Genomic DNA, 121,010 nt, shown 5'->3' with positions numbered 1-121,010 from the left:
TTTTTTAATGACTAAAACTTACATTTTTCAAGTAGTAAAACCTGGTCCCTTTTTTTTTTTTTTTTTTTTTTTTTTTTTAAAAATAGGTTGGGTGGAAAGTGTCTTGAATGCATTTTGTGGATGCAGTATAACAACCAAAAAATTTTTTTAGATCTGTTTTTAGTTTAAAATGCTATATCCAGTGGCTGTTAATTTGATATTTAATCTTTAATTACATGTCCATATTAAATTATGTAACTTTGTTGTTTTTTTTCATCTCACAAATGAAAAATGACAGTGAGAGATGTGATACCACTCCTGGTTGTGAAAGAACCTTTGTAGCATAAAGGGTAAAAAGAGTTTTTTTAGGAGACGCTACAGTCATTGCATTATCCAGATTCCATTTTGCAGTGAAATTTAATATCCTAGATTAGTCCAATCATTTGATTATTATTGCAGATTGAAATGCACAGTGATACCAAATGCTATTGATGTAAGACACATATGTATGTCTGAATGTAACGAGTCAGTCATTTGAAATATGCATTTATAATCTCACAACACGGACATACACGATCAGTTTAGTTCTTTTTTCATGAAGGTTTTTGATTATTCAGTTTATTATTTATTATTTTATTGTGTTTTCAAGATGTGAAGCTCAAGACTGTTAAAAGTTGCTGTGACCCAAAGAGCACTCTGTCTTCCGATTTGTTCTTTAATCTGCAAATCTCCTTTTTCTGGTTCCGACTCCGTGATTCTTGTATTTTTGATGCATTCATGCTGAAACCAATTTTATACAAGCATCTTATATAAATGTAGGTTACTCAGAAGGAAGAAAATGTTTTTTTCTATGACGTAGTGTTTTAAATGAACAAATAAAACAATCCAAATGATTCTTTTACAAGTTGTTGTGTTTTTCTTTACCTATTAGTAGAATTTAATATGGATCTACAAATGAGGTGCTAGAAAAATGTCTGCTGACATTACTGGGAGTCCTGTTTTTTTGTCCTTTCTTCCATAATGATTTCAGCTTATTCACATGTGGCTTTACAAACTAGAAACAAATTAGTTTTACCTCAAGTTCTTAACTCCTCTGCCACCAGCTTAGCACCTTAAAGCCAAATAAAGCTGTAAGACAAGTGCATTAGCTTCTGAAGAAAGCTTTTGCTGCAGGACTTTTAAAAAAAAAAAATAGAAATCACCTATGACTCCGCAGTAAAGTTGGCAAAGCAAATCTCTGAAATTCATGAAGAGCAGGTTTGTGTGAAGAGTGTTGCCATCTGAGTGAAGCAGTTGTGTGTGTTCTTTTTTTTTTTTTTTTTTTTTTTTTTTTTTTTTTAAAAGATATTCGTCTGTGGAGAAAATCATAACAACCTGTGGTTGGGGCTTAGTGTCTCAGCAAATATAAGAAAGAAAATGTGCAAAGTTTCCATTATTAGAGGACTTTAGTTGGCTCTAATGCAACAAATAGGCTCATTACTATGAGTCACTGGGTTCTTTTTACTGCCAAGAGGCAACAATGTGCGATTATTACCTCCTCCTTGGTGTGAGAGAATTTTTTTTTTTGCCTCTAACATCTGCTTGACTTAATGGATGTTACATCTGTTGAAGTATTTGACATTCATTTCAGCTGCATTAATAGATAACAAAACTATTTTATCAAACATGAACCTCTGCTACACATAACAGCAAGTTTGTTCTTAAATATTACAAATATAACATTGAAATTACGTTTGCATTTGTAGTTTGTATTTATTACATTTGGGGGACACTAATGGTCATGTATATATATATATATATATATATATATATATATATATATATATATATATATATATATATATATATATATACATATATATATGTATGTATATATACATATATATACATACATATATATATACATATATATACATACATATATATATACATATATATATATATATATATATATACATATATATATATATATATATATATACATATATATATATATATATATACATATATATATATATACATATATATATATACATATATATATATATATGTATATATATATATATATATATATATATATACATATATATAGAGTTTTCAAATGAATCTTTTTTTATTAAAGTATAATGAATATTAAAATATGTCTTCTTATAATGTTTTTGTTAGTGTGATGCATTCTGTTGTTTTGAGGCGGTAAATCAGAACTGCTTGAGAGACCGTGGAGGTACTGCATCTGGACAAAATCACAGGTCCTCCTTTATTTCTTTTTTCAACAAAAGGGCTACACAAAGTCATATATGCACAAAACCAGACCTTCACTTTGAGTTAATGGGCATATTTATAATTGTTAAGTATTCGTTTAAGGCTACATATTCATATCTTGAAGGTTTGTGTCAGTTTAATAACATACTGGAATTTCTATTTTTGTTTTTCCTTTCCTCTCTTTTTAACTGTATTTATTATATTTAAGCTCACAGCAGAACACATTGTTGGTTAATTTAACGAATGGCTTTAACGTCACCAGTGGGTATTCTGAATATAACTTGTCCATAGTTGCTTTCCATTCTGTTGTCTTTTCCCTGTTTTAGGGAGTTATAGATGTATGATACCTTTTATGTAGCTCTACCTCCTATTCTACGTAGGTACCAGGCATAATATGTTAAATACATCAGTTGTGAAGTATGTGATCAAACACTGATTTGAGTTTGTTATTGCTTTTTAAACTGGCTCTGTGGATCTCTGAATCTTCAGTTCCAGTTTCGTTCTGTGACTCTTACCACATTGTATTTTGGTTTCTTTGTCAATATGTAATAACTGAAGTTCAACTGCAGTGAAAGGTAATTCAAGGGCAATCTTCACAAAATTCTCAGAAGGTTTTTATGTTTTTTAATGACTAAAACTTACATTTTTCAAGTAGTAAAACCTGGTCCCTTTTTTTTTTTTTTTTTTTTTTTTTTTTTAAAAATAGGTTGGGTGGAAAGTGTCTTGAATGCATTTTGTGGATGCAGTATAACAACCAAAAAATTTTTTTAGATCTGTTTTTAGTTTAAAATGCTATATCCAGTGGCTGTTAATTTGATATTTAATCTTTAATTACATGTCCATATTAAATTATGTAACTTTGTTGTTTTTTTTCATCTCACAAATGAAAAATGACAGTGAGAGATGTGATACCACTCCTGGTTGTGAAAGAACCTTTGTAGCATAAAGGGTAAAAAGAGTTTTTTTAGGAGACGCTACAGTCATTGCATTATCCAGATTCCATTTTGCAGTGAAATTTAATATCCTAGATTAGTCCAATCATTTGATTATTATTGCAGATTGAAATGCACAGTGATACCAAATGCTATTGATGTAAGACACATATGTATGTCTGAATGTAACGAGTCAGTCATTTGAAATATGCATTTATAATCTCACAACACGGACATACACGATCAGTTTAGTTCTTTTTTCATGAAGGTTTTTGATTATTCAGTTTATTATTTATTATTTTATTGTGTTTTCAAGATGTGAAGCTCAAGACTGTTAAAAGTTGCTGTGACCCAAAGAGCACTCTGTCTTCCGATTTGTTCTTTAATCTGCAAATCTCATCCCTTTTTCTGGTTCCGACTCCGTGATTCTTGTATTTTTGATGCATTCATGCTGAAACCAATTTTATACAAGCATCTTATATAAATGTAGGTTACTCAGAAGGAAGAAAATGTTTTTTTCTATGACGTAGTGTTTTAAATGAACAAATAAAACAATCCAAATGATTCTTTTACAAGTTGTTGTGTTTTTCTTTACCTATTAGTAGAATTTAATATGGATCTACAAATGAGGTGCTAGAAAAATGTCTGCTGACATTACTGGGAGTCCTGTTTTTTTGTCCTTTCTTCCATAATGATTTCAGCTTATTCACATGTGGCTTTACAAACTAGAAACAAATTAGTTTTACCTCAAGTTCTTAACTCCTCTGCCACCAGCTTAGCACCTTAAAGCCAAATAAAGCTGTAAGACAAGTGCATTAGCTTCTGAAGAAAGCTTTTGCTGCAGGACTTTTAAAAAAAAAAATAGAAATCACCTATGACTCCGCAGTAAAGTTGGCAAAGCAAATCTCTGAAATTCATGAAGAGCAGGTTTGTGTGAAGAGTGTTGCCATCTGAGTGAAGCAGTTGTGTGTGTTCTTTTTTTTTTTTTTTTTTTTTTTTTTTTTTTTTAAAAGATATTCGTCTGTGGAGAAAATCATAACAACCTGTGGTTGGGGCTTAGTGTCTCAGCAAATATAAGAAAGAAAATGTGCAAAGTTTCCATTATTAGAGGACTTTAGTTGGCTCTAATGCAACAAATAGGCTCATTACTATGAGTCACTGGGTTCTTTTTACTGCCAAGAGGCAACAATGTGCGATTATTACCTCCTCCTTGGTGTGAGAGAATTTTTTTTTTTGCCTCTAACATCTGCTTGACTTAATGGATGTTACATCTGTTGAAGTATTTGACATTCATTTCAGCTGCATTAATAGATAACAAAACTATTTTATCAAACATGAACCTCTGCTACACATAACAGCAAGTTTGTTCTTAAATATTACAAATATAACATTGAAATTACGTTTGCATTTGTAGTTTGTATTTATTACATTTGGGGGACACTAATGGTCATGTATATATATATATATATATATATATATATATATATATATATATATATATATATATATATATATATATATATATATACATATATATATATGTATGTATATATACATATATATACATACATATATATATACATATATATACATACATATATATATACATATATATATATATATATATATATACATATATATATATATATATATATACATATATATATATATATATATACATATATATATATATACATATATATATATACATATATATATATATATGTATATATATATATATATATATATATATATACATATATATATATATATATATATATATATATATATGTATATATATGTATATATATATATATATATATATATATATATATGTATATATATGTATATATACATATATGTATATATATATATATATATATATATATATATATATATATATATATATATATATATATATATGTATATATACATATGTGTATATATATATATATATATATATATATATATATATATGTATATATACATATGTGTATATATATATATATATATATATATATATATATATATATATATATATATATATATATATATATATATATATATATATATATATATATGTATATATACATATATGTGTATATCAACATTTCAGTGTGTAAACAAAGGTTTAGGTACATACTGTATCTGAAACATATGGTGTAAAATCAATGTATTTTGTCTCAAGGGGGCAGTGGTGACTCTACAGAAACTCAGCCCTGTTTGTGCAAATCTACAAGCTGTATGCTACCATTCTTAGCAGAAGTGCTCATATCAACAACAGGAAAAATGTCTTGTCTATTATGTTTGAAAGCTAATTTAAAACCTTCATGATCATTTGTTGTTAGTTAAACGTAAGTCCTTTGTTCAGCCAATGCTTGGTTGTAGTCGCTGCAATTGTGTTTGATGATTATTAACAATAATCCCTTTTCTCACCCCACTAGATAAATAATTATGCAATTTATGCTGATTTTTCACCAATAAATATTTAAGAGTCTGCCTTTCTCATTAAACATTAATGGTATTTATTATATGTGTAATTAAAAAAAATAATAATATCAAATTTAAAAAGTCCCCATATGACCATACATATATATATATTTTTTAATATAAGTATAATATATTATGTGCTGCTTACTGCATCAATTTTTCAGTGCAGACTGGGATTTCTGAGGAGCATGGCTACCGTCCAATCTCTCCTCTGCTCATCGTCAGCACAAGAAATGTCCAACATAATGACACTTGTATTGTAATGCTTGTCACTTTTCAGAAGAGAAACACCAGGCTGAAGGGTTGTTTGCTGGTTGGGTTCATTTTTTCTTCCCCATCTGATAATATGACCTTTAAAAGAAAACAGCAACAGAATATGAATTTATTCATCCTTTTGTAGGGAAATTAGCATTAAACGCATTCTGATTTTATTTTCTCATGAGCTTATATTTATTAAACCCATTGTACACATGGCAAAGCTCCTTTTTTAACGTTTTGATTAAATTTTCTCTATTAAGACTAACGAGTAAGTAAAAAATGAACAAATGCACTATCATGAGATGTGGCAACACAAGTACCTCTCCGCATTCAAAATCTTTACCTTAACTAAAATATCACTTAGATAAACATGGATTACTACTTACTCATCATTCATGCAGCACTAATAGCACACCACTTTTTACTTTCAGTATATATATATATATGTATATATATATATATATATATATATATATATATCTCGACTGGCCAGAACAGCTGTTATTCCAACATAACAAACTATCTATAGATACAGGATAATAGGTTGAAGTATAATCCTTATAATGCAGGATTATTTCTGTTTTACGCCTCTCTACTGTTTTAGTTGGATTGATTACTGTGTGTTTACCTGTACAACATGTAATCGACTATGAGGGCTTTCTGAAAGTTACATCTAAGCCTTTAAACTCATGAAACCCACTCTGAGCATGTCATCACTGCAGATGCTGCACTGATCTGCCTGTCGTTTTCCTGTTCCAACCCTCCCTAACTCATGAACAAGACCCTGAGAAACTTGAACACCTCTATTTACGGCAAGACTTCCTTCCTGAGAGGATGCTTTCTTTTCTGCCTGAGGGCCATGGTCAGATTTGAAGGTGCTGATTCTCATCCCAACCCCTTCCCATTGGGTTGCTAATCGATCATGGCTTGAGAAAGCCAACAGAACCACATCATCACCACAAGCAGAGATCCAATTTTGAGGCCACCAAGCCAGACCTCCTCATCACTTTGGCTCTGCCTTAAAATTCTGTCCATAAAAGTTATAAACAGAATCAATGACCAAGGGCTGCCATTGCAAAGTCCAACCCTCACTGGAAACAGATCTTACTGTTGACAATGCTGACCAAACTCTGGCACTGGTCCACACTGTCAGCAGGCACCTCATACTTCCAGAGTCTGAAGAGGGTATAGAGTTGGTAATACATGTCAGTCAGTTAGTGGGAAGATAATATGTGAAGAAATAGGCATCAGTGAGTCTTCCCAATTTGGCAACCAAAGGTTTTTGTTTTTCATAAATTATTTATTAAGTCTGGGTAAAATAGCCTCATTAGACCACCAAGATAATCAACATTTCATATCCTGATACAAATAAGGTCATTCGAGCTCAGTATGCAAATAGAATTGGGTTATTTCATGTCACACCAACCAGGTGTTTTCCATTCTCCTTTCTGTCCTGCTGCAGATTACAAGAAAAGTGCCTGGATCCTCATTAAAGTGTTTACACATTTTCACATTTCATGTGAAAGGATGATGGAGCTCCATTTCCACATTTGTCCTGTTGGTTGCAAGTATTTATTCACTGCAGTGTTCTTCTTTAAATGATATTATAAATATTAAATATGTGAATATTTATGCATGTCAGGCATGTTCATTTAAATCCAAAAATACTTTTCTGTTTTATTTTTTATGATTTTACCCTCTCTAACTATTGTCGTGGAATTTATCCGATGAGAAATAAATCTATAGATCAACTGTTTTCTGTTCAGATTTATTGACTATGTACAGATGTTGCGAGCGAGAGGTCTCGAGAGCTCTGCCCCTGCTCAGAGTGCTACAGTCTTCTTTAAGCATACACAAACAACCTTTGCCTGGCAGCACGAGTCAAAACACTACTTAAAAGAAACTTAATAAATGAGTAACATATTAAAACTACACTATACGCATAATTCCACCACACTATTACCTTTGTACATTCTAAAGAAATCAACCACATTGTTTTTTCCTTATTTTGTTTATAAAAATATGTATCCTACACTGTTCTGACATCATTTTGACTTATTTCAAAGCCAAATCCAAATGAAGTGTGCCGAACTGTCCAGGACCTTGCAGAATATGTATAGATTTTATTAAACCTTTTTTTTTATTTTTTTTTTTATTTTTTTTTTATATTATGGTGTGGGATTTGTTTGTATTGTCTCAGTTCTGTTTTCCTGTTTTATTTAGCAGTTTTCCTTGTGTTTTCTGTCCTGCCTTGTTTCCTGCTCATTACATGGTTTCATATAGCTTATCCACTACACCTGTCTTATTATGTTTTCTGTGTATTCATGCCTCTTGGTTTTCAGTTCTCACTCGCTTGAGTTTTTTCCCCGTTGTTCCACTGCATTTTACCATTCTCGGGATTTTCCCTACTCTGGCCTCTCCATCTGGCGTTTGGGTCCACATCTTCACCACATCTTCACAACAATTTACCCAGTTTAAATGATTAATTAGCAATTGACATCACAGCCAGTAGAAAGACAACAATGTGGGGTGGGGAGGTGAGGGTAAGAGGGGGCGACCAGGGTCAGATTTAAATTGCTATGTCTTATTGGTGTGTGAGAGCTTATTTTTTATTTTTAACATGCATAAATTGTTTTGATTATGCAAGTCACCTTTTGCTGCTTTTTGCATGAAAAACACCTTATAAATGAAATTTGTAACTTTTTCTGCTAAAATACAACAACCATGCATAACTTGCACAAATGCACACATAACAAAGTTGCAAGAGAAAACAAACCTAATTATTTTTGCCATTTCTGCGCCTCTTATGCTTAATAATTCAGCAGAAGCCTTTAAGAAAAACGCTGTTTTGCCATTAAAGTTCCTTCATGTTTGAGTGTTTCTGGGTGTTTGAAAATATTTTTGGTCAGATTAGTGGAAGCAATCAAATATTGATAACGTTGACTCAAAGCATGAAACTATTTATTTATAAAAACAATTAGTCTGTACCAAGGATATTGCAAATCAGATCCCAACTGAAATGTTGCTATGTAACCTCTCCTCCTAACAGCTTTAATGCTCTCAATAAACCAACAGCACACATTGTCCAATCCTCTCATGACAAGGTCTCTGAGGGTCACAACACTGTCCACTGATTGCATGTTCAGGATGTGCTCACTGTGTTATTTTTTGAGTAGAGCCATTAGTGTGTTTTCCCCCAGGGCATTACAGGCAGGTCAGCAAGAACACACTGCCAATTTAATTTTTTTTCTCTTTTTCGCTGATATGTACAGTCAGACATCACCAACATTAATTACACCAAACTATGTTACATAAAAGTGCTGTTCTCCAGACTTGTCTGACTGTAGTTGTAACACAACGATAAAAGTGCGGCAGAAAGCACCAGAATACTGGTCCACAGCACCAGACAAGATGTTGACGTTGTGTTAGCTGTCAGACAATGAGATCTTACAGCCAGAATATGATGTTCAATTCTTACAAGATGTCAAGTGAAAAACACATTCATCGCCAAGAGAAGCAAAATGTAACAACGGAGGGAAAAAAAAAAAGGTTCTGGGTGGTTCTCAGTTGGACCTCACATGAAAAGTGGGCCTTTTAATAGACAAGGTAATGTTCAGGAATCAAGCTGCAACACTGTCATTGACACTTGAAGCCTGTTATTGTAACCCATAGTGCAGTAAATTGTACCCTTCAACTGTGGTTTTGATTTATCTTGGATTTAATTGATAAGTGAGCCAAACATAATGTGTTGTGAAACATTCGTTTTCAGGGCCAGTATATGTAAGATTCCTGGTGCTGTGCCGATATATTTGTGGACTGATTAAAATCTGAATTTTAATGCTTAAAAAAGCCATTTTAACAAGGATAAAAACAAGCGATGAATATTTAGAATACAAATAAAATATCTGAATAAAATTTTACAAGTAAATTTATATTTACAGTTATTGCTATTTCTTTTTCCAGCATAAATAATAATCGATATAGAAAAATCTGATGATCCCACAATAAAAACGATCATTTATTTATACTTTAGAAAAACAAACAAACAAACAAATAAATAAATAAACAAAAAACTAAGATCAATGCAGCAATCAACCACTGGATGTGATTTAATTAGTTTTAAAATAATAAATTGTAGGTTTTAAGTCTAAATGAATAAATATTCTTGTAAAAAGTAAGATAAATAGAGATTTAATATCTAGATTGCAGAGGTGAGGTTTTTTTGGCCTGTTCAATGAACCCTGCAAAATATTGATTGAACACTGAAAGCACCACTTCGATATCATTCACTCTCTAGTGTAATATAACAGTCATTTAATCTATATTATCGAAAATTCCCATATGCAACATATACTGTTAGAAACTCTAAACTACTGTCTCTCTGATGGTTTACACACTTTGTTTTTATGAATGTTTGTGTTACACATGTTCCATGCTAAACTCCTTTAGTTTGTGTTATTTTTGTGAGGCTTTTCTTTTTAGTACAACAAAAATTTTAGCAGGTTTTATTCCTCTGAAACTCTGTTTAGTGCTTTAACTTTGAACTTACATCTAAAAACTCTTTAAAAACTCCAGACTAAAGCTTTTGCAAGGAGCCAAGGGAAAACCCTTCACATCTTCCTTCATAAGATTTAGTCCTGATTTCTCTCCTTTTATCTTGGATACACGCAAATACATGCTGCGGTGATTTATTTCAGAATTGTACTGTGACAGTTTCTATGTAGACTACAGTTATTTAGTGCTGCAAAGAGCAAAATAGATCAAGACAACGGGACATTATGGCAATGCATATAAATAGCGTTTTTAAGCTGAGCGTTTGTCAAATGCAATTTCATTCCATACGACTGATTCAGGCGGATGTTAAGGAGTGTTATTCATGACCAGGCAGTCACATGTTGACAACAACCGAGAAAGGTGTAACAAAGAGACTAAACAAAAATAAAGTTTTGCCACAGCCTTTCATGGAAACTTGAGAAAATGTTTTATTTGAACTCATAATGATGCAAGTTTTAAAAGATGTGAAGGCAGCCAGAAACAATAGCTGTTATGCAGTGTTCACGTGATCCCAAAAGGAGAAGATCGTAGAAGAAAATGGGGTTTTGAACTCTTTTAATTTAGGCATACTTATGTTTCACTCATCCTTCCTTTCAAACAACTCTGATGGGACTTTAAAAGTTATCCATCCCTGCAACTGAGATGAAAAGAGTTCAATACTTTAATGCTGTGTTGTGATAAACACTCCAAAAAGTGCATTTTCTTTAGCTTATCGAATGAGCCGTTCAGACTTATATCACAGGGTTTCAAACTCAGTTATCAACACATTGTTAATTGTGTGTTCAATTAGACATATGTGGAGGACAGGAACAAGGCCTGAAAACATCAGTCACCCTCGATCATGTTTTACAGTTAACACCTGGATTAAACACATCTGGTTAGCATGAGGTGTGATGATTTGCTTTACTTGCTGCTCTCCCAATGCTGAGCTACACTTTTATTGTGACCACATGTCTCCATTTTGGTCTGTCCTCACATTATTTCAGAGGTCTGGTCTTGTTTTTTTTTCCAATGTAAATTAGAAAATCCAATTTTGTTTTACCTTCCAAAGATGCTACACATGAACTTTAATGTTGAACATGGTAACAGAAACCTGCAGAGATCCTGAGCTTTGCACGGCCTGAACTTAGTCTGACCTTGCTGGGATGTCTACTTTGGGGAAAATTATGACCTGTCCTGTTTTCATCTTGTGACAAATCTCTCTCACTGCAAAATAACAGGCACCATAACTGTTTATAAATCATCTCATAACCTTTTGCTGAGCAACAAAGGATCATGGCGTCTTTCTTTATGCCACTGGAACGCTCCAAACCAGCAAACAGACAAAGCATATGCTTTAATAAAAAGTGGTGATTTTAATTTAATTAAAATAATTTGCGGCAGCTGCTTAACTTCTTGATTACTATTAAAGATGCTATTTTTCCAAGAATTTTGGCTTTATATTGAATAATAATGATATAATGTAATGTCATTTGTCACTATAGCTGTGGGCAGGTCTTTTTTGGGCTGTCTGGGGCAGAGGGACAATCATTTGCATGTTTACAAATCCCCAAATATAAAGTGAAAAATTATGACTAATTACTTATAATTCTGAGGAACTATAGAATTTGCGTCAGTCAGGCTCAATGTTTAATCTTAATCCACAAAGATAAAATTGTTTTTAGGACTTCAATCAGTGCTGAAAAAAACTTAAGATGTCACCTTGAGCTGTCAGATGTTTTCTGTATGCTGCATCTTATTCCATAATGTGTTTTTCTTTAGTTTTTTGTCAAATGTCACAGATTCTGGAGATAGAATTTTCTTTTGTCTACATTTCAGTATAAAACGTAGCTTTGACAGGATAAGTGCTGTCTTCAAAAGACTTATTAAACAATTAATAAACAATTTATTATTGTCCTATTCAGTAGCAGCCTTACAACTTGTAAGTCTATCTGTACGAGTTCCAACTCACAGGGAAATGTCAGTATTCCACATTACATGTACATTAATTAGATATCACCTTACACAATTAGTCGTCACCCTTCACCTGTTGCTTCAGCATATGTCAATTATTAACTATTTCATGAATTTCTCATTCGTCCTTCTGTAATCTATCAAATATGTAGCCATTAATAATTGAGTTTTTTTGTACTGGTATTTGCATTTTTCAGGATTTTGTCTTAATGAAATATTCTGCAAGGAGAATATTTTTCCCAACATTTGTAATAAATCAAAAACTATTTGTTGGATTGCATCTAAATGAAATATTTTTTGGTCACTCCTTAGACTTTTTTTTTTTCCACTGAAGCAAGTCTGGTGGGAGGATTAGCAGTTAGAGCTTGGATCTTACTTACACAAGGCTTGATTGTTGCTGAGTCGACTATGGAGGATACTGATGCTATAAGCAGTAATAACCCTCAGAGCATGTTTGTCAAATTGATGCCAGATGGTTCAGTGGGGCAACATTTACCTCTTATATGCAAAAATATTTAATTCACTACACCTCTGCACATGTAACACTCCCTCCCGGAGCACCACCCAGCACATCTCTCCTAAGTGAACCTCGTCTCCCCTCTGTCATCTATAAACACTACAGCAGTCTCTGCATAGCGGGAGCTCTGAGCTCATGCACAAGGTCTTACACACAAATGAAAGCATGCAGTTCTTTGCTCTAAACAAGGATAATTTCTTTGAAATGGATCTATTACATCTTTAAAGACAGAAGAAGGAGATATAATTTAACAACTGCTCTCCAGTAAGGTAAGAAAATCTGGTGTAGAATTATTTGGCAACTTTGAGACCTGGATGAGAAAGTGTTGTGTAGAAATGATCTCCTTCCATTGCAACACCTGGATGACTTGATTTTCTTTTTTATAGTAATAATTAAATGTAAAGAAAGATTGCTCCTATTTTCAGGTGTTTAAACTATTATTAAACAGTGAATTATAGCAAGAATTTTTATAATCATAATAAGCATGTTACTTAATTTCTCAGACAACAGATGTATCTGAATGCTAGTGCCCAGGAATTTTTATTTTTGTTTGCATTTTTCACAGTCTTAGTATTTTAGAACTGGTTTAAATGTCTACATCCATGTTAAGACAATACAGTCGAGAGTTTGATGATCAACCTACAGTCTTTCCTTTTGCTTTTTCCAAAAAATAAAAAAAAATAAAAAAGGGAGGGAACATGAAAACAAATATCTTTAGTGTGATATTTAGTGAAATATTTAGTGTGATTTGTACGTAACCAACAGCAACAGTGATATCAGCTAAACGTCATTGGTTCATTTGTGACATCTTTTCAAAACATGAAATGATCATCTCATGAAATTAATAGAATATTCTAAGCTTATTAAGCCTGGCCTACTTTGGTCTGTTTGTAGCGCTGACAATCATTTTCATAAATGAAAGACAGCAATTAGACCCGAAACAGCTGCTGTGGAAGATGTGCTGCATAAAAGATTAACAATATAATATTTTGCATAATTTAATTTCAAATGGTCACCTTTAGAAATCATTGCAGACATGAAAAGAGATTCAGTTTCTTACTTAAGCCAAAATTTAATTTCTTTTCTTAATGCAGCATTTGACACTCTTCTCAGTAGGAGCAGCATTTTACTTAAATGTTTAATTTTAATTATACAGACATGAAAAATCACACAACATTGAAAATGGAATTTGTGTTAAATGGCAGCATCTTCATGCAGGGTGATAAGTGAAAGATAGCACGCTGTGGAATGACAAGCAGGGGAAAGAAGGTCAAAATCTCACCAGTGCATTAGCAGAAGGTGAGAGGAAAAGGTGAGGACTGGTTGCAATTGGTAACACCTCCTCATTTAGGGGTCTGCCTGTTGCTGCCAGTGAGCATGCTAGAGTCTGTGCTTGACTAATCCAGCACGCCTACATTAAACACTACACATAAACTCATATTGATTAAATTTAGGATGTTACATTGTTTTATGTAGAAACAATTGATTACCCTCTGGTCCCCACGATTGGACTGTTGCTTACACAATGTGTGTTTTTTTTGTGTTATTATTCCTGTAGACATTTTACCCAGAAATCAAACCAAGCTCATCCCAGGAAATCCATATGGGAATTAACAGCTGCATGGCTTTATTTCTTTGTCTCTCTTACATCTAGAAATCACCATGACAGAGACTCTAGCTTTTAACTCCACGCTTGGAGACCTGAACCCTTTTAACTCCTCAACACTGACACAACAGAATATCACCTACGTGGATTTCTACCTCCACAAACCCTCCGTGGCTGCAGTCTTTACTGTGTCTTACCTGCTTATCTTTGTGGTTTGCATGGTGGGCAACGGAGTGGTGTGTTTCATCGTGCTGCGCAACAAGAACATGCGCACTGTCACCAACTTGTTTATTCTCAATCTTGCCATTAGTGACCTGCTGGTTGGCATATTTTGTATGCCAACCACATTGGTGGACAACATCATAACAGGTAAGAGTAAAATAAAAATAAAAAAACAGAGATGGGGTCAGTGCAAGCTGATTTCCTTAATATTTTATTATCCTCTTATAATAAAAAAGCATTCTTCTTTTGCACAGGATGGCCATTTGGCAGCATTGTGTGTAAACTAAGTGGGATGGTTCAAGGTATATCTGTGTCGGCATCCGTGTTTACTCTTGTTGCGGTTGCTGTTGACAGGTAAGGGTCGTTGCATCATCTTTGGTTATCATTTACTTGAATGTCTGTGTTGAACTTGATTACCTTCAATTCTCTTTTTGTCAGGTTCCGCTGCATCGTCTACCCTTTCAAGCAGAAGCTAACCATTGCCACCTCAAAGTTAATTATTGTCATCATCTGGGTCATGGCTGTCTTCATCATGTGTCCATCAGGGGTCATGCTCCAGGTCACAAAGGAGCAGACTGTGCGAATAGTTGTTGGCCACAAAAGAGAAACCCGTCCTTTCTACTGGTGCCGAGAGAATTGGCCCAGTCAGGAGATGCGGAAAATCTACACCACCGTCCTCTTTGCAAACATTTACCTCGCTCCCCTCAGTCTTATTGTCATCATGTATGCCCGCATTGGCTATACCCTTTTTAAGACCACTCTTCCTCCTGTGAGAGGCAGCGGGAAAGCACATGGAGAGGGAAGTGGAAACAACAAACTAAGCATGGAGGGTCGTCACACAATTTCAAGGAAGAAGAAGCGAGTTATCATGATGCTTCTCGTCGTAGCTCTGCTCTTTGTCTTATCTTGGCTGCCTCTGTGGACACTGATGATGTTGAGTGACTATGCCAGCCTGTCAGAGTACCAATATCGGGTCATTAATATTTATGTGTACCCCTTAGCTCACTGGTTAGCTTTCTTCAACAGCAGTGTCAACCCCATCATCTACGGGTTCTTCAACGAGAACTTCCGCAGAGGCTTTCAGGCAGCTTTCAAATTCCAGCTGTGCTCCGTGGAGATTGTACGGCAGAGGACCTTCTCACATCGGATCAGAGGAAATGCTGTGCTCCCGGTTCAGCCTGCCAACCCCAGTCGATCAGGCTCTAGAGCTGGATCAGTGTTAGTGAGAAACGGCAAGTGCTTGTGTCAGGAAGGAGAGTCTTTGACTGGTAGAAATGATGTCAAAGAACAAGATCTGATCATGGAGGATTTAGAAAAAGTGTCCCAAATTTAAAAAGACTGACATTGTGCAATGCTACAAGCACCAAGACCTCTTCTGAATAATAGAATTAACTACAAGGACCATGATAACTTAATTAGAAATAAAGCATCAAACTGTTCACGGTGTTGCAAGTGAGTGTCCTCGTTGTCCACCGTGGTTGACATACAGTGAGTCATTGTGTAACTGTTTTGTGTAAAGAAACCCAAACACACTACGTATGAATACTAATGTTTGGAGTAAAACACCTTAGATAAACTTATTAATATAGTCTTTTCAATTACATTGATTTGGGGACATGTGGAGTGACCATGGTAACAGCAGGCATCACAGAAAACCATCTTATTAGTAAATGGAAAAGGAATGAAAATAATATTTCAACCACATGTGAACAAGCTCAGAGTGGAAGGAATAAATTATTCAACAGCAAAACTTATTTCAAATAGTATTAGATATGATCAGATGTAGCATTTCTTCTTAGCAAGCATGGATCCAATGCATATGCGGTTGTTGTACAACAACAGACACCTTCATGAAGTAAGAATGAAAATACACTAAACAAAGTCTGGACAAAAATTGAAGATAAAAGAAGATAAAAGTGGTTGTTTGATTTAATATAGGTAATGATTTATGATTTCACTTAACAAAAAAAAGGTGTTTTCCAGTTTATGTCTCATTAAGCTAAAAAACGCACAGTGTCTGGATGTCAGAGATTCTTTAATAGACACAATTATTCTTCAGACTGCATGACAAAAAAATGTTGAAATCCTTGTTATTACTGTCCAGTTATCAAGATGTGGACGTGAGAAAAAAAATCTAAAAGTAAAAGGTCAGTCAAGGCTGAAAAAAGATAAATGAAAGCACTCAAGACTGCCATGAGCCTATCTGTAGCTGTAGTTACATCATGTCTCAAACACTTTATTTTAATTCAAGTGGATCTCTACTGATGAAGAATAAGAAAAATACTGTAAAAATCACAAAAAAGCTGAGACTATTTTTGCAAAGGCTATCATAAAGTTATCAGAAAACATTCAGACTAATGTAAAAAATAGTAAGTTTATTCCATTAACCAGATCCCCATGAGGTGTCACAATGGTGATAGCTACTCCTCCTGTGTTCTGCAAATGTCAAAGGTTGATTCCTGAGCAACAATGTCAGGGTTAGGTTAGAATGAGGGGATAATTACAAAAGAAAAAGATCAATGCAGTTAGGTAATTACTGATTAATGCACATAATTTAAAACTGATACTTTAATCTCAGATAATATGCTTTAACAACATTGTCAAACAGCTGTTTAACACTCCTCCAACATAAATAAGTTTTTGTTAAAATTTGGGTCAGATATTGATGGTTGGACAATGTAAACTGACACGCTATTATAAATGAACCATAGGCTTTTTTAAAACTAAACAGGTTATCATGATATATGGTTATGTGATCAAGAAATACACTGAACTACTTATTCCTGAAAGGTTAAGCTGTTAAATAAAAAAAAAGGAAACAGGCAGATTTCTTTGGAATCAATAGCAGTAAAGACAACGAACATGGGATGTTAGAGTTGCATGCTAGGAAAAGATGTCATTCATGAACTCCAGTCAGAGATAACAGACCGGTTTCCCAACAAGTCCGTTGGGAAAACATTAATTAAGAAGCTTTATTTTGCATTGATTGTATGATTTGGTGACAGAAGAAATGTGTTTGCCATCATCTGGGAGCTTAAGAAGAAACTGTTTTAACATAATAAAAAATGCTTCGGACTGGATGTTACAGGGATGCTTTTATTAACCCTTTAAGGTCCTGGTCTAGCATTTGGTAGAGGTAAATTTGCAGTGACTTTAAAAAATTTCTTTGAAAAATTGTGGAAATTAACCTGCCTGAGCATCTCCACAAATTGGTTTGGGTATGTAAAACACAAACTAAGTGTTTGTTGTAACAGCACTTTTCCAAATTTCAATCATTTCATTGTTGTTACTTCCTTATTTACTTAACATCTCAACTATCTGCTAAAAACAACATTTATTCTAGTTATTCTTGTCCAAAACAAATGGAAAAACACAGTTTTCCCAACTCTGTATGTCAGATATAACTACAAGCAGGAAAACAAATTATTGTGTTGTTGGGGAGAAAACTGGACTGTGTAAAGCAAAGATGTCAAATGTTCATCCTCAGAGACTGCAGTGCTGCAGGTGTTAGATCTTTCTGCTTCAATATACACAGTTAAATACAAATATATCTTCCGTGTTTGTTGTCAAGTTCTGCCCAAGCCTGTTAAAGATGCATTAATCTGAGTCAGGAATACTGAAGCAGGAAACATCTAAAACATTTTGGACTGCAGCCCTTCAGAACCAAAAGTGGACATTCTTGGTGTAAATAAAGACAAATGAAGATGCTCATTTGATTTTTTAAAAGACTTTTAACGATGTAGATTGAAAATTTCCACAATTTAACCAGTATTTACAGCTTAAGCTTTCGAAAATCCAACATTTATAAACGCAAATGAGGCACAGTCTATTCACCGATCTGTGTAAATCCTATGTATATATGTTGTATTTTGTATGTTCTTAAAGTCTTTGCATGAAAAAAAGAATGCTTTTGTCACGTGCCGCCGAAAAATAGCTCATGCTCTGAAATGAAATAAATTTCTTTCCTTTTATCAGATCCACTTTTTTTTCTGTATTTCGGAAGTTCAGCTGCTCAAATTTCAAGACAACACTTTCTGTTGGCCACACAGGGTCCTAAAAACACTGGATAAACTGCATTTTGGGTTACTTACTCAAAATGCAGAGCAATTCTGGGATCGTAACAGAAATGAGAATCATGTTGTGAGATGTTTAATTTAGTTTATTTTAACTTGTTATATTTAGTATTACTGCTGATGTGAAATACTTATTTTCTGCAGTACAAGATGTCTTTAAAGAGCTGGATTGAAGTTTTTGTGATGTTGTGCAGAAAGTTTGGGTATGAGTTTTTTGTATTATTCATAAAGACTCAGAATACTATTTGGAAGCTATTCCATTGTTTGACAGGTGATGGCAGTAAACTATCAACAAAAAGCAATGAAAAATCAAATGACTACACACAGATGTACAATATTCATGAGTTAGAATAATGAATAAACATAAAAAATGTCGTTTGTGAAAATAGATTGATTGTTTTAAATGCTGAATTATTTTGCTCACTGAGAGGCTTTCAATGATGGCCTTATGTAACAACCTTCTAATACAACACATGTGTGTTATGTTGTGCTGATGCTGTTTTTTTTTTCTTTGTAGTAAAACTTGTGAAAGTCTTTATTGTATTTCCAAATTCTGCCAATATGCTGATTTAAAAGGGATCTTAGAGGTACAAAAGGGCCCAACTTCAGAAGCTGAAGGAGAAAAAAATGATCTCACTGATAAAATGACAAATGAAGAATGACTCTGTACTCAAGTATTGATCCTTAATTAGTAGCATATCTGCACATACATGGTTTTACAGGCTCGTCCTATTGCTGTATCAAGGCGTTCATGGAAAATAAAATCAGAAGGTAAAACCATCTGGAACAGCTGAACCTAAATAAACATTAAATTTCTATATTGATGTTAGATTATTATTATTATTATTATTATTATTATTATTATTATTATTATTATTATTATTATCATTTTCAATTTAAACTGCAGGAAAGGGAACAAAAACAAGTTATAGGAAGGTCTAAACCAGAAATATGCAATATATAAAAATAATGAATCAAATTGTAATTGTATCATGTAAAGTTTGCACAAATATTACTAAGTTTGTAAATAATTTGATGAATCAAATATGCATGTGATGTAAAGTATAAAAATTTTAATTTTACAATAGTTAATACTTGTCAGTTTAATGAATTATAACATAAAAACTAGAAACTGATAATGATGAGAGAGAGGTTCAGATACAGATTCAATGTGTGTGTGTGTATGTGTGTGTGTGTGTGTGTGTGTGTGTGTGTGCTGTGCAATTAAAGATTGTACAAAAAGTGCATGTTTTTGTGTTAATGTTCTGATTGAACATTAACATGACACTAGCTGGTGTGTGTCAGTCCATGCTTCATCATGGACTAACAAACACCAGCTGGAAAAATACCAGCCACAACAATAAGCTACAGCCTAAACATGTGAAGTTAATGCTGCACATCAGAGTATTTAATCAACATACTGTATTCTTGCTTTGGTCCGAAGCTGCTTTATCAACATCCTGAATTCTAACTTCAGGACGTGTCAAACCTCTGGATTATATCTCAGTCCAATTATAATCCTCATAACCAAAAGTGAAACATGCATGTGACACAGTTATTATTGATATAGTGGCTCATAATATGTAAAACACAGACTGTATTTGCAGTAGGTTGTTATATAATGTATTTGGAGGGATTATATGAATAGATTGTGTAACAAAGGATTGGAGAGGTTTTGTCTACAGAGAAAGTCTAATGAGGAACCAGAAATGGCTCTTTGTCATCCCTCTGAGACAGAGAGAGACTTTATAAGAAGAAAAAACAGATTGCCTGCTGCTCATCTGATATCATCTTGACTTTATTAAGGAAAAGGTGATTCAATATTACATGGTTAAATGCCTTAAGTGCCTTAAATTTAAACCACTAAAAACCTTTAAATTCTTTTAATTCTAAAATTATTTTCTCTTTTTACAGAACAAACATAGGCGATTGCAAAAGAAAATACAAAGCTGTATTTGAACAATAAATTCACAGAAAAAAGTCAGCTATCAGGCACACCACACATTGAATCTCTGAACAGACTAAATCATATGCTGTTTATTCCACCAATGGAAACCTCAGAGAAATTGAAGTTCAAGATGTCTCCAGCATGATAATAATCATGCTGGAGACATCTCTGCAAAAAGAGAAGATTGGAAGAGAAGAAAGCTCTGCGTTACTGTGAAGAGCCCTTGTTCAGAATCCTGGCTTCCATTGAATTCAAATGAGGAGTGGTGGAAACTACTGCCTGTCTAGGCTGGAGCACCATGAAACCTGAGAGAAGTGAAGTGGTTTGTTCAATAACAGCGCGGCAAACAATCACCGAAGAGCCTAGAAGTCTCGTCAAGCACTAAAGGATGCAGCTGATTGCTTCTGCTGACCATTTTTTCAAAATACAAGATTTTATGTTTTGCTCCATACACATGTATCTACAAGAAATATATAAAATAATGTGAAGTTTTGATTTTTTTTTTAAATAAGCAGTATTAAATTACTAGAAAAGCCAACATGTGTAAAATAAAAGCTATTATTAGGAAAGTTTGAACTTTTCTGCCTGAAAAAGATGTTTTCATTTCAATTCCCTTAAATACCTTTCAATGCCAAGCACCTGACAGCAACAGCAAGTAAAAAAGTGAATAAGACTGTGAATATAAAGTTGCACCTGTTGACCTCAAGGACACAAAAAACAGCAATATTAACAAATGAGAACATTCATTCATTAACTGCTTAGTCCGATTAAGGGTCGCAGGGCAGCTGGAGCCTATCCCAGCAGTCTTTGGAAAAAAGGCAGGGCACACCCTAGACAGCTCGCCAGTTCATCGCAGGGCCACACAAAGACAAACAACCACTCATGCTCACACTCACTCCTAGGGGCAATTCAGAGAAACCAATCTAATCTGCATGTTTTTGGATGGTGGGAGGAAGTCAGAGTACCCAGAGAGAACCCACGCATACACGTGGAGAATATGCAAACTCCACACAGAAAGACCACTGGTCAAGCCTCGCCCCAGCCAAGGATCAAACCAGCAATCTTCTTGTTGTGAGGCCACAGTGCTACTCACTATACCACCGTGCAGCCTCTAATAAAAATATAATAATCATTGTAACAATTGTCTTTTATATTTAAATGAGGTTGCTGTATCCAGTAAAACTGAATCAAATCAAAGCAATTTTATTTATAAAGGTGTTTTTCATGGAGAAAGCAACACAAAGCACTTTACATTGTAGAAACAATTAATGCATATTAAAATTAAACCAACCATTCACACACCTATGTTACAAAGCTATTTAAATCACCAACTCACTATAGTCTCAACTTGAAATTTTTATATTCTGCAAAACAAAGTGTGTACTGTGCCTCTTTTCAACATTGTTTATAAATCAACTTGTCACCCTAGTGTGCTGTCAGATAAATATATGTCACAGATTTTGTGTATCAATAAAAACTAGCTGTCAGTGACTCCCAGATGGACTGGGATGGTTCAGAGAGCTCATCTGAAAACCCCTTCCCCCCAAAAAAAGACAATGCACAAACAAAATAAACACAGATGCACTGAAGCAACTCACTTGTTAAATTGGAGCTTCAAAAAGAATAGTGCTAATGCTGATAGATTTTCAGTCAACGAGACAGAGACAGAAATAAGCAGCTGATATTACCAGTGATTAGTGAATACCCTGATAAACACCAACCCTTCTAACAATTTAACTTGTGTCTTGGGGGTGAAGAGAAAATAGACTGCCTTCCCAAAAGATTAAAGTCACCTTCTGGGCCTGCTAATCCCCAGAAACCATTAGTACCTTTACCTTCAGCTATATCTCTGTCAGTGCTCTTCCATTAGGTTTACGTGTTGTTTTATGTGAGGTGTTCATCAAGGAGACATATGTGCCACTTGTTTCCCAGAGCTATTTACTGTGCAGGCCCACACCGTTTAGCTCTTCCACACCAAGGACAGTGTTAATCTCTTAACATCTGTGAGTCACTTTGTTCTTCTGGCAATAATTTATTAAATGTTAAGGAGCATATAGCAGTAATGTAAATCGGTTCATGTATATATGTATATATATATATATATATATATATATATATATATATATATATATATATATATATATATATATATATATATAATATATTATAAGTCATGGGAACATGAGGGATTTTAATATCACCACACCCATCACAGAGCCAACACAGGCTTAGTTGAGGCAAATAACCGTGTATACTCACATTTACTCTGAGGGTAAATTTAAATTTAATTTAAACCCAGACATGCTGGTTTTTTGGACTGTGGGGGCAAGCAGAGAGAATCCATACATTCATGGAGAAAACATCCAAGGGAGGCCTAGAGAATAAAAGAGCTTCTATGGTTTTTAGCAGCCCTGGGGGAAGGTAGGTTTTAGTAGAGCGAAGGTGTGCCCTCCGCTAAGGTCTGGATAAGATACAGGGAGGAAAGTCCTACAGCTTTCTTGTTGAAATTAGTGGCTATCTGGAAAGGAAAGTGGTTCCCTTTGAAAGTAAAAGTTAAATTTTAACTCATTTTAGTTGTTTGGTGTTCCAGGACACCAAAACTATTAAGGGTTGGATGGCAACCATCTTGAAGCCTACTTGCTGTGCTATGTTAAAAATGTTAAAAAAAAAAAAAGAAAAAGTCACACAAAAACTTCAAGGGGTGCTATTATGGTATTTGGAGTTTTCTGAGCTTTCTACAGTGTTACAGTGTTGAATCCTCATCAGACATGTGAACGGCACCGATTTTTATCACCTAAACACATGTTTGAGTTTGAGTTTGAGTTCCAGCACGCTTTCCGTTCAGTTTCCATGGCGATGAAAAACGCATCGTTTTAGAGAGTTTTTTCTACTTGGAAATCCTTGTGACGTCCCGGGGGATAAGGTTTGGTGATTGGTTACCTTCTGCTGGTTAACAAGGGCATGTACAAATACATCAGGTGGGTGGAAAACGTGGGATAAAGTTATTTCCAACGATGGCTGGTGAGTTTACCAAAGAGAGACATCCTGCTGCATTCGTTGCTGTGGGTTGCTGTTTTCCACTTCGTTTTCAGGGTCTGATTCAGGTTCCAACATGTAGGGCTGTATGCTATGTGTTGACATTGTATTTTGTTTTTTTTATTGAGTTCATATTAGCCTAATCCTTCTGTTTATGAGATGTTACAATAACGGCGAAAGCAGTTGCGGTGCGCGCTCCCGATGTAGCGCAGTGGCGGGAGGCGGGGCTTAATGCGCCTCAATCCACTCGTTTTGCCCACAGGCTGATCTGACAGCCTACGGAGAGGGTCGGTCTGAAGTAAATAAAGCCATTTGTGACAATAACTCCATCAATCCCAGCCCTTCTGGTCTCAGAAATAAAAATAAATTAGCCTGAAATGCACATAATAGTTCCACTTTGAAATGTGTATACATATCATGGGAAATGTGCCTGAAGTGGTTTAGCGGCTAAGGTAAGTGGGCACATTGATCAATGCATCGTGGAGACACAGAAAGGCATTGGCAAAGGAACCAGAAGAGCCAAACACCAGCTGGTGGTTGACAGAACAGTCGCCCGAGACCGCAAAACCAGACAAACCTGTGGGCTGCCTGGATTGACTACCAGAAAGCCTACAACTCAATGCCACAAACATGGATCCCGTAATGTCTGAAGCTGTACAAAATCAATGGCAGCATAAGGAGATTCATTGCAAATTCAAGGAGGCTGTGGCAGACAACCCTGGAGGCCAACTTCAAGCCAATTGCACAAGTCTCCATCAAATGTGGCTTATATCAGGGAGATGCCCTGTCCCCGCTACTTTTCTGTATAGGCCTGAACCCTCTTGCCAACTAATCAACAAGACTGGCTATGGATACCGACTCAGGAATAGGGCCACCATCGGCCATTTCCTGTACATGGATGACATCAAGCTGTATGTTAGGAGTGAGCGGGACATTGACTTACTGATCTACACCACCAGGATCTACAGTAGGGTAGGGACATTGAAATGTCATTCGGACTGAAGAAATGTGGGCGGATGATAACAAAGAGAGGGAAGGTAATCCATACAGAGGGCATTGCACTCCCAGAGGGCAGGATAACAGATGTAGAGGAAAGCTACAAGTACCTGGGCATACCACAGGCGAATGGCAACCACGAAGAGGCCACAAGGAAAGCTGTCTCAGCTAAATACCTGGAACAAGTAAGGCAAGTACTGAGAAGTCAGCTCAATGGCAAGAACAAGATCCGGGCAGTTAACTGCTATGCCCTGCCAGTGATCAGATACCCTGCTGGGATAATAAGCTGGTCACAAGAGGAAGCTCAGACCACGGATGTCAAAACACGGAAGCTGCTCACCATGCATGGAGGGTTCCACGCCAAGTCTAGTGTCCACTAATTATACACTAAGCTCAAAGAAGGAGGTCGGGGACTCAATGGCATCAATGGCTGGAGAAGGCTGGACTGAAGGACAGCACAGAGTCACTAATAATGGTAGCACAGGAGCAGGCCTTGAGCACCAGAGTGATAGAGGGGCAGATCTACCACACCATGCAGGATCCCAGGTGCAGACTATTCAAAGGAGCCCCTGAAACAATCCAGCACCTCACAGCAAGGTGCAAGATACTGGCAGGCAATGAATACATGGAGCACCTGTGCAGAATATGGACTGGAAACCCTTAAGTCCCAGAGGGAAACTCGCCCCAAGGTGGTGGAGAATGAGAAGGCTAAGATCCTCTGGGACTTCCAGATCCAGACATATAAAATGGTGGTGGCCAACCAACCGGACATAGTGATCATAGATAAGCAGCAGAGGAAAGCTGTAGTAATCGATGTATCCATCCCTAAAGATGGAAATATCAGGAAAAAGGAGCATGAGAAACTGGAGAAGTACCAAGGCCTCAAAGAAAACTGGAGAAGGCCTGGAGGGTGAAAGCAACAGTAGTACTCTAAGGGATAGGTGCATTGGGGGTTGTGTCCCCCACACTGGAGAAGTGGCTCCAACAGAAACCTGGTGTGACATCAGGCGTTTCTGTCCAGAAAACTGCATATATATATATGTATGTATATATATATATATATGTATCAGACATCCTGCAAACATAAAGGTCCTTGATGTAGCATGTGATCTTAGAGCATTTTAGGTTAAACATTTTCTGGAATTGTAATGTTTAATAAATAATTATCTTATATTGCTGATCTTGTCATGGTTTTGGTTTGGGGTCATGTTTAAGTCTGCTTTCCTGTTTTATTTTGTAGTTATCCTCCTCTCTGTATTTGGTTCAGCTTCACTTTCCTGTTCATGAGCTCACTTGGTTCTATTTACTTCATTCAATTCACCTGTGTCTTGTTGTGTTCTCTGTGTATATTACCACTTGGTTTCAGTTCTTGTTTGGTAGTGAATTGTGGTAGTCTTCCTGTTGTCCCTTGGTTTCATTTGAATAAAATCACAGTGTTCTGCTGTGGCTTCCAGCCTGCATTTGGGAACACATCACTGCCATTCTGTGACAGATCTAATATTACTGATGGAACACCAAAGACACTAAACGCAGGCCAACTTTCAAGGTTATCTGATGTATTAAGCAAACTGCGAAAATCTAAGTGCTTTTCTTGGTTAGGTATGTGGTATATGAACCACGTTAGACAGGTGAAACAAATTATGTTTTTGAGGGCAAGTAAGGGCAGACGTGATTTAGTCCAAAAAAAAAACAAAAACACATGTAGACTCTTTCTTTAAAGCTATGTTAATCTTTAATCATTATCTGGGCAACATTATAGTTTTATGTTGGCGTTTGAAGAAGAGGAATGAAATTAACTTTTGCTTGTGAGGACATAATATCACAGTATTCTTGTAAAAATCCAACAAAAACAGAAAACAGTTTACCAGCAATAAAATAGAAAATGTTAAACAAATAAAATCTATACATTTTTGTGTGTTGGATGATTGCAAAAAGTGCCCAAAGGTTAAAATCCCACATTAGCTATATCAAGTCTGAATGTCTTCTGCGTGTTTTCGACCACTGGTAACGTGTCCAGGATGTTCCTGCCTCTTGCAAATAGCTCCAGCCAGAACATAATCCTGAACTGGATTAAACAGAAATAGAAAATGTTGGATGGGTGAATGTTTTTTTTGATTAAGTGTTTGCACTTTGCAGACCGCGCTCGTCAGATTATGAAAAAAAAACCTCACAGTAAAACACTTCGCTTCAAAATTGCATTGGGTGGCTCGTAAAAATGCATGACTTCTGTCCATCAAAATGAAGTCATTTTCATGTTGTTCATGTCTTATGTTTGTTTCATGACCCTGGTTTTGATCATTACCTGCCTCGTTTGTTCAGACAGGCTTTTAAAATGGCAACATAGACTAAGTACTGCAGTTCTTTACTAAATTGAGTGTGTAGAGTAGTTTTCAGTTTGGCTTGCAAAGGTTTGTGGTCCTCAATAGCAGTCCCACTAAATTTCCAACCATTTTGCATCTCCAGCTGAAGAAAAGTAAAAACCTTTCAGGGATAGCTGATTGAATGTGCACAGATTGACTGCAGCGCTTACAGTGAGATATGATGTAAAAGAAGGCTTGAAGAATATTTTGAGAGGAATGATCATCAAAATATAAACATCAGAGAACAATATTTGAGGGATTGAGCATAGATGTCATAGGCTATTGAAGCTTGTGCAGTTTGTAGATGCATATCTATTTCATAAACACTCTGGTCCACACTGGCGTTTACAAGTATTTAGATAAAGTGCAGCATCTACAAAAGGTCAGTTTTTAGTGATTCCTGATAAATATCAGGAATTTTACATTTTGACAATCATTACTTTGATTGTACTGAAACATCTGTCAAATTTAAATATAAATGAATGATATTCGCAGCTGCACAGTGGCACAGTGGTTAGCACTGTGGCCTCACAGCAAGAAGGTCACTGGTTTGATCCTTGGCTAGGGAGGGGTTTGGTCAGTGGCCTTTCTGTGTGGAGTTTGCATGTTCTCCCCGTGTATGCGTGGGTTCTCTCCAGGTACTCCAGCTTCCTCCCATCATCCAAAGACATGCATGTTAGGTTAATTGGTTACTCTAAATGGCCCCTAGGAATGAGTGTGAGTGGTTGTTTGTCTCTCTGTGTGGCCCTGCGATGGACTGGCAAGCTGTCCAGGGTGTACCCTGCCTGTCACCCAAAGCCAGCTGGGATAGGCTCCAGCTGCCCCGCAACCCTGAATTGGATTAAGCGGTTTAGAAAATCAATGATATTTGCATCTTTTTACTGGACTTTTGATGCTGTGTTGTTTAACTTAAGTCATTATGTATCATTTGTAAAAAGCTGCATCTCAGTCATATTATTTATCTGCAGCTGTTACAGAAATATAAACATACAACATGTTCAATAACCACTGCATTAAAAAGTAAGCAGAGTGTTTGTGCATGCACCATAACTTGAGAGATTAAGACAATTTTCTTGCACCACCTACTGGAGGATTAACATAAGGACAGTTTCTATGCAGCTTTTACATTTGAAAGGAAATTTAAACCTCCTGCGAACATCCAAGCTGAAAATAGTTAAGCTAGTTATTCAATTTCAACAGCAAAGTACTATAAGTACTAATACAATTGCATACCCAACAGTATTACAACCAACCAGTGGAACTTTTTGGTAAAATTTATTTTGCAAGTGATACATGTTTCAAGGGATTGTCGTAACAATGTCTTCCATCTTCCCCAAGAACTGGGGGTGTAAATGAAAAGAGTTACTTCTCACACAAACTATACAATATGTGAATATACTGTAGCACAAGGGATATAAATGTTCAACGTAAGTATCCTTGGTAAGACCAAAACGGATTCCATCAAGTATCAGAAACAGACAATGCATACCGTCAGTACGAGTTTCTGCAAAGTGGCTTTGACTTCATACTTCCACTATTTATTTATTTATTTTTTAATAATAAAAGATGCATTATCGCTAAAATCACAAGGAGAGATTTTAAACAAATGTACAATGATCAATTGCTCTTAAATTCTCTAAAAAGACCTTCCCGTGTGCTTCAACGCTGCAGCCCTAAACGCATCAACTGTGTCATCTGAGGGCGCGGAGTAAATATCATGCTCCAAAGACATATGAAGGCATTTCATACAATCAAGTATACTTATTAAAAACAGTCAGTGAAAGTCTTGTTTTCCATAATATCTGCAGAAGCAATCACAGAGAGTAAAGCAGATAAAACGTAAACTATAATCATTGGAAAAAGACCAGCTTAATGTCAGGAAAAGCACTTTGTGCAGCAAGATGTGTTTTTGAAGGGTTTGAGTCATCTGAAAGGAGAAGATGTTTTGTGAGTGCCTCTCTCTTTGAATGGTCCTTCCACCTTTATTTTTAATGACCTTTCTTTTGATTTAAGAAAAGAAAGAAATGAAAAGGGATGTGGGAGAGATTAGAAACGAGCAAGAATACAAAAAAAAAAAAGGAATGGTCCTTCAGTTCAACCCTCATCCTTTGTGATGTTATCCTCAGGATCCTCATCGCTGTTTAAATCACTGTGAAGCCTCTTTGTCATGGTGTTTCTGCTTCTCTCCTCCTTAGCCATCTTCTTTATCTGTACTGGGAATGGTTTCACTAGTTTAAAAAAGAGAAAACAAGATGAATCTCATGCAAAAAACACGTAACAGTCATCTTTATGACGTTACTGCAAGAACAACCAGCGAAGCAAACATTTGAAAGATGTCCCTTTCAAGTCAAGAAAAAACAATTGTCTTCATTTGGCTTTGTAAAAACACAGCTCTCACCTGCAGATGGAACAAATTGGTCTTCAGCTCTACCGCCATTATCGCTGTGACTGGCGCGAACTGACTCTTTCTCTTCTTCGTCTGTCACAATTCTCTGTCTTGCACTCTCAAAAACAGATTTAATGACGATTGAATCCTCATAGATCTGCAGCAGCCAATGAGCACACACACACAAATCAGAGCATGAGTTATATGCCTCATAAATAATTCATAATAATTTACAGCTACGGAAACAGAATGAAAACTGTGAAACATATTTTTAGGCCCATAAAAGACAGAATTCCTTCAGGCTTACCTGAGATCCCTCCAGGTTATAAGTCTGAGCATTGTGACACAGGAGAAAAATATCCTTTTCCAAATCCCCAACACTTCTGTACTTGTGATTACGTACACGCTCCTGTAATAGCACAGGGTTATAAAATGTAAGCTGACTTTGATAAGTTATAGAATCAATCATAATTAACCAAACAAAAAAATGAGGTTTTAGCCAGAAAAAAAGGAACAGAACACAAAATATTCACTTCCAAATACACTGCATATGCATTTAATACAGTTAGCTATCACCTGGATACAGTAATAAAAATACCATATCAAAAATCTGTTTGACCATTTATTAGAAAACAATAACCACATGAAGGAAGAGAGTGAAACTAGTTTTGGACATTAGCTTTGATAATTTTGACTCATTCTTCAATCAGAACCCGGATCAGCTCTTGCAGATATGAAGGAGAATTTCCTTAACCGTTGCTCCAAAACACACACCAGATTGTTTAAATATTTGAGGATCTTGTGACTGCAAAGCCTAACACAAGTGTTCCCATCACAGCTGTGCTCTTTGTGTCAATTTTTAACAGTTTTAGAGGTATAAATCTGCGCATTTTTGTCTGTTGAGAAATAGTCGGCGACCTAAAACTGACAAATACATGAAGGCAGCAACAGGATCAAAAGACGGCAATGATATAATCACCCACACAATAAGAGAGCATTCTCCATACTTTGCTGTTGGAATCAGGCTGGCGGGTGGATATTGGGTGTCCTCCATACAGACTAAAAATGTAAAAGATGATTTTTCGGAGATGATAACATTCGTCTATAGATTCCTACCATCTTCTTGTGAACTTTGCAGCTTTTTATGATTTTCAAGCATTGATGGAAAAGATAATAATAATAAGAAATGAGAATGGCAGATCCTCTATTGTATTAAGCTGCAATGAACTTTTAATTAACTGTGTTGATTGATCCTGGGTTGCCATTATTCCCGTTTATCTCTGCAGTCACTGAAGTAACTGTCATTTCCAGATATAAGGCATTTTGCTGTCATGTGGTGTCTTCTCATTTAACCTTATCTTCTGACTTGTATTATGTTTCACAGAGAAGTTTTACATACTTTGGTTTTTGGTTTGCTAGTATGACATCAGATTCCAGCAAGTTATCCAAATATTTAACAGTTGGTAAGGCCTCAGATATTTGCAGTCTAACACAGGGGTGTCAAAATCACACACAGCACAATGTGAGCCCAAGTGGACTAGAATAATTACATAACCTAAAGAGATTTCAATTTGTTTTAGTGCAAAAAGACACAAGTACACCATTAATCTGCTTATATTTAATTACTTTTTTCTTTTTTCTTTTTTTTTTTTTAGAAAACATTATGAACGAACTGATATTTCTTGAGAAATTAAGGCAAATAATAAAACGTGTATTAACACGTGTCAACGATACAGGATTTCACATTAAAATCATAAAAGTAACTTTTCAAGAACTAAAAGTTATTTTAAACATACATTCCTGTCCATTCTATATTTGTGTAGTAATCTTGACCACCTGCTCTTGCCTCATTATACTAACTGAAGGGAGATTTACTAATTAAGAAGGATTTAAAATACATTAAAAAAAATGCAGCCTGACTTGTAGACTTTTAGAATTGCATTTAATATCGTCTATGTCATTTTCATTTCGACCAAATTCATCCAGTGATCCAGCGGGTTGTAAGTTAAACACTCCCGCTCGAGCGATTCATTTTCTTTTTGAGTCACAAAGGTCACACGTTAACAGACTTATAACTGGTCTCTGTGCAATGACATTACACTTGTGTGCCTTTTCACTGTCTTTGCACTAATTTTGTACAAGAAAAATTATGTATTTCTGGTATGTATATTATAAACACACTCCCTTCTGTACTATGTACAGGTATACTTATAGTTGAAATTATTTACTTCTTTACATATTTTTATATTCTTTTTTTAAAAATGTTATCTCTTATTTTATTCTATGCCTTGCATTTCTGGCTGTTTTTTCCATTGTGTGTTTTTGCTGCTCTTGCGCTGTAAATTTCCCCACAATAGATGCACAGATTAGTAAGAAGAAACACAACACATTGTGATTAGAGAATCGAGTACAGGGTGTCCGCAGTGTATATGTATATGTGTACTATATATGTAGGGTTGTGATTCTTACAGTATTTATTTAATATAAAATATCATGTTTTCTATCTGTCCAGCTGCTGTATAAATCTCCTTTTTTGTGATGGTATAATGTGTAAAGACAACTTAAAATAATGTAACAATCAATATTTACCTAAAAAGACTTGTTTGCATGGGAACGTGGTTTCATCTTCCTTCATTTGATTTTATCTTAGCAGACAAGACAACAATGAGATGTGTGTGTGTGTGTGTGTGTGTGTGTGTGTGTGTGTGTGTGTGTGTAAGAGCTGAGAGAGCTGAGTGACACATACTCTGATCCTTCTGAAGTCCACAGGCTTTCGGATCAGCTCGTAATATTCAGGTACTTCCTTTTTAGAGGGAAGCTGCACAAAGCCTTTACTGATCTGTCGCCCCAACCTGCAAGCACAGCGTTAAGTTTGACATAGTCTCCTTTTATCAAGAAACACTTGAGTGCCAGGATGTGGTTGACATTTACAGGTCATAGTGGTATTTCATAAGGTCTTTTAATCTGATGATGTCACCCACATCTGCAGAAAAAGTTTCATTTGGCCTTTTCATAGAAGTGCCACAGTTCCAGTTTGATGACATTGATTGACTGAATTAAGAGAAACTGGTTTTGACCTTCAAATGAGGTTATGTGTGAGGCTGGAGAGCTCTGTTGTATTTTTTATGTTCCAGCATAAATCAGGCATTTGTGAAAGTAAGCTTTAGATTTTGATCAGAACTTCTGTGCAGAAAAATTTGATCTTTTTGCACGATTAACTACTTTATAGTAGTAATATGTAAAATAAATATTTGTACAGCAAAAAATAAATAAATAATTTGGAATAACAAGATGAAGTCATGTTAATAAAACACTGAAAACTTTTATATACGAACAGTATGTTTGATATGTGTAGAAAGAAGTCTATTATGTGGAGTGATGAGAAAAATATTACTGGTTAAAAATCTTGAAATAACATGGAAAATAAAATGGAATAATACAGACATTCAACTTAAATTTGAGAGTTTTCCCATTAGGGATGTTTGATACTGGCTTTTATACCGATATCTGATATACCAGTTTTGTCCAAATCTTAATTCCCAGTACCGATGTTAACTGATACCAACATCAACTGATACAGATATCAACCCATATTGATACTTTTGGAGTGAACTGTTCCAAATAAACAAAAGTATCTGGAAAACTATGCATGACATCTTATATATGAATGACCTGTCTAATCAGTTGAGTATGTGCAGAACTGGATGTATGGTTGGAGGTGCTTTAATTAATCACCTCATGTACGCTGATGACCTGGTGGTGCTCAGCCCTAGCTCAGCCGGACTCCAGCAGTTGCTGAATGTGTGTTCTGTGTATGGAGAACAACATGATATACAATACAACCCTGCTAAAAGTGTCATCATGTTTTGTCGAACTAAGGAGGACAAGACATTAAAGTTCCCTGTTTTTACATTGTCTGGGGCTACTGTAAAAGAATGTGATACTGTCAAATACCTCGGTCACATCATAACAGACTGTCTGTCGGATGATGAGGACATGTATCGCCAGTGCCGGCTTCTATATGCTCAAGCAAACATTCTTGTTCGAAAATTCTCCTGTTGCTCTGTAGAGGTGAAACTGACTCTGTTTAAAGCATTTTGTTCATCTCTGTACACGGCACATCTTTGGGTGAGCTATAAAAAGGCCAGCTATAAAAGACTTGTGGTGGCATACAATGATGCACTGAGGCTTTTCCTAAAAAAGCCAAGATGGACCAGCGCTAGTGACCTTTTTGTGTCTAGCCGGGTAAATACTTTGCCTGCTATCCTGAGGAATTTGATGTTCAAATTCATAAATCGTTTGAATGACTCTGTTAATAATGTGATTTTGTATTGTTCCAGTCCTGTATACAGTGATGTTAGATACTCATCTGTGTTTTGGAAGCACTGGTATGACTGCCTCTTAAAAGTTTAGAGGTCTTTAGTTGTCTGTGTATTTGTTTTTAGTTTCTTAGAGTGGACCATGAGTCTGTAATAAAGTTTAAATAAAATAAATAAATATATTTTTTTCATTTTAAGTTAGTTGAGACTTAGCTGAAGAGCTTGATACGTAATATGTGCATGTTGTGTAAACGTATCATTAAAAAAATAAAAATTGATCATTTCCGATACTGTATTTTAATGTTGATATTGGCCAATGATATCAGTATGCCAATAATATTGAAGATTTTTTTATTCTCATTCAAACTGGAGAAACTATTTAGGAATTACAACTCTTTGATATGAATGAACCTTTTTTTTCCAGACGCCTAAATGTTAGGGACTCTCAATCGGTTTTCAGGGTTATTTTTTCATTGTCTTATGAATCAAATCAAATTAATTAATCAAGTATGTGAAAGCTCTTAAGTTGGTTCATGAGTGACACTGATATTTGAAAGCTGTGCTATAAACTGAAACATATAAGGTCTCAATGCAAGTAGGAAAACACATCATTCTTGGGCTGTAAAAATACATAAATGAATAAGACAACTAGCTTGAACATTAGAAACCAAACCAAATTACCAGTCTGGGAGAGTGACATAAAATGCCAGGGTCTCCACAGAGGACCACAAAGGTGGAAATTCACAAAACCCTTTCTGCATAATCAAGAAAAAAAATCTCCTTGCAAGCTCAGGCCAAACAAAAAACACTCTGCAAAAACAGCTCAGGACTTTTCAAGGTGAAGAAGGGAAATATTCTGTCATGATCAAGTTAGCTTCTTGAGCTCAGCCAGAGTGAGCTGCATTATAGTGACTGATGGCAAAGATTCAAGCAAAAACATCCATCATTGACAGCTGCACTGGAGGGCATATCTCATCGGACCACAAGCATTTTTTGGTCCTTTCCACAAGCTCAGAGGAGTATTAAGGGTTAAGCAATGGCAGAAAATATGATAAATAAAAAAGCAGTGACTGGTTTAATCTCCCTTCAGTTTGGATGTGAATACCCAGCCCTAACAACAACTACACACCAGTATCATGACATGAACACAAAAACATTTTGATGGCTCTCACCCATCCTTGTAGTTGATTACCATATCCACCAGTGTGTTCAGAGTTCTGGTGAGTTCAGGCGGATTTGGAGGAAGTTTCTCAGCCGGTGGGCGTCCTCGCTTCCTTTTGACCTTTTCCCCCGTTTCTTGGCCCGCCTGCAGCTCTTTTTCTCCATGATGATCACCTTTTCGCTTCTTCAGACCAATATCTTCTTCCATGTCCTCAAAGGAACCGTTCTCTCTTGCCTCAGACTGCAGGGAGAGGGAGCAATGGGTGTGGAAGTCTATCAAACTTAAACAAATGCATACAGACAAAGTAAGTTTGATGAACCATGATATGAATAAAGCAAACATGTTTCTGACACCTGACATTTTTTTTTGTTGCTGAGCTAATACTCCAAGGATAAAAGTTCAAAATTTTATTAAATTGCTTGAAAAAAAAATTGATTTTAAAGACAGATGGCAACAAATTTTATGTCTAAAAACCTGAAATTAAAACACCCAAGCCTCCATCTAATTAAGAGTGCTGGCAGGAGTTCAAACACCTAAAAGCACAGGGTATGATTATGTATGCAAATGAAATGAGATTTTTTTTTTTTAAAGCCACATCTGAATACATGGACCGGAGTGACCCAACTGCTGCACTGTCTCTGCAAATTTAGGACGGATTATTTTGTCTGAAGGCTTTGATGCCAGACGATTATTAAGTTTATGCTGATCTTCTTTGTGCACAACTGAATGTGGATGCATTTGAGGTTCTTTCAGTCTAAGATGCCGTAACGTCATAAATAATAACCATTGTTGCCGGTTTGTTCTCCGCTCCATGCACAAAATGAGTGTTATTGAACGAGGAGCTATTTTCAGCCATTTCCATCGCTCCCTTTTTGTTTAGAATATCTGCAGCAAGCACTGTATTTTCCACAAAGGCAATTAGAGGCCAGAAACATGAGTATGCTTGCAGCAAAAAAAAAAAAAGAAAAAGAAAAAGAAAAAAAAAAGAAAAGCAGCTTTTGCAGCACAGGCTCAGCTGGAGAAAGGAGGAAAAAAGCAGAGAAGGCATGCAACCTCAGTCCAAACAGCATACTGATGCATCAGTCATACAGCATCATGCAGGAGAGGAGGGGGGGGGGGGGGGGGGGGTCACATCAGCTTTCAGATCATACAACACAACATGCAACTGTATAGAGCAAGAGATGGCATGAAGCTGATATGCAGCCCAGAGTGCGGATTTCTTGCTGAGGAACCATAACATTGCGACTAATGGCGAGACGGTAGCGAACACAACGCCTGCACGTCCATTCAACAGACATGGCAGAGAAGTGAGTTGGAGGGAGACAACAACAACATGAGCAGCAACAATAGCGACCCTGCTCATCAACCATCAGCTCAAACGCAGACTCTGAAAGCCCCGCTGCTCTCTCTGAGGGGGGGCTGAAATCCTTCCAGCACAATACTGGAGGGACAGCGGGGAAATCCTCAAGGATGCATAACCCAGCTGAGAACTGTCTTGATTGACCGTGCATGTGCATGTGTGTGTAAGTGTGTGTGTGTGTGTGTGTGTGTGTGTGTGTGTGTGTGTGAGACTGGAAGGGTGTCAGTGTGCATGTGATGCTCCATGCGTGTGCAATCTCCTAACAAGCCTGCCTCTTCCCTGACTAATCTGGCAAAGATTCCCTCTCATCTTTTACACACCTACACACTCCCTCTCTCGCACACACGCACGCTTGCGCGCACACACATATACACACGAGAAATAAACCCAGACGCCCGCTCTCTTTTCCTGGCGCGCGCGCACACACACAAACACACACACACACACACGTTTTTATCCATCTCTTCCTCTCTCTTCCCATGCGATGTACCCTGGCTGAATCCGGAGCCGGAGCAGAAAGAAAGACATGGAGGAGGATATTTACCTGGCTGCAGTCTGCAGGCTGCCTCCCAGGATCGGCTGCAGCTGTGGGGGAGAGAATTAGCAAACCAGCATAGCGGCGTGCTGCTAGTCTCTTCATCAGCTGATCACTCAGAAGCAGAGCCCAGAAGGGGGGAGAAAAGCGCTATTTTTTCATATACAAATCAATGGGCTGGGGGGAAAAAGATTGAAATGCCATACCCATCTCCTGTCTGCAGCTCTCCGAAGTCTTTTTCCTGACTCTGGAAGGCCCCGAGCTTGTCTCCCTCTGCATGTTTTTAATATCGACTCTTGCCAGACGTTTTTTCTCTCTTCCTTACCCCGCTGTTAAAGTTGTCGGCTCCATTTTTAACTTATTTACATTTTGCTCTGCATTTTCGACGCGACGTCTCCTTGTTTTGTTTTGTTTTTCTGTGAAAGTGCTGCAGGGATGAGAGAAGTGGAAACGCGGACAATCATAGTTCACAGTGTGAACACGTTTGCCCCAAAAGTCCCAGCTATTAATGCATAAACATGGGCTCAAATTACCATTTAACCTTCTGCCAAAACAAGAAGAAAAATCTGCAATATTGAGCTTCAGCTGAAACAATAGTAGGAAAACTTTTTTTTTTTTTTTTTTGTCCAAGTTTGGGCTGATTTTCAAGCACATCTGGTTTGTGTGAATCAATTAGTTTTCTTTTTCCAACATGTTGCTGGAAAACAACACATGCAAGAGCTCACACCACAGGAACTCACATGCAAGAAACTGAGTAAAAAGTTCTGCTACATGTTGTTTTTGAAGGGCCAAATCAAACTTTATTTATAAATCACTTTTCATACAAAAGTAGTGGACAGTGCTTTACATAATAAAACAGCTTTGAATATGTGTAGTATGAAAGTATAAAACATCAAAGATTTTTTTTCCTGGATGGATATTATACCACATTATCTTCACTGAAAAAAAAACTTAACATTGTTTGCTTTATAAAAATAAAGTTTGACATATTTAGATTAAATATTTTCGGGCCTTTTGAATAACTTCAGCAAGGACAGTTTTACAAAAGGATGATCAAGAAAGAGTCTTCTCTGTATAATAAAGGAACTTGGCAAAGATACAGAACCTGAGCTTCTCCAAATGGAACTCAGTGGGAGACACACACACACATACACAAGCATGAATCATATGAGTTGCACCATCCATAGCCAGTTTTCTGGCTTGTAAAGGCTATTTGTCCTGACATGACTGTAATACTACAGAAGAAATTAACTCAAAACGCAGAAGCTCACAACCGTCCACTCCACATTGAAACAAGACTTTTTGCTTTGCACCTTATGAGCTGTAAACAAACAAAAAAAAGTTGTGAACATAATATTGATCTGTGTCTGGTCAATGGGAGCAGCAGGGCAAGCTGTATACACATTATTGCTCTATAACATTGTTGTAACAGTGACTGTGTGAGCAAACACTGGCCTGTTTACTCACCCAAGCAGAAAGCAATGCTGGCATTAGCACCGATTTCTGGCTTTCTAGTGAATTATTGTTCAAATTCACTTTTCACTTCACAAAATTACTCCGAGCTGCTGGCTGTGATCACAGACAACCCTGCACAGTCACAAAAGCTAAACAAAATAAAACAAGAAAAAAAACTGATGCAATAAATTGGTGACTGAGAAATTCATCCAAACCTGTGTGTGACCAAATAAAACATTGGTTATGGTGCCACATGTGACCAGCTTCCCTCTGAATCCACTCCAATGCCAAGCCAAACCTTAAACTAGTAACTATCCACTCTAAGATCAAATCTTCTTAAGATTTTTCTTTGAACTTTTCCTTTCTGGCACCAAAATCCAGTGAAGCAGGCGTCACCCAAAACAAGATTTTAACATAAAAAAATATTTAATTAACATTTAGTTTACAACAAGGTTTCATAATACAGTGTCTTTTTTTTCCTTTTTTTTTTTTGTTAAGGAGCCTTTTAGTTTCAGTCTAAGATGTTGAACTTTAATACTCGCACCCTCCCCCCAAACTTGTTTCTGAATTGGCCTGATTAGGAGATAATACAATGACTGTAAAGTGTTGCTTCTAAAGCAAAAATAAGCAAATACTCTGAGCCACAGAGAGTAGATAACTCTTTAATTGCAGTTCTGTGATTATAATAACAAATTATTTATAAATTAGTATATGTTGAAAAGATATTGCACAAAGTACAAAAACCACATCCATAGATAGCATGAACAGTTGGAGTTTTTAAACGTTTAATATGCATAATCACAATGAAAATGACTGTTCCTTTTATTTCCACATCAGCTCTGAATAGAATATAAATCTCTCAGAAAAATAACTATTTATTTTAAAATGAGTAATCATAGTTTCTTTTCAAGTAATAGGCTAAATCAGATGAGTGAACTGACTAACATCAGTGGAAAAAAAAAAAAAAAAAGCTTTAATTTCAGAAATATGCTCCCAAGAGCCACTTGCTCAAAACTGCTGTCGCCATGGCAACAGCAAATTTTGATGGTGGACCTTGTATATCATTGTATTTTATTACTGTTGCTGGGAAATAAATCAGAGGACTCTCAGCTCTCAGTCATAGACGTGCCAGCTCTCAGAAAGGCTGGCATACAGAGGAAGGGAGTGTAACAGGAAGCCGTGTCGAGTGACAACATGATTTTACATTCTCTTTTCACATTTCAATCCGTGACATTTGCTCACAAGCTCTGGAAGAGGCAAAATATAAGTCAGGGGGTTAGATGCAGAAAACGAGGATCTTTGGGTTAGTGCAGTTCATTTATCACATAAACGCAAGCATCATACTCTAAAATTGAGCTTTGCCTTATTGCGATTTACTACATCGTGTTGCTAATCACATCCTCAGTCACAGGTCTTGTTCTGTACAGATGTGGGATTGAATTTTCTCCGATACAATGCAGAACTGAATTATCACACTATAAACACGCCTCTTCCATAACTAAAGCTCACACGGACGATTTATCATAACACCAACAACTGCATGGCACAGCTGATTCAGAATATCTGATGAATGATGTATGAGTCACTTCCATCTAAAATTCAGTTTTAACCCGCAGTCGTGCAAACAGCAATGGTGCCAAGAAGGCTTTGATCTGTTAGTTTAGGATTTGCACCATCACACCACAAAGCCAAAGAATTAACAAGTCAATCAAAACTGTCATCTAAAGAGAAGTTAAATATTCAAAAAGCCTTGTTAAACCACATCTATTCAATAGTCTTTTTTTAAAAAAAGACTTAGAAGTCAAATAAGTAGTATTGAAGTGAACCCAGGGAGGACAATGTTAGCAAGGAAGAAAACAGAGAGAGGGTTCAGCAGTTCATGGCTTTGAGAAAAACATAGAGGTAAGAGTCAGGATGAATAAAATTGGGTGTTTGCTGGATGAAACAATTGTATGTTGAAGTAATGATGATACACTGAAAATAGCTGAAGAAAGTTAGGAAAATTGAGCCACTTGAGTGGCTGTTGCCTCATGCATGCTGAAGATGGGGGATTGGATCGAAGTCAAGATTCGATGCAATCTGTTGGTTTTCCTTATCCTTTCCCTCACTATTTATTATGCATTGGCTTGAATTGATGTGTCCGTAAAGGGTCTTGAGATGATACTGGTGTGAAGGTGCGCTATAAAAATGAAAACAAGAGAAAAAAAAGAGTGAATCCCAAAATTGAACCTTGTATAAGGTTGAAAAACAAAATATCTCTACAGAAAGGGATTTAATGCTGACTGTTACCTATTGAGGAGTATAAAGTGAAGTAGAAACAAGAACAGAATAACCAAATGAATGTTTTTTTGTAAAAAGTTTATTTAGACTTATGATTTTGTGGATGCAATATTTGTACATAAACAAAAAGAAATGTTAAACAAGCCCATTTGTGCTAACTTTATGTTTGAACAACTAAGAGAGAAGCATTGATCCATTCATTTAACTTTTAGTTTATGATAAATCCCACAGTTCTTAAATATGCATTCATGCCATCAACTTTATCACATCACAGCACCTCTGAGGTGCAGAACTCCATGTCAAAAACAACCAAAAAGCGCTATTAAGTGAACAAAAACTAAAAACAACCCCATCCCACATTAGGTTGGGACACTATGCTAAAGTTAACACAATGAAATGATTTATCTTTAAACTGTTCCCCTCATAAAATATAAACAACATATCAGAAGCTAAAGCTGAGACATTCAACATTTTGGTATATTTTGAATTTCATGGAAACAATACATCTCAAACGTGTTGTAAGAGAGGCAATAAAGGCTGAGAAAAAAACAAAAAACAAACAACAACTAGAGGTCACCTGGTCACATGACATAACAGCAGCCCTTCATAAATACAAAGCCTGATATATGTAAAGATGGACAGAGGTTCAATAAAATGTGAAGAACTATGTCTAAACATTGAACATCATTGAACATTGAAAAAATCACTGCAGAATCACTACCAGAATTCACTGTCTGTGAACATACTGCAATCTATAAAGTATATGAGATAATATATGGAATTACGAGATTTGCAAAACACATCCTGTTTTTATCAACATTTTACTCTGCATCCCAACTTTTCTTCCCAGAGTGCTGTTGTGTTTCAGGTGTTTTAGTCGTTTGTTGCACCTCATGTCCCCTGGATCCCATGGATTCAGTCCTGTCATGCAGCTGCAGTTTTGGAGTATCACAATAAAACATCACATGCTAAGAGCTTTTAATGCGTCATTGTTTTTCTATTAAGCTGCTATATGTTAAAAGCTACAACTTCTAAATAAAGTAAATGTTTTTTATAACACAATATGATAAAAACTCAGAAATATAAAGTTCAGACTTTTAAACAAAGTAATAAAATATAAGTTTTTAAATAGAAAATGGGAATAAGTTCATAAAATCTGCAAATACAATACATTTTATTAATTATTATTATATAACTGTAATCTACACTGCCATGCATATGTATAATCCTGTTGATATTAAGTATAATAAATGCTATGTCATGGTCTATGCAGAGAGAAAAAGCAGCTTTTGGTAACTGGTGGGTGATTACAGATGACTTGGTCAGGTCGCCGTTGAGGTTGTTATAACAGATCACCTTATAGGATCATGGAGCATCCCTCTCTACTCTAGTACACACTTTTATTCAGAGATATTCCTTCCCCCTGAGGAAGACAAGAATCTGCCACTGTGTCGCGCAGCTGCCTGTCAAGATACATCGAGACGAGATGGAGTCTGAGAAACAGTCAATCCACTTTCAGTTTGAGTGTTGTAAACATGCGGCGCTACATACCACTGTCTGTCTGGAGAAGTTGGCATGAGCATACAGGAGCACTGCGATGTCATTATGTCCTGCCTCTAATGCAATGGACAGGGCTGTGCTGTCATCCTGTTTACACAATAATCAGATAAAATAGATTTAATAAAATCATCGAAGTCAATCATAACGCGTTTGTAAAATTACTTCACAAATATATTTACTGCCTGCTTTTGTCATACGATGGCTAAGACAAAGCATCAGTTTGGAAGCTTCACATTCTCAGCCTAATGCCACCGTGTGCACCATGTGGGTGGACGGAGCTTCACAGACGGAGGAAATGACTCACATACACTGTCAGTCAGGGTGGCATCACACTCCGGCTGTGCCAGCAGCAGTTTAACGATGTCAGCATGGCCATGCTCGCTTGCACACATCAGCGCTGTGGAGCCCTCATCATCCTGGATATTAACTTCTGCTCCTTGTGCCAGGAGTGCCTGCACCATGTCCAACCTACCATGGCTCACAGCTAGCATCAGAGCAGTCTGACCAGCCTGGACAGCAGGACACAAGCATCAGTCATAGGAAACGAGGATGCTGCGATAGACAAACATTAATATTTGCCAATTCAAAGAGGTTACACTTTCTACATTTATCATCCCTTACAGGGTGAACGCTGAGTGACTTTATGTTACTAAAAGAGGCAATTTTCACATTTACAAATATTTCTTGCAGCCAATTCAATTAATTTCCTCTTAACTGAGGTCTTTCAGTCACTAACCAACTCAGTAGAGCATGTTTAATAACTACTCAGAAAAAAAAAAAAAAATCTCAAAATGTGGAGGAGTAGAATTTCAAAGCTAACAAAAACTGACACACTTACCTGTGTGGCCTTTGCATTAACATCTCCTTTTGCAAAGAGCTGCTCTATGACTTTCATGTCCTCTGGATGTTCCACAGCTGCAAGTGCAGCCAACATGATGGGCGTGTAACCTGCAGCGTTCTGCTTATTCAAGTTACATATGTCTGTGGTGTTGGTGGCCAGCAGGTTAAAAAAAAAAGGGAGGAAAGAAGAAAATGAGCTCTACCTCACTGATATAAATGCACCAAGTTCAAGAAAAGTATTTGTGACAAATAAATAAATACATTTTTAGTGGCGTAAATAAAAAAAAAAGTCACCACTCATATTTGCACAGCAGTATTGATCGAAACATGTATCTCAGATATCTGGTTTCAGTGCTTCTATGCCATTAAAACTCTGGAAGAGATTCCTGTTGCTTGTAATTCATCAAATTACCCTGACAGGAAAAGGTCTATTTTTATTTCTTAAGATACAGACTCCTTACAAGCTTGGATGTTGCTCAGACTTTCAGGGTAGATGATATTTTACCACAATCATTTCATGCACCATCATAAACAGTTTGTCAGCACATTTCCCACTGCACAATGAGTCTTTTGTCCCCTCCTTTTAAAAGTTTATATATTTAAACTTCTTCCTGGAACAAATTATTTTAATTCAATTTCACATTAAAATTAAATGAATATGGACATATTAAGTCCATGTAGAAATCAGAACAAGATATTGAGGTTCAATACAATATTTAATCAGCTACTTTAACATCTACAGATAGCTTAGTGTTTTGTAATGCTGTCATCAATCTTTGATTAGTTTGTGTGAATAGAAACACACAGCAGTGCAGGCTTCTACCCTCTGGTGGCCAAAAATGAACATGCAGAAGCAGCCCAGTGGAGGACCGCGTTCAGAGGCTTTGTAAAACACTACATTTACTGTTTTGTCAACAATTTAACTGCTGTATATCCTGGTTGAAAAGCAAAAAAAAAAAAAAACATTGCAGCATTTCTGGAATTGTGGATGGTGAAAAACAACAAGACTATAATTAGTCTGGAACTTTGTTTTGTTACACTGCAAAGTACAATTTGCAGAACAACAAATTAAATTCTCACAATTAGGAGGGACAATAACAAAAAGAGATAAATAAATAAATAAAACTTGAATTGACAATAAGCCATGCTTGCATTTTGATACTGATGTACCTGCTTCCAGCAGTTTTTTAACTACGCCAAAGTTGGAGTGAGAAACACTGTAGTGTAGAGCTGTGTTTCCATTGCCATCAGCTATATTGGCTATGTGCTGCAACACGGAAGGTGAAATGATCCGAAACGTGGACAAATAATCCTCTACTATTTCAGGGGCTGCTGACTTGTGACTGGACACAGAGAACCACTCTTGCTGGAGAATATGTAGACAGTCCTGCTGCAAGAGACACAAAACAAACAATTTTCCAAGCTGCCATAATTTACTGTGCAGCACAATTCAGACTTTGAATAGATTGGAGCAGCATGTAATTAGAAATTTGACTGAAAGAACAAAAACAAGCAGCACAACAAAGAAAGTAACATTTCAGAACATGAGGAATCTGTCACTATTCTAAAAATATAACTTTTTGAGTGTCTGTTTTACATTAAAAAGTATCTGTACGTTTACTAAAAAACGCCAACAATAACTTCATCGGCACATTCCCACAATCATTGTATTCAACGTGCCAACCTACCATTTCCTTTTACCGCTCTATGACCTGCATTATTACACACGAATGCACATAAACTTGAATGCAAAAATTGGCACATATAGATGAGCTCATATGTATTCATACCCTTTCATTAAAAAAGGGGAAAAAAAAAACAAACATCTGCCTGTAAAATAAGCTGAAATTGACAAAAGTAAAAAAAACAAATATTTTATGAAAATCATCAAATTATTTTCTAATTCTGGTTCAATAGAAATAATATTTTTAAGAAGCAAAAAAATAAGACAATTTATTAAATATAACATCACTCATAAACTAATATTTTGTTGATCAATCCTTTAATGTTTCTGCTCCAGTCAGGTGTTTTCTGTTCCTCTCAGTCAGACTTCTGCACCTGTTGACAGGTATTTTGTCCCACTGTTCAACAGAAAAGTGCTCTAATTTATCGAGGACCAATTTGTTTGTTTTTTTTTTTTTCTTTCTTTAACTCTATTAAATGAAAAAACAGTGTCTTATATTACTAAATTATATTTTTGCTAATTTTTAGTTATTGTTTATTTTTTAAGTTTCCAGTTATTTAAGTGACTGTTGTAAATCCAGCCTTTTCTTTAATGAAAGGTTATGAATACATATGAGCACAACTATATTTATCATTAAAAGCTCTTGGTCTTAAAACAGTAAAGAAAACCCACCAATTCCCTGCTGGACAGAGATGTGTCATCGCTCATGTGCATCTTTAAGGCTTGACAAGCTGAAAACATCCTTTCATTTAACCTGCATCTGAGGAGTAAAATATTTTAAAAGGTTATATTTTACTGGAGAAAGGTTCACACAGTAATTAAAACTGATACAGGCAGTTTGTTCTTTTAAGGTTTTCCACAGACATGAAGAGATTATTTACTTATGCACTCTTTTTACTTCTACATCACCTCTGTTGCCAGAATAATTTTGAAGGCCCTCTCGATTCCTTGTAGGAGTCATCATTTCCTGTTTTTCCCTGGATTTCATCTTGAGAAGAATCCTTAAATGCTTCATTTCCTCTTCTTTCTACTTCTTTGTGCTCGTAAACTGTCATAGGGTCCAATCTAGGGGGAAAAAAAACAGTATCTAAACAGACCAAATCTGAACTGGTCAAGACTCAAACAGTAAAGTAGAGGTTAGTCACGTACCCTGTAGCCACTCTCATAAACTTCATGCTTTTCCTGTTGCTGCCACAGCTATGGTCCCCACTCTGTTTCTTTATGACTGACCGCGCCTTGCAGGCTTTTGTTGATCTGTCTTGAAAAATAATATGTGTTTTAGCCCATTTTTCATGTAGACGGTGATTGAAAACTGGTGTTATGTTGACAACACTGAGTGGATGTTGAAATGGAGGAAAAATACTGAAGTAGAATCGATCTAACATTTTTCCAATTTCCAGCAGCTCATCAAATCTAAAGCATGCCACAGAATATGTACAAATCAGCGAGATCTGAGCAGGATGTGAAAAATATAATCTGACTCTTGACATTTTTACACTTGCATGGGGCTCATTTAAGAAGAGAAAACATTCTCAGACACCAGTTCCTCCTACAAAGTTGTTCAATTTTAGACCCTCAACCACAAACTGCTCTGTGGGACAAGATGACTTCCAAACCCAGATATCATTCCAAACATTGCAAGTGTATCCCACAGAAAGCCAACTTGCCAGACCAAAAGCAGCCACTTCCTTTGAACAAGTTTAAACTTGGCAGTGGGAGTAGTTTCAAAGTGTGTTTTAAAAATATATTTTGACTTATATTTAAATGAGAGTACTTTTGCAAACATAGTTATTGTATACACCATATATATGATGAGTTTCCAGAGATTATGAATGTGGACTGAAACTGTTTAGGATAATAACACGTAAACACAAAGTCGGTTGCTTACCTTGCATAGCTGAGGACGTCTGCTGCTCCAACATTTTAATCATTCTTTTCACCTCTGAGTTGTTCCCACCCTGTTGGCAGATTTCTGCATTCGCTTTGCCACTCCTGCAGGAGTCAGCTGAAGATTGAAACTCCAAGTCTATGTTTGCTGCAGGAAAATAAGAGGACATTTTAAAACAGCACCAATGTGATATGACTAATTTACACAATAACGCACATTAATAAACATATCAAGGAGATCTGGTGGAGTTCTTAACCACTAGGGGCACTCTGGAGCAAGGTGGTTTTTTTAAGAAATGGTGGCGATGAATCTGTTGCATAATCAAGGAATACTGACAACACAATGTCAACTTGGGCAAAAACAAATCAGGTTTAAGTCTACAGTGTTACCTGTTGGATGAGAGGTGAAATGTTTTTCTGTCCCTCCTTCTCCTACAGCTTTGTTATTGGAGAGCGGCGTGGAGCTGCTGCAACGGTCAGTCGTGTCCCCTGTGAGCAAGTCCCCATGCTCCCTTAAGAGCATATGCATCTTCTCTATATAGTGGTTCAGCTCCTGATCCCACTGGAGCTGCGTAGACTGCTGGGGTTTCTGTCTTGGTGGACCAGATGAAGCCGAAAAGTCCCGTATTCTCCCTTCACCGACCCCAATACTCTTGGTCGTGATGGGATCAGGAAGGTGTGAAGGCCCCGAAGCCATATTTCGAGTTTTCAGTCCGACAAGAAAATTCTCATAAATGTTTATGTATCCAACACCAGAGTCTCTGGTTACCTTGATTATTGATTCTGGTGTCTGTTTTGAAGTACTTTCAGGTAGATTTGCAGTATCTACACCAATCGTACGTGTTTCTGTGGTGCATGTAATGTCTCGGACCCTGCTGCCCACAGACACTGTCCGAGTGAAAGTGTGATGGGTATTGGTGTGCTTGTCCTGGGTGCTGACGAGCGTATTTGTGCTGGAGTCACTGCTGAAGGCTTGCCGAGTGTTTGTAAAGCGAGACACTAAACTGGATACGGTGTTGGTACGCTGTGAAGCCATTTGGGGAGACGCCATGACTCCCAGATCAACTCCTCTGACTGAATCAGTGGTCATACCTTGAGAAACCATTTCTTTTGCCTCGCAAGTAATCAGATCAACAGCAAAATCCCCACAAGCCACTGAATGACACTTAATCTGTTCGTTCTTAAACCTCAGATTGTCCACTGATACCTCTGTGTTCATTTCTGCATCGCACAATTTAATCTCTGTTCCAGCTCCCTGTGTGCGTGTGCAAACTCGGATCGCCACAGCCTTTTCTCTAGTCTCCACTCGCTCCCTGACCTCCCATTGGCTCATAGGAACATCTGGTCCTGTGCAGATGTTCTTCATCTTAGGTTCACAAGATACCCCCACGTTTTTAACCTCAATCACCTCTCCTATGCTGGCGTCGCGAAACTCTGTGTGATCACCTACTGCCTGGCTTTTGGTGAAAAGTTTCATTTCCGTGCCTGTGCTGACAGTGGATGGCTTTGCAAGACAAGCCTTGTCAACTCGGTTCCTCACTCCTGCAGCTTGAAGCTCCAGTTTGAGACGGATCAGCTCAGTCTGGAGAGCTGATTCTTTCAACTCTGCTTCTAGTTGGCAAATTTTCTCCTTCAAAGCCCCATTTAAGAGTTGCTGGGCAACAAGCTCTGCCTCCTGTTCTGTGTAAATGCCAAGATTCATTTCAGACACTCCTGTTGCAATGGATCTTGTCTCCACCTGATCAGTGTAAACATATTTGTTTTCTTTTGAGGGTTTTGAAAAGGCCAAATCCATATTTATATCAGTTCCAACAGCAACTGACTTAACAGCCTTGACCTGCAGGGAGATATGATCCTTTCCTTGCCGTGACTGCAGACGTCCACCTTTGATGGCTCTTTCTAATGCCTGCATCTCTTCTGACAGTTGCCTGAATTCTCTAAAGTCGGTGTAATCACTTTTCTCAATACCTTCAAGTTCTGCCTCAGCATTCACCTCATTCGTTATGCCAGAACCTTCTGTGATAGATGACTGCTTCCAGATCACATCTTTTTGATCCTCATTGTCAATCTGGTTCTTGAGCTGAGTGACCAGTTGCCTCTTTTCCTCCTGGAGGACTGAGATCTTAACTTGCAAGATAGGGATGATTTTCACCTGCTCTTCCAGCTCCTTCAGCTTTTGCAGAGCAACCACCATTTGGTCACGGATGTGTTGCAAGTGCATGGGCCCAAGACTTGTAACTGGAGTAGATCTACCAGAGCTCTGTGGGCTCAGCCTTAAGCTTCCTGTGCTGCCTCTACCTCCCTGGGACGAGCTAAGGTGGACATTTACTTCAGCAGTAGGCTTGTTCCCATTGTTGTTTTGGTTATATGCACCAAGGCCAGTAAAGGGTGAGAGCGACCCAGGGGAACTTACGCCTCCGAAACTGGCAAGTCGTCGGCGGGGGAAGGGCTGGGGTGGTGACTGACCCACCACATCCTGATTTATGTGCTTGTGGGTCTCTGCAGTGGTCTGTTCAATCACAGGAGTTTGTCGTTGTGAAGCCAGAGATCTTGCAGCCGGTTGAGGCTTCAACTCGGTTGGTATAGCAGAGGTGTTTGAACCTTCACTCTTGCAAAGTTTGTTGTCCATTGAGGATCCATGTGGTGGAGGAAGAGGAGGTCTACCTTTTGCTGCAGATGACATGCAAAGTAATCTTGTATCATCACTGCCAGGTGATGATAAGGACTCTGCAGAATTCCACTGTCCAGACGAAATACTTCCCTGTGGTTTTCCCACATTATTGAGAGCCACTCTGGGCCTCCTCTTAAGGCTTAATCGCTTAATGGTTGTGCCGTTTTGGAAACTGTCCACATCCAACTGATAACTGCAGTCGACTCCCAGGTAGTTAGGATTACACTCTTCAGTGCTCTGACCTGTTGGACAGACAGTGGAATGACCTTATTCCATCATTCCCACATTAATATGGCTATAAAAAGAAGTTAAAAACACAACAACATGATGAAAATATAAGATAATCTTCAACACAGTCAGGTCAAATTTAGATCAAACTAAAATTAGACCTAGAAAACATTCTAAGCTCCTCGTTACAATAATACAATAAACTCTAAGGATTCATAATCATGGTATTTTCGCCAATTACAACACATTTTTCTGTCCTTACCTCTGTATGCTATGTTCCTCTGTAAATGCTTCAATTCGAGTCCTTCACTTCAAAAAGGTTTTGACTATAATCTGTCTAAGCCTACCCACCAGAGGAGGAGGGACAGAGGAAGACTTTCTACTTGCATATACACTGTTTTCAGCTGTCACTTCTTTCCAAATCGTATGACTCTCTACATAGACTGAACCAACTCTATAATTACTCTGCAACTCTCCCTCTAAATGCCTGACCATTCCCTTGGCAGGGTTTTCTTAAAAAAAAAAATAAAGCACACACATTCTCCTAGTATGTGAGTAAAGACAAGAAGTTACGATATTTCTAAAATTACTGAGATGCAATTCATCATATACACATTTGAATATTAAATACTGACTACTTGAAATTGATGGAGAACTACTCTTCATGTTTAGCTTTTAGCTAAAATGATACTGTGCAACATCAGTTCACAAAGACATTAAATGCATTTGTGCATTACATACAGAAACAAAACCTATTACAAAATTATTAAGAAGTATAACGTGTAGGTTATTGGCATAATATAAATAGCAATTACCTGACACATTTCTCAGGATGTAACTGCCTTGAGCCATGAGTGTTTATCAGTGAGCATCAACAAAGCAGCATTCCCTTAATAGTCCACATATAAATAAGTCTGGAAATAAAAGAAAATCATAATAAATTAACTTCATGTAACATCTCAGTTATTATCCTTTTCATGCATGGTCTTGCCGCCTCCCTCTAATAATCACTTTCTCTCTCCAAGCTTAGGTCGAGCAGTCAATAACAGCTAACCTTACAATGCTTGCATAAAGGAAATGCAATACCTGGCCATGCCACATTACAGTTAATTCTGCAAAACTGCAGTAAGGAAACACTAAGCCTCAATGCACAGCAATGACTCACTGCAGTGCAATGCCTTATCGCTTTCTTATCAGCAAGCAGCTTCTGTTTTCAGCTCGAGAAGGATTTAAGGAGGCCTCATCTCTATTTTTGTTAATGCTTTATCTAACGCTTACACAGTTACAGTCTCCAAGCAGAGTGGGAGAGCAGCATTAATGTAAAGATAACATGTACTGTGTGAAATAAGGTAAAGTTACAATTGGTAGGGAGTGGAAAAAAAAAAAATGCTGGGAGAATCTTTTCTTTTGAAAGAGACAAATTACAAAAAACCCCCACGATCTTATTACCTTTTGTTTGGCAAATAAAATTGTAAGACTTTTTGTAAATTGTAAAATATTTTTACAATTTTTCAGTGAATCACAAAGAATATTTGAAACAAAATCTGCATATTTGCAGCTAAATGTTCATTTTTTTTACATACAAAAAAAATTAACACCACAAAACAGCCACATTCACATCAAAAATTGAATGTCATCTTAATTTAAAGACTAAAAGAGCAGGCATACATGGCATAAGGCCTCAGGTAATCAATCCAAAACCTTTCATAAGTTCTTTTAGGAGTAATCCGCAGTGACTTTAATTCTGTGAATGTCACAGAAAGATTTGGGAAAAACTCATTCGAGGGAGGCAGAATTATTTTGTAATCAAGCCACAAACGAAAATGTAAGAAAAAAAAAAAAAGCATCATCAACTATAAATAAAAATGATGATAAAAAAGGCTAAATATACTTTATGAATAAAAGTAAATGGACTTTTAGACTTCCTTTAGACTTAGGCTACCTGCTTGTAAGGAGTTCAAACTTATTTATCATAATGACACCTCATGGGAGTAAATTTTGGAGCACAGATATGATGAATAATTAATGTCTAACAGGAAATATCCTGTATACCTTTATATGCAACATCAGCATAAATATTCTGCAGGGGAAGAAACACTGATCCTCCATTAGTTTTTGGGTCGCTTGTATGTGTAGGATAAATAAGAAATGCTCCTAAAAGGATGTGCTGAACTTCCAACATCGCAATATTTTAGGGTAAAAAGCGAGTTAAGTGAGTTTGAAAAAGATATAATTCTGTTGCCAAAACAATTTGATTTTATTATTTCAGAAACTGTTAATCTCAACATAACCACATTTAGGTTTTATGTTAAATGATTTGAAGAAAATATAATGAAATAAAAACAAAAATAAAATCTGGTGAGTTATGGTTCTCTGGGCAATAAAAATACCTTGTATATGGCATAGGTCAGAGAAGGAGGGACAGACTGGTTTAAGCTTCACCACACTTAATCTCTGAAAGCACCACACACAAGGCAGATGGACCACAGGCGCAGAAGACCACATTATGCGCAACTCCTAAAACATAAAAAGAGAAAAAGAATCTGAGTTTATAGCTGGAGCTTGATGAAACAATAAAACATAAACAACTTTTACTACTTGTAAACATGATATGGCATTGCTGAATAATTTGATTTTAAAAATGATGTTTTATTACAAACAACGTGATGGTGTGAATACATGTTGGACTGCATCAACAATGACAGTTATTGATGAAGGAGCTGGTTTGTACACAGCGTACTCAGCTTTCTATGACAAGAGTACTTTTAGAATAAAGCAGCATGTCACACTATTCTCATAATCCCAGACTGGTAACTTGCAATGTAGGGACTTCTATGCAAAAAAGTACCAAATAGTGGAAGATTTAGATGCTGCTTAAAGGTGACACCTTGTGGTCATACCAAGCAAACACGCTGAAGTACAAACTCACACTCGTGTATTCAAGCTCGGCTATAAAATAACTCCCTTTATTTAAGAAGAGGTCAATTTTGCTTTAGTTAGGAAAAACAAGCAAACTGGAATTAGAATAGGTCTGCTGCTACTGCTGCTACCCGAGGTGTGGAGGATTCACTCACCTGCGCAGCGGGAGAAAGTGAGCAGCATGTTGACGTGATGTAAAAATAGAAGTGATGTCACACAGTTGCTGTAAAACCTGTAAACGATCAAATGATGCATTTCAAACGTAGACACCACCCCGAGGTTATGTTAATCATGTTTTCTGGTTTGTTTTGGATTCTCAAATTCTACTTCATAGAAGAAGTTTTATTTCGGATGGAACAAGACGGACACTGCGCATGCGCAAAGAGCTTTCAACACAACAGGTAGTCTTCTCTGGGCTGCGAGTCGGTCAGGTGATGATGGGCCTCAGTAAAATATTGATGACGTCTTTTCTTCTGCTGATACGATTACTCGGCATAAACTTTACATGATAATAAACCTCATTGTGTTGTGTAAATAGTTTTAAAAATGGGGAATATTATTCAATTATCTTTGCTCCAGTGGCACAACTTGAATTCTTTAAGCTAAATGTGGTCTGCATGACCATTCAGCTTGAAAAAACAAAGAACTATGAGAAAAATTGGATTAAAAAAAAAACCAAAACTTACCAGTTAACATTGACAAAATATATTTTTGTTCCACACTTATAAAAGAAACGCATGTTCATATTAATATGTAATAAATTAAATATAATAAAATTGTTACGTAATACAATAAATTGAATCCAGCTTGTACAGACAGATGATTTTTACGCAAATATAACTTTTTTCTTTCCTTCTTTTTTTTTTTTTTTTTTTTTTTTTTTTTTTTACAAATTAGTCATAAAATTGGCAGTCATGCTCAGGATTAGTAAACTGAGCAGCGACATCTTGTGGACACTTTGCAGGACCACGAGTTTCAAAGTTGTTCCAGAGTTTGCAAGGTGTTTTCAGTTTTAAAAAATGAATGAATGAATGAATGAATGAATGAATGAATGAATGAATGAATGATCAATTTTTTATTTTTTTTTTGTATTTCAATGATGAAATGTTAGTGTCTATTAAGTCATTATGGTTAAACTGACTGTGTTTTTCTTTTGCTTTTATGCTGTACAAGTATCACATTTGCAACTCCGGAGGGATCATTAACTTGAAAGCATCTTCTCTGGGTTAAGAATTACATATTACCTCATGATGGTGGTCATTATCATACCCATCATCTTGGCAAGTTCAAAGTTCGGCTCCAGCTTTGTGTTGTGAAACAACTCCCTGGTTCATTTCATGTGAAAGCTTACAATGCTAGTCAAATAACTCTTTGGACCCTGCAAAGTCCTTTTACTTTTTCATGTTTGCATCACAGAGTGCAAAATACGAACTATCTGCATGCAGAGACAAACTTACTTGGGGACAACGCTGTCTTTGAAAATGCCCATTTATTATCTTGCAAACAGTTTTATCAACCCATGTAGAATTGAACACGTCAGATAAAATCAAAGCAGGATATGCAGAGACAATGGGGCTTAAGATCTGAACTTTACACTTGCTCTGGCTCATGCAGGGAAAGCATGTAAGCAGTTTCAGTGGTAACTCAAAGCAAGTGCTGAGTTAGTAATATCCAGAACATGATGTTGAAATTACTGTCCAAATCTGGGTTACAGTTGATAACAACAAGGCTGAACTGATAAATCAAACCCTTAATTGGACCAAACAGTTAAAGAAATGAACAAATTAGTGTATTTAAAGCATTTCTTGCCTATTCATTTTTTAATTTTCAATCTATCAGAGGAAATATGGATAATTTGCTGAGCCATTAGGCAAATGGAATTGAGCAAACTGACCCATGTAGTCCTGTTAAATAAATGGATTAGGTTATCATATAATCCTGATAAACACAACAGACAACTATGCAATTGTGTTGAAACAAACTGAAAAATCATTAAAATCCATTCAAGTTGATTACATCAGTTTAGGGTTATTATTACGTTAAAAATGTTCACTATCTTTTGAACTTTGCACTTTTAAACCCACAGTCTCAGAGGTGATCAAACAAACTCCTGACTGCAAGAAAAGAAATTTGTGATTGGCTGGAAGAGCTGCACACCCCTGTTACGTCCCCTATCTCTGTTCTAAAGTCCACTTTTTAACTTCGGAGACCCTTCCTTTAACTTCTGTCTCTTGCAGCAGTAGGTCCCAGTCCAGCACGTGACAGCAAAATGTCTGACAAAGGAGCTTTCGACACCAATGTGCTGACCCTCACAAGATTTGTTTTGGAGGAGGGTAGGAAAGCCCAAGGAACAGGTGAGCTAACAAACCTGCTCAACTCCATCTGTACAGCTGTCAAAGCCATTTCTACTGCTGTCAGGAAGGCTGGGATCGCTAACCTGTGAGTAGCATTCTTCTACTTCAAATTATGTCATGTGCATGCACGCCAGTTAAATGTCACTTAGGATCATTTTTTTTCCAGCTATAAGAGAAAAAAATCATTGAATTAAATGAACCATTGGTACGTGAATATGTGTGGTATAAACTGGAGGCATGCGGTTATATCTGAGCCTCTGGTTAAAGGTAAACTCTGCACATGTTGTGCACATTTGCCAGTGCAGAGGTCAATCAGATAATGCATTTTGTTAAAGCAGGGCAGTTTGTGTTTATTCTTATTAAATTACATCACAGTGAGAAGCTTTTACCAGTTTTTAGGGTGTCAGTATTAAACTCTACTCCTCTTTCCACATCTTGGAAGATATGGCATTGCTGGAAGTACCAACGTGACAGGGGATCAGGTGAAGAAGCTGGACGTCTTGTCCAATGACCTTGTCATTAACATGATTAAGTCCTCCTTCACCTCATGTGTGCTTGTCTCAGAGGAAGATGAGAAAGCCATCATAGTGGAACCAGATAAGAGAGTACGTAAATTTGTATTTGCAATATGTGTGTTAGTTTTTTTTTTTTTGTTTGTTTGTTTAATATGCTTCTTTATTGTATGTAAAAACAAATAAATAAAAAAAAAACAGATTTTTCTTACTTATACAGGGAAAGTACATTGTGTGCTTTGATCCTCTGGATGGCTCCTCCAACATTGACTGTCTGGTCTCCATTGGAACAATCTTTGCCATCTACAGAAAGGTTGGTGACGCTGATTGTGCATTTTTATTCCAAAAGCATCAAAGTTCAGTGAGGCAAATCATGGGAATGCTTATGAAAGAAGTATCATTGCTGCTTTAAAAGATGGCAGCATCTTGTGCTGCAAAGCAGTGGAAGCAAATACGAGGCCGAAAGCAAGACAGGAACTTCCCAAGATTAAATGTGTGCGTCTGATATGTGGCATGTAGAGTGCCAGGCAGATCCCATTGGAAGTAGCAGCGCAGCTCGAGTTGCCTGGCTGGTTTAGTTTGCGAGTTTTGCTTCATTATCAGGTCTGCATATTTGAAGTCATATCATAACTACTCTACCTGTATAAATGCAAACAGACTGGGAAATGATGGAAGGTGCAATTATTGTGTTAACATGAAGTCATTTAGAAGTTCTCTCCTTGGTCCTACAATGACTGGTAAAATGATGAATGTTGTGTTATGATTCATATGGAAGCTCTAAATGTAGCTCTGCATAAAAAACTACATTATCACGTAAGATATTGTGTTTCTTCGGATACTAGCTAAAACATGAAAAGATGCACTAATTAAGGTGTACCGTATTTACTGTGGCGATCCTCCCTTTCTGAAGCTATTTTTACCACTTACGGAGGAAGAAAAAGAAGCAGAGATAATAAAAGACTAAGGAAAGGAGAGGTTAAATAACTACACTGTTGGTATAATTACATCCTCTTCCCCATATATCCCTGTCAAAGACAGGAGCATTGTAGCCACATCATATCTCATTGGTTCCCTAAATATCTTACTGATTTGTGACACTTTTCCACATTCCCACAGACCACAGATGGGGAGCCATGTGAGAACGATGCTCTGCAGCCCGGCAGAAACATCGTAGCAGCTGGCTATGCCCTTTACGGCAGCGCCACCATGATGGTCCTCTCCACTGGCCAGGGAGTGAACTGCTTCATGCTTGACCCTGTAAGACAATGACTTAACTGTAATAGATCATCTCTGACATCTCGGATCAAGCTTGACAAGGTGAAGCATACTGACTGCATATTTCCCATGTTTTAATTTTTTTTCCAGGCAATTGGCGAGTTCATCTTGGTGGACCGAGATGTGAAGATTAAGAAGAAGGGAAAAATCTACAGTTTGAATGAGGGATATGCACAGCAATTTTATCCAGATGTGACAGAGTACCTGCAAAAGAAGAAATACCCAGAGGTATGGTCAATGAGAGCGCTATATCTAATGTGAGGCTGACCAGCACACATGTCGACTTTGTATGTTTTATATAAGTGAAGATAAATTATTTTAGATTGAGAATATTATGAAGTGGTTTTCTTTTCTTTCTTTCATCTTCATTGTTTTAAGGATGGTTCTGCACCATATGGAAGTCGATATGTTGGTTCAATGGTTGCAGATGTTCATCGAACTTTGGTGTATGGAGGCATCTTTTTATATCCTGCAAATGTTAAAAGCCCGAAAGGCAAGGTGAGGAGCTGGACTGTGGAAATTTAAAAGAAAAATGTGTATTTTCCATGTATTCTGTGTTAAAATACTATAAAATCCACCAATCTCTATATTCTTATTATGTCTCCTCAGCTGAGGCTACTTTATGAATGCAACCCCATGGCCTTCATCATGGAGCAGGCAGGAGGCATGGCCACCACTGGATCACAACATGTCTTGGACATCAAACCCACTAACATCCACCAGAGAGTTCCTGTAGTTCTGGGATCCCCTGACGATGTCCAAGAATATATTTCCATCTACAAGAAGCACAACAAATGAGGTAATCAGCCCTAATATTCATACTCATAATGCTTTAAAGTAGGAATCAGCATGCAAGCTTTACAAATTTGAATGTTTTCTCCACTTTGTTTAATGTAGCAGATCCAATCAGGTGGGACCAGCAACATGACCGGGAGGCTCAGTCAAGTGATCCATTTAGCTGTTTTTACCCATCCTGCTGCACTGATAAAGGAACTGGAAGCTTCTGCGGATTTGCGTCTCAGTGCCATGTTTTTGGATTGAAGTCTTGCTGGGTTAAGTTTTGGTTTCCTCTTTTATTTTGTAGGCTCTTCCCTGTTTTTTATTGTTTCCTGTTTTGCTTCTTGCTCATTAGCTCACCCGGTTTGATTTTCTTATTCTCTTCACCTGTTCCTCATTAGCCCCTCAGTGTATTTATACTTTTCAGTTTCCTTTGTTAGATCCTCTTGTTGTGTTCTTAGAATTACATGCCGGATTAAATCCATTATTCTTGTATCCCAGCTTCCTGTCTATTCTACATTTGGGTCCCCACACCTTGCAAGCTGTAAGCCACACTGCTAACTCATGTACAAGCTGTGTGCTGTATGTGAGAGTCACCCTGTATTTTTTAAATAAAGACAACTGGAAAGATGTTGATGTTCATCACTGAGGTTACAAGGTCAAGGACAGATTGTCATGTCTGTCTCTGTGGAAGGATTAGCTATTTCCTGTGGTGCAAAATCACATTTTAGATCTTTAAACAAAGAATTCCACAGACTGTAGGTTGTATTTGTGTTGAAAATTATTTTTCCAGTTGTTTAATCAAACAATTTGGAAGGAGATATTGTAAGAAATCCATCTTTGAGTGCAGCAGCAGACTGAATCCAGTGTGATGCTCAAAACAGAGTTTTATATATATATTTATATATATATATATATATATATATATATATATATATTTATTTATATATATATATATATATATATATATATATATATATATATATATATATATATATATATATATATGTAATTTCTTTTTTTTAAACTGGATCTGATTTGAAGCTCCTGAAACCCATGCTCTACTCTAGACTCAGGTCAATCAGAGCAATTACTGTAATTTCATAAAATTATTGTTGCTTTAGTAATTTTTCTCTTTTTAATAATAGGCTTCAGTGTGTCCTCATCACATGAATGATTTGAAATTAAATTGTGAGGTTAGTTGTATAGTAATCAAGATTTTTTAAAATGTTTATTTTTTTTACAAAGTCATGAAATATAGACATACAACCTTATTACAATTACAAATTGTAGATTCCACCCTTTTGTTTTTTTGTATGCGCCAATGCATGAAGTACCTTTAGTGCCCTTTAAACATGGTCATATGCTGGTTGAATGAAACAAAAATTAAATAATTTGTGGAGGTTTAAAAGTTGCTGTCAGATAAAGGAGGCTGAACTGGAGTTAGCAGATAATAAAATGTTGAAGTTCTCTTTGGGAAACTTAGTGTACATGTATGGATTCTGCAGTTGCAATAACTTTGCAGGACACTAATAAGGAGATCAGTGGATGCATTGTATGAAGATATGAAGTGAGTCAGTATCAAGAGAAGAGAACAAAGTTAGATGGAGGCAGATGATTAGCTGCAACAAGGGAACAGATAAGAAGGGAAAGAAAAAAGTTTTCACAAATCACCTTGCCTCTCAGAAATACAATAAAGGTCATCAATAGCTATGTATTCATTAATGTAGGATCATATAAAAATAAGAATGGCTCTGTTGTGTTTATTTACAACCAAATACTATATAAGCATCAGCATCAATTTGATATCCAGATGAAAACTAGAAAATAAAGCCTGTTCAAGAAAATGTAAACCACTGCAGTCTTTCAGTAGTGAAGGTGTGATGTTTAGGATATCTGTGAAAACACTGATTTCTTCAGGATTCCCTGTATTGAGCTACTGACGACTTCTAGCATCAGAAAAACAATCTGACAGGCTTTTGTAGGACAAGAAATGTCTTAGATTTGCCACAACACAAATGAGCTATAAAGACTCGCTGAGAAAAACAAAAAGATCCATCACAACGCCAAGACAAAAGTCACATTCAATCAATCAAGCCTCTTTAGGAAAGCAGTCATTATGGGCACAGACATGCAATAATTCCCACAAAGGCGGCATATGCAGACTATGTTTTTCCCTTTATTGTTCTGTTGTTTCCAAATAAAGAAAAGAAAAGGAAAGGGATTAAAAAAAAACAAATTAAATCTGACTTGCATCTTATTGGAATTCCTTTACTTAAAAACAAAACAATAACAACTTATGATCCTTGGAAACGTTGCATTGAAGAATAAAATACAAAGGAACTTAGTTGTACTGAGTGAGATCATAGCACATGATTCATGTAAAAAAGTTAATGTGAGCCGAGAGCAGATGTTTGATTGCTGACAGCATGTTTAATGCTTTTGAAAGGGCTGCGTTGTATATGTCGAGACTGCAAATTATTTTATGTTCCTTCAGGATCCTGGATGGCATTTATATCATGGTTTTCCCTGAAAGGCCATTTCCTTTTTAAATGTGCGTTTGTCATTGTCAGTGTTTAAGAGCCTGGGTGCCCATCAGACGTACAAACACTCCCATGTTTTAGGCACACTTGTTTATGTCAGTTTTGTTCAGACTCTCCATGATTATAGGTTGCAGAGTCAATATTTAGATTTGCTGGAAAAGCAAAAGTCAGCCTGTTTATTTTCCCTTGCTACTGTCTGTGGTGTGTATGTGTGTGTGTGTTTTTTTTATGTACATCTATTTGCTTGTGGACAAAATATGACATGCAACTCCATTTCATCAGTTTTATTTCTCTCTCTCTCTCTCTCTTCTTAGTAGTGGGTGGCTTGACATGTTTGATGGAACAGCAACCATATATACGAAGAACATATGAGTATATTTTGTGAGTTTCATCCTTAAAACAAGTTGTTACATGTTGCATCCTGTTTTAGGCCATCACTGTCTCACTGACATCCAGCCCAAGTCCAGACAGGTTCTGTTTACTTTACACTCTGATGAAGAGTGTAACAGTGGTGTGTCTGTGATGTGTCTGGTCTGCTGACAGCTTACTCGGAAACATCTGCATCCTCCCCAACATTCTTATCTCAAACATCTCAAAATGTCAAGGTTGAGTTTTTTTTTGTAATGCCACCAGATTAGCTTTGTTGTGCAACTTGTGAAGCCAGTTTATGTCGACTGTTTACCAGCATGCAACCACAACCTATGTTGTGACTGAAATAAGTTGGAAAGAAAGTTTCCAACCCTGAAATTTTGTCTCTTTCAAACTGGATAATAGAGAACTGTGATCCAGTTGTCTAAAGCTACATTCACAATGCAGGATAAATTGGCCCATTTCTGAGTTTTTGACACATATGTGACCCAAATCTGGCAGTCTGAACTGCACAAATCAGATTTTGCAAATCCAACCCAGGCTATGTTTATATATGATACAAAACTGGAAACATATCCAGTGTTTTTCGTTGCAACCTCAGTTATGTCACATTTCATCTGGCTTTAATATCTTGAAAATAAGATAGACATTTCTAAACAATGGAAAAAAAATTCATACTTAAGTTGGCTCTGACTGCAACAATAACTTTAATACCAACACAAACACAAACATGTGTAGCATTAAATTTACCTATGTGAACACTGTGATGTATTTGTCATGTCTTCTTCCATGCTAAAAGGATAAAAGGTGAAAATTCATCCTGTCTTCAATGAAGGAATTTAAAAATTGCAATGAGAAGAGCTAAAGCTGTAATTTTATTTGGAGATGGAACAAAGTGCACAGCACTTTTTTCAGCTTTTGGTTGTTTTCAAGGGCTTCATGAACAAAGTTGAGTTGCGTTGTGTTGAGTTGAGCATGACATCACATGCCATGTTTCTGTATTGATCCCTGCCCTGTGTTTACTAGCAGTTCCGTGTGGTCCACGTTCATGAATGTTCATGTGAATAGCCGTCTCCTATTGAATGCCACTTACGTCCTTATCGTCAGCGTAGTATGGAGGTGTCCATGGATGGCTGCCTCCACACTGGGCTGTGCTGGGAGAATCCGGATTAACATTGTACTTGTATATCCAAAGCGTGGAGCGCTGCGAGAGCTAAAGAGGCTAAGCTAGTTCTTCTTCTCCTGGACAGGTTAGTAACATAAATGTTACTCTAACGTTAAAATGGGAACCTGACCTGCCATCCCTGTTAAAATAGGAAGGCGGGTCAGGTTCAGATATTCCGCTACTTTCCTCCTCAAAGATAACCAATAATGAGCTGAGAATTTAGTTTTGCATCCGTTTCAGTCAAACTCTCTTACACATACAACTATTCTCATTCACACATCACATCATTCTCTTTTCCATTCACAGTCATTTTGCCACTTCCGGGTGTGATTTGGATTTCTATAGAAGTATATGTAATAAAGGATGTCAGTAAATATGAGAATGTATTGTCATGCATGCAAGAGACTATAGGTAACAGTGAAATGGTATACTATTGTTTGTGAGAGAGTATAGTAGTAATTATGTGAGAGTATAGAAGTATTTGTGAGAGAGTAATACTATTGTTTAAGTAAGAGTATAATAGTTTGTGTGCCAGTATGATGGGATGTGTAAAACCAAGTTTAAATTATCTCTCAAGCGGCCTCTCATAGTACAGGAACAAACCTTGAGGTAAAGAATTTTGCTTTTTGACTTTTAAAGGCAATAGGCTGTTCACACCAGTGTTTGATGACATCACAACTAAATTATAATGTGAACAACTAAGTGAAGAAATGAGAATCTCAGCAAAAAATTGGATTTGAGCATTAAAATCTGCCCTGCAATAATGTAGCTTAAGTCTTCTTCCTAGTAAAGAAATACTGATTGCCATGAAATTTGGTTCAAACTTGAATTAGATGAATGATGAGCTCTTGTATTTTTTTTCTATTGTTAGAGAATAATATGGCCAATACTTGGATACATGAACAAAGAAAAAATTGAGTCATTGAAAGCCATTGAACTGTCATTAAGACTTATTTCTTCAATTTTGGTTGTGAAAAATGGGAAAAAAAACATCCATCCGTCCATTCATCCATCCGTTTTCTAAACCGCTTAGTCTAATTCAGGGTTGTGGGAACCAGGAGCTTATCTCAGCAATCATTGGGCAAGAGGCAGGGTACAGCCTGGACGGGTTGTCAGTCCATCACAGGGGTAAAAGAAACAAATGATCTTTCATGTATCAGTAAGAATGTGACAGTTATCAGAAAAATAACTTTTTATTGCCAATGTCCAGTTTTTACTTTTTTACTGAGATGATACAAAACTTCATTCTGCACACTCCAAGATGACAGTAACATAACCAATAACAAGTCTTTATTTCTTCAGATATATCTCACAAAACTTACCACAAGAGTCCTCTGCTACTTCATTTGAGTAAGTTCATTTAACCATGAAGCAAAGATGAGGGTTTCTAACCACACTGATGATTGAGTATTGGTCTTTACCTCTGAGTGACTTTGGGTAAGAGGCTACAAAGTTACTCAGGGCTCGTTCACATCCTTTTTGGTCCGAATCTGAGTTGTTTTGCTCAGAAAGCCCACTTTGTTTGGGGAGCTGTGAATGCACCAAACGAATTCTGATTCGGACCAAAGAAGCGGACTCAGTCGGCCTACAAACACAGGTCTCGGTGCATTTCAAGTGGACCAAATACATGAAGCGGACTACAAAAAAAGTTACTTCCTGCATTTGACATTGCATTGCATTGCATTGCATTGCGGATAAATAGAGATCTCCTTAAGAGTCCTCTGCATTGTTCATCGTTCATACATTGTTGCAGTGTAATTCGGCAGCATACTTGCATGAGACAAAATAAAAAACCCAAAACAGCGATAGTTTCGTGTTCCATGTTTAGCTAACAGCAGAGTTTTTGTCTTTGTCTTTTTGGGTCCTCTCATTTGCTAAATACTAGTGCAGCGCCACCTTTGGTGGGAATGTGGATATGTTATCATAAAGGTTTGGCACATTTGACCAAAGTACAGCATGAATGCAATCTCGGTCTGAATGGATACACCCCCCTACAACTGAGCCGAGTCCCCAATCTGACCCAGTCTAGCGGACTTTCCTGATGTGAATGCATCCTTAAAGCAAATGTAACAACAAGAGAAACAGAGCAAACTGATAAAAGAGAGCTAAGACTGTTCTGGAGCTCCTGATTTTGCTATGAGAAATAATGTTGCAGATATTGTCAACATTATAGAACACATTTCATTGGCTACAAACTATAGCAGTCAACTAACACAGACTTCAGACACACTTCTTCTGCTATGTACCATGAGTACCAGTCATTCCTGCTCATAAGAATGAACATACATGATAAGCTTTTTAAATCCAGCTAACACTGATGTCATTAAGAGCAACTTTAGTGGAAGTTCTGATGCGTAATAGGTTTACATCCTTTGTTTCAGTAGCTGTCTGTCTTGTATCTGAATGATGACAGCTCATAGATCTTGGGAGGCTATGTTTAAATTAAACATGCACTGTTTATCCCAGACCACCCTGAATGGCACTTTCTGTTAATCCAAATATTTCTTTAACTTTACACCAGAAAGGTTCCAAATTTGTACTTGACATTTATTTCTTGGAATATTTCTCATGAGGAGCTTTAGGTATAATCTAAGGAGAATACTGTATTACATTTTATTTGACATGCAGTATAGTCAGTTACTTCCAAAACTGTTACAATTGTTTATTTTTGGCGTTGTATATACGCTTTAATTCTCATTAAGCCAGTTAAAATGTTTGGCGCTTTGGAGAAGACTTATCTACAGCATTTACCGAAACCTGTGAAAATTGAAATCAAAGTAAAATAAAATGGTAAAATAGGCAACAGCCATTTTAACACTGATGTTTCAGGTGAAGCTGACTTTCTGACATTGAATGAATCAGGATCGAAATATATTCTATTGTAATTAAAACTGTCTTCCCCGTGGTTATTGGATTTGCGTAATGGGTTTGTCTTCTTTCTTGTTCCCTGTGAGATGATTTAAAGCTTCAAACAAAGTCTTTTCTGTTGTTTGTATTTGGAAGAAAATACATTCACTCAGATCAGCTTAATTTATTTAATAGTGTCATGGCTGAGGACGACTGGACCAGACCACCACTGGTGCTGTGGCTAGAACGGGGTGGTATGTTTGGATTAAATGCATGCATGTGGTTACTGTCATTAAAGACAGACTCATCTGCGATGTAACCACAAGATCCTTCATAAGCTTGAGCCAGAATTATTTTCCATTGATGTAAAAGGAACGTCAATCAACAGGCCTCTGTAAACAATGATAAAGTTGATCAAAAGAGTCTCTTGAGTGTAATCACGTCCCTACATGGTCAGATACTAAGACTGAATAAAAGTAGTGAGGATGTTTGCCTCATGACTCACGAGAAGATGAATAACAACAGAAGTGTTCAACTAGTCCACAACCTAGCTTTGTAAAAAGACTAGAAACAAGCACATAGCTCTTTCATGCATATAGTGGCCATATAGTGGACACCTGTTTACAAGTTTTTTTCTTGCATATTCATGAACGAAGATAGTATTTTAGTAAATAAACCACTTGAGTGGATGTGAGTGAGTCATCCAATAAAACACTCCCTAGAGAATAAATATATATATGATATAATTGAACATAATTTAATTACACAAATTTGCCTTTCCAATAAATAAAAAAAGAAAATGATACATCCATATCTTATTGAAGATTTACATAACATAATCATGACTATCATTTTATAAATATTTTATAGAATACATTAAAATAAATCATAACAAATAATAATAATAATAATAATAATAATAATAATAATAATAATAATAATAATAATAATAATAATAATAATAATAATAAAAATATCATTGCATATGTCTGTAGAGGTGAAATACTGTATTTAAAATATGTTGCATTGTTTTTTATTAATTGTATGTATGAAAGGGTATCATCATGCAAACATGATTAGTTGGGGTTTTACGATGATCATCTTGTTTGAAGAACTTTTTTGGACATATTCGGCAACTTTGTGGAGATAAACACTACTTTTATTTTACTTGAAAGAACTGGTATAGGTTTCATTTACACACTTTCCCTTGATTAACCCGATCAATTGCCCTGTAATGCGCCGTGATATTTTGATTGCTGTAACTGTATACACCAACTGTGTTAGGGTGATCTTACAGATCTGACTGCAAAACAAAGATTTAACAGTTTGAACCCTCTGTTTTTTTTTTGTGGAAATGTACACAATGCACTACATTATTTGGTGTTTAGAATACCTTGAAAATTAGACAAACCTTAAAAAAATTAGAAAACATTTGGGCTTCTATTTTATTACAATTGTATAGACAATTTATCAGATATAATCTTCCAATTTGGCTGCACGGTGGCGCAGTGGCGCACTGTGGCCTCACAGCAAGAAGGTCGCTGGTTCGATCCTTGGCTGGTTTGGTCAGTGGCCTGGTCAGTGGCCTTTCTGTGTGGAGTTTGCATGTTCTCCCCGTGTATGCGTGGGTTCTCTCCGGGTACTCCGGCTTCCTCCCACCATCCAAAGACATGCATGATAGGGCCCTTTGCCCCTAGGAGTGAGTGTGAGCGTGAGTGTGGTTGTTCGTCTCTCTGTGTGGCCCTGCGATGGACTGGCGAGCTGTCCAGGGTGTACCCTGCCTGTCGCCCAAAGCCGGCTGGGATAGGCTCCAGCTTCCCTGCGACCCTGAATTGGAATAAGCAGTTCGGAAAATGAATGAATGAATGAATCTTCCAAGTTGCAGAAGTCTTCTTTTTTTCTTTACTTTCTGTTGACAGAGCCAAAGGTGGCTCACAAAACCACCTCCCTGGTTGAAAGGCTTACAGTAAACCAACATTCACAAGCAATCCCAAACAGTTTGGTGTGAATGCTACACTGCTAAAATGTTGACAAGACTTTTTGTTGGAGCAAATCCATTTTCTTTGACAGCAACCACCACAACCCAAGAGTAAACACTGTGGTCTGCACAAGCACTCATTTCACTGTCATATGGAGATCTATTGGGCCACTGCATAAAGAATATAAAGCTTGATTAAAACATGTTTAACAAGATCATATAGCTCATTTAAGTAGAATAAATAAGTCTTTGAAGAAACCTTAAAGCAATGTTTAATCCCCTTTTGTCTGTTCACGTCTTGGTTTAAAGGTAGTTGGCTAATTTTGCTTCCTTTCTATTTTTCTTTCAAGGCCCTTCTGAACAATAGTTTTTCTTTGTGTTAATGTTGTGGTGGCATATTTGTCCCATAGTGGGTAGTTCCTCTTAGAAAGCTATCTTTCTGAAAAAGAGAAGTCCCATTTTAAACAATAACTAAAACGGCTATTTGCCATAAGGTTCCTCTTCCTTCTATCATAGCAATATGTGTTTAGTAACAGATACCATCAGTGGAATTACCTCTGAATTCATGTGACTTCACTATAAGCCACATTTTGAAATTAAATTAAATGGATCTTTTATTCTATCACAAGCTGTCTATATGTTCTGCAGGCCCAAGTAACCCAAGCATGTGTGCATTGTTCCATATCACACAGGCACTACTGCTCCTTCATGATGGTAAAGCCATGTGTCTACTTTTCTGTCTGGAGTTTCAATCGTTTTAACAGCCATAGATTTTTTCCAAAATTGTTTAGAGTGGTGTTAATGTGTTTTTTTTTAAAGGAAACCAGTACAGCAAAACAATGGTTCTGTTTATTCTCACATCACACCCTGTTTTTAATGTTTGACTTTGGCAATTATAACTTTCTGAGACCACTTTTCTGCCAGAATGACACATATTTGAACTTAGTTCTGCACTACTCTGTGTGTAAAAAGTCAGATCCTTTTCCTGTTGCGGTACACAGCTTCCCCAGAGAGATGCGCTTAGTCTCAGAACATGTGGTATCTTCCTCAAACATCTCTGCTGTGATAAAGACGTGATGCAAAAAAAAAGAGAGAAAAAGTTCTGCAAATGAAAATACTTTCCTGCATTTCTGAACCATCTGTTCTTACTCTAAACTCAGCACATATGAGTGCGTTGTCAGGATTGCTCAGGGTCACTAAATTCAATTAATTGCTATGAAAGTCGAACAATGTCAGAAACAGGTTCTGTTAGATTGTAGCCAAATATCTGTCTTATCACCATAGTAACAAAGAAAAATGAAGGAAAAGCTTGGTACAGAGGTGAAAACTGTCTTTTCAAATGTGTAGTTAACATTTTCCATGTCCATAAGATTTTTTTTAATGCAACCAAGAGCTTTCAAGGCCCCGATCCCACCGAACAGTGAGGAAAAACGAACAAAGCTGTAAGTAACTTGACTCAAACCCAAAACCCATGAGTGAAAGTCTTGTCTTTTATTCCTATTTCACCCCTCCAAAGTCCTGATATAAACTTTTCTTGCTTACATCCCCACCCAACAATAAAGTAGCTCATGTTGATCACTGCCAAAAATGGTTTAAAAAATAAACCCACATGCATGGAGATGTGATGCCAAGAGCTGTTGCACCTGACATGCACCTCTAAGCCAACAACAGATTTAGGGAGAACAAGCTGGCAGAACATACTGAGACAATTAAAACCTATCTGAACAACACTGGCATGATTTCTGAAAGCATTAAAACGCCATTAAAGCATGGTCAGTCTTAAAAGTCATTCACGCTCTATGCTAAAGACAGATATGGAGCTTTTCATCCATGTCCGGCTTGTTTTACTTGATATATGGGTGGTGGGATGTGCTAGTTATGTGCTAGTTATGTGCTATCACTGTTAACGTTGAATAGAAAACTGCTGTAATCATTGTATTATGAGAGGAATGCTGTATTGACTCCAGGAAGAATAGTTGTATTGCAATAGCTAATGGAGATCAAAATAAATACAAATACAAATACATACCCCAATGGAGCAAATGGAATACTTCCACCAGAAACCAAAGTGGCAGTGTTGAGCAGAAAAATGTTGATGTGCTACCTACGAAAGTTAGAAGAAGAAAAAGGAGCCATATTTATTTGATGTCCTCACAGACCACCAACATCTACTGCTCTGCCTCCTTTTAAGCCTCTTTCTGAGAATGTACATATTTATGACCCCGTCTTTTGTCACCACGATGACACTGGAACTTGAAGATTAACTGAACTATACACTGCCCTCTTGTGGATGTATTGCCCAACAAGCATACCAACATAAGGAGTGAATGAAAGTATGAGGACAGCAATGTTTTTAAATGGATATTTCCACTTGTATATACAAAGCAGGCATAAATGAGCCTTAACTGAGCAAACGCAAGTACAGGGATGGAGCTTGTGGGGTGGCCAGGGTGGCCACATCTGAAATCTGACTGGACACCCCAGATGTCACCTCAGACTTTGTAGGAGTACCAGTGTCACTGCATCTATTCTATGCATCTATTCTCTACTTAAAACTACTGTACAACGACTAACATTATGAAAGACTATTAACCTGGTGTTAACCTGAAGCTACGTCGCAGTGCCAGTTAGCACTCAGTAAGTTGTCACATAATGTGGGGAATTAATGTTATATTTAGTTTTCAGTGAGCGTTTTAATGGCTGTGAAGGTAATTCACATTCTGATCATGTTCATATGCATTTGTCTTAATATTAAAACAATGATTCATATTAATGCTAAACTTTAATCTGAGAACAGTTTCAGACAGATAACACATACCGTATTTTATGAAAACTTAGCAGAACCCTGTCTGATTCCAGGTTTAGGCTACAGATTGGCTCAGAGGGGTGTCTGCAGAGACCTTGAGCAGAGGAAAAATGCTATTGGAGGAAGAATGACGGGAGGTGGGCAAGGCTGATAGTTGATCTTATAGTAAGCCTCAACATGACAATGTAGAGAAATACATCCTTTAAAGGAAGACATTTTTGTAATTTTTTGTAAAGAGGAATGACATAGTTCATAATTGGACACACCCCAACCCTGGTATCAGCAGACTGACTGGTACCGACGTGGATTTAACTACGCAAGTCATTCAGGATCACACACTGCCATCACTAAACAGTAGCAGAACCACCACGTCAAGCACCACATATTGTGCCTGAAAACAATAAACTTACTTTCTATGGACTTTTTTTTAAACTTGTTGAAAATGTTTTCACTTGGTGATCCAGATTATCAGTGTAAATATGTTTTGTTCATTTCACTTTGATGTTACCACAGCAGTGAATATGACAGTGTGTGTTAGAGAGAGGAACACAATAATTTCTTTTCTTAGTACATGGCCCCAAATAAAGTTTCACTCACCTTCTTCTCCCCATCTGTGCAAGCTATCGCAGCATAATGTGTGTCCTTTTTACACATTTGTTAGCAATATAGAATGATTTAATTATTTTTAAAAAAAAGTTTTACAAATGATTTTTTTACTATTTGGTGGTTTTCTTAGGAATAAAAAAAAAAATCACACACACCTTGTATAAGAATATAAACAGAAACAAACATTTTTAATAAGTGGATATTTGCAATTCATATAAACTATTTACACACATTTGCATTTTATGTATCCAATTTCATTGATTATATGAATAGTGAAGCAGAAGCTCAGTGAAAATCTAGTTACATTACAAGCTTGGTGTATGAAAGTTTAACAGGCTCAAATTTATGGTAATACTGTAATTAAACTTTTAGCTCTGTATTTATGTCATTAAATCCATCTTTGGTGGATTTTGGGGAAAGGTGACATCTTATTAAATCCATAAGTGATATTGAGGAAAAGTCAGGAAACATTACAGTCAGGATTAATGAGCAGAAAAAGCATACAAAATTATTTACTAAGCGATCATAAGATGAGCTATGTCACTAAAACCAAAATATTAAAAAAAAGAACAATCAGAAAAGTTAACCTTCAGGGGAATATAAACGTTTTGCAGTAGAGTAATAGTGCAATAATAATTTCCTGCTGTGCTAGCTTTGCCTTTGTACTGCTACAATCAAATCCTTTTCATCCAATCAGTGCACCTACTTCTTTGTTTTAACGTGATACAAATACTTCATGTGATAACTGTAACCAAAAAGATTAACTTATTTAGTTTTTGTTTTCATGAAAGCAATATAATATTTTTCTTTCATGTTGAAAGAATGCAGCTGACATCTGAGAAGTCAAAGAAAAATGGAAAAATGCAGGCAGAAAATCTCTTGGCAGCTCTATAACATTGCCTTCTTTCCCTCCTCTCCCCTTTTCTGCCTCTCTCTGGACTTGGAAGCTTTTGAATACAAAGTTCAGTGAATTGTTCTGGCAGCGCAGCTTGTGTGTAATGACTTCTGACAGCAGTGGAGACAAACTGAAGAGCATGTCTGTCTCTGCATGAGTATTTACAAATCTACTCTGGGGAACCGCATTCCAATTCTGGAAACACTATTATATGCAAGTCGCCATGAACAACCACATGTATCTGGAGGTTGCCTGTTTGTTTGAAATAGATAGAAAAGGGCACTGGTTGGAATTTTAAATAAGAATAAGTTGAGTTGTTTGACGCAAAAGTAAGGAATGTAAGCGATAAAGTAATAGCCTGAGAGGTGCAGTTACAGGGAGAGCAGTTGTCTGCTCCATCAGGGCTGCTGGCTCCACTCAATCTGGCTGTTGTTCTTATCTGGCTGCCATCCAGCACTGATGGGATTTTGGTTCTGCTATGCATTATGAACTCCTTCTTAAAAGTGAAATCCCACTGTAGCCAGGGTGTGTTCTTAAGTGTGTTCTCATTTGCTGAAAAAATGTTTTTGTGAAGGCTTTGTGCTCTGGAGAATCAGAGTTTTTTTTCCACACTAAAACCTGAACGGATTGAAGTGTTTCAGCAGCAGCACAGCAACATTTCTGTTAGTGCCGACTCTGGTCTCAGTGATCTGGGCTGATGTCAGGTTGTTTTGTAGTTAAGAGACTCTTGAGCAGTTTCACCATTAAGGCCTTTTCTAACCTCCACTTTGATGTTGCTTTAAATTGAGTCTGAAGTTAGACTGTTAGACTGGAATGCCAGCTGGGTGAAATAGAGGGGCGTGTATGGGGCTGTTTGACTAAGAAACTCCACTGCACTTGTTTTGACTCCCCTCTAATCTCTCTAATTGGAATTTGGGGTCCAAGGGCCCCCTGAGAGCTGCCAGATCTTTGTGGTAATAGTTTGGTGATGTGACAGGGTCAGGGGAACACAGTTATCCAAATTACTCACTGGTTTTGTTCCCTGTTTTTTTTTCTTTTCTTTTCTTTTTTTTTTTTTTTTTTTTTGTTCTTTTGCCCTGAAGGCCTCGAATGATCCAATCAATCTTCATTTACAGTGCTGTCAAGTCTGATGTTTGTTTACAAGGTGTAAGCCAGCAATTGTCATTCTTCTTAACACTTTTCTCTCGTTAAATGTTATCAAAAGGAAACAGGAAATACCCTTTCCAAATGCCAAAGTACTGGATTGCACACTTGCTGCCACTTGCACAGAATGGACAGCGCAGGAAAAAATTATTTTCTCCTTTGTCTTGTTAGAAGGCCTCTGGTACTTCCCCAGCTGCTTATTAGGAAATCACAGCTTCTACACCCTAAAGATGCCACATCTTTAATGATGTGTGTGAATATTATGTTAGCGATTATGGTTTATGCATTTGGTTTATAATGCACAGTCAATGTTTGTGCCAAGGCAGAAAGTGTAGGACATGAATGTAGCTTTATATGTGTTTCTTCAGGCAGGAAAAAAGTATATTATTACGTATATTAAAACAGTCATAATAATTTAAAAAAAAAAAAAAAAAAGACAAAAACAAGCAAACTTTATCGTCTGATCTTCTTCAACTGTACTTGGGAGTGTGTGTAGAAGAAAGTGTGTGCGGTGTGCGTCACTGCCCGCATGTGACGGCTGAATCCCAACAGTTCGGTGGACCAATCAGACGCGGTTGTTGCAGAATCTCATCAGCCCGTCGCAACACGACCCGCATTTGGAGTGGATGCGGGAAGGCTGTAACACAGCACACTGTTTTTTAGAAAAACAAGGATTTTTAAAAAAAAAACAAAAACAAAACTTTACTATGGCCATCCTTGATGCGCATTTGCGGACTTTATCGTCGCGCTTAACCGACTTCAGGTTAACCAAGTGTGATGTGAAACCATGAAGGAGCGACTCTGTTGAAGCTGCACCATGGAGTTCCTCTTATGAACTCATTTTAAAATTCTTTCTTGGATGAAATGGCAAGTCGTGCCATATTCGTGGAGCAGGCAGTGGTTTTAATATGCATGGTGCTGATTCTAATCATCGGCATCTGTGGCGGAACACCGAACCACAGTCATCGGCTGATTTGTTGGAAAGCCATCCTCAAGTGTCATGGAGAGCCGGAGTGTAAATACGCTTACGACCAGTATATGTATGCCTGCTCATCTGTCATCAACGGAGAAAGTAGGAAGTGTCCCAGCCACTGCATATCCTCTCTGATCCAACTCAATCTTACCCGGAACGGCCCGTCTCTGGAGGACTGCGACTGCGCCCGGGACCCGGTCTGCAGAAGCACCAAACAAGCCATCGACCCGTGCCTGCCTCGGACCAGCACCATGGGCTGCACCGAGGCTAGAATGCAGTGCGAGATGGACCCAGCTTGCAGCTCTGCCATTAAGGATTATTTGTTTCACTGCCGGAAACTTTTCGGAGGCCAGAGGTGCACGGATAGTTGCCGCAGAACGATAACCAACATGCGCTCCATCCCAAAGGCGCAACAGCTGGACACATGCGTGTGCGACGGCTCTGAAAGGACCATATGCGAATACATCAAGTTAAGTATGCAAACTTTGTGCTCTGATTCTGCTGACAGGTTCGCAGGAAGCGGCTTTTCGGACGCTGAGGAGGATACAGAAGATGATTACATCGACCAAGAGGATGAAATAGGCCCAAATGTGGAAAATTCAGGCTCCCCACTTTGTCAGACTCTTCTTAACATGCTGACCCCCATTTTGGTTTTTAGCAAACTTTTCTATATATTGTAATTGCAGTTCCTATTTGTCAGTACGGAGTTAGTCATGTAAAACCATATTAACAATGAGGATTCAGTCCTGTTGATTCTCAGATGAATCAAGCTGATAGGAGGGCTGTTTATACATAAGTGTAAATTATTGTGTAAAATTATATTGTGGACATATTTTTTACATGACTTTATTAGTGGAAAGCAACTTGCACTATGTGAAAAGGTGAGCCCTGCTCTTGCATGCATAATGTCCAGAAAGGAAGGAAATAAAGTGCCTGAAGTCCTATTTCATGCTGTGAAAGCATGCAGTTGTTTGACTTTACACCCCTCCATGAAACCAAAGTTGATGTGAGACACTTAGCTATCATAACCCCAAGGCAGATCTTGCATCTGCAAAAAGAAGCTCTTAAAGTGATACACTTATCTTTGTATGCAAGTATGTTTGCTCAAGGTATGAAGTATTCACAGAAACAGACTAGAGAAAAGTTAACGCCTCCTTTTTGGGTATTTGTAGGACAAATGGAGCCAATTGTGCCCATTTGTTCATCAGTGTGTCTTCTGTAGACAGATAAGAAAGAAAAAAATGTGTTTATGTGAGTGGAGATGTGAAACACCTGTTGTGAACACAGATTTCTGAATGTATGTGCATATTAAATAAATCAGATTTTTAAAATAAAATGTAAACTTTTGCTTATTTAAAAATCTTGACGCCTTCAGCGGTGGAATACAAGTAACGTACATGGACTAAAATACACATCTAAACCACCAAATGTCTATATGTCCCATTTTTAATGATGGTATTAATAGTGTGGGATATATCTGCTGATACACACATAAGTCATGTTATTATTCAGGCAGTTGTCTAAATTTACCACCTCAAAACAACAACAACGACAAAAACCCACTATCCCTACTTTACTTGTGATAATGGCTTCAATTGAGGGGAGCCATGCTGATTTTCCAGGAAAAAAAAACAAAAAACAGATCATGCAGCCCATTTATTGGAGGAGAAGTCGAGTGGCACCTCTGTTATGCAGATGCAAAACACACAATAGTGCAGCGGCACAATGTGGGGGCACTTCATTTTCTCTGTTCCTCTGTCACCCTTCTCATGGAGTGGGGGAGCAAGAAGAGACAGCTGTCCCAGAGGAAGACAGCGGAGTAATGTGAGAGAGTTCAGCTTTGTTGCTTGGTCAAACTCCAGCTGATACGCCGCAGAGTTCATCATTTATTTTGGGTAACAGTTAGAATGCTAACAACTCAATGTGTAAAGATCAGCTTCTTAATAGCTAACAATATGATCATAATGAAAAACAAAGGAAAAACATTTTCTGTATTTATTCATAACAGTCTTCAAACGTATAATGAATTCTGTATCTAACATATCTGGGTCTTTGTTGTAAGAAAAATCCTACCACTGTCACTTTAAGAGAACAGCCTTCCACTCCTACCATTAATAATTGTAATGCGTTTTTATTACTGTTGAGGATAATGAAGGGATAAGAGTCATACTGGGGCCCCCAGACAATGCAATGCCTTGAAATGTTTTCTATTAACTTTTGGCACCAGAGGACTATAGGAATGTAGTGTTTGTTTTCCCATGCTGAAAAAGAGAATAGTCAACTTGGGCTTTTGCTGCAGGGACCAGAACCTCATTAAAACAGCCTCATCATAACTCAAGTTGCTGCTTGGCCAACCTCCCTCTGCCTCCTCCTCAAATCATTCATCCGCTAGGTTGCACTAAGGAAAGGAAAACAGGCTTTTTTTTACACACAAGGAACAAATGCAATTTGTTTTCTTCATAGGTGCCATTTGTAAAATCTATTATTAACAAAATCAGCATTTTAGCTTCAGTCCTGGAAGATTGAATTATTTTTGGTCTTTGCAGTAAATGATCATTTTTAAAAAAATATTCTTTGATAGAAAACGGTTAAAATATTGTCATTTTTTTAGAGTCCAAAAATGTACAAAAACTTAAAAAAAAAAAAAAAAAAAGTTTATTCATTTTTTAAACAGGTAGATTAGGTTGATATGCTCTTGTTAAACACAGCATTATTCTCATGTTCCTCAAAAACAAAGTATGGTGAACAAAACCTGGACATATTTGAAGGTAAACAGGTCAACCTGCAGCAGCGTTCACCTTTTTTTTTATAAATCACAGCTTGCTCAAAGTTCAGGAGGGCCTCATAACTACAACCATAACTGCACCTTCATACAATTAGCAGAGTATTTTGTAATAGTAATTGATATCAGAAATGTTTCCCACCTGTGAGCAAAGCTTTGAAATCTACTTGTTGGATTTATCACATCCTTTCAAGTGATTCAATGAAAAATCTGTACTATTTTTATCAACTGGACAACTGTTTAATCAAACTACCACCCAAAAGAATAATTAAATGAGGAAAAAAAAGAAAAGCACAAAAAGAAAAGCACACCAAGAATTTATGTTCTTAAACTGTGTGGCTGCTGAGAGCTTCAGAAGTTTGCATGAAGCTGCTGAAGCCTAGTGTCATGGAAACCTTCCCACTATGGAAATTTTATGGCATAAAACCTGGAAGCAGCATTGTACATACAATGGGATTAAAGATTTTTTCTTCCTTTTTTTCTGCTTTAGTGCCCCCTAGCTGGTAACCTGCAGGACACTCAGCACGCTCAGGAAAAAAAAACTTTGGTTGCAATGTGATGAAGTATTTTTAAAATGTTAGCAACTTGAAATAATTTGAACACACCAGCAAAAGCTTGTCATCAATCCACAGAAAATATCTAAAGAAAAAACATGTGTGGTTATTAATGTCATGCACAAGCTATTAGTGTAGAATCAAGAAGATAAAATATGAAAAAAATAAGTAAGCTTCTGTAGAACACAGTCCTATTAAGGTTTTAATAAAACTGGTTGTATATTTTCAGCTGGATTACTTTTCATTCAGTGTCTGAATTTTACTTCTACAACATCCGCATGCACGAGTTTGCTTTAAGCTCTTTAACACGTTGGGATAACAGTTCAGTTGTAATTTAAAAAATAAACAAATTTAGCGAAAGTAGACGGAGGTGAATAAACCTCAATGACCCACAATAATTGGAGGTCGAGGGTCTGGACTCATAGGAGGGCAGGCTCAGAGAAGTGGAAAGGTGGAGGAGGGGTGATTTATGACTGAAGTTTGATGGGGGAAGGGGCTTCACGGGGCTGAATGTCAGGGGGATTTCAAGCTTTGCTGAATGATGATGCAGAGAGCGAGTATTCTATCAGCCAATCAGATAACATCTGCAAGATGTGCTGGACGGGGGATTGTACTTTAGTTACCCCCCCCCCCCCCCCCCCCCCCCATTTCTGTCCTGCTGCCTCGCTGAAGCACAAGTCCTCAAGGAGTGAAAGAAGGAACACATAACAGAGCTGACAAGGGGCATAACTTCATTTCCACGGTGCTGGGACAGCTGTGTGGAGTAATCTGCCGTAGCAGCACCTCTAAACTTCAATGCCTTTAGTGACCCAGGCAAGCAGGGAAGGGGCAACTCCAACTGTGTTAAAGCACTTATTAGGGAGTTGGGGGTGGGGAGACTCTCACAAACGTCCAGGGCCTTTTGTTAAAAGGAAATTATCCCCATGTATTGTTCACTGAAAGCGAGAATGAGGACAACCAAATGGTTCACATTTCGAAAGCAAACTTTGCGCTAATTCTCTGGCAAGTAAAGAAATCAAGCAGAGTTTTTTCATGTGTTCCCAAAAACCAAAATGGGACTTACAGGATTGTTATGCAGGGAGAAAAAAAAGGTTTTCGTGTTTCTTTTCAGTACTTTAAATATAAATTGTGATGAGTTATTTCCTGTGCTGGACTGGCATCTTGTCCAGGGTGTACCCTGCCTTTCGCCTGCCAGTCGCCAGGATAGGCGCCATCCTTGTAACCCTCAGTTGGATCAGGTAGTATAGGAGATGAATGATTGAGTTAATTTTCTAAGAATTATTTAACATCAAACATTTGCTTATTTCTGTTTTTTCTTGATTTTTCTATCTTTATCTTGTGATGCTTCCTGCATTTGATATCTTATATTTTACTGTAGACTGTGATCTCACTGTGTGCCTTAATAGTATAAGTATTTCTAACTGAATATTGTTTTAATTGTCTGTTTTTGTTCTGAAAGTCTAACCAGGAGCAGGAGTTTGCCTAGAAACCTGTACGCATGGCGTGTTCTTTATATGATTTTGTTAAGTAACTTTCTATACATTTGTCTCTGTTAAAATAAAAACTTGTAAACAACAAAAAATGATAAAATAAAATGTTTACATTCTTTGTTATTTTAGAGAGCTATCAAATATGACTCTTCTCTTGAACAAATAAATAAATTGTTGTTTCTGGATAGGAGTGTTGCAGAATTGGATAGTCTATTGATGGAGATGGGTTCATTATTTTGTGCAAACTGTTCTGTGAAGCTCGAGGAAAGAACAAAACTTTTTAAACTGAGATAATGGCTTTAGGCTGGGTTGCTCTCTGGACTGAATAGGGTATCCCTGGAGCTCAATAAGCTTCCAAACTTTTACTCCATCATGCTGACATCCTAAAAGCCAGGGGCCACCACCCCCTGTGGTTATTTCTCAAGCATGTATCCACCCCCAGCCCCCCTCAGCTCACTACACACATGCACACAAAACTTTTAGGACCTTTACTCCACTGTGTTAAAGTGATGACAAGAGGTGAGGCTTCCTGTAAGGAAAAGTTATAAATGATTAGTGCATATGACTGGTGCTACATATACATCCAAGAATTTATGCAAAAGATTCCAGATGTTTCATTATTGGTTTACACTGTTTTAGGTCTTTATTAAATATACATGTTTATTTTTTTTTCTTTGTTTTCCTTTTTTGAATTATGACAAGCAGGATTTATATAAAGTAAAGAGCTCAGCACACGTTGTAACAGTTATTTTTGCAGGTCTGTGCACATTCCTAAACATTGTGCAAGCAGCAGCGGTTCACTCTGCTATCTCCCTCTCTCGCTGTTTACTTAGCGAAGCCTTTGGTGACACGAGTACCTCTCATGCCTGCAATGCTTCCTGTAAATGACAGAATTTTAAAGCAAGAATAAACATAAAAATCAAAGTTCAAAAACCCTTTAAACAGAGCAAATAAGACATCATCCTTTCTGCTCTTTGTGAATCCAACTCTACAAACATTAAATTGATGACCCCAGAGTAATGATTTCACTTCTGTTGGTAAGAAAACACATAGTACTGGTTGTTCTTTTTGCAGAAGTGTCAAAGAATTTACTTATGCCTTCTTTCTGTTTAAGTTTCCGAACAGAAGTAAAAGTTAGAGGCATTGTGTATCGTAACATGACCCTGAAACTGAACCAGTGACCAAGATGAAACTTTTTTCAATCACAATGTTTCCCTTTTTTACATCTTGTACAAAGATAGAGTTGTTAAAAATATTATTTTCAATGTAAATTCACATATGCAAGCTAGTACTATATGTAGAAATTGCATGTTTCACAAAGTATGGAAGCAAACGGTGTTTGTCATTTTTAGAAGCACTGATGAACAACCAATATGGATAAGAAATTATTCAGTGTTGCTATTTTAGATTCAGCTCAAAACGTACAAGCTCCTCTTCCTTTTTGGATTAAAGGAGCATGATTTGCTTGGTTTTTTCCCTCATTTTTGGAACTATCAGCAACAACAATGGAAAACTGTGCATACATATTTAGTATTTTTTTTGTGTGTGTTTATCTTCAGCACCGAAATTTAAATTTTTCTGCCAATTGGCAGCCTCTGGTCAACTTCAGTGTTATTTTTCTCTCTGTCCTGACAGCATTTACTCATCTGGTTCTCATTTAAACAGCACAACCAGCTGGAATGTGTCCATGCATTTTAAGATGAGTTATTAGCTCACTAATACAAAACCAAGCCAACGCTATTCAAGTTAACTACAGCTAAAAGACATCCAGAGCTGTAGGCAGCAAGAGGCAGAGTTGTGAATGAAGATGTTTTAAGAGACTCAAACTGAAATAGAAAATATTGTAACCACAGCTGATTTTTTTTTTTATTTTGAGAAGTTTGTGAATATCAGAGAGCAAAAATGGTGCAACATCATATTAGTATGATGCTAAGCATCTGTTTGCTTAGCAGTGTTCTTCACTTGTAGTGTCTCCTCTGCATGAAGCTCCAACAAGCCCTTGTGTGTTGCAGCCACGTGTCCTGCTGCGTTTCCCTCCGCTACAGTTAGACCAGGCCGACCAGCAGGCCCAGTTACCCTCTTCTACAACAGTAGGTTTTTGTCGACCTGAAAATGTTTCTCAAATTAATACAAGCCAAGCCGATTATATTTATCTAGCACTTTAAAAGAGTAATGATAAGAACGTGAAAAAGAAATGTCAGGAATTAAAGTGGTATTCATATTTGTTCATTTTGATTGATTTTACCTTGTTGTGCAGCTTTATCACTATTGAAGTTCTGGCAAGCCAAGCCTTCAAACAGAGGCTGGCACAAACATACACACTTTCCATTCAGCAGAGCAATACTGCCTCCATTGTGACAAGGTTTGCACTTGCACACACTGTATTCTGCCATATAATCTTGAATGGCCATCTTGATGTTTGATATCCTGGTGTTTGCATCTGGAATAGCCGCTGGAATTACATTGTAGATCGGCTCTGGCTATCAGAGGCAAAAGAAAATGTGCATTATTTTGCTAAGGTCAACATAGTACCAAAGAAAAATAAGTACTAAGAAGCAGTAAGAGGGCTGCTTGTCTCTGTGTGGCCCTGCGATGGACTGGCGAGCTGTCCACGGTGTACCCTGCCTTTTGCCCAAAGACTGCTGGGATAGGCTCCATCCCCGCGACCCTTCACTGGATGAAGCGGTTAGGATTATGAATGAATGAATGAATGAAGCAGTAACAGGAAATTATTCTTAAGTCCACCACATCTTCCCTGAATAGTTTCTCCTCATTGTTTACATGTTAAAGAATTTTGTAACAAATTAATTCACTGTTTGAGCGCTACATTGGTTTGGAGTTGGCTCCAATTTGATGGAGTCAAATTTGAAATCTGCATGCCTGTATTTTTGTTGATGATGTGCAGTACCTTACTAGCTCTGTCTGTGGATGAAAAATAAACAGTAACAAGCTAACTACTTGGCAGAAATGTCTTGCTTTTACTTAGAAAATGAACAAGCACATGTATTTACACATCTAACTGCACCAAATAATTTTTTTCTGGATGAGCAATATAATTCTGTGACAACTATGTTGTCACAGAATTATATTGCATCATGCATTTTGGATTGTCTTGTAAGGGAGTAGAACTATTCCATGAAAGTTGTCTTGCAATCAACAATTTAATTGTAGCATTCTGCAATAATATCCTCTTTACCTCACTGCTGATTTGTGTAGGGAGGTCACCAAAGGACCGTTTCCATTGCTTATATGTTGCTAAATCCATCACCCCCTCCGTCATCAGCTTTGCCTTCATGGTATCAGTAGCTTGTTGATTTCCTCCTAGGACCTCTACGATCACCTTGTCCACCACTGATTTTCCATTTATAGCACCTATGTGGCAAAAAGAGGTAAAGTTCTACTAATTTAAACTGACTGATATTTGCATAATTTAAATTTAAAAAAAAACATGATTTTTATTTGTATAGTGCATTTCATACCAGAAAGCAGCACAAAGTCCTTTAAATAATACCAATAATTAAAGATATCCAATGAAAATCCTTTAAACATCATGTTACAAATGAGTCCTCAGATGCCCAAGTATATAACCTAACCAAAGACACACATTTAATCGTTCATAATCTCTCACACAGTAATACACATAAAGAACGCAGAGGCTAGATTTGTGTCAGTGTTCTTGGTGAGAAAATAAACAAAGAAGAATGCTGACCTGTGTTAGTTGGTGTGGTAACACACCAGTTAGGTCTCATGTGTGAAATTGTGATGCCGGTTTTGACACAGTTTTCAATGTCCCTTGGTGTCAGCTCTGAAAGAGTCATGAAGCATAGAGAGGTACTTGTCAAGAAAAAACAAATATCAGAAGACTGAAGATCAAATCAATTATTTTTCCGGGATACACATACCTTTCTCTTTGATGACGTCGTCATTTAGAACATAGATCAGATTATACTGACCACCAAATATTCCACTCTTGCTGTAATGAGTTCCATATTCTTCCAACAAGGTAAAATAAATAGCCTTCTCATACGTCAGCGGTAAAGATTTGACAGATTCCAGGAAATCATCGCTGACAAAGAGGCCATGGGCGCGCATCCTGAAAGTGCTAGTCTGTGCTCTGGCCTTTACTCGCATAAAGCTCTTGTTCTGGGAATAAAAAAACAGAGAAAAGATTAATTAATACAAAAATTCTACATATTTTTTTTTACCTGTTTCAATTTTCTAATTTTGTTTATCTCTCAGAAATGTACTCATTTGTTGCGTTGACTAGTACTTACACAAGGGGATACTTACCCCAATGGTGGTGTATCTTGCCACATCATCAATGGTTTGTTTCCGAATATGTTGAAAACCTGCACCAGTTCCTCCATAAGAGTATTGACGAGAAGATAGTAAAAAAGAAAACCCAGCGTCACTGTTTACAATGATTTCTTCTAACAATTCCTTTAAAAGAGTGTTGGCATCCTCATAGATGGCTCCAGAGAAAGTTTCCTCCTCCCGAGTCTGCGATGATTGAAAATGTTTAGGGAGTGGACAAAATTCTTGCAATCCCTCCTCATGTGGTCTGCTTTGTTTTCACAAATGATGCACCATATTGACTAACCTCATATTTGAAAAGTTCAATATTCCAAGGAAGCCTTTCTTCCTCCCCAGTGTTTGCATTCTCCACTTTAGTACATCTCCCATTGAAATAATAATTGTTGAAGGGGTTCATTCGAGAATCCCCACCCAAAATGTTGATACTGGAGCACAGTAATCATCACTTTGATATACAGAATTATCTAATGGTCAAACTTTGCTAACCATGCATGAACAGAGCTATATGAAATATAAGTGGACATGCTATTTATTTAGCAAAAAATGAAAAAAGAAAACACAGCAACATGTAGTCTTATCTCTGTAACTGACGTTATATGATCTTCTTACAAGTGTTACGGCTTATTATGAATTAAAAGTGTAATTTGTCATACATTATATTTATATATAATTAACATGAACAAGGAAATGCTTACCCATGTCCTGCATCTTTGCTTTCTTCAACCTTGTCAAGAATTCTGTCACAGACGCTATTCACAATTTCACAGTATGCTTCGTCGGATTGATCTTCACAGTCCAAATCGTCATTGCACTTTAGATTCATACTGATGCAACTCCCTGTACAGAGATGAATGTTAAATGAACTGCCAACTTAAACAAAGGTAAATGTAGATGACTTGAGAAGCTGTAACACCTGAGTCACACTTGAACTCTGTTTCTCTACAAGTAGTGGGAGTTTGAAAGCACGTATCAGTAGGAATGCAAATCTGCACTTCACCAAGTGATCCTTGACATTCATTACCATCAAACTGGCCGAACACTTCTATGCTTCGAGAACGTCTCTGAGGATCACAAATGATACAGCTCTATGTCAAGTGTTATTCAAGCAACTGTGGTCCTATGGAGAAGGAGGGTTATCACTCACAAAACTTTGCATCAGTGGCAGACATCACAAAAGTTTGAACACTCTGATCCAAATTTACAGTCAAACCATACATTTATTCAAATAGATTACATATAGCTGATGTTACACCAAATCTGGAGTCTCTACGGAGAGGAAACAAGATTCATATATCACTTTTTCTAGACCGCAGACTCAATAAACCTACTTGGGTTTTTCTGCAAGGATCACAGGAACTCCAGTCTGACCAGTGACTCCATGCACAATTAACAGCTGGTGGTTCAGGAAGTACCTGTGTTCTGAAATATTCACATCAGAATAAAGTGTGCTTTATGTCCTAGAATCAGCATTCAGTGGAAAATCTATTAATTACAGTTTAAATGATCAAATAAACACACCTTCCTCCTGCAAGAAGTGTCAGAGTTAGACACAGGCTGCAGAAGCCTAGTTGCATCACGACTTCAAGCCTCATGATGATCTTCTGAAAAGGCACTGGAACTGCAATGTCCGCTCTTTTTTATTTGATTAAACTGTTTTTTGTTAATGATTATCTGGTTGCAATGTTTGGTTCAAATGTAGCAATATTGATTTAGCCTTTGGAAACCAGGGTTTACACAACTGGTTTGAATCAAATCATCCTTGTGCCATGTTGCAGTGTGACCAAAAACTCCCGAAAAACACAGTTCAGCTCTGATATTTGTTGTTTATTGGGGATTGTTTCCACCTGTTGTCTGCTGAACACTGTTGTCCCCATGAAAATTAAATGATCAAATCTGTGCTTATCTCTTATATGAAGCTGACCATTACCTCCGTCCATCCATTTTCTACACGGCTTAGTCCAGTTAACGGTCACAGGGAATCAGGAGTGTATCCCAGCAATTAGTAGGCAAGGGGGGGGGGGGGGGGGGGGGGGGGGGGGTACACCCTGGACAGATGGCCAGTCCGTCGCAGGGCCTGACCATGTCCTGAATAAAAAAATCATAGTCGTAAACATACATAAAATGAGGATTTTTTTTCTTTTTAATTCTTTTGAATGGAGATAATGAAACAGCAGGTATTTTAATTAGTATTTGGCTCATATTAAAGACATAAAAAAAATCAATAATAACTTATTTTACTCAAAGGCAATTGAATGAAAGAGGTTTGTCAGCAACCTGTTGACATCATGGTTACTTAGATATTCTTCAGGACATCCTGATGTACCAAACCTGATCATCCAGCAGGTTTTTTGTTTATCTTTAGTGCCTGCAGAGGAAGAAACTGTGTACAAAAACCATGGTAAAAAGTATTATTGTCTTAGTGATAAAAAATATTCAAATATATTTAATGCTGGAAATAGCTAACCCATAAAGGACCCCCACCAATTTCTCAGGTAAGTGTTGTCATGGTTTGGACTTTTTTAGTGTCTTTTGTTCTTTCCTGTTTTATTTTGTAATTTTCCTTTAGTTCCCTCATGTCTTATTTCCTGGTTTGCTTTCCTGTTCATTAAGTTCACCTGGATTTAATTAGTTTATTCAACACACCCGTGTCTTGTTCTGTTTCTCTCTATTTATACCTCTAGTTTCTGTTCCCACTGCTGATTCATTGTGTGTGTTAGCTTGTTTCCAGTCTCCTCTGGTTTCTAAATTGTGTCTTCCTTTCAGTAATGTTTGGGCCTAAAATGTCTTGGTTCAACATCCTTGGTCCAATCTCTGCTTTTGGGTCCACAGCTCCACAATTCATGACAAGTGTCCAGAGTTGAACTGGAGGCTATTACACAAAAATGCAATAATTTTATTTTCACACACACACACACATATATACAGTGTGTGTGTGTGTGTGTGTGTGTGTGTGTGTGTGTGTGTGTGTGTGTGTGTGTGTGTGTGTGTATATATATATAGATAGATAGATAGATACTGTGTATATATATATAGATATAGATATATAGATAGATACTGTATATATATATATATATATAGATATATATATATATATATATATATATATATATATATATATTATAAAATACTGTAACCACGGCTGTTTGTTTATTTTATTCGATGAGTTATTCAAGAGCTAAAAGACAACAACATATTAGCATGATGGTCATCTGTTGGCTTAGCAGTGTTCTTCACTTGTAGTGTCTCCTCTGCATGACGCTCCAACAAGCCCTTGTGTGTTGCAGCCACGTGTCCTGCTGCGTTTCCCTCCGCTACAGTTAGACCAGGCCGACCAGCAGGCCCAGTTCCCTTCTTGGCTAACAGTAGGTCTTTGCTGACCTGGAAAATTTTACTCAATTTAATATGAATGAATGAATGAATAAATAAATAAATGTATTGAGATGCTGTGGGTTTTGATGATTTTACCTTGTTGTGCAGCTTTATCACTCTTAAAGTTCTGGCAAGCCAAGCCTTCAAACAGAGGCTGGCACAAACATACACACTTTCCATTCAGCAGAGCAATACTGCCTCCATTGTGACAAGGTTTGCACTTGCACACACTGTATTCTGCTATGTAATCTTGTATGGCCATCTTGATGTTTGATATCCTGGTGTTTGCATCTGGAATTTCCACTGGAATTAAATTGTAGATCGGCTCTGGCTGAAGGAAAAGAAAGGAAAGGAAACTGAAGAAGGATGTGATAAATTCAGTCCCAACCAAGCTGTTTGGGGGCTGTATTAGTTTGTACTAAACTGATCTGTTCTGTTTGAGGAGAAAATGCAATGCTGAGTAAACATAAAACTTCAATAGAACTGATGCACAGATGCCACGATCAGTTAAAATATCTTTGGTCCGGTGTACTACACGTGTAAAATACCTCATAATCAATAATCCAACCATTAATACAAGCTCAAATATTCAAAGTTCAGCTTCAAATCTAGAATTAAAGTTTGGAAAGCATTTCAGTTTGAATAAATGGAAAGAAAATCTGATGAAAGTGCGGCCACTTTTCATTGTGTATTGCATTAATTTAGCACAGCAGTAATACAAGAAAGCTAAATGTTCCATTGATGCTACAGCACAGTGAAACCTTTGCACTAAATCCAATAGCATGATTAGTCTAATCAAAAATGTGGTTCCAGCTCAGTAAGTTCAAATTTAAAATCTCCACATCAACATGTTTACACACGCTAATAAGTCTTCTTAGCTAGCTTCAGTCATTAACACAAGGAAAAGTGGATTCTGAAATATTCATCTATTTCTCCTGACCTCAGAGGTGCCAGAAAAAATAGTGAATTTTTTTCAAAAATTTGAAGGCAGTTTATTAATGACAAAATTGCCTGAAAGGGTTTGCTTTAAATGGAAATATATAGAAATGTTCATTCATCTATTGAACTGCACTTTTTCTGGATTGTCCTGAACACAAGTTGTCCCTGGATAATAATGCACCAAATCAGATTTTTTTTTTTTTTTTTTATAAGGAAAACATTCCTCTACTGCCCACTAACTCTGCAGACAGACTGACTTTGCCATTAAAGTTGTACTGCTAGAAACTATTTCATCGTAGCCTTACTTCTTTAAGGCATTTCCAGTTGATCATCCTTACCTCACTGCTGATTAGTGCAGGGTTGTCGCCAACGGACCTGGCCCATTCCTTATATACATTTATATCCATTACCCCCTCCTTATTCAGCTTTGCCCTCATTGCAGCAGCAGCTGCTAGAGTTCCTCCTCTGACTGCTGTCATCACCTTATCCACCATTGCTTTTCCTTCCTTGGTTTCTATGGAGCAAAAAGGGGATGAAATCCTACTAAATTACTACGACAAATTCAGTCTCTCATTACATATTTATGCACTATTTACATCAAGTATCAGCTGTTTCAACAGTTTGTTGGTACTATTTTGGTAATGAGTGGCTATCAGCTAATTTGGTCCTCGGTATCCCACAGGCTGCTTCTGCAATGTTGTAAATAATAATTATAAAAAAATAATTAAAAACCTTTTTTCTTTTAACTTACAAAGAAAATATAACAATTGTGTCTGTAATGACTAAAAGAAATCTGGAAGCCTTTTGCAGTTGGTCTTCTTGATAACAAAAACAGAAAGATAACCAAAAAAAAAGAGGGGGAGTGGCGGGGCTGACCTGTCTCTGTGTTTGGTGTGGATTTACACCAATCAGGCTTAATGTGACCACTTCCACTTGTGGATGGTGCTACAGTGAAGTCTCCTGAGATCCCGGCTTTGACACAATTTTGAATTTCTCTACCTGTAATCTCTGTAAGAATCATATATATCATATATAAGAATCATATCTATATATATATTTATATATGACACACAAGTAAAATAAATTAATTGACGATCAAAAACAGTTTCTTTGCAGGGTTACACATACTTTTCTCTTTGATGGTGTCCTGGTTTAAAACATAAATCAGCTCGTATTCTCCGCCAGACTTCCCATTTTTGGTGTAATGAGTTCCATAGTCCTCCAAGAAGGCAAAATAAATACCCTTCTCATACACCAAAGGCAAAGATTTGACATGCCCCACGAAATCCTCAGCGATATTGAGATCACGGGAGCGCAACCTGTAGGTGCTCAGCTGTACTCTGCCCTTTACTCGCATGAAGCTCTTGTTCTGAGACAATAAACAGAGAAATGTTGATGAGCAAAAAGATTGATTTTTAAAAAGAAACATTTTTAATGTCTACAATTTCTGATTTTGTTTATATCCCTGCAATCCATTTGTAAAATTATTGATCAGTATGTTTAACAAATACCTTAATAGTGGTATATTCTGTTATATTCTTAATTATGTCTTTTCTTGAGTATCCAAGGTTCGCATCAACCCCTCCAGAAAAATTGGACATGGACTGCTCACTTGGGCTGTATTTAACAGAAAATCCACCATCAATGCTGAAAGTTGTGTCTGTTATCAGTTCCTTCAGGATGCTGTGTGTGTCCTCATAGATTTCTCTGGAGACGGTTTCTTCCACCAGAGTCTGCAATAACAGGGAAGGTGAGGTTACTGGAAAGAATTCTTTTACAATCTCTGCTTACATAGTTTTCTTTACGTCTATATTTTATAAATGATGTATTATAGTGTCTAACCTCATAATTGAGAACACCAACATTCCAGGGAAGCCTGTCGAACCCCCCAGTGGTTGGATTCCTTATTTTGTCACATCGCCCGTTGAAATAATCATTGTTGAAAGGGTTCATTCGAGGATCTGCACCCAAGATGTTGACTCTGTGGTATGGACGTAGATGACCAAGTTAAACCCTTGAATCCTGTGTCTATCTTTTTGAATCTGCTTGAAAACTGCATACCCATAATGAAAATAATACATCTTTGCAAGCACAAGATATACTTGAATACTTTTAGAGTCGTTGTGAAGACGTGTTAAGATGTGTAAACGTCAGTTTATGTGCTACTGGTGAAGAATAAATAAAGATGGGACATAGTACAAAGTGTGAATACACCTTTATGACAAGGCAGCTGTTGCTCTAAACCGCTAAAATCATATCTCAAAATGTGAACATTATCTTTCTAAATGCAAACTGTAAGAAAGTAAAGCAAAACAAAATCAGAGAAGTTTTAGTACAGACCATTCAGAGGAGGTCTGTAAAATGGCCAAAGTTTGGCCAAATCTAAATGAGTCAGTTATTTATTAACTCTTACCCATATCCTGCTGTCCTGCCTTGCTCGTTGTTTTCAGGTCTTGTTGCACCACAGGGATTATGCACAGTATCACAATAATCTTCATCGGATTGGTCTTCGCAGTCCAAGTCGTCATTGCACTGCAATCTCTTTTTAATGCATGTTCCTAAAGGGAAATGCAAATTAAACAAACACGACCTAAATTACACACTCATGCACACTATAAAAAGGATCAGTGTAGGTGATTTAAACAAAGGTGCAGTACCTGAGAGACACTGGAACTCTGTGTCTGAGCAAGGAGCGAAGGTTGGCTTTACACAGCTTTCAGTAGGTACGCACTTCTTCCTCTCTCCAATTGATCCTTGACAAGCATCGCCATCAAACTGACCAAACACTTCTATGCCTCGAGAACGCCTCTGAGAATCATAAAGGATGCAACTCATTTCAATTTTCACTGATATGAGTTATTTTTTTTACAATGACTTCTAGAGAAAACAGCATAAAGGTTAGAAAGCTTTGATCACCATTCCCAGTTAAACCTTATTTTCCGTGAAGCTGTTTATTTATCACTGTTATAAACATTCAACAATGCAAGGGAACTCTACAAGGAGCAAGCAAATTTCACAACTTACTCTGGACCCTGTGCAAGGATCACAGGAACTCCACTCTGACCAGGAGCTCCATACACAGTGTATAGCTGGTGGATCAGGTAGTATTTTCTGTGCTCTGAAATATTGACATTTTAAGGAATAAGCTGTGTTTTGTAATACAGAATCTACATATAATAATAATAATAATAATAAAAAGAAGAATAGTAATCATCATATTAATAATAATAATATATTTTATTGAGGTTTAAACAATTTAGAAAAACAGAAATATACATACTTTCCTTGTTCAATCAGTGCCAGAGTTAGACACAGGGTGTAAAAGCCCAGCTGCAGTATAAACTCAGTCCTCATGATGATTCTTTGAAAAGGCAGTTTATCCTGCATGTCTGGCTTATTTATTGTATTAAGATGCTTTTTCTGTTAATGATTAGCTGATTGCAAAAGAAAAAAAACAAAAACGGTACTGTTGTCAAAGTCAATAGTTTAGATCTCAAATGTAGCAATATTGACTCAGTTCTCAGAAACCAGAGTTCAGCTTATTTATTTATACTAAAATATTAAAACATCATTCTGTCTGTATGTATTTTTCTTTACAATGTCATCAACGTCTCCCGAAAACCTGATACAATGATGAAATCTCAACCTGTCATCTGCAGAACATTGTTAACTCCAACAATCAGGGGATCAGTTTTGAGTTTATCTCTAGGTGGAAAATGACCATGACTTGATTAACAAAACTATTCACACACAGACATAAAATGGGTCTGTGTTTTTTTTTTGTTTGTTTGTTTTTGTTTAATTTTTAAATATTGTCACAACAACTTTTTTTTACATTAATTCACTTACACATTTAAAAGAAGGAAGGAGGAAATGCAAACTATATCAAAGCTATTTTTAGGAAACAAAAAAGTGTGTCAACAATTTAAGTGTTATAGGACAAATAGCTTAAATTAAGTGGTCTGTGGATATTCATCTTTACATTGAATTTCCTCCTCTGAGACTTAAACAGGCAAACATCAGACCATGATAACAGCAATGTTTACTCACATATATGAACATTTATTTAAAATAAAGTCCTTCTTTGACTCCTATGAAGGTGGACTGAAAAAAATGAACACTATTTAACCTCTTTTCAGCATAAACTCAGGTTAAAGTTGAAAATGTATTTATTATTTTGTCTTATTTAGACCTCGGAGATTTCAGAGCACCTTTTCACTTGCTATCTTTCCAGAATTTTGCAACTACAGAAACAAGTCCTCAGTAAGGAACAGCAAATATTTGAAGAGTTTTTTTTCTTTTTTCTTTTATCTGTTGTTTTACATTTGCATGACAGGGTCATGGTACATTCAGGTAAAAGGGTAACTGACCCTGTCTCCAAGCCACTTGCACCACCACATTTAAAGTTTACAATGTTTGATAACCACCACCAGTTTGACGACGGTTTGCAGCAGTGCCCCTGCGATGTACTGGCAACCTGATTGAGGTTATAACCCTGCTTCCAAACTCATAGCTGCCAGGATAGTCTCTGGCTCCCTGCAGCCCTTATGCTGGAATAAACGGACATAAACAATGGAGGAATGGACGGACGGCTAGATGTTGCAGTGCAAACTTGTGTCCACAAGATGGCAACAGCGAGCAGGTAACGGTGGGATTTAAACAAGCTGATTTCTTACATTAACTTGTGGTTTCTGTCTAAAAGAAACAGACACAAAAATGTACTGTGATGTAAACTTTACTCAAAATACCGACTTTGGTGTTGTTCCTTAGTATATTAAACATGGTTTTCTTGGTGAATATATTTAAACAAGCCTTGCACAATGCAGAGGAAGTCCTGAACTGTTGTACCCAGTGAACTGTCATGTGATCTGAGAGGATTTTGCTGAGTCTGCAGAACTTTGCTCAACCAAATGAGGGAGTGAATTAGGTCTGCAGTGTATATTTATATTGATATGTAAAGGGAGAACAACACTTCTTAGCATTAGATAGTGGAAGCATGGTGGAAATATAATAAAAGTAGCTGAACCATGGACACAGAAGCCAACAAATCTGATGTCAAACTCCAGAATATTCAGCACGCTGACAAGTATTTTCCTGCTGACTTACGCAAACACTGTCAGACTTTTCCTGGATGACTTTTCTGAAGGCTGCACTGTCCTGGTTCTTTGCTTGTATCTGCGAGCAGAGCCAGGGTAGTATGTGGGGTGGGGGGGGGGGGTTGGTCATGGCCCTATGGTGAGTCGCACAAATATGTGCTGAAGTCACCACTTTTATGAGCTCCAACAGTTTCCTCCCAACTTTCTCAGGAAACCAGAGGGTAAGGTAAGGTGCTTGGCTAATATTCCTCCAGACAAGAATGACTTCCTGTTTTCTTGTGGGGGGGAGGTTGAGGTTGGAACTGTGTGGAAGCACTGTGTGACAGTGTACAGCCCAGTTTTACTGTAACATACACACTACGTTCTGTAAAATCTGGTCTGTGACAGAATATGGTGCTGGTGCTTCTTGATGCTTGCCTTTGTTGCTTTGTGTTGTATTTTTAGACTGAAATGGGCTGGGAGCTGTGAAGGCAGTTGGTGGTTAAACAACAGAGAGGACACAAAGGATAAAATCTGAGACTACCTCAATTATGGACTACAGATAAGTGGCTATCTTAGCTTCTGGCTGCGTTGGCAGCCAGCTCCAGGATTCACGCCCTAAAATACTTGATGGTTTGATTATGTGGCCTTCCTGTCATAAATTTTAGAAAAGTCACTTCCCATGAGATGGCCTCTGTCAGCATTCTATCATAAAAATAAATAAATAAAAATAAATCCTCAAGTCAGTCGGTGCAATTTGTGCTACCAGAGGTCTCCTTGTTAATGAGACCGTTAATTTAATTTCTCCATGAATTCACAGTTTCACAGTATGTAGCACTAAATATGTTCTTCCTCATGCCCGTAAACTGATGCAATGTTGTGCATCATCTAAACTATCACATTCAGAAGAACAGTAAACCATCATTTCTCACCAAACCTTACAAGACTTTGACACTGACTGTTGGAGGCTCATGTCATGGTAGGAAAGATGTAACAATGTCTAAATGCAAAACATTAGCTGCAGTCTGTGACTGTGCTGATAACGCACGTGGTTTGAAAATAGAATATTCCAAAAGAAGAAAGAAATAATCCATATATATGTTCCAATGTCCAGCTTTTCTGATGTTCTGCAGGTATGAACACACTTTTTTCTTTTTTTTCTTTTTTTTTTATCAAGCAAAGGATGTGTGAAATAAGAGGCGATTAAAAAAAGCTTATTCAAGTGACCGAAGGGAAAATTAGACAGGAATGATCTGGCTTCTGAGGGGCTCATCTCCTAAAAACCAGCCTCTGTCAGCAGAACACAGGATACAAAGTCAGGAAAGACATCCTTCCTTTGTCCTATTTACTCTCATTTTGCAGCTTTCTTCGTACAGTTCATGATATAGTATTATATACACCTCTTTCACACAACGCAACGGTGTTCTTATTTGCTTATAATATCTGGGATACAGTTCTTGAAAATTACATAAAAATATATAAGAAAGTATTGTATTTAAGGACATTTTTCAGGCTCTTTTATTTTCATCATGTCCACATTATGCTGCTTAACACAACTGATACAATATATTTCAATAGAAGGGTCAGCAGACAGTTTAAACATAAATGATTGTATTTGAATCAAAACATGTTACAGCTTACAAACTAATTCTCACTCTGCGAAGAAAACATAACTTTTTAAAAGCTATAGAAACATCCACAACACACACATGTTGTACATTAACCAATCCCAGATTTAATGCTAATTAAACAAAGCAGGCTACTGTCTGAAAAAATATGCTTTCTGTCATTTAACTAGCAATACACAGATAACCCATTTTTTTCAAACCCAGCACAAATACATATGTTTGAGCATTACTAAATCCCATCACAGTTCACCAGTAAGGAGTGTAGACCAGAATGTCAGCTGTGATGACTGAATGCTTAACTGTGTGACATATCCTGCGGCCATCCTCTAAATAAAAATTTAAAAACTGTCAGAAGCTTCACAAATGAAGTAGATAAACTGGTTTTGGGTGGATTATGTTCTAAGTCTTGACAAAGCATCTATATGCACAAAATCAGTTTCTCTTGCTGAGATAATGTCAAATTCTGATTTTTACAACAGCACCAGTTATACCTTTGTTTCTGGACATTGGCTTGAAAAGCTTGAAAAGAATCTTCATAAATGATGAGGATAAAGTGGTTTTGGTGGATTTGGTTCACCGCTGTGACAAAGCACACAAATGCCCAGATTACTGGTTTTGATGTTCATCCCTATTTTTACCATTTCAACAGAGACACAAGAACCAAAGCGATTGGCTCTGCATATTCACACAGGATAAGAAAATAAATTTTCATATATAAACTTATTAGTAAATGACCATATAATGATCGTGGTGGAACATATGGGATGTCATGTTAATATTCCATGTCAAATCCCCGGATACTTAATTAATTTTCAATAACGATGATGCCAAATCATTATGATTAACTTAATTGAATATTTTGTGCCAAAAATACAATTCAAACTCATCGGCTTTAATCATTTATACTACTCTGCTACATAAGTTTTCGTCTTGTTACTTTTACTCACAGCAAATTTTTGAAAATGTTCCAAAACCCAAATTCTTATTAAAAAAAATCAAAGACAGGAGAAAATGATCTGAACGACACCACATCCGAAACACCTAAACTGTACTTTTGCTTTAAGGCCATGTCTACATGGACACAAGCTGAGGTGATTCTTGGGACATTTTGTCCACATGGGACCGGCTTTCAGGAAGGACAAAAATGCACATTTTTCAAACTGGGTCCCAAAGTGAATGTATGTGCAAAGTAACCCCACCTACAGCTACAAGACTGGTGGATTAGAGAGTTACATTGATGCTGTAGAAGCTGCTGGGAATGACATGGTTATCAAAGCCAAATCTGTAAAAACACATTCAAATTCTCTGCCAGTTTATCATTTGTGTGTTTGTTGTCATCCTACTAATTGTAATGTGCATGTGTCTTGTCTTACTTAATTTTTTGTGGTGTATTTCTGTTCAAATACAAACCCGTCTTGCAGGCCAGGTATATATTATAGCCTTTAGTGGTTAATCCTGGCTACTTTTGGCACTTATGGCTCAGTTGCAGAACAGTCAAGTGTTGTGTAGGCCAAAGATGTGGTCCAGATTCCAGTTGTTGGATCGGACATAGATTAAGATGTATAGAAGTTAAGTGGTCTAGAAGGGCCCCAAATGTGAAGAGCAGGCCTGAACATACAGCATGATAACTTGTAGTGGTCACATGGCTAAGTTTTAGAAGCTCACATAGAGTCAATGCCGTAAGTCTAAGCCAAATATAGGCCAAACAAACATGCAAAGGTGGGCCATAATAAACAAACAAACAATTCCTATATCTGTTTCTACTTCATTTTTTTCTTTTTCAATTGATAATTTTATTGATGAATTACTTGAATGATGTGTCATGATTTGCTTAAATCTAAAGTGACATCTCTGACTTGTTTTATTAATCCAACTGTGCCCAAACAGAAACATAGTAAATTGCCAGTTGACAACTTTTTATTTACTTTTTTATTTGTCTATTTATTTGTTCATTTATTTATTTATTTAATGATTTTAACATTTATTTCCGGCTTTAGCCTGCTGTGTCAGGTCTGTTTGACCTGAGCATTGGTAGCTAACCGTAGTACTAAAGTCGCTCTGGTTTACAGAAGTGAAACCTACAAGTCTCGAAGGAAAAAAGTCACGCTGACATCACTGGTCATATCACTGCAGACGTCAGTGGTAGCATTTATTTTTGCTTTGCAGTCATTACTGATTTCAGTTCCAAAACTTTCTTTATGAGGAATAACTTAAATTCCTATGTCTTTGTATTATGCCTTACCCACCTTACGCTAATGACCCATTTCTTACTTTGATCCCTTAAAAACAAACATCTTTGATGCATCTACAAACATGAAACACAAAGACTTCCTGTGTGACTACCAGGTTTTCTTTCTGGGAACATCATGAGTGTCACTCAGTGCTGAGAGCAGCAAATACAAAAACTGTCATTATTGAATCACAAAGGCAAAACAGACATTTGTACAAAGGAAGCTGATGACCCATTTCTGGTACATCGTTTACTGTAACTGCAGTAAGAAACAGGAGGAAAGGTCAGAGCTTCATTTTAAAACTTGTGCTTTTTTTTAAGCACACTCTGGCTTTTTACCTCTGTCCATTTATTGTTTTATAAAACGATGCCCAAAGTACATATTGTTTACTTGGTGCTTCCATAAGATATGAGTTACTTTCTCAGTCTGATGTTCAGCTAACAGTGCAGACTTACAAGGTTGGTAAAGAATGAGCAAATGCAGTATTCTGTATTTGTATCAAAAGCAAGTTGAGCAATAAGACATTCTTTAGTCATATTGTCCCATTAGTCAAGAAATTGTTTATGTCTAACAAGTCTCAGTAAACATGCTCAGAGAATATATAATATTTTATCGCATTACACATCAGTGAACTGGTTTGCCAAGTATTAAGCAATATCTTTATCGTCTGTGGATTTTTTTTTTTTACAACTCATAATGAACGCATGGCCTCATTTACTGCTAAAAGCTCCATAATATTCACCTTCTTGCAGTGGTGGAATGTAAACAGTCTTTACATTTACTCCACTTAAATACAGTGTCATGTATTTGTGCTGTATTCATCCATCCATCCATTTGCTCCATGTCAGACATGAATATTTACCTTTATTTCCTCCACTACTGTATATTTACAGTTGTTTAAGGTAGACCTATATAACACATAATAAAAAATGCTGGATAAATGTATTATCCATAGTTATGAATCTTTATGTTTTTGTTAGTTTATTTCCCCTCTAGTTTCTTCTAGAGAAATTCTTTATTCGGTTCATACATTTAGATTAAACACATGCTACCCATGCAGGAAATGATGTAAAAATGAATTAGGAACATTTAGGACACACAGACATTTTATCAATCTCATTCAAACAACCCCAAACTAACTTCAGATGGCATCAGTGTGACAGGAAGCTGATGAATCCAAACCCGATAATCATCATCATCATTAAAAAAGAAAATGATAACATGCAATTTAAAATCTTCTTCTTTTTAATAAAAAATTTTAAACACATTTTGTCATTATTCTTTTAAAACAATAACTTAAGTAAAAATGGCAACATATTCCATGGATACTCAGTGTCTGCACAGATATGTGCTTATCAGCTGTTCTGAGGTACTGCCATGTGAAACAGTTGTGGGTTTAATGTGGTATGCATCTTTGTATGCAGAAACACTGCTAAATTACATAAAAGTTTGTGCTTAAATTCAGTGTAATGTCTGCTGTATTTTTTTTTCAATGGTTGCTCTGATACAATGTGAAGAGCTGAGCAGATTTTATCTGTGAGAGTTGAAGCCGGTGCAAATTTTTCTCGCTAGCTGTATTAAAATACAGTTAAGATACAGTCATCAAGTGAATCAAGCTTAAATAATAGACATTTTCAACATTTTAATTAACCTGAAATTTTCTATTTCTAACATAAAATAATTTGCTTTCTTATTTCTGATGTCCTTCAGATTTTATTCGTGGCATCCTAAACTTTGTGTAGAAGAATTAAAATACAGCCCCACAAGTGACCAACAAGACATTTCTAAATATTAATTCTTTTCTCTTCACCTCCAAAATCTCTTGAAATGCTTTTGCACATCAAGTTTACTTCCATCTGTCTGACATTTTGCAGACATCTTCCAGTCATGCATGTCAGTGCTACCTCACTGCATCCATATGTTTAGGAGACGATGTCATTGGTTCAGGATCCTCTCCAAACCCTTCAACTCATTTACTCCTGTGATTTTGGTGCAGGTTGATCTTAGTTGCATCTATCCAAAGAATGCAGCTATTTTTGTTCGTCTTTCTTGTTTTTCCTCCTCCAACCTCTCTATTCTTGAAGCTTCTGAATGCTTTGCACCTTGTGGTGAACCTTGTGTATTTGCTCTGGAATCTTCTCATTATGGTAGATTTAGATAATGATATGTCTACCTCCTGGGGAGTGTTTCTCTCTTGGCAGGAAGCGAAGGGATTTTTCTTTATGTAGACACCCAGGTCTTTTTATATTGCTGAGTGTGTTCTTTTTTTTAATCTCAAAATGTACCAATGTCAGTTGACTTTTTACTCTTTTTTCAGTCAAATGGTGACTTATCACACTTGTACTGAGAGCTCAATTTTCTGTCCATGCAGTTTATTAACAACTCTTGTGAAAAAGAAATGCTATGCTTTCAACAAATCACAAATATGTTATCGGTAGATGAGTTAATTATAGTTAAATTGCCCACACCTGCCCTTTAGCAGCTCCAGTCACTTGGCATGAATGTGCTGTGTTAGACGCTAAAGTGATGCTCATTATGTAACAGTTAAAATAATTCCAAACCACTGATGTCTTGTCATATGGTCTTTTTTTTTTTTTTATTATTATTTTTTTATTTTATTAAACATATTTTTAATTGATAGACTTTAGTGCCTTCTCAAACACCAGCTACCAGCTGACAGTGATGTAATGGAAAGCTGCACATTAAAAAGCAACGTAATTCCTAATGAATTCTCTCTGCCATGTCTCTTATGTCTGCCTTACATTTAATGGAACTATAAAGATTAGAAATGAAACGTAAATTAAGGTTTAAAAGGAAATGCAAAAACGTAGTGTTAATGGTAAATAGGACAGCTTTGTGAGAGGTTATTCGGGCCTGCATTTGAGTGTTGGTATAATTTTCTCACATGTGCAGAGACCGCCCCTTTGCCATATGAAACATGCAGGGAGTCAGTGCTGTCAGTCAGTGAAGGGTTAACCTGGGAGCTCGCAGCGGTCTCTCCTTTCTGTCCGTGATATTTAGCGGAAAACATCTGATTCTTTTCTCGTTTGTCGAAGCTGCGTTTAGTTTTTTTTTAGTAATTTTGCAGCTTTACCATCACGGAAACGGAGATCTCCATTTGTGCAGCAGGGTTTGGACACCTCACTGCGCGCTTTCCAACAGGTTGGTTGCTCATTGTGTTGTCGGGCGATATTTTCCATCCCTGCATTAATTAAGGTAAAGCAGGTAGTCGTTCTAAAGTAGTTTAAAATGGTGGTTCCGTGTTGAATGGCGAATAAAAAATAAGTGGAACCTCATTCTTTTCATGTCTGCAGTGAATTTTAAAGGCTTCCCAAAAAAATGTATGGAATGCGCATCACTTAGGTAAAGCTTAATTCTCTGTTTGCTTAAGTTGGTTATTTGAGGATTTTTTTCCCCTTTTGTTTGGGCAAAAAATCTTTTATCTTGATTCCTTTTCAAAGTTGTTTTTGTTTTCTTTTGTTAAATTTGGTCAAGTTTTACAAAAGTGCATCAGTCTTATTAAAGGACTGAACCATCAAGTCATTCACCTCTTGTTTAAGTGCAAAAGCACTTTCGTTTGGTTTCAAACTGTTTGCCTGCCCTCCGTGTTCACAGTGGGCCTGTGGTATTTCACCATCTCATTCACTTGCAGACTGAGTCATTCCCTGATTTCCTCCAGATGTGCAGTAGTTTACGTTTCCTGATGGCCTAGGATTGTGACATTTCTCCCCTTTTGCTGCTTTTATTCTGCTGACAAACATGCATTTAAACTTTTCCTTCTGCATTGGAGTGTTATTTGTGCTGGGACACCAGCGCATGTTGATTAAAAAGCTCAGATTTTAGATGTGATTGCTTTTTTTTTTTTCAGCTAGAAGTTAAAATGTTAACCTTTAACTCCAATCTGCGAGGAAGTGCTGACATTACAGCACTTTTACAAGGCTCTGCCACTTGGCTGCAGTTGATGGACAAGTGAAATCATGTGTTAGGCTTGTGCAAGTAGAGCATCTGCAGTATTAAAGGTTGCCTTCATGCACTCCTCAGCACTGTAACTAAGTCAGCATGTGTGGCACCTTAACATACATGACCAGCTCTTTGTCTGATTTCAGAGCCAGTGGTGACAGATAAAGGCAAATGTAAAGTTACACTGTAGGTCATATGATGCAGTGCTCCTTTAAAATCCGACTTCAGTTGCAGCTTTTCCAGAACCTTTGCGGTCTCGTATGGCCATTACTTATAGTGAAATCCTTCCTGGTACAAAGCTGAAACTACACTTGCTGACCTGGAAGTTTGTATCTCCTAATCTGACTTTTGTATTGGTCTCATTTACTTACGGATCTAACATATCTGCCTGATTAAGTCTTTGACGTCCACCCCAACCTGCCCCCCATGTCTTTGTCCACAAACGCACCAAAGGGACAAAATTTCAACAACAACAACAAAAAAAAGCTGTTCATTTTATTTTTATTTAAAAACACAACTTTATCATACTATTGTGGGGCTGGTTTGTCATTGTTGAGTATCTGCTTGTCATTGGCACCTGCTTTGCCGAGCATCACGAGATCTTTTGCTATATTAGCATAAGATTAACTTCAAGTAATTGCTCAACCTTTGCCCGTTTCCAACCTTTGGTCTGCATTATGGTACTCGCAGGCTCTTCACACAGGTGTTCTGGTCAGTGTTGCCTTTGGAGCTGATCCTAAAGGTATGTCTGTAACCAAGGAGAGCTGGTTTTATGTTTTTTATGTAGTTTTTTTTTTTTCTTGTGATTATACAGGATGAGTGCTTTTGTGCCTTTTTTTTTTTTTTTTAAATTAAATCTCCCATTACATTCATCATATTCCATAACATCTGCCTTTTGCTGTTACTTGGTTGATTTTGAGCTGTCATGAGCTTGATAGTTCATGTGTTTTTGTGTGTAGATATATTGACTACAAGCTCATTGTGAAGGGGGGGGAAAAAAAAAAGGTAGGTTGTAGTTCGGTGAGAACTGACCACCGTGATGATCCGAAAGCAAGAAATTCTGTTACAATTTTTATTGGTCTGAAAAATCACACCAGTTACTTCCAGAGCATGTTGTTACTGGTCGCTGCTGTGGCAACTACAAAATGGAAAACAAGGTTTTTGGCAAGATCAGGGTTGAATAGCTGCTTAGACTCTAACATTGATGTAAAAAATTTTAAGGAGGGTTAAAGTGTGTCCGTCTTATGAGTTTGATTTATTAGTCTTGTGTCTTATGCATCCCTTGAGTGTTTCAGTGGTTGTAAATGTTTACTATGCATTGTTAAATAACAATAATGCTTATGATGAGCAAAAAACTGCTTTGGCAGAGAGTTTACAATCCAATATCATGTTTTTTTTGCACAGGTTTACTGGGAACGCATGCACTGTGGTCTTAATCTTTCATGCCACTGACACTCATTGTCTGCTTCACTTTTTTTGTTTCTCAGACCAACAAAGTGAGAGAAGGATGTGTGGGTGTTAAGTCATATGCTCCGTTAACATTGCTGCCCCCCCTCCCCTCCAACACGGAGCTGCTGTCAGCTTAATCTCAGATTGTCACTTGTCCAGAGAGGCTGATCCCACACCATGTCTGCAGAAGTGGAAAACAGCTCACCCATATCCGGCGACCCCAGCTCCCCAACTACAGCTGCAGCTTTTAACACCCCACCCAGCTCCCCTGTGAATGCTGGATCCAAAGTACCGTTCAAGAAAGAGAAGAAGAAAGGTGAGTTATGGGAATCCTGAGGTGTTGATTATAATTTGTTTCAACACATTTGTTTCCTGGAGAAACAGGAAGTGGTAACCCCTCTAGCAAAACAAAAAAAAAAGCTCTCTGTGCAGACTGGTCAACTCTACAGCCTGACAATCCACTACTACTGCTCTGCCACATCGTCTTCGCTTGAGTGTAAAGAGTTCAGAAAAGGTTTTAGTTCTCTTTAATATTACAGATGACCCAGTTTACAAAATCAATACCAATTAAGGAAATTAGACTGTTAAATATAAGATACCTTCACAGTACCCTGCATACGTTAGTAATTTTACAGACTGAACGCATTTTGTATAGGTTATAGGTAATAGAAATGTTATGGTGCTCCATGCCTCAGTGGAGTTTCCTACTCTAAACAAGGTGCTGTGAGTGGATCTGCCCAAAATGGACAGACAAGTTGAAGAAAAAAAAAATTTTGTAAGAACATTTAGAAATGTCATGAATCCTGCAGCAGAAAGGGCCACATTTTCTTTTTCATGTGGCATAACAAACTAGTAGAGGCTAAATGTTAACATAGAGCAGGAAGTTGGAGTCCAGCAGCAGAACACGGCTGAAGCCACTCATGCTAACAAGCTTCAGGACTCAGCTGGTGTATTTTTGAAAACTAAAGTGATATTTCAAGTCTGTTGTTGAATTTTGAGATCGATTGTTGTTTAATTGGTGGTTTTATATAAATGAGCTTTTTGTCATCAATTGCTAATATGTAAGGCTACTACATTTTAATGATTGATGGGTTATTCATACATTTAAAATGAATGAATGAAATGAAAAATACTTTACTTATCCACAAAGGGAAATTCAATGTTAAATGATTCAAGATTATTTGACATGATTAAAGATTAGCAGTTGTAACATATGCAGAGCAACCTGTTACCTGTGGTGCGATTCTACTTTACGTCAGATATTAAACCCCCCCTGTCCCAGAGACCTCAGCTTGCTCTGATTGGTCAAATATATCGGCATCTGAGTCAACTATCCATTGTGATTTGCAATTCAATTTTATTAATATATAACATCAAACCACGGCAATGCCATCTCAAGATGCTTTACAGACAGGAAAAAAACCTAATGAAAGCCAATTCATAATAGCCTATATATAATTGAGTTGGAGGTTCAAACTCAATCTTCCATCCTGAACAAGCCCACTGGCGACAGTGGGAAGGAAAAAGAGTGCCAAACAACAGACCACTAGGTGGAATATATAAAATTATATCATGCATTTTAACTGGTCAGGAGAATTTATTTTATTTTTTTTATAGAGTAACTCCACATATATCCTAAGACTGTAACACACATAATTTTCATTTTGTGTGTGTGGTGGACATATTTTTTTTTTTTTCCCTTCTTCAAAACACAGTGAAGTTCACTCTAGATTAATTTCTAATCGGATCAGTTGATGTATGTTTTTTTTTTTTTTTTTTTATTCCCTGTAGTTGTAGAAAAGACAGACGAGTACCTGCTGGGCAGGTTTCAAGGAGATGGAGTAAGGTACAAGGCCAAGCTGATTGGCATTGACGATGTTCCAGAAGCCCGGGGAGACAAGATGTGCCAGGACTCAATGATGAAGCTGAAGGTGCAACATTTGACCTGGAACTTTGCCTTTTTCTTACTCATGTTAATAAAAAAAATTAACTTTCATCTTCCTTTCTTGATAAATATTCAGGGTATGGCAGTGGCTGCTCGGTCTCAAGGCAAGCACAAACAGAGGATCTGGGTCAACATTTCCATGTCGGGTATAAAGATAATTGATGAGAAATCTGGAGTGAGTTTTGTTTCTTTCCTTTTTCATCGTTCTAACCTTGAGTAAACATCTAATTTTCAGTGCTAATAAAACATTTTCCCCTTGTCCTTCAGGTGATTGAACACGAGCATGTTGTGAATAAGATTTCCTTCATTGCCAGAGACGTAACGGATAACCGAGCATTTGGATACGTATGTGGAGCAGAAGGACAGCATCAGTTCTTTGCCATAAAGACTGCACAACAGGTAAGTCTCAGGCTACAAAATGCACATCTTTAAGGACAAATTGGTTGATAATAAATAATATGGCTTGTTTGTGTTGCCATACAGGCAGAGCCCTTGGTCATTGATCTGAAAGATCTCTTCCAGGTCATCTTCAACATGAGAAAAAAAGAAGCAGAGTCCTCACAAAAGGTAACATTTCAGATGACGCTGGGAAGCAGTTTCCCCTCCTTAAATGCTGGGCTGTGACATTTTCTTTCTGAGAGAAAGCCTTTGGTATGGTCTTCTGGGAGGCCTGGTAGGGTACACAGTGTATATATACTTCCTGAACGTCGACACTGCCTCTCTGTGTTCTCTCAGTGAATCACATCCTCCAGACATTCCACTGAAATGACACATGCGTCAGTAAAGTTTTTAAGAAAACAAGTATAATCATTAACACACTGCCTCTGTTTACAGGGTGAAAATGGCAGCACAGTAGTTGAGGTAAGCACTCAGAAGTCTTTTTTTTTTTTTTTCTTTCTTTTAATAGTTTCTTACTCTTAACCTTTTGTTTTTCTCAATATTTAGAATGGAAGTGATGCCTCGTTAAGTGTGAACAGTGAAGGAAAAATAGCCCAAGTGAGGATAATGACTCACTTTTAAAAAAGTTATTTAGAAGTGTCTTTATTAAAATCAGCTATTTTAAAAAGTGGTGTACTTCTGTGTTTTCGACATCTAGCCAGTGGAGCAGCTTGACCTGTTTGGAGACATGTCAACCCCTCCAGACATTCAGGCTCCAAATGTAAGTGTGTCTCTAAATCTGGATGACATAATTGTACTTGGCGGAAGAAATGGGGCAAGGTATTTCCTGTATATATTGCCCACTTTACTGTGCTCTCTATGCCTTGAAATATAAATTATTTTTTTTGTCTGAATGGGTATGAGTCAAATAGTAAAAGTTGTGGCTTCATGTGTACGTAGCTTTATTGAATAACACTAGCATTTTTCACATTGTGTGTGTGTGTGTGTGTATTTCAACTCGGTTCTTAAAATAGTTTTTTGTCATTCTTCTGGATTAAGATCTTTTAAGAATCAAGTTGACATCTAATGTTGACCAATCTCACTGTTAATCTTAACTTTAAAGCTGCTACAAGTAGAATCTCTTCAATTTGATGACCCTTAATGCTGTGTGTGTGTCCAGGTAATTTTGCATCACTGTTGCTCAAATTTTAGGTTGGGCTGCACATGCTCACTTCAGCATTTTTGCTGCTGTTCAAATTTCACTTGTTGCAGCTTTAAACAGCCATGTCTATTCACGCCATGTGATTCATTGTTCATTTAGTTAACACATGTTTTGTCTCACTGCTGAAATGATTCATGAATCTTGTTCTCTCTCTCTCTCACTGTCCCTTTCATGTTAACCAGGACTCTAATGAAATTCTCTTGCTGGACTTTTCTGCTGAAGTTGACAGCAATCAGAATTGCATAAAAGGAAACTCCTTTATGGCTTCTTTTGCTTCTGACTGTAAATCTTCTCCACACACAGAGAATCCCTTTTCCTCTGGTTTTGGCTATTTCCCAGCTCCAGACAGCGACCCTTTCAGAGATGACCCCCTTTCTAAATCGCCCACTAGTTTTGAACCAGTTAATGCACATAACTTTACCACCAATAACCATTTAAACAGCACTTCTGGCAGCACTAACAAGGCAAGTTTAAACTGTTTAAATGAGGACACTGAACATGCCAGTCAGCAGATAAATGGGTTATCCAGTCAATCCATGATCCTCGCTCTCAGTAATGGACAGTGGCCACTGGGGGGCAATATAACTCAGGGCTCCACGGTTACCATAATGGATGGGAATGACTGTCAGGCTCTGTCAACCAAAAACCCATTTTTTGACTCCTCTTTGACATCCTTTTCTGTCTCTAATGGTGTAACTCATCATCCTGACCTGCCAGCGACTCATAACAAGGATTCAGTTGTCATAAGTCCGCCTCCACAAAACTCTAAATCTGGACGAGGTCGAAGGAGTGCAAAGGTGAAATTACACAGCCGGATGACTTATGGTGGGGTTGCATGCATTATGCATTAAAGAATGGGGTTACTGCACATTTGGCACTCACATCTCCTCCTCTTCTGAGTATTTTGGTTGTGCACTGCCTGACAGGATATGGTAAGAAATGGATGTAGATTAAAAGTGGGGGTCTTTACGCCTGCGGTTCAGGTCTTGTTTGGATCTGTCCTGTCTTCATGCATGCATCACTGGCTACATGCTTCTTGAACTTGCTAAAACTGTGTTTTGACTTTACGGCTGAACAGCTGCTACTCTTTATCTATGCTCATAATCTATCCTCATGTTCATGCTTCAGTGACGAAAACACTGGTAAGTGGCAGGGCATGCAAATGCATCCATATTACAGTAAATGTTTCATTTGGAGCATGTGTAATTTTAGTTATTGTTTACATCTTTTTGTAAAGTTTGGTTTAATCTTAACTCCTATAATGTTGTTTAGAGCAATATCATTAATATTTTGGGGTTTTTTTTTTGGGGGGGGGGGGGGTGGCGTATGGGATCAGACTGCATCAAGTGATCTGTTTGGAGCAGAGCTGTTTGCTGCTCCAACTCCAGAGGGGACTTCTGTTCCAGCTGACCTTTTCAACAATGTACCCACAACCTCTGCTCCATCCTCCATAGCTGCTCTGGGTAACATGATTTTATTATCGAAGCTTTATTTACAATGTAGGCTTCCAGTGTTGTCACTGAATTTTATTTTTTTACATTCAGGAAATCTTCAGTTGGGTTCACCAGCTACCACAAGTATACCTGCTGCAGGCATGTGGGGAGCCCCTACTGCCGCCCCTAATATGTTCCCCATGCCAGGAATGGCTGTTCCTGGGCCGACACCTGGCTTTCCACAGCCAGCTGCCTTTGGCGTACCTATGCCAGCCACAGCCTGGGCCCAGCAGATGCCGCCACAGTTTGGTGCCCCACCTCTGTCCCCACCCCACCTCGCCTGGACTCAGCCTGTGGCAACCAATCCTTTCCAACCTGGTGCCTTCCCAGGAATGGGTGACCAGCAAGGCCCATCTCGCCCTCCTCCAAGGCCACCTGCTAAGGAAGCCCGTCCAAAAGTAGAGAACAGTGCCTTCACAGCTTTGGATCCCCTTGGAGATAAAGAGAAGAAGACTGGAAAGGACATGTTCAAGGACTTCCAGCTCGCCAAACCTCCAGCCATCCCAGCAAGGAAAGGGGAAGTTACAGCCAGCTCTCCTCCAGCCCCCAGCAGCAAAGAGCCAGCAGCATTTGATCAGTACTTTTCCAGTAAAGTTGGTCTTGCTCAAGATGCTGCAGATCATGATGACTTTGAAATCAATCAAATGTCATCACTTGTGAATAATGGTAAACTAAAATTTTGCCCTGAAAATATTTGTTAGTTAATATGTATTTGAGTCCTGTCACTAATCGCAATAATGTGACTGCACAGATGCTCCTGCTGCAGCTCCAAGCTTCAACTCTGATCTCTTTGATGGAGCCTTCTCTCCTGCCCCCGTCTCAAATACTTCAGCACCATCACAGGGAAATGGCCTCAACCAGGACATGTTTGATAAAGCGTTTGGGGCCCCAGAATCCAGTTTGTTTGGAGCTCCGCCTGTAGCTATGGTATAGAGCTTTACTCATGGTTTTTGCAACAATCTGAACACAAGTCAGTGACTCTTCACAGTAACCTCTTAATTTGTTTTTCTTGTCATTATTGCAGAATGCTTCTGTTGCTCAGAGTGGTTCAACAGATGCTTTTGGAAATGCTTTTGGAAATCCCTTTGCTTGACAAGTCTGAGTAAGTAGTGGCGTGGGTTTGCTTCTTATTTTGCATCATTGCATTTTGTCAAAGCACATTTATATACTTTTTTTGTGTCTACAGTTGAACTGGAGCAGATGGAAATCACATCAGACACCTTGGAGACAAGCTGCTCTGTGCAAGACAATCCATATTATGAACTCTTTTCTCTTGTCCTTTGTACACACCCTTTCTTTTACACCTTCGTTTCTGATGGTTCTTCTGTTCCTAACAACCACTGATCCAAGAAGCAAATGTTAATGTCATGATCTGCTGAAGAGGGAAATATGCTATGTGGAAAATGTTGGGGTTCACTGCTGATGCTGTCTTTGTTAAAGAAATAAATCATTAATTGCACTGCAAGGTTTGCTTCCCATTGGCTTCTTTACACAGTTAATAAATCCACAGGTTCTTGTCTTGTGTAAGCAATGCAAAGTTCAGTTGAGGGTGGACTTTACTGTAAGTCCCCTGTGTGATCGGAAATCAGCAGTTTTCTGCCAGAAAGTTTCCAGTTAGTGTTTTGTTTTTTATTTTGGTGGCTCCCTTCATATAAATCATGGATTAGATTCACTTGGTTCTTTCAAGGAATCCAAAGCACTGAATCCGTTATCTGTTCACTCTCCATTCATAACTAGTAGTTTTAAGCTGTGTGTAGATAACCGCAGTCCTGGGTTTGATGGACAAAAACTGGCACCCAATCCACACCAACGACCACTCCGACCACCTAACATTAATATGCATTAATACACCAACCTTGCTGACATACTGTCTGGAAACTGTGGCCTCCCAAAACTTGCAGTTGAAGCTCACTGGGACAAGGTGCTACAACAGCTTAGTTTTGCTTCCTTTTGAATGCTGCAAACAATATTGTAATCATTCAAACATCTCTAAATGTTTTAGCATGTTTGAAACTGAATTCAGTAAGCCGTGCTCAAGTATCAACTGGACCTGGGCCCTTGGAAATGTCAGATGTGACAAACACATTTGGTAGGAAAATCTTAGTGATAATGATGCTGACAAAATATAACCACACTTTATTTTTCTTTTTTTAAAAAGTTTGTTTCAAGAAACAAAGCGTGGCCACACAAGAGAGGCAAAAAGTGAAATGCATGCTGATCTTTGACATTTTGGTTTGATATACACTTTTTTTTTTAATCCAACATTTGTATCCCTACACATTTTCTAAATATTTCAAACATGCATACAAATGAATGGAATAACTTTCAGCCAAAATACAAAGCCCCATTAATTTTACTCATGTTTCAGCTGCTTACAAAATACATTGATACACTTGACAGATGTCTGCTCCAGCCATTGAGTTCCATTAGCTGTTCTACCATTGCATTATCTGTGTTTTTCTAAGTAACTTAGAGGTTAACACAGCTTTATACAGCAGATCTAAGCTCTGATCTGAATATTCAGGATATTTTAAACTAAAAGTCCCCTCCATTGATTTGATTACACTGTATTTACAAAACTGAAATAATCTGAAAATGTTCATGAAAATCAAGCTGTTGACAAAAAAAAAAAAAAAGTTTGGTCCACAATCATAGAAGCCTACTAGATTAAAAATGCTTTAATGTATACCTCACCTAAACTTTGGAGTGCAGGTGTGAAGAAATAAACTGTAATGTTTTGTGTTAATGAAATATCACATGGTATTGGAGCATTTAGTCAATTTATTTTGATCAACGTTTTTTTTTATTGCAACCCTTTAATCTTTCCATCTTTACTGAGATGAAACGGTTAAAGACTGATTAGAAGAATGTCTACCCTTCCCTTTCATTGGAATTTGTTCCCTCATCAACTGGACACAGGGCCATTGTAGAGCCATCCTGGTATTTTGTATATGCCCCTTCCTTAAGCTCAAAGGCAAAGCCAGGATAGAGTGGTTCAGTGAATCTGCAGTAACATGTGTAAAGGTGATGCAGTGTACCAGCTAAGACTTTGTAAAAGGAAAGAATACCAGCAGGCCAGTCCAAATACACTGCTACTCTACATGTATGTGGTTGAGAAGAAGCAATACATGTTTCTATGTTATCATGCCAGTAGCTGCTGTTGTTAACATGCCAGTAGCTGCTGTCGTTTTCAGGGAACAAACCCCAGGATTTGTCATTTCCTCCAAGTTTACAGTTATCACCATCTCCTCTCCTGTTGATTCCTTTATAAGTTACCCCAACTAAACACAGCCCCTCTTGTTCCATTTCCCAGTAGCAGCAACCAGTCAGTCCATTTCTACAGAGCACTTGTTTCATGGTATTGAATCTCTCTGGATGATACGGGTAATGTTGTTCCTTCTCCAGAAATGTCACCTGTTTGTTGTCGTCTGACAGGACAAGTCTTCTGTGGGCCGTGTTTGGGTCCAATGTGAGTTCACAAGCATCTAAGTAGACAATAAGACACAAACAAACATAATGATTATCAGCTGCTTATCATAATGGGTCATTACCATAGACTGTATATAAAGAGATGGACGGAGTCTCCGTGACATCACCCATAGGTTTCTGAAGAGCTGAATTGAAGCTCGGTGGGCGGTTCCTACCGTCGCCATGTTGGCAGCGTCATGTACGTCATCTCGCCCGGAACATATAAATATGGGCCAAGATGTGGAGCTGAGAAGGCAGCCGTGAGCGTCATGGCGGATGACTGACATTGAGCGAACTCCGAGCTTTCTGTAGCTAAAAGCTATCATCGAGCTAACCCCGAGATAACGGGAGCTAACCAGCTAACAGAGGTAAGCGGCCTAAGGCTAAGTCATGTTGTTAACCGGCTAAAAACCGCGGTTGTTCTACGTTCTTCTACTTAAAGCCAGAGATTGGTACCTCTCAATCAAAAGGACACGTCCCTAAATTTGCTGAAATTTGAGATTAAATTACTTTAAAACGGGCGAGTTAGAAAACAATTCACTCCCCCCACAGTTGTCATGAAGGTAAACCTGACCTATAAACCGAAAATGGATTTTTGAACCAGGCTGTAAACATGTTTATTTCTGCCGTGAAGTTGGCCTTTTTAACATGGGAGTCTATGGGGATTTGCTCTGTTTTGGAGCCAGCCCCTAGTGGATGAAGGGGGAACTGCAGTTTTATGCACTTCCGCATAGGCTTTACTTTTAACTGCCGGAGGTTGCCGCTTGGTCATTACTGAGTTATGAAGGGTAGAAAATATGCTTACACTTTAACAGACCAGACTTTAGCCTCTCCACCCCACAATGGTCAACTCTGAAGGAGAAAACACAAATATAAACTGAGCAACAAGGAAAACTATTCTTTAAAAAAACAGACTGAAATTTGTAACCAATTTCTAATTTTTTAAAAATATTGTATAAGTTTAATGGGCAATTATTTTCTAAAGAAAATTGGGTAACAAGAGATTAAATTGGCATAATGATAGGAAGAGGGCATTTTCTCTGTTCTCTGAATCCATTAGCTTCATCTCCGAGAATATATTTTTGTTTAAGAAATATAAAATCATTTGCTCCTGTGGTGTTGACATAACAGTTACCTTTACATGAAACCCCACAGGGTCAGAGAAGCTGGGTTGACTTTCTGATGTGACATTTTAACCCAGGGGTGTCAAACTCCATTCCTAAAGGGCCGGTATCTGGCAGGTTTTTGTAGTTTCCTTCTACCAACACAGCTGATTCAAATCAAATAGATCCAGCTTCTTGTCAACATATTTATGGATTTCGGTCAGGTGTGTTGGAGCATGGAGACAACAAAAACCTGCTGGATACCAGCCCTCGAGGATTGGGGTTTCACACCCCTGTAACCCAATAAGACATACTTTAAAGTTTCTAGTCTGCACTGGGAATCCTCCAGAACAGCAGAAAGTGCCATCACTCCAGTTTCCCCTGGATGGTTGTAGCTCAGATCCAGCTCTTTAAGATGGGAGGGGTTAGAGTTCAGAGCTACGACCAAAGAAGAACAGCCTTCCTCTGTGACCAAACAGCCAGACAACCTGTTGACATTGGTACAGATTCAAATGAGTGATTAGTTGACTACCCTCAGAAAAGACTAAAAATATGACTAAAGCAAAACCTTTGTGCAAGTTCTGCATGGTTGGTCTGTGAACTCATTAACCAGAAAGGAATCTTGTCATGTGATAAGAGGCTAAATTTCAAATGTCATACATTCAGACCTGAGAGTTTCCAGGATACATTGTGGACTGTCAAGTCCTTTAGAAAGCTGCTTGACTCCTGAATCCTGCAGGTCATTGCTGCTCAGGTCCAACTCTTTAAGACTCGAAGCTTTGGAGCCGAGAACGGAAGCCAAAACGTCACAGCTTCTCTCCGACAGATTACAGTGACGCAACCTGGATAACAGCAAGTAATCACAATTAAGAGCCTACATTAACTAAATAATATGAGTACTTTCTCATATTTATCTATTGATCTTTCAATCTATCCAAAATTAATATAATAGATAAATATGTCACCTGAGTGCATCCAGGTTGCAGCGGTGACTCTCCAGTCCAGCAGAGAGAAACATCACTCCAGAATCCAGCAAGTTGTTGTTACTCAAGTCGAGTACTTTCAGACTGGGGGACCGGGTCTGGGAACTAAGAACTGAGGCCAGAGCTTCACAGCTTTTTTCTGATAATGCGCAAAAATTCAATCTAAGAAAAAAGTAATTATGAAACAAAGACATTTCCAAGTTAGCCTTTGAGTTGTGAACTGTATTGTGTAATTTCCTTCTATCCTGTCCAGAGGATTCATTTTCAACATGCTTTAAGAATGATTCACTCAGAGAAAGCAGAAGCTGTGTATCGTTATTGTCCAGATGACCTCAACCTAATGTTGACCAAGTCTCATAAAACTGCTTAAATCTAACCAAAGATACACCTAAAATAGAGGTAAAAACTTTAAACACTACAGTACAAGGTAACACTGAGGGTTTTTACTTGAGATTCAAACCCAAATCAAACATTCTCAGACAAGTCCCAAATTATGTTTGAAACATTTTTTCCCAGCATTACTGTGCTGACACCACAGCTTTGGGTGTATTCTCTAAGAAGTGTCATTCCTGCCTTAACAGATGTTTTCTGCAAGAAGAACTGAAAGAAGTTAAGAAACATGCTGACCTCAGTGTTTCCAGTTGACAGTTTGGACTCTCAAGTCCACTGCTGAAAACCAGCAATCCTGAATCCTGCAAGATGTTTCCATTCAGATCTAAATGTCTCATACTGGAAGACTTTGAGCTGAGGAAGAAGCCCACAGCATCACAATCTCTCCACGTCAGCCCACAGCAATTCAACCTAAAATAAATATGCAACAAAAGCAAACATCAGGAAGGAAGCAATTAGTTTTTTATGTCATAAGACAGTAACAATGTTGTAGGATATTAAAATGGTGACCTGAGAGTTTCAATTCCACATTGTGGACTCCCCAATCCCACAGAAAGTATAGACATCCTTGATTCAGCAAGGTTGTTGTTAGAAAGGTCCAGCTCTTTCAGACTGGAGAACTGGCTGCTGATCACACAAGACAGTTGATGCAAGTCATACGGTCCACAACTGCACAGCCTAAGGAGAACAATATGATGATGATGATGAACAAAGAAATTTCAGTTTAGAGCAGCCTGAAATTCTGCTATTTCTTTCAAAGCTATCTTTGTGTCAAAGCCTCATGCATATAATGCCAAACTAAATATTTGCTATTATTATTATTACACTAATTCTGTGAATCCCTGTGACAGGAATCTTGACTTCATAATCTAAATAATTATTCAGGTAACAACGTGAGTAGCTGAACTGTTTATTGCCAACCTACAAAGAAAACCCATATATAATAAAGATATGATGGTGTATCATTTTGATCATGTTTAAGATGAATTTAAAAGCATACCTGAGAGTTTTCAGTCTACACTCCTGATTCTTCAAACCCTTTGCAAGCATATGGTCTCTGTCATACACCAAACTGTTGTAACTCAAGTCCAGGTCTCTCAGATTGGAAGACGATGAGCTTAGAACCGACTCCAGAGCCACACAGTTTCTTTGAGACAGCTTACAGCCACTTAGACTGCCCATGCAAGTGAAAAACAAAAAAATAAATGATTATCTAAAAGTGCATTTTTTTCAGTATGTAACATGAACAGTAAGCTGCATACCTACATCGTTTGACTTGAAGTAAGAACCATTGGCCACAGATACTGAAGTTCAACCTCTGAAGCAGAGAATTTCTTCAGGTCAAACACATCCAAATCACTATTTGATGACAGTAAGATGAAAACTAAGGCTGACCACTGGGAAGGAGACAAATTTGGACTTCTTGAACGTAGGTATTTTTGAATCTCGTCCACTAAAGAAGGATCGTTCAACTCGTTTAAACAGCAGAAGAGGTTGAAGCATAGATCTGGAGAGGGATCCTCCCTGATCTTCTGTTTTATGTATTGAACTATCTCCTGACTGCTCTGGAGGTCATCATCCAACTGTTTAAATAAGTCTTGAAGAAGTGCTTGATTGGTCTGCAGTGATAAGCCTAGCAGGAAGCGGAGAAACAAGCCCAGGTGTCCGTTTGGACTCTGTAAAGCCTTGTCCACTGCACACTGGTAAATGTTTCTTCCTGAAGATTGATCTGGAGCTGCTTCAGACATTTGACAGGTTGACTGTTTCTCCGACAATATGTCGACACCAGATCTGAAGAATGACATGCTGACATGAACAGCAGCCAGAAATTCCTGAATGCTCAGATGAACAAAACTGAAACGTTTTTCCCGGTTTGGCCCAAACTCTTCTCTAAAGATGTGTGGGAACACATCTGAATACAACGAGGCTGCTCTGACATTTATACCACAATCTGTAAGATCTCTTTCACTTAAGATCATATTTCCTTTCTTTAGCTGCTCAAAAGCAAGTTTCCCCAGAGACAGAATGATTGTGTCTGTGACCCAGAGGGGAGGTGTCTCGGCCCCTTCATTTGCCAATTTGGACTGAACCACCAGGAAGTGTGTGTACATCTCAGTCAGGGTCTTTGGCACCTCTTCTGTTTTGTTGCCTTTCAACATGTCCTCCAAAACGGTTGCAGTGATCCAACACACGAGTGGGATGTGGCAGATTGCGTGAAGGCTTCGAGAAGCTTTAACGTGAGAGATAACTCTACTGGCCAGCTTTTTATTTTGAAAACTCCTCCTGAAGTACTCCTCCTTCTTTGGATCAGTGAAGCCTCTCACTTCTGTCATCATGTCAATGCATTGTGGAGGGATTTTACTGGCTGCTTCAGGTGTCGTGGTTATCCAGATGCGTGAAGCGGGGAATAGTTTTCCCATGATAAGGTTCGTGAGCAGAACATCTACTGAAGCTAAATCAGTTACATCAGTCAGGATCTCGTTGTTGGTGAAGTCTAAGGGGAACTGACACTCATTTAGACCATCAAAGAGGAAGACAATCTGAAGTTTAGCGAAACTCTGGTTTTCTGCTTCTTTGATATCAGCAAAGAAGTGATGAATAAGATCCAACCAGGTCCACTCTCTCCCCCTCAGAAGGTTCAGTTCTCGAAAAGAGAAGGGAAACACAAACTTTACATCATTGGCATCTTTGTCAGTGGACCAATCCAAAGTAAGTTTTTGTGTGAGGACAGTTTTCCCAATGCCAGACACTCCTTTTGTCATTAATGTTCTCAATGAGTGTTGACCAAAGATGGTTTTGAAGAGGTCTCTACTTGTGGTTTGTTCCAAAGGGCAAGATTCCTCTCTTATATCAAGTTCAATGTAGAGATCATTCATTGACACACGCTTCTCAGATTTTGTGGGTGCTTCACTCAGATGTTGAAACCTCCTTTGCAGGTCTGATTTTAGTTTATGTTGGCAAGTAGCAAGAATTTCTGAAAGATGAAAAAAGGTAAATTGATTACAATAACAGGAGTGTGCTGCCGTAATAGGAGTAATATAACACTCTTCAGAAATTAAGGGGAATCTGCAAGTGTGCCCGTTTAATGTTTTCTCCCACATGATGCGTTGACATGCAGTGATGAGTTTAAAGTCTTAGTTATTTCAGTATCTTGGCAAGATTTTTCCTATTGTAAGCAGAATCAGACCATGGAAAAATCCCAGTGTTGATCTTGACCAGCCCTATTTTGTCCAAATTTATACATCCTTGTTAATAATTTTTAACACATTTTCAGCTCAATTAGTCCCAAATGGCCACAGATGAGAAAAATCTGATGGCCAAATGATTTACTCTTGAGTGACTTGTTAAAAGAAAGCTTTATTTCCCATATCACAACCTGAAAAACATTTTTCATTTTAAATAAAGGCTATCGATATGAGCAGAGAAACTGGTTGAATGTTAAAACTTAATATTTATAAGCAAAACACTACTGTTGTTTCTGAAGACATATATCGTGAGAGCAGCTTATACACCTAATAAAATTCACCTCTTACAAAACAGTAATCATCACAGTATTCCATTTTTGAGCCACCTACCTTTGGATGCTGGGTTTATGTTCATCAACTGCTGCACCAAGTCATTCCTTCTGATCATCTTCAGTATTTTAATGGCCACTTCGATCGAATTTTTGTTATAAGTCTCTTTGAGCTCAGTCACTGTGTCCATCCTGTTTGCATGCTCAAGTTTGTATCTTGGGATTGCAGGGAAATCTTTTAAGTCCTCCGGCTGCTGCAGAAACCATCTGAACTTTTGAAACTCCTCTTCTGCTAAATCTTCTAGTATTGCCAACAGCTCAGAAGACGTTGCCATGATTTCTTCCTGCTGAATTTGAGAAATTTTTCCAGTCAAACACAACAAAACTGAACAAATTCCACTAATTTAATATGGTGCAATATGATACACTGAAGTACGAACCATGTATCTGGATCATGCAGTCTTTGTTCACATACAAAAAGTGCCAAATGAATATGTTTGAGTTTCATTAGTTAGCTTCCCATTTACAAAAGGGATGTGACTCTCAGGATCCTCTTTGAAAAGTGAAGTGCTGCAACAGAAAATGACACACTGGATGATGAAACAAAGAAAGAAAAGGAACACAAGTTTAAGTCAGTTAAGGGCACCATTGTAACTGAGCTTCCTGGGTAAGATGCTTTTAACACTAATTAAATTAAAATTCAATTCCATAAAATTCAACACAAACTATTTGAAATCATTATAAGCGGCTGCTTGCAATCCCTCGTAAAGTTAGAACAACACCACATACACACAGTGGCAGAACAGAACTTTTTTTTTTTTTACATGAGGCCTAAAGGGCAAGCACTGCATGGTAGTTTAGTATTTGAAAATCCCCCTTATGTTAATAATGTACAAAAAAAAAAAAAAAAAAACCCCAAAAACTGCTCAAAACTATTTAGTCTAACATTATACCCTTTAGGAAAAAAGCTGTTACTGAACATGTTGATTTAGAAGTCCCACAAGCAGTTTTATTTAGACAGATGACGGTTATCAAAGCCAATTTATTCCCAACCTAACAGTATGTAACCTGGTTTAATTAATCAGCCTCATTCCTGATACTGATCATATAAAAATTCAGCCCTGAAACAGCGACTTTCAAACCTTTTATTAAAAAAAAAAAAAAAAAAAATATATATATATATATATATATTATGTATGTATGTATTATGTATGTATGTATGTATGTATGTATGTAAGTTTCATGAAATGCACTCTAACCAAAAACCAACTAATTAGGGAAAATGCTCCAATATAACAAACAATGAGCCAGCAAGCCATTGATGGAATCTCCTTTAGCGACTTTAGGCTACTAAAAGTTCTAATTTACCTTTGTGAACTTTGTGTAATATGTTACACAGTCGCTCCACTTGTCAAGTTGAAGACAAATTGTCTTCATGTCTGCAGGTGGCAGGAACCATAGACTTTAAAGTAGATGCCCCACCTTTGTACTCTAGTAGGCTACATCTGCTGGTCTACATACAATTTAACATTTTTGTTTTTGTTTTGTTTGTTTGTTTATTTTTAGTAGGATTTATTAAGCTAACTGAAGTTTATGATTTGTCTTCCAAGCACATTTGATGACATTGGGTGAATTTTCTGGAACAGAAATAAAATAATATAAATAAACATACAGGTGCAACTGTAGCACAAATGCTCAATTTACCTAAATGAACACAAAAATGCTTCTGTAGCACACATGAACTACAAATACAATCAAGATCAATTAAGTATTTAGTATTTACTAAATAAACCCCTTTTCACACTTTCAACATCACTTACTTGACGTCACGCACAAAACATCCAAGTGGGTTACACTTAAAGTGCCTAACTAAACTTAGATGGCAAAGGTCACTTCTGTGATCTTGCATAGGTACAAAGGTAATTCAGTTCAAGATTCTTTCATATTCTGAAGTATGCCAGTCCTCCACAAGAATCAAAAAGGATGGTTGTCTCCAGCTTACAGTTTTTATGTTTATGTTTTTAAGATGTTATTGCTCTAAGTGTGGCTGTAGCTGCCTTTCCCACATTGTATATGATTGCTATCACAAATTAAAATTCCTGTCAACACATATATTTCACTTTGGTAGTGGCCACAACAAACTGCCGATGTGCTATGAAGGTTTACCAGCAGAGGGTGTGTATGGCCCACTCATTGCCACCATTAGGCTTTTTATGACTGCTTCTTTTGATGTTTAAGTCCGTCTCAAATGTTCTTTTGTTAAGAACATTTCTATTTTATCTTTCAAGTAATTTTCTCCATCATTAAAGCACACATCACTGTTCAGTTCCCAATAGTTGTCTTGTCTTGCCCTCTCCAATGCATCCTATAGAAATACAGAAATTAAACACTTTCAACAACTTAATTTTTCCAGTCAAGAGCAACTTTCAAGAATCTTGACATTATTTTGAAAAATAAATAAACCACATTCGATGGAGTTTACACGAACGTGTAATGCTGGTTTCCTACTGATAAGAGACCAAAACAGTCCAATCCTTCTTCACAGTGTTTTGAAAACTCATTGTTTTCCACTCATATTTTGAAAGTGCATGCAGAACTGGAAGAGATGATATTATGTTAACAATTTGATGCATTTGTTGAATGGTGTTATGTGTTTCTTAAGAGTGATAAAGACTATAGCTAGCTGTTTCTGCTGCAGACAGTTTTGGATGACAGTTTATATCCATAAATACATGCACAACATAAGTCACCAATCCAACTCAAACAGTTTGCTATCACTGACAGAATGGTCATGGAAATTCAAACTGTGGCCACGACTTGAATCCTCCAACTTGGTGTGGCTGCCATTATTTTGAACATGGCAACAAGTTTTATAGAAAATTCTGCAAGATGCAGAAATATGAATAGCCTAAATCAGGGCGGTAGTTGGTGGGATGTTAACATTGAAGTGCCACAAACACTGACACAGTGAGCATTACCCGAATTCCCTCCAAATGTTTTGTGAGATACCCTGCAACATGTGGACAAGGCCTCAGACTGGGGACTGAAGAAGCACAGTGGCCACTGATGTCACTCGTGTATCACATTGCAAATTGAATTTTGCAACAGTTTTTGCAAGGTCAGTCATGAAAATGGAAAAGCAATGTCCTTTTCATTTTTTTTTTTTTTTTAGTTGTGTGATAAAATGAGCAGTCTTGAAGGTGAAAATGATTATTAATTTTCTTTATGTATGTATGTATGTATGTATGTCAGAAGATGGATACACCGGGGATACAGGAGTTGTGGTTTCCTAAATAAACAAATACAAATGAGTACAATCACACTTTCTCTCCTAGTATCCCACATAATGCCAAATGAACATAATCCACCTTAACTAAGCAGTATTAACCATAATCTTAAATCCACACAAAGGCAGCTGGAATAAAGACAATAAACACATGTAGACTGCAGTAAACCTTCACCCCGTTCACTCGGTAACATAAATTAGCGGTTAGCATCTTAGCTTAGCTGGAGTTACAAATGAACTATAAACAAACTTTCCTTAGTACATAATAACCTTAACCAGCATGCAGAATCAGCAGCCTTATTTTTTATTGACGCACAACTTGTATGAGCTTGTCGCTGAATTTAACAGTCCTTTTGCGGGTCTACAGCCCGTCGTTTAACCAAGAGGCTGAAGTTAGCTTTCGATTCGTCATATGTGTAAAGGACAATTCCAGTGAATTTTTCGGAAACTACACCACATTAGACCAGGTCCTGACGAAAATCTACAATACTTAGACTCTTCAAACCAGGACTGAAATGTTCTAAATACTATGCAGATTCATTAAAACTTAGTGTCTGATTTGTGAAACCTTTATTCTATTTGTGAAAATGCAAATAAGGCTTGTTTCATGTTACTTTTGGCATCTGGACCGTATTAGACCAGGTCCTGACAAAAAAACTACAACACTTAGACTCTTCAAACCTGGACTGAAATATTCTAAATACTATGCAGATTCATTAAAACTTAGTGTCTGATTTGTGAAACCTTTATTCTATTTGTGAAAATGCAAATAAGGCCTGTTTCATGTTACTTTTGGCATCTGGACCACATTAGACCAGGTCCTGACAAAAAAAAAAAAAAAAAAACCTACAATACTTAGACACCCCAGACATTAAAACACAGTATCAAACAGCAGTTTTAAACAAACCTTTATTTTACTTGTCAAAGTGGTATTACACATTACGCATTAGACAATAAAGTGATTCTGATTGGTAAAAGTTTTCTTTAAGTGTCTTAATCCATTTTGTGGAAAACTTTCTTGTTCATGTACGTCCTTTTGGATGAAGTCAATTTCTACACATTCAGTTTGTGTTAATTTTGGGTAATGTTTGTGTGTCATTTCTCAGATTAACTACCTCTGAAAGCAGCACATTTAAGATAAACTTTATCCTATCTCTAGTGATCATGTTGCGGACATCTGTACACACGTCTTTGCAGCTGGCAAGAAAGTCTGAGAGGTATGCTGTAATCATCATGTCCAGCTGCGCATCATCATCAAAGATGATGGGGACAAACCTTTCTTCAAATGTAAAATGAGGCCTTTCCTCACTGGAAACAATGGCCTGAACAGCAAAACTATAAAACAGACAAATATAAAATTATAAATTATTATATTATAATATTATAATATAAATTATAATATAAAATAGAAAAAAAGACTGTTTGTTTTTTTTTTTTTGTTTTTTTTTTTATAAATTCCAACTTCTGTTACATGGTACATCTTGGACAGTTTGTCAGTAAATCAAGTATGTCCTAAAGGAATTCAGGTTTCACAAATCAGACCCTTTTTTTCATGAATCTGCATTGTATGTGGAATATTTTAGTCCAGGTTTGAAGAGTCTAATTATTGGAGATTTTTGTCAGGACCTGGTCTAATGTGGTGTTGTTTCCGAAAAAATCAGTGGAATTGCCCTTTACACACATGACGAATCTGAAGCTAACTTCAGCCTCGTTAACCCGTGAATGATTAGCTGCGCCGTGCCGACTCTCGGGGGCGAGCATGTACAGTGAAGTCATCATCACGCAAGCGCAGCTGAGGGTTCACGCTGAACTTGCGTTTCCACACCGAACGCTCACATTAACAACTAAATAAAAACAAAGTCTTTTGTACATATCTACTATGTATTTAGTGTATAAGAGGAGTTACTTTTATAAAGACCTCCTTGATCGTCAGAATTCTTATTTTATTTGTCTGTTGATTTAAAAGTTGTTTTAAAGTTTATTTTAAGTGTGTGTGACAGAGTCTACGCACCACTGCTGAACGGAGAGGATAACAATGAATAGAAAGAGAGCAGAAAAGAACAGACAGGACAAGGTGGAGACAGAAATACACCACTTAAAAAACAATGCAAGAAACCCACATAATACTGTCAGTATGCAAAATGTATAGAGTGAAATGTGTTTGAAGAAGAGTGATCATGCCAGTGTAACATGAGCATGGATCCCAACCACCTCACCCAAGGGCTAACTCCACATCTACCCAGAGGGTGGCAGAGGGAGGCCCCAGCCAGAGCCCCCGCCGCCAGGGGACAGGTCTAAGTGGGACCAGACCGGCAACCGAATGACCCCACTGGGCATGGGCTGCAGAGGGCAGGCAGAGTGTGGGCCCTATGGCCCCCAGACTGCCACTTGGCAGAGACCAGACCACACCCCAGTGTTGCATGACTTATCTCTGAGTCAAAAGGTGCAGCTTTACCTTGAAATAAAAAAAAATAATTTAAAAAAAAAAAAATCCTAAATGTCTTTTTCTTTATCATTTTAATTAAGTTACCAAATGATGAGTCTGGAGGATGAAAATGAAAATGCAGTTTGGATTTTTTTATTATTTATTTTCTTTGAGTCAAAAAGTCTGGCTATCTTCTGAAAATTAAAAAGCATTTATAGTTAAACCATTTTAATTTGACTAATAATGCCAATGCTGGAGAATTTATCTTATTTTAAAGAACATTTGAGCACACATAAA

General features: G+C 37.3%; 8 protein-coding genes across 11 annotated transcripts; 4 read left to right on the top strand and 4 right to left on the bottom strand.

Moving 5' to 3' along the window:
• Positions 1-14,607: 14,607 nt before the first annotated feature.
• Positions 14,608-16,106, top strand: LOC306768608 (neuropeptide FF receptor 2-like; the record flags this gene model as incomplete). Its single annotated transcript, XM_079257016.1, has 3 exons — positions 14,608-14,920; positions 15,028-15,127; positions 15,212-16,106. 3 exons carry the CDS (start codon positions 14,608-14,610, stop codon positions 16,104-16,106), a joined length of 1,308 nt encoding a protein of 435 aa, XP_079113142.1.
• A 13,174-nt stretch (positions 16,107-29,280) lies between these two features.
• LOC306768607 (putative global transcription activator SNF2L2) lies at positions 29,281-37,227 on the bottom strand (the record flags this gene model as incomplete). The annotated part of the gene is made up of 7 exons (XM_079257015.1): positions 29,281-29,414; positions 29,585-29,729; positions 29,880-29,981; positions 32,319-32,424; positions 35,064-35,293; positions 36,958-36,998; positions 37,155-37,227. The coding sequence occupies 7 exons, from the start codon at positions 37,225-37,227 to the stop codon at positions 29,281-29,283; spliced, it is 831 nt and encodes a 276-aa protein (XP_079113141.1).
• Positions 37,228-42,083: 4,856 nt separating this feature from the next.
• Positions 42,084-50,405, bottom strand: LOC306768606 (KN motif and ankyrin repeat domain-containing protein 1-like; the record flags this gene model as incomplete). Its single annotated transcript, XM_079257014.1, has 11 exons — positions 42,084-42,146; positions 42,235-42,330; positions 42,552-42,752; positions 43,082-43,224; positions 44,254-44,473; positions 45,440-45,527; positions 45,677-45,832; positions 45,917-46,025; positions 46,656-46,802; positions 47,045-49,567; positions 50,369-50,405. The coding sequence occupies 11 exons, from the start codon at positions 50,403-50,405 to the stop codon at positions 42,084-42,086; spliced, it is 3,783 nt and encodes a 1,260-aa protein (XP_079113140.1).
• A 4,336-nt stretch (positions 50,406-54,741) lies between these two features.
• On the top strand, positions 54,742-57,411 carry fbp1b (fructose-1,6-bisphosphatase 1b; the record flags this gene model as incomplete). Its single annotated transcript, XM_079257270.1, has 7 exons — positions 54,742-54,911; positions 55,269-55,431; positions 55,559-55,651; positions 56,455-56,595; positions 56,704-56,841; positions 56,992-57,111; positions 57,223-57,411. The coding sequence occupies 7 exons, from the start codon at positions 54,742-54,744 to the stop codon at positions 57,409-57,411; spliced, it is 1,014 nt and encodes a 337-aa protein (XP_079113396.1).
• A 14,966-nt stretch (positions 57,412-72,377) lies between these two features.
• Positions 72,378-74,013, top strand: gas1b (growth arrest-specific 1b). Its single transcript, XM_079256200.1, has one exon. It carries the CDS (start codon positions 72,607-72,609, stop codon positions 73,393-73,395), a length of 789 nt encoding a protein of 262 aa, XP_079112326.1. The 5' UTR covers positions 72,378-72,606; the 3' UTR covers positions 73,396-74,013.
• A 5,473-nt stretch (positions 74,014-79,486) lies between these two features.
• On the bottom strand, positions 79,487-89,517 carry c9 (complement component 9; the record flags this gene model as incomplete). Its single annotated transcript, XM_079257012.1, has 18 exons — positions 79,487-79,647; positions 79,787-80,021; positions 80,738-80,913; positions 81,251-81,346; positions 81,444-81,684; positions 81,832-82,041; positions 82,142-82,280; positions 82,551-82,692; positions 85,090-85,233; positions 85,321-85,555; positions 86,502-86,677; positions 87,292-87,532; positions 87,675-87,896; positions 88,006-88,144; positions 88,577-88,721; positions 88,821-88,971; positions 89,188-89,274; positions 89,440-89,517. The coding sequence occupies 18 exons, from the start codon at positions 89,515-89,517 to the stop codon at positions 79,487-79,489; spliced, it is 3,018 nt and encodes a 1,005-aa protein (XP_079113138.1).
• A 1,853-nt stretch (positions 89,518-91,370) lies between these two features.
• dab2 (DAB adaptor protein 2) lies at positions 91,371-107,001 on the top strand. 4 transcript variants are annotated; one of them, XM_079256429.1, is made up of 15 exons: positions 91,371-91,485; positions 100,545-100,822; positions 102,298-102,437; positions 102,528-102,626; positions 102,719-102,850; positions 102,935-103,018; positions 103,286-103,312; positions 103,397-103,447; positions 103,548-103,610; positions 104,234-104,848; positions 105,388-105,514; positions 105,596-106,210; positions 106,296-106,471; positions 106,569-106,646; positions 106,731-107,001. In XM_079256429.1, the coding sequence occupies exons 2-14, from the start codon at positions 100,684-100,686 to the stop codon at positions 106,635-106,637; spliced, it is 2,337 nt and encodes a 778-aa protein (XP_079112555.1). In that variant the 5' UTR covers positions 91,371-91,485; positions 100,545-100,683; the 3' UTR covers positions 106,638-106,646; positions 106,731-107,001. The 4 variants fall into 4 exon arrangements, with proteins under 4 accessions (XP_079112555.1, XP_079112556.1, XP_079112554.1 ...); XM_079256430.1 differs by lacking the exon at positions 91,371-91,485 and adding an exon at positions 97,934-98,259 and having other exon boundaries at positions 100,666-100,822; XM_079256428.1 differs by lacking the exon at positions 91,371-91,485 and adding an exon at positions 97,935-98,259.
• A 1,052-nt stretch (positions 107,002-108,053) lies between these two features.
• On the bottom strand, positions 108,054-114,250 carry LOC306768603 (NACHT, LRR and PYD domains-containing protein 12-like; the record flags this gene model as incomplete). Its single annotated transcript, XM_079257011.1, is given in 10 exon segments — positions 108,054-109,029; positions 109,818-109,864; positions 110,430-110,623; positions 110,625-110,716; positions 110,776-110,957; positions 111,081-111,260; positions 111,726-111,899; positions 111,999-112,166; positions 112,489-112,662; positions 112,755-114,250. Coding segments are annotated over 10 exon segments (3,321 nt in total). The 3' UTR covers positions 108,054-108,415.
• Between the last annotated feature and the right edge of the window lie 6,760 nt (positions 114,251-121,010).

The sequence above is a fragment of the Telmatherina bonti genome (genome assembly GCF_933228915.1).
Source record: "Telmatherina bonti genome assembly, chromosome: 17".
Lineage (NCBI taxonomy): Eukaryota > Metazoa > Chordata > Actinopteri > Atheriniformes > Telmatherinidae > Telmatherina > Telmatherina bonti.
The sequence above is the reverse complement of the archived record's forward strand: the minus strand, read 5'-3'. Positions and strand labels throughout refer to the sequence as shown.

Bases quoted from the DNA above. Each gene is read 5' to 3' on its own strand.
- dab2 (XM_079256429.1), top strand. From the start codon at position 100,684: ATGTCTGCAGAAGTGGAAAACAGCTCACCCATATCCGGCGACCCCAGC. The intron at 102,438-102,527 runs GTGCAACATTTG...ATAAATATTCAG, and splicing joins ACTCAATGATGAAGCTGAAG to GGTATGGCAGTGGCTGCTCG. The intron at 106,211-106,295 runs GTAAACTAAAAT...GTGACTGCACAG, and splicing joins GTCATCACTTGTGAATAATG to ATGCTCCTGCTGCAGCTCCA.
- gas1b (XM_079256200.1), top strand. From the start codon at position 72,607: ATGGCAAGTCGTGCCATATTCGTGGAGCAGGCAGTGGTTTTAATATGC.